This window comes from Caretta caretta, chromosome 9, assembly GCF_965140235.1.
Source record: "Caretta caretta isolate rCarCar2 chromosome 9, rCarCar1.hap1, whole genome shotgun sequence".
Classification (NCBI taxonomy): Eukaryota; Metazoa; Chordata; order Testudines; family Cheloniidae; genus Caretta; species Caretta caretta.
Window position 1 is genome coordinate 65,249,504 of NC_134214.1, and position 110,188 is coordinate 65,359,691.

At 50.1% G+C, this 110,188-nt stretch overlaps 6 protein-coding genes across 14 annotated transcripts; 4 read left to right on the forward strand and 2 right to left on the reverse strand.

Annotated features, from left to right (window-relative positions):
* The first annotated feature begins 5,431 nt into the window (after window positions 1–5,431).
* NOX1 (NADPH oxidase 1) lies at window positions 5,432–21,645 on the forward strand. The gene is made up of 13 exons (XM_048864266.2): window positions 5,432–6,336; window positions 13,888–13,983; window positions 14,482–14,592; window positions 15,530–15,614; window positions 16,323–16,471; window positions 16,596–16,777; window positions 17,157–17,295; window positions 18,311–18,403; window positions 18,649–18,884; window positions 19,011–19,173; window positions 19,419–19,565; window positions 19,819–19,943; window positions 20,962–21,645. Exons 1-13 carry the CDS (start codon window positions 6,292–6,294, stop codon window positions 21,086–21,088), a joined length of 1,698 nt encoding a protein of 565 aa, XP_048720223.2. The 5' UTR covers window positions 5,432–6,291; the 3' UTR covers window positions 21,089–21,645.
* Window positions 21,646–23,193: 1,548 nt separating this feature from the next.
* On the reverse strand, window positions 23,194–40,324 carry CSTF2 (cleavage stimulation factor subunit 2). Of its 2 annotated transcripts, XM_048864262.2 has the most exons (15): window positions 40,194–40,324; window positions 36,806–36,884; window positions 36,356–36,525; window positions 34,510–34,646; window positions 33,647–33,766; window positions 33,353–33,508; window positions 32,930–33,053; window positions 32,549–32,611; window positions 31,063–31,122; window positions 30,199–30,340; window positions 29,664–29,818; window positions 29,006–29,298; window positions 25,501–25,656; window positions 24,944–25,069; window positions 23,194–23,410 (listed from the first exon to the last, which is right to left on the reverse strand). In XM_048864262.2, exons 1-14 carry the CDS (start codon window positions 40,249–40,251, stop codon window positions 24,947–24,949), a joined length of 1,836 nt encoding a protein of 611 aa, XP_048720219.1. In that variant the 5' UTR covers window positions 40,252–40,324; the 3' UTR covers window positions 23,194–23,410; window positions 24,944–24,946. The 2 variants fall into 2 exon arrangements, with proteins under 2 accessions (XP_048720219.1, XP_048720221.1); XM_048864264.2 differs by lacking the exon at window positions 31,063–31,122.
* A 44-nt stretch (window positions 40,325–40,368) lies between these two features.
* TYW2 (tRNA wybutosine-synthesizing protein 2) lies at window positions 40,369–64,022 on the forward strand. Of its 5 annotated transcripts, none has more exons than XR_007358456.2 (9): window positions 40,369–40,498; window positions 41,674–41,758; window positions 42,520–42,688; window positions 43,858–44,056; window positions 44,138–44,288; window positions 44,417–44,526; window positions 45,005–45,162; window positions 46,899–47,691; window positions 63,974–64,022. XR_007358456.2 is itself a non-coding variant. In XM_048864267.2 (8 exons), the coding sequence occupies exons 1-8, from the start codon at window positions 40,456–40,458 to the stop codon at window positions 47,379–47,381; spliced, it is 1,398 nt and encodes a 465-aa protein (XP_048720224.2). In that variant the 5' UTR covers window positions 40,369–40,455; the 3' UTR covers window positions 47,382–49,564. The 5 variants fall into 5 exon arrangements, 3 of the variants coding, with proteins under 3 accessions (XP_048720224.2, XP_048720226.2, XP_048720227.2); XR_007358455.2 differs by lacking the exon at window positions 63,974–64,022 and adding an exon at window positions 48,922–49,564; XM_048864267.2 differs by lacking the exon at window positions 63,974–64,022 and having other exon boundaries at window positions 46,899–49,564.
* SYTL4 (synaptotagmin like 4) lies at window positions 45,033–88,362 on the forward strand. Of its 4 annotated transcripts, none has more exons than XM_048864260.2 (17): window positions 45,033–45,162; window positions 70,747–70,895; window positions 71,181–71,396; window positions 72,163–72,272; window positions 72,560–72,674; window positions 74,551–74,664; window positions 75,487–75,616; window positions 75,732–75,822; window positions 76,120–76,223; window positions 76,953–77,039; window positions 77,750–77,928; window positions 78,212–78,314; window positions 79,867–80,028; window positions 81,190–81,295; window positions 82,459–82,558; window positions 86,563–86,771; window positions 87,120–88,362. In XM_048864260.2, exons 2-17 carry the CDS (start codon window positions 70,786–70,788, stop codon window positions 87,260–87,262), a joined length of 2,079 nt encoding a protein of 692 aa, XP_048720217.2. In that variant the 5' UTR covers window positions 45,033–45,162; window positions 70,747–70,785; the 3' UTR covers window positions 87,263–88,362. The 4 variants fall into 4 exon arrangements, with proteins under 4 accessions (XP_048720217.2, XP_048720216.2, XP_048720215.2 ...); XM_048864259.2 differs by lacking the exon at window positions 45,033–45,162 and adding an exon at window positions 64,094–64,229 and having other exon boundaries at window positions 70,739–70,895; XM_048864258.2 differs by lacking the exon at window positions 45,033–45,162 and adding an exon at window positions 64,096–64,229.
* On the forward strand, window positions 50,521–53,813 carry LOC142073312 (uncharacterized). Its single transcript, XM_075132668.1, has 2 exons — window positions 50,521–52,904; window positions 53,293–53,813. Exons 1-2 carry the CDS (start codon window positions 52,325–52,327, stop codon window positions 53,811–53,813), a joined length of 1,101 nt encoding a protein of 366 aa, XP_074988769.1. The 5' UTR covers window positions 50,521–52,324.
* SRPX2 (sushi repeat containing protein X-linked 2) lies at window positions 88,113–107,418 on the reverse strand. Its single transcript, XM_048864271.2, has 11 exons — window positions 107,186–107,418; window positions 105,137–105,325; window positions 101,826–101,909; window positions 101,395–101,586; window positions 95,112–95,288; window positions 94,446–94,572; window positions 94,180–94,301; window positions 93,522–93,701; window positions 91,327–91,460; window positions 91,129–91,250; window positions 88,113–90,299 (listed from the first exon to the last, which is right to left on the reverse strand). Exons 2-11 carry the CDS (start codon window positions 105,204–105,206, stop codon window positions 90,119–90,121), a joined length of 1,389 nt encoding a protein of 462 aa, XP_048720228.1. The 5' UTR covers window positions 105,207–105,325; window positions 107,186–107,418; the 3' UTR covers window positions 88,113–90,118.
* Between the last annotated feature and the right edge of the window lie 2,770 nt (window positions 107,419–110,188).

Below are 110,188 nucleotides of genomic sequence, written 5' to 3' on the forward strand. Positions count from 1 at the left end.
AAATGGGGTTGTGATCCACTTTGGGGTCCTGACCCAGTTTGAAAACCACTGCACTAGAGCTCTGAAAAGGAAGGATAGGAGTACACCCCACTCCTGCCTGGTCTCGATGCTCTCACCTAGCATTATGAATATCGGCCCTCAAGTTGGCCCTCACAGCTGGTGGGCAGGAAATGTCGAAAGCAGGCTGTTCCTCTAAAACCAGCCTTGCAACCCAAACCTGCTTAGCCTCTCCACAGAGGCACAGCCAGGAGAGAACAAGGGATAGCAGGCTCCAGCTCTTATCTGTGAACATTTTCTGCACCAGCTGTGGCAGGGGTAGAAGCTTTCCTGATGGGGCTCATGTGCAGGCAGGACATTACTCCCAACAGATGGAAATACAGGTAGTACCTGGAGATCTAAGCCAGAGAAGGAGGTTTCTCCCTAAAAGTGCCCTAACTCAGGGAACCCTGAAGGGAAGTGTTGCTACAGAAGCGGGTGGAGGAATTGCTAACCTGCATAACCAGTTTTTGAGCATGGGGAGACCAAACAAACAAAGGCTGGCAGCCTATACAGGCAGCCAAGTGCTGCACAGATTATCTGCCTTAGTCATTTGTATTTCACAGAAGTTGAGTCTCAGCTTTGGGGGCAACATAGTTTGGTCCAGAAAAATCAGTTGAGCATGGAGAAGACTGATTAGCAAGCATGGTGGGAGTTCTCCCAGAGGCTAGAGCAGTTAATTAAATACAGGGGATTTTCCACAGCCAACCCTGAGCTGCTGTGCTTGGAACATCAGACCCCGGAAATGCAGATGGGTGTGACAGTGGGGAAGGAAGGCCCTTGGGGAAACAGAACCCTGCAGGCTAGTCCCTTCCCTGCTGAATCAGTCCTCATGGCATCACAAACATTCACCAAGCACAGATCTTAGGCCACCCTTTCATTCCCAGATGACAGCAGGTGGGTTGGAGAGTTTGGGTTCTTGTAGAAGGCAGGTTATTCATCCATCCGTTTCTGATACACCCATCACCATGGTCCCTACCTACCCTAAGGTGCGGTATAAATCCTAAACATCTGGGCACCAAATACAAAATGACAAGTTTGTCCCCAGAGACAGAGGGCAGCGCATGTACATAAGCCTCCTGCGCTGCAGCATCCTAAGGGTTAACTTCCACTACTCAGGTGCATTCTAAGGTCCTCTCCCACATGGGAGGTGCATGCTACCCCACTTACTGCCGAAGGCCCAGTTCACAGTAGAGATTTGCCCCACGTATTGGTGTCTAGCCACTAGCATGGCTGAACTAGTGAATAGCCCTAGTGCTGACTGGCTATGAAAATGCATCAGTGCAGCCTTCCCTGTGCTTACAGGGGTGCTGCCTGTCTACACTGGGGGGGGGGGGTGTTAGTGCAGCTATATCATCAGGTGGTCCCTGATGGTTTAATCCCCAGTGTAGAGGAGACCTGTGCTTCCTAGAGCCACTAAACACAAGTGTGGGGATCAGATTTCAGAGTAGCAGCCATGTTAGTCTGTATTCACAAAAAGAACAGGAGTACTTGTGGCATCTTAGAGACTAACCAATTTATCTGAGCATAAGCTTTCGTGAGCTACAGCTCACTTCATTGGATGCATTCAGTGGAAAATACAGTGTGGAGATTTATATACATAGAGAACATGAAACAATGGGTGTTACCATACACACTGTAACCAGAGTGATCACTTCAGGTGAGCTATTACCAGCGGGGGAGGGGGGGGGATTTTTTTGTAGTGATAATCAAGGTGGGCCATTTCCAGTGGTTGACAAGAACGTCTGAGGAACAGTGGAGGGGGGGAATAAACATGGGGAAATAGAAAAAGAGTACTTGTGGCACCTTAGAGACTAACAAATTTATTTGAGCATAAGCTTTCGTGAGCTATAGCTCACTTCATCGGATGCATTTAGTGGAAAATAGGAGAAATAGTTTACTTTGTGTAATGACCCATCCACTCCCAGTCTCTATTCAAGCCTAAATTAATTGTATCCAGTTTGCAAATTAATTCCAATTCAGCAGTCTCTCGCTGGAGTCTGTTTTTGAAGTTTTTTTCTTGAAGAATTGCAACTTTTAGGTCTGTAATCGAGTGACCAAAGAGATTGAAGTGTTCTCCGACTGGTTTTTGAATGTTATAATTCTTGACGTCTGATTTGTGTCCATTTATTTTTTTACGTAGAGACTGTCCAGTTTGACCAATGTACATGGCAGAGGGGCATTGCTGTCACATGATGGCATAGATCACATTGGTAGATGTGCAGGTGAACGAGCCTCTGATAGTGTGGCTGATGTGATTAGGCCCTATGATGGTGTCCCCTGAATAGATATTTGGACACAGTTGGCAATGGGCTTTGTTGCAAGGATAGGTTCCTGGGTTATTGTTTCTTTTGTGTGGTTGCTGGTGAGTCCACCTCAGCCCCATGATTATCAGCTGCCTCCCACACAGGCAGGCCAGACTGGCACAGGGGATAGTTCCATTGGGGATGTAAGGCAGGGGTGGGAATAGGAGGGCACTGCCCTTTAGAGGGGGAGAGAAAAGAAACAGGGCCCATCATACTCTCCTCTCCTCCCCTCTCTGTCACATTCTCCCCTTACAGAATAGGAGCAAGGGCATGCTACAGTAAAGGGAGCGTTGGGGAAAAACAATATTCACCCCTGGCCGTGGCCCCTTTACAGTATTTTCTAGCTGCCAGCTCCAGCCCCAGCTATGCACTTGCTGGCACCTGTGTCACAGGCAAGGCAGTGCTCTGAGCTGATTTGGGATTGCTGAGTGAGTGTGTGTGTGTGCGCACACATGCTGGAGTGAAAGGGACGCTGGCCAAGTACCATGCAGCATTGCAGGGAGCTCCGTTTTTACAGGGAAGCTTTTGTTGTCCCACTCAACATCCAGTAACATCCACCTGGATTTTGTTATTAGTTTTTTTATGTTAGCACCAAGGGGCCCCAACATGGATCAGGGCTCCATTTGTGCTAGGAACTGTACATATACAAATAAATTGGTTAGTCTCTAAGGTGCCACAAGTACTCCTTTTCTTTTTGCGAATACAGACTAACACGGCTATTACTCTGAAACCTGTACATATACAGTAGAACCTCAGAGTTACGAACACCAGAGTTACGAACTGACCAGTCAACCACACCTCATTTGGAACCGGAAGTACGCAGTCAGACAGCAGCAGAGACCAAAAAAAGAAAAGAAAAGAAAAGAAAGAAAAGCAAATACAGGACAGAACTGTGTTAAATTTAAACTACTAAAAATAAAGGGAAAGTTTAAAAAAATTGACAAGGTAAGGAAACTTTCTGTGCTAGTTTCATTTAAATTAAGATGCATTAAAAATTAAGCATTTTTTCTTCTGGATAGTAAAGTTTCAAAACTGTATTAAGTCAATGTTCAATTGTGAACTTTTGAAAGAACAACCATAACATTTTGTTCAGAGTTATGAACAACCTCCATTCCTGAGGTATTCATAACTCTGAGGATCTACTGTACATAGTAAAAGACAGTCCCTGTATCAAAGAATTTACAATCTAAATAGACAGTGGGGACCCAGAGAGGAAAAATTACTTGTACAAAGTCACCCAGCTAATCAATGACAGAGGCAGGCATAGAACCCAGGTGTCCTGATTCCAAATTTGGTACCCTACACATACTAATACCCTTTCTTGATCTTCCACTGTCCTGATCACTGTCAGCCTGATTTCTGAGAAATGCTGAGCACCCTTAGCTCCAGCAGAAGTCAATGAGAACTGCAGGTGCTCAGCAGGTGTGCAAATCAGACCTAGATGACACTGCTTCCTGATTCTTATCCTAGGTAGTAGGATTGCAGGTTGACTCCAAGCCCCGCTCCCTCAGTAGCAAAGCTGAAACGGTTTAAATTAAACTGTTACAACTTACCTTGTTGAACTGTACAGTCATACCCTCCCTTTTGTATTTTTCTCATAAAACACCTGTGGCAGGGATTGTGCGGGGAGGCAGATGGGGAACAGGATTTGCCTAGCAAACCAGACTACTGAATCTGCTGCCTGCCTCCAGCGCTATCCGTTGCTTTGGAGGATGGTGAAAAGCCCCATGCAGCACCTGGCCCGTTCTGGGAAATCCTTTCTGCACGGAGCAGGGAGCGCATTCTCCCACTTCCCTCAGAAATGGACTCATGTGAGAACATGCTCCACTCCCAAAGATCAGTTAGCCTTGGAGAGTACTCCCCCTTTTCCCGCCACACAGAGATGAATTCACTCAGCAGGGGAACATTTTTTTGTGATGTAAACGCTTGTCAGTTAAGAACTAATCAAAGGCCAAACACATTCTGGATGGATCACCAAACAGCCACCGGATTGTAATACACTTCTCAGAGTAACAGCCGTGTTAGTCTGTATTCGCAAAAAGAAAAGGAGTACTTGTGGCACCTTAGAGACTAACCAATTTATTTGAGCATGAGCTTTCGTGAGCTACAGCTCACTTCATCCGATGAAGTGAGCTGTAGCTCACGAAAGCTCATGCTCAGATAAATGGGTTAGTCTCTAAGGTGCCACAAGTACTCCTTTTCTTTTTGCTAATACACTTCTGTCGCTCCTGAGCTGTCCCAGAGAGAAAGGCAGCATATCCCATTTAACAGTCACTTGAGCCATCTACTCCCCCTGATACTTCTCCTTTCTTTCTAACAGCTGACTGGGACAACACCATTTATCCCTGCAGAGTTCTGAAACCACTCTGGAGATGGATCTCAAGCACTTCATCTTTGGAGAAGTTCAAGTTGGCTGCAAACTCCCCTGTTCAGGACCATCTCTATGACTGGCCAAACCAGAACTCTGACTCCATACACCTCTGAGCTGGATCCAAATCTGGATTTGAGTTTCCTAGTTCACACCCATTTCTGATACATGCACACAGACACCGGCCCTACACATCCCATCTCCAGTATTGCCAGCCCCAGGAATTCAAATATCATGAGTGAGGCCCTCGCACATCATGAGATTTTTCAAAATAATAATATGGGGGAGGGCTGGGTGGCAGGTTCGTAGAAATTTTGGTGGTGCCCAGAACTTGCCCCCCCAGACTCCGCCCCCCCACCTGCCTAAGGCTCTGGGAGGGAGTTTGGGTGGGCGGAGGAGGTCTGGGGTGCACACCCTGGGCTGGGGATTAGGGTGCAGGAGGGGTGCAGGCTCTAGGAGAGAGTTTGGGTGGGGGAGGGGGTCTGGGGTGCAGGCTCTGGGAGGGAGTTTGGATGCAGGCTCTGGGCTGGGGTGAGGGGTGCAGGCTCTGGGAGGGAGTTTGGGGGCAGGAGGGGTGTGTGGGAAGTGGGAGGGGGTGCAGGCTCTGGGAGGGAGTTTGAGGATAGAAGGGGTGAGGGCAGTGGGGCTGGGGATGAGGGGTTTAGGAGGGGCTCAGGGCTGGGACAGAGGATTAGGGTGAGGGGGGATGAGGGGCCTGGGGCGTTGGAGAGGCTCAGGGCTAGAGTGGAAGGGCAGGGTAAGGGCAGCCTGCCCTGCCATTAGGGAATAGGGGGCACTAGGAGCCTGTGGCAGCAGCTGATGCGGGGAGCCGGCAGAGCAGAGTCAGCGTGAGCTGCAGGCTCCGGGGCCAGGGGAGGTGAGCGGGGCCAGTAAGTGGGGGCCGGGGGACACTCGGGGGAGGCGCGGGCAGGGCGGCAGGCGGAGCCGGGGGAGAGACCCAGCCCCAAACATTGGTGGAGCCGCCCCCCGGCCCTGAATATTGCTGGAGCCCGGCACCACGAGTGCATATAACTGCCCGACCCTCAGTCTTTTTATTTGGTTTTTGGTTTCTGAGCCATCACGCAGGTCACATGTTCCAGCTGCTCTCTGCAACCATGTGGGCTATAATCTCTCAAGACCACTTGACTCCAGGAGCTGGGGCTTGCAGAAAAACACCAAGTATTGTGAAACTCGCCCTGGTTTGGGTGTGCCCTAGCCTGGGTGCATTGAATAAATGAATAAAGGCTCATGAATATTATTCCGGATAGACAAGGCTGGTGTTTTGCCGTAGGTGTTTCTCAGTAGAGCAGTCAGGCCCTTTTTAAGAGAATCTGTTAGAGTTTAAAAAAAATAACACTTAGCATTTCCTTAATGGAAGTCCAGCAGGGAAAACCCCTGCAGTTCCAGTGTCATGGGCCAGATCTCCTGCCAAGCATATAAAACAGGTGAAACAAGTTAAAAGAGAGACACACCGAATCACAAACAGATCCTGAGGGATACAGAGACAGAAAAGGCAAATCTATCTGGACACACAGGCAGCCAGAGAAGAGTGGCAACAGCACAGAGCCTTGTAGAACACCAATGGGAAACTGGGTCGTGAACCATTGGTTTCCGGCTGTGGTGATCGTAAGTGACTCTTTATTCATATCCAGTTAGAGATTCTTTTTAGATCATGAGGGACACATTTAAAAAAAAGATATCTAGCACTAGTTGGTCATGGAGAAATGGCAAATACTGTTCATTTTGTACAACTACCAGTAGCTTTACTGAATAAACCTGAATGAAATAGACTTATGAACTTAAAAAGATTTAGGCCCCAACTCAGCACATTCTTACCTGTAAGCACAGGGATTTTAGCACACATTAAGAACATGCTAAAATGCTGCCCTGAATCGGGTCCTTACAAAACTCCACAACTGGGGCTTGCTTGGAAGGAGGATAAATAGGCTGGCTACTTAGACAAGGTATTAAAACAGGAAAGAGAAAGGAAAAAATAATCTATAGCATGATTCAGTTGGCTTGGAATGAGTCACACCAGGAATACATTTGGCCTGAGGTCTTTTGAAAATCTGTATTTTTTTTTTTAAATAATCACTCAAATCTTTGTTTTATGTTCAAACTAACTGATTAAAATCTAAAGTATTTATTACTAAGCAAATAATTTATTCCTTGAATTTCCCCTCTTTTTCCATTAAAGAAAACTTAATGATCAGATTGTGAAATTGCCAGATATTTTTATCCAAATTGATTAGTGACTTTCTTCATGAAATGTTACCCCCAATGTGAATAGCTCCCAAACAGCTTAGCAAAAGTTGGAATTTCCATTGCATGGTAAATTCCAATGTTTTGACACTTGCTATTATCGCTCATTGGGACAAAGAGTCAAAATACTGAATTTTTTCACAGAATGAAAATGCTGGCAAATTTCGATTTGAAACATTTCATTTTGATATTTTCAGTAGAAACAATGGAAATGTTTCATTTTGGTGTGTTGAAACAAATCAAATTTTTTTGTGTTGAGCCAGTTTGATATTAAACTTCATTGGCCTATGGTGCTGCAGTGCCTCAATGGGAATTGTAGTTCAGGTGCATCATGCCATCATTGCTCCTTAGGGCCCAGACTCTCTAGCTGCAGTGCACCTCCCACCATGCACCATGTACTGTTCGTCATGAGAAGAGATGTACTTCAGGCCAAGAAGACAGGCCATAGAATAGAATGTGGGAGGAGGGGGCATGAAACACCCAAAACTACCACTCCACTGATGCACTGTGACACTTTGATGTTGAAACAACAACTAGGAGGACTTGTGGCACCTTAGAGACTAACAAATTTATTTGAGCATACGCTTTTGTGGGCTAAAACCCACTTCATTGGTTGCATGCAGTGGAAAATACAGTAAGAAGATACACACAGAGAACATGAAAAAATGGGTGCTGCCATACACACTATAAGGAGAGTGATCAATTAAGGTGATCAGCAGGAGAAAAAAACCTTTTGTGGTGATAATCAGGATGGCTCATTTCCAACAGTTGACAAGAAGGTGTGAGTAACAGTGGGGGGTGGTGGCGTGGGGGAGGGAAATAAGCATGGGGAAATAGTTTTACTTTTCAGAGTAGCAGCCGTGTTAGTCTGTATTCGCAAAAGAAAAGGAGTACTTGTGGCACCTTAGAGACTAACAAATGCTCAAATAAATTTGTTAGTCTCTAAGGTGCCACAAGTACTCCTTTTCTTTTTAGTTTTACTTTGTGTAACAAAATGTTTCAACTCTGTTCAACAAACCTAAATGTTTCAATCTGGGTCAAACTGTCTCAAAACTCAATATTTCATTTTGATTTTCCTGACAGAAAACTGAAACACTTCAACAAAAATTAAACATGTCCCATGGAAATTTTTGATTTTGTGGAAAGTACTTTTTCCATTGAAAAATCATTTTGTAAGAAAACCCCCAATCAGCTTTACTCACAACCAGGGTGCTGCAAATGGTTTGATATTTGAAATGTAAAATTCCGTCTCTGTTCATCAGTCACTTAAGTCACCTTAAGTGTTGTTTCTGTCTCCTGACTGGACAACTGATGCAACTAGCCAACACATCACACATTTAGAATGCTGAATATTGTAATTGAATACACAATCTGAAATGTTGCTTTTGGGAAATATTCAGGCTTCAAATTTGTTTTTTGGTAATATTCGCACTGGTAAAACCTGGCTGCTCAAATGTTCATGGAAAGCAAAAGCAACAAAAGATGGGGCCAAACACAGTTACATCAAAATCTGGTTTTCAATTTGAATGAATATTCACAGATTTCCCCCACCACCACCATTCTGTCAGTTCAACTTTTATTATATTTAAGGATTTCTTCAGAGAAAACTACAAAACCCTGCTGCCATGTCAAACATTTTCTCTATTTCCCTTTCCTCATTCTTTATAGATAAAGGAATGACAACAGCATAATTTTGTTAAGAATTTATCTGCTCCCCTGCTTAGTCCCACCCTAAGGTCATGATCTCTTATATATTACATCATAGTTGCTTGCTGTGGAATCCAGTTCATCACCTTTGTGAGAAAGAAACAGTGGAAGTGATAGAAAGACAGCATTGTACCTAAGGCACTGATTTATAGAGCCCTGCAAATCCACGGATATCTGCTTTATATCCACAGATATCCGCATCTGGATCATTTTTGCGGATAGGATGCCGATACAAATTTTGTATCGCTCAGGGCTCTACTGATTTACTAGGGTCACACACCCCGTGGACCCTTTCTTCCTTCACAGGGCCCATATTATACCGGTGCAAAGCTTGTTATAGTATCAAGGCCTAAATAGTTAATCCATTTTAGACAGTAAGATCTTCAGGACAAGGACTATCTGCTTGTGTTATACAGATTGGCAACACTTAAATAATAAAGGCTCCGATTCAGGCAGGTGTTGAAACACATGCCTAACTTTAAGCATGTGAGTAGTCCCCTTGATGTTAATTAGATGACTCATATGTTTAAACATAAAAGCGTAAGAAGGACCATACTTGGTCAGAGCAATTGGCCATATAGTCCAGTATTCTGTATTCTGACAGTGGCCAGATGCTTCAGAGGGAGTGAATGGAACAGAGCAATGTACTGAGTAATCCATCCCCTGTCATCCAGTACCAGCTTCTAGCAATTGGAGGTTTAGGGACACCCAGAGCATGGGGTTGTGTCCCTGACCTTACTGGCTAATAGCCATTGATGGACCTATTCTCCATTAACTTGTCTAATTCTTTTCTGAACCCAGTTTTGCTTTTGTCTTTCACAACATCCCCAGGCAAGGAGTTCTATAGGTTGTGTGATGAAGAACTTCCTTATCATGAAAAGAAAAGGAGGACTTGTGGCACCTCAGAGACTAACCAATTTATTTGAGCATAAGCTTTCGTGAGCTACAGCTCACTTCATCGGCTGATGCATTCAGAATTGTATTTTCCACTGAATGCATCCGATGAAGTGGGCTGTAGATCATAAAAGCTCATGCTCAAATAAATTGGTTAGTCTCTGAGGTGCCACAAGTCCTCCTTTTCTTTTTGCGAATACAGACTAACACGGCTGCTACTCTGAAACCTTCCTTATCATGGGTGGTGAGTATCCTAGGAAAGGGGAGGCTTTGCCTCCCCAGACAGCCTACCGTGGCCCCACCCCCAGGCCAGTGTGCCTCCTGCAGGGCCTCGGGGACACTGGTGCTGGGCCATGCTGCCTGCTCAGCGCTCCGGGGCTGGTCGCCCGAGCACTGGAACTGGGGGCTGCCTGGAGCCCCGGGGCTGGGGGTGCAGCGACCGTGCTGCCTGAGCACTGGGGCTGGAGGTGTGGCGACCGCGCTGCCCAGCCACCAGACCCCTGGGGCTGGAGGCGCGGCGGCCACGCCACCCAGCCGCCTGAGCAACTGGACTGGGGGCTGCAGTGACCATGCTGCCCAGATACCCAGGGCTGGGGACACGGCGTCTGTGCTGCCCGGCCTCCTGAAGCACCAGGGCTGGAGGCACTAAGCTCCCACAGCCCCTGGGCGGTGTGGCCAGAGGCTGCGGCGCACCAAGGCTGGGGCTGTGGTGAGGGTGTTTTGGGCTCCTGCAGGGGAGGAGGAGGTTAAAGGGGGAGAAGGGGGAGGCAGAAGGGGGAGGTGTGGGGTTAGCCTCCCCTGGCGGCCATGTGCCCTTATTTGTGTTTTAAACCTGCTGCCTATTAATTTCACGGGGTGACGCCTGGTTCCTGTGTTATGTGAAGCAATAAACAACTTCCTTATTCACTTTTTCCACATCGTTCATGATTTCATAGACCTCAATCATATTCCCCTCCGTTGTCTCTTTTCCAAGCTGAACAGTACCAGCCTTTTTAATTTATCCTCCTATGAAAACTGTTCCATACCCTTAATCATTAAAAGGGAACCTTTTCCAATTCTAACGTATCTTTTTTGAGAAAGGGTGACCAGAACTACACTACAATATTCAAGGTATGGGAGGACCATGGATTTATATAGCAGCACTATGCTATCTTCTGTCTTATTATCTATCCCTTTGCTAATGATTCCGAACATTGTGTTAGCTTTTTTGACAGCTGATGCACATTGAGCAGATGTTTTCAGAGAACTATCCATGATGACTCCAAGTTCTCTTTCTTGAGAAGTAACAGCTAATTTCAACCCCATCATTTTGTGTGTATAACTGGGATTATGTTTTCAAATGTGCATTACTTTGTATTTATCCGCACTGAATTTCTCCTGCCATTTTTTTGCCCAGTCACCCAGTTTTGTGAGATCCCCCTTTCTAACTCTTTTTAGTCTGCTTTTGACTTAGCTATCTTGAGTTATTTTGTGTCATCTGCAAACTTTGCCACCTCATTGTTCATCCCCTTTTCCAGATCATTTATGGATATGTTGAACAGCATTAGTTCTCATACAGATCTTTGGGGGATCCCACTATTTATCTCTTTCTGCTGTGAAAACTGACCATTTCTTGCTACCCTTTGTTTCCTATCTTTCAACCAAGACTCCTTTCTTTGCTTAAGAGCCTTTGGTGAGGGACCTTGTCAAAAGTTTTCTGAAAGTCCAAATAAACTATATTCACTGGATTTCCCCTGTCCAAATATTTGTTGACCCTCTCAAAGAATTCTAATAAATTGGTGAGGCATGATTTCCCTTTGCAAAAGGGAGTTGACTCTTCCCCAATACACCATGTTCATCTATACGTCTGATAATTCTGTTCTTTATTATAGTTTCAACCAATTTGGCCAGTACTCAAATTAAGCTTACCAGCCTGTAATTGCCAGGATCACCCGAGGAGCCTTTTTAAAAAAAAAATCAGCACCACATTAGCTATCCACCAGTCATCTGGTACAGTGGCTGATTTAAGCCATTGGTTACATGCCACAGTTAAGTTAGGCACGAGTTTAAGTACCTTTTTGAGCTCTGTCTGAAGTGCCCAAGTTACCTCCTAATAAAGTCCATGGGACTTTTGCTCGAAAAGGACTGCTGAATTTGGTTCAAATAACATAATTAAATAAAAACACTAATGATAAAAAAATCATTCTAAAACAATAAATGCATGTTCTTTCCGTATTTCCCATTAGGATTCTGGCTGGCTAGTGTCATGGTAGCATCTATTCAATAGTAAATACTTTGCGTGCTTTGCTAAGAATTTCCTAGATTATTTAAATGCCTCCTTCTGCTTCCCTTTGAGTTACAGCTTCGCACACACTGACTTAGTGGGAACACTTTAAATTCCATGGACAGTTTTGTTTGCAGTGGTGTTGCAGCCATGTTGGTCCCAGGATTACTGTGTGACTACGCCTACTAAATTACTAAGTAAGCTAACCTATGATGTAAGATGAAAGAAATCATCTACAGTGTCTAGTGAAATGGGGTCAGATCCTGCTCTCAGTTACAGGGGTGTAAAGCCAGTCACTGAACAGAAGTTAGTAGTTACTCTGCATTTACACCTTGTCACTGAAAGTGGAATTTGGCCCAAATGCTCAAAGGGAGTTGGACATCTAAATATCTTGGAAGATCTGCAATGCCTGCTGCTTTGGCATCAGTGGACTCTGCATGGGCTGGGCACAGGGGTTTGCCTGCATGGAGCCAGCGGCAGGATCAGGATCTAACTCAGTGGCCAACAGCTACCATAGAAGCACAGAGATCTGATGAGGGATTCGTGCTTGAGGAATTTTGGCTCTCTTGACGTTTGATAAGTGCTGCTACTGCTGGGGAAAGATGCTGGCCTGACTGCCCTGGAGATGGAAGCCCTCTACTTATCCACAGACCACGGACAGTTTAGGTACTGGCAGAGCTGGCTTCCTCCCAACAGCTGCTACCCTGGCCTGGAGAGGTGAGGGATGAGAGGGGAATTCTGTCTGCATGGCCCATTCAGCCAGTGCTTAGTGTGTTTGTGTGCGTGCTGAGGGAGGGCAAAGGCTGCGTTTGCAAGGAGTCACAGACCCAACATATTAAATAAATATAAAAAACACTGACCTGGGTTGCTGAGGGGTGCATTTTAAACATGGTCTTACCAAAGCTGCTGCTCCCACAATATGGTAGTCCTGCCACTTTTTTCAGATCACTTTATGCATTGCCCTTGGCCTCTCTGCTGAGACAGAGTGCCAACTATGCCCGCGGATTGTAATATGGGCACTTCTCCATTGGGAGCTAGACTGAGAACCAGCAACTCCTCTAACCTAGGCCAGGACACAGCCCTCAGATACCCATTGTCCTGTCACTGACCATGTTGCTGACTTGATCCAACGGGCTGAATGGAAACTGTCCATGAACAGCATCACGCTCCTGGGGGGGGAAGAGGAGATGCTAACCCCTCTCACTGAGTGACTGAGCAGCACTACGGTAGTCCTAGCTCGGGCTCTGAACAGCCCCCCAAAGCCAGATGACAGGTGAGACCCTTGGGAACAGTGATACAAACAGAACCAGCTGATGGACTTTCTGTTAGTCTGGTCCTTCCCTCATCACCTACAGGTCAAATAACCTCAGATAATGGGGAGTAGCAGGGACATTCTCCTTTCATTTCCACCACAGTTCCCCTGGACTCTTGCTGAGAACTCATCTGCCCTGCTAAGGTTTGCCAATACAAGGAGCGTTTGGGAACGGAAGTTCCTTCAGTGTGGCAAGCTCTGCGTCCTCCTGGGCATCCAGCTCCCCATGACTTCAATAGGAGCCGTCTGTGGGTGCTCTCACCTCAGAAAATGAGGCCTTAACCCTCTAGGGCAGCAGGGCCAACTCCTTCTCCCAGGAACACCAGCACAGTACTGAGCTCTCACAGCTTCTACTGGTCTCAAGGGGTGTCCTGGCACCTCAGAACATCAGGCACAAAGTGTCTCAAAATGGGCACCAAAATCAGTGGGCCTCTCTGAAAGTGCTGTTGCAAGTAATCACTCTGCTTTCTAATTAGATGCAGTGATTACAGCCTGTGGGCCACATTCCGAGCTGGTATAAATTGGACTCACTCCCCTGAAGTCAGTAGAGCTACAGCAACTGAGGATCTGGCCCTCCTGAATTTTATGGTACACTAGCATTTCCCTTTAAGGTTCACTGAAATAAAGGAGACACAATTCTTTTGTTGTTGCCGCCTCCTCCCCTCAGACACACTAACACCCTGTTTGATTGTGGGGTCTTTCAATTGCCATTTAACTGTCTTTTCTCCCCCCTCTCTAGGCAGCCTGGTTGGGCCTGAATGTTTTCCTGTTTGTATATTATTTCCTGCTGTTTGACAGGGATAAGAAGTTCTACTACACCAGAGTCCTACTTGGGGTAAGGACAGTCTCCCCCGCTCTCTCTCCCCTGCCCCTCTTTTTGCCAAATACTGACCTTGGCATCTCTTCATCATCTCTTCATCATCAGCTGGGAGCGTTTCCCATCTCAGAAACAGGAAGCCTTTCCCATCGCAGCCCGCTTCAGGCTGGAGATGGATCAGCTGTGTAAACTCCCCCTGCCCCCATTTCCTGCTGGTGCTGCTCCACACCAGGGAGGCTGTTTGTGGCTGTGACCCCTTTGGGCTTTCATCACAGTAGTAGCCTAGTGCTGGCTGGGGCAGAACACTAGCCAGTAGTGACTGACATACAGTAGCACCCACTGCTGTTCAGTGAGGGGAGGATGGAAAAATCCCCCGCTCTCTGGGGTGTGTGAAGGGCCTCAGGCTCCTGCATTAAAGCCAAATGCAGTGTGGTGTATACAGTGATAGCTGGTAACTGGTGGGCACCCACAAAGTGAGACTGACCCAGTCTTTGCACATCCCCATCTCCTCCCTAGTCTGCGCTGGCATGGGCCCGGGCCTCTGCAAAATGCCTGAACTTTAACAGCATGCTGATCCTGTTACCAGTGTGTCGCAACCTGCTCTCCTTCCTGAGGGGCACTTGCTCGGTGAGTGACCAGCCCTGCCCCACCATCACTCCTCATCCCACCGCACAAACGCTCACTCAGGGCTGGGACTGATTCTGGCTTCACCGGGCACTCCTGGCCAGTCACACCCAGCAGGGTCACGCACTAGTGACAGAATGAGCCAGACATCAAAACATCAGGAGATGAGTCCCAAAATCATTTACAAATACTACTGTGTTTGTGATGTGGCCTTTGCATGCCCCCTGGCTCAGGCTATGTGTGTGTGTGTAATCCGTGCTTCCAACACTTCCACATGTACGGTGTGAGGAGGTTTGACTGCTGCTGCTTGATGGGGTAGGGTTGGGTGAGGTCTCCCGCCAATCTCCCCAATGCGCATAGTTCCCATTAATTACTTCTGTGTCCCCCCACAGCCCCTACCTCAGCCCAGCAATTAATTATCCACCCACCCACCCCCTGCAGCTGCTCCTCCTGCAGCTTCTGGGGTTCTGCAGCCTCCTCTCCTGGACCTGCGGGGCAGCAGCACGATCCCCTCCTCCCCTTTCCTAGGCCAGAGGGGCAGCTTCAGGGGCTCTTCACCCCTTCTGCATCTTGCAGGGATGGAGGAAGAGGGGCAGGGAACAGACTGACCCAGGGCTTGGCGGAGAGAAGGGACACCTCCCCCCTTGCCTACTCTGAGAATGGTGTCATCTCCTCCCTCACCCAAAAGGTGTTCTGGATCCTGAGGACACGGGGAGGGCTCCATGTGCCTAGATGCACTGCGCAACATGGCCCTTGGCCCTGTGTGTCCATGTACCTGCCTGCCCACCCCTAGAGCCTCCCCCTACCCAACATGGGGAAGGGCTTGCTCTGCCCCCAGTCCCCCCCACCCCCACACAGAGAGGGGCTGGCCCTGCCCCTCTTGCCCCCACAGTCTGGAAGCAGCTCTCCATTTGCTGACCATTTCCTCTCCTCCCTGCAGTGCTGCAGGCGCACAATGAGAAAGCAGCTGGATCACAACCTCACCTTCCACAAGCTTGTGGCCTACACAATTGCCCTGTTCACAGGTAACTCAGGCACCCACCTCATTGCACATGAACTGTCACCCAGTACAGGAAAATGCTGCACCAGCCAGCAGTCACTGGTTCAGGTTCCCCCTGGCCTGTGGATTAGGGTTGCTAAACCTCCAGGATTATCCAGGAATTAAACATTATGTCATGTGATGAAACCTCCAGGAATACATCCTACCAAAATTGGCACCCTACTGGAGGCAGAGTGAGCAGATGCCCAGGCCTTCCCCAGTGGGATGTTGATCAGGGTCTGAGCATGGTCTCCATGTGGCAAGCATGTATTCTATATCCAAGAGGGCAATGGGCGGGGTGCTGCCCCTTTCAGCGCAGGCTGTGCTGCCTTGGCTTGCAGCAGATCTCCGAGGGTACGTCTACACAGCAATTAAATACCTGCGCCTGGCCCAGGTCAGCTGATTTGAGCTCCCAGGGCTAGAGCTGCAGGGTTGTAAAATTGCTGTGTAGGCATTTGGGCTCGGGCTGGATCCCAGGCTATGAGACTCCACAATGCGGGAGGGTCCCAGAGCCTGGGCTCTAGCCCAAGCCCGAATGTCTACCCAGCAATTTTAGCCCCGCAGCCCAAGTCAGCTAAGCTAGGCCAGCCATGGCTGTGCTGCAGGTCTTTTATTCCAGTGTAGACATGCCCTGGGTGATGGACTCCCAGGGTGTAGGTTCCAATCTCTCTCTCTCTGTGTCTGTGGTGTTCAGCTGTTCATATCATCGCCCACCTGTGTAACTTTGAGTGGTACAATGACAGCCAGCAAGCTACGGATGGGAGTCTCTCTTCCATTCTCTCCAACCTGCACCAAGATGAGGAGAGTAACAAGTGGCTAAACCCCATCCACTCCAACAGCACGGTGAGTGCCCAGGGCCTGCCTTGTGGGGATGTGAGCCCCAGGGTGGCTGCCACAGGGCGCCATGGCTTCATTCTGTGCTGACTTTATGTGACCATCCCCATCTCCTCACTGTGTTCTCTTGCAGACTCCAGCGTACGTGACATTCACTACCATCCCGGGCCTGACAGGCGTGATCATCACTGTGGCGCTGATCCTCATGGTTACCTCCTCTATGGAGTTCATCCGCAGGAGCTATTTTGAGGTCTTCTGGTACACACACCATCTCTTCATCATCTACTTCGCTGGCCTTGTCATCCATGGCATCGCGTAAGGCACCACACAGCAGCCACACGTCACTCCCAAATGGCATCTCACTGGCAAGCCCTGTCCACCTCCCCATCTGTCCTGCACTCCCCACTTCCTACCCTGGCATGAGACTCTCACACCGCATCCCTAGCACCGCGGAGCATCTGTCACCCTCCCCGCTTCCCAGCCAAGCGCCTGTCTCACCCTCCCTTTACCCAACCCCCTCCTCTGACTGTTCCACCCTCCCCCGTTTGCCAGCAGAACCTCCTGCTATCACATGCTCCCCATATCTAAGCCTGCGTCTCCCCTTCCTCCTTTGCTGAGCAGTTATGAAGGTGAAGCAGGGAGGTAGGCAGGCTTGGATCAGGAGAGCTGTGGTGACATTTCTCTCCTCTCCCAGTGGTCTTGTTCGTGGGCAGACAGCAGAGAGCTTGAATAAGCACAACCCCGAGCACTGTGCGCAGGACCCTACACACTGGGGAAGAAAGAACAAACACTCCCACTGTGAAGAGCCCGAGTTTGGGAGCATCCCAGCTGAGGTGAGTCCTTCCAGTGCAGACATTAGCTGGCAGGAGACTACACGGAGCTGACTGACAGATCTCATCCTTGTCCATTCAGGAGGGTGCAGCACAGCCCCTGACACAATCTCATTTTCCATGGTGTGATGGGAGAGGAGTTCTCTGACGCTCCTCATTCCTTCCCCTTCCTGTCACTCATGCCTCCCAATAGAACAAGCTCCCTCCCACCTCCCTAAAGCCTCTCCATGCCAAGTATCCCACAGGGGGCCCTTCACAGCCTGCCTCAGCCCTGTTCAACTTTCCAGGTGCTTCTTGCCAAGAGAGCCCCGTCCCCCGCAATGTACACTCCTGGCCAACCCACCTCTTCCCTGCTGGTTCCCAGCCTGACAGGGTGGGTGAGAAATGGCAGCAGGCAACAGTACAGGGCAAGGATCTTATCAGGCAAGAGCAGCTCCAACCTGCTGCTCTGGGGGTAGCCCTCAGTGTCATCCAGCTGGGAAGTAGTCAGTTCTCAAAAGGGTTAAGAAGAGGAGATGACAGGAACAATATACACAGCCCTCTGCAGAGGGGCTTGGAAACCCAGCTTTTCTCCTGCTCTCTGAATTATTAGACTGAAATACCCTCCCCTCACTCACTGTAACCCACACTGCACTAGTGAGCATCACCCAGGAGAGCTCTGTGCCAAGCTGGCATGAATTGCAGGGACAAATCCTGAGCAATGGCTCTCACCCTCTACCCAGACCCCCTGGTGATGGGAGCAATGTGACCACCTGAATTAGAGTGGGTGGGACAGTACTCTATAGGTATAAGGTACTAATGCCAATCCTGGTGCGCCCATGTCACCCTGCACCAGCATGGAGCCATGTCTCCTGTGTCATAAAGACATTTCCCAAAACATTAGGCGAGAACGTTTGAGCTGGGAATTACCCTGTAGGGACATCAGTGTCCTATACTGCCAGACCTCCCCTCAGTGCCCATCAGCTCCTCCAGAGATGGAAAGGCTCTCACAATGTATTACTCACTTCTGTCTCCACAGTCCTGGCAGTGGGTGCTGGCCCCAATTGTTCTCTATGTCTTTGAGCGGGTATTACGCTTTTGGCGTTCTCAGCAGAGGGTCGTTGTTACAAAGGTAAGGGGTGTCTCAGCACAGCCAGTGCAGCCTCTCCCAGCAGGAGTCACTGTAGGCAATGGGATAGAAGCACTGCCCGTGGGAGCTCCTGGCCACTCCAATCCCATTCTTTCCCAGCAGGAGTCACTGTAGGCTCCCTGTGTGGGGTGCTCCGAGCTACTCCAGGCTCAGCCCAAGTAGTGGTGACGCTGTAGTGGCAGCTGGGTGGGACATACTCATGCTTTGTGGATGCGCCTTTCCCACAGGCTGTCGTGCACCCATCAAAAGTATTGGAACTACAGATGCACAAGAAGGGCTTCAGCATGGAAGTGGGCCAGTATATTTTCATCAATTGTCCCTCTGTCTCATGCCTGGAGTGGCATCCTTTCACCCTGACCTCTGCACCCGAAGAAGACTTTTTCTCCGTCCACATCCGGGCAGCAGGGGACTGGACAGAGAATCTAATTGATACCTTTCAGCAGCAGAAACCAAAGACACCCAGGTAGGCCAGGGCGGCATTAGAGTCAGGAAGCCAACAGAACTCAACCCCTGGGAAGAGTTTTGTGATACAAAGTGATGCAGGGAGGTGGCTTCGACCTCTTACCTGGGTCCTGCCTTATTTTACCAGGATAGAGGTGGATGGCCCCTTTGGCACAGCCAGTGAAGACGTGTTCCAGTATGAGGTTGCCATGCTGGTGGGAGCAGGGATCGGGGTCACGCCCTTTGCTTCTGTACTGAAATCAATCTGGTACAAGTTCCAGCATGCAGACCAGTGTCTCAAAACCAAAAAGGTAACCAGTGAAATGGGGGAAAGGCTGGCCCTACAGCTGCCTGTCTGACCTTCATTCCCAGGAACCTCGTGTGTCCTTAAAGTGCAACTTCCCACCATCCCCAGCACTGTCCTAGAGTGCGAAGCTACAGCCTTCCTGCTGAATGTGTCCTTATTGTAATGGGGACTCTCCTCTGCTGCACTGCAATGCACAGCTCTCCCATTGTCAGTAACATCTCTCTTTCTGTTTGTGCGGTTGGATCCCAGATCTACTTCTACTGGCTCTGCCGGGATACAGGTGCGTTTGCCTGGTTCAATGACCTGCTCGCCTCCCTGGAGCGAGAGATGGAAGAATCTGGCAAAGCAGGTTTCCTGAACTGCAGACTCTTCCTCACAGGCTGGGACAACAGCATTGTGAGTCACACACACTATACGGTCCTGATGGCAGGAGATGTGTCATAGTCTAGGAGGGGAGAACACCATGTTAAAAGCTAGACAAGATGAACACAGGCACCAGAGTGGGGATTCTGCCATTTAACCCCTCAGGGAGCATGGCAACAGTTGAAGCCAAGGCCTCATGAATGAGGGCTCCTGCAGCCCGTCTGTTGGGTTCCAGGCATTGGCAGGATGTCTGCCTGTTCTCACTCCTCATCTCCTGTAACTCTAGGCTGGCCAAGCAGCTTTCAACTTTGATAAAGACACGGATGTGGTGACAGGTCTCAAACAGAAAACCTCCTTTGGGAGACCCATGTGGAGCAATGAGTTCTCTGCAGTGGCAACTGCCCACCCCAGGTGAGTGTCTAGTGTCCTGGAGACCAGGTTGCCAGAGCTGGAAATGCCTCTTCAAACTGCCTGGCCTCTTCCTCCTCTGACTGCATGCCTAGCAAGTCTAGTGCTGCTTCTGTAAGCACAGATGCCAAGTAAGGACACTGAGAATGAGCTGTATATGATACAGCACCAGAACGATTGGATTCATAGGTTAGGGACTATTGTAATCATCTGATCCCCTGTATAACACAAGCCAGAGAACTTGCCAAACTAATTCCTAGAGCAGATATTTTAGAAAAACAGCCAATTTTGATTTAAAAATTGCCAGTGATGGAGAATTCACCGTAACTCTTGGTCAATTGTTCCAGGGGTTAATTACTGAAGAGCTCTCAGATTATTGGATTCTAATGGCCTGGGTTTTTCAGAGGTGCAGAGCACCTACAGCTCCTACTAACTTCAGGTGGAGTCATGGCTGCTCAGCATCTCTGAAAACTGGGCCCAAGGCCAGAAATTCAAGGACCTTCTATGGCAGTGGTTTTCAAACCTTTTCTCATTTGTGGACCTCTAACAAATTTCAAATGGAGGTGCAGACCCCTTTGGAATGATGTTAGACCACAGGGTGAAAACCACTGTGCTATAGGATGATGGCAACGCGTCTCCTTCAGGGAAGCACTGGGAAGAACTGAAGGTTTCCTGCACTGATCATAAATACCCTGCACAGCAAAATCCTTCTCCATGGCTCTTCCACACACAGCTGTTCAGAAGGAACGCTGTAAAGAGGACTGGAGTCTCCTCTGAGGTAGGGGTGATGGGCGTAAGGGATGTTAGGAGTTAAGTGGTCTCTGGAGCTACGGGCTAATACATGCCATGTAATTCATCTGATACACTGCCCCATGAGCAGGGACCAATGAATGACTAGGATGGGGGTGTGTTCTGAAGATGGAGGCAAGTGAAGGCCCACAGATGGTGAACGGCCCTGGACAGAGCCTGGGGAGGGCAGATTATTTCTCCCCAGCACTAACATCTCCTTTGTTCTGTGCAGGTCTGTGGTGGGAGTGTTCCTCTGTGGGCCTCAAGCTTTGGCAAAAAGCCTGCAGAAGTGCTGCCATCAGTACTCCAGCCTGGACCCTAGGAAGGTCAAATTCTACTTCAACAAGGAGAACTTCTAAGCAGCAGGAACATGGTGACTACAAGGTGTGACACCACAACCTCCCAGAGAGCAATTACCTGATCCTCTACAGCTCCTTTTAAAACTGAATCAACCTGGCCCTGCTGAGGATGCGCTGACTGACACGACTGGGAACTACAGACATTCAAATCACGTCTCCTACCTACTAAACACGAGGAAGTAGTGAGCTTCCAAAACAACACTGCATTCCTCCGAAGGAAGTGTTCTTTTGAGTTTTCCACCTTGTATCTCCTTTGAAGGGGAGGGGACTGGGCCTCCATCACTAGAGGTCAACAGTGATCTCACATGCAGAGGGGAGTTGAAATGGACTTTCTGGTGCAATCAGCATGAACTTAAAGTTTAATTGTGGCACCTCCACAAGGGACTGACAAAGGCTGAGACTGATGATTAAACTTGATTTTGGACATGGATAGAGGAATTCCAGGATGATGGGCTTGGGGGAAATCTGCTGGGGAGAAGGACAGAGGTCGTTTGTAGCTGATTCATCACAAACGGGAAATATTCTCCAATAAATGTTTCTGTAAATGAATATTAAAATAAACAAAACTTGCTTCTCTTGTAAGCAGCTTGTGATAAAACCCAACCCAGGTGAACCATTCTGTTCAATTTTAGATGCAACTGCACAGCATTTACCTAGTGCCTGACTGTGTCTGTTGAACCTGTGCTCTGTCTGCACTTACTGTAAAAAACAAAGGGTAGTAAAGTCAAATTGCCACCTTCTCTCCCATCACAGCAGTTCTGTTGGGTGACACTGTGAGCAGAACCCTTTAATATTCTGTCATCCAGTAGCCACAGCAGAAAGGTTTAACAACCCTATTCAGAGTGACTCACAGAGAGAAAACCTGCTTGAATATATCCAGAAAAGAAGAAAAACATATTACCAGGACTGGAAGATATCTTAAATGATACAGCAGCCACTGCTGATCTGCCAGCTGAGAGCAAGGGAGCTTAGCAATCCGCTATTACATTTTTCATGTCAGGACTGCTAGTGACTGAAAGATGAGCTACCCATTTCAGCCCTATAAGAGATCTTCCACAGAAGGATGTACACAAGTGTAAGGGCTGTTGTGGGAACAGCTGCACTACAGCTTCCTATGCTGCACGCAGTTGTGGGCAGAGCACTCCAGTGCTGTAATTCAGTTGTCTTACACCAGCACACAAGTCCCTGAAAGAAAGGCTCAAGACAAACTTCAGTCAGACAAGTGCAGCCGACACATTTTTATCACAGGTGCTTTGGCAAGGGTGCCTCATAAATCTTGCCAAAGTGCCTGTGGCTCAAGTGTTCCCACCTGCCTGCTATCACAAAAGATCTTACCGCTTAAATGGGGGGTTGCTATGAACTGTCTGAAATGCTTTTTCTCTCACTGATGGAGCGAGCTCACGCAGTTGTTAATGAAAGAAAAATGACACAGATGTGGGCATTCTCAATGGGGCCAGTTGGTGCCTGGCAAGGTCTCCAGATCAACTGAGACATTCTTGGTAACAGGACATCTTCACCTCTTGCCCCTTTCACTCCTCAAAGGCCACATGTATGAAACTCAGTAGAGCAAACATAATACAGACCCAGCTCTTTGTCCCACCACAGGGGTCAGGCTGGCCTAACTGACCATGGTCACACTCCCCAAATTACCATTTCAGTGCACCAGCCTTCTCCAGACACGCCAGTTTACTGAGTATCTCCTGCCAGAAACTGCAAGTAATAACAGCAGCATCTCATCTGTTCAGCAAATAGCAACAAGCTGCCTAGAGGGGCCATCTCTTTCTCCCTTCATCCCCTTTAGGAAGAGACATGTTGAGCACAGATCAGCCTGTAAGAAACCTCCTGTGTGGTTAAGGGAACAAGGCTGGGAAACATGGAGCTCAGTGTCTGCAGGAACCAAGTGACTAATGATCAATCCTGGAGCCGGGACACGCTGCAGCAGATGAAGGAATTCCCTGACTATACTGGAGAGAGGCCATCATGCCTGGTCAGGTGAAGGGCTCACACAAGTGACCCAGAGGCCTTTGCCATCTCTAGTGTTTCTGAGTCAGGCACAGAGAGAGGTGCCTGTTGGAGGCAGTTTCAGGTAGAACTGTGGCCTGTACTCAAATCCTCCTCCAAGTTTATTTCAAATACTGTAAAACACACACAAAACACAGAATGAAAAGTATGGGGGTTATGCTGAGTGGGAAGAAGGGGGCACCCTTCCCCTGATGGCTGCACCAGGTCAGATGGTGATGAGGTGAAGCTGCTGCCTTGGGTGCCTCCTGCATCCCACAGGTCTGGATCTTCAGGGTTGCTGCCAGGGTCACCAAGTGTCTTCTAAACCATGCAAAAATAAAGAGGGATGCTTGAGGGGAGTGCACAAGAGGGCACCAGGCTATTCTGGATTCCCAGGAGAAATAACGGAGTGTGTCCTTAAAGGCCTTGGCCCAGCCCATGGGAATTTCCCACACCACAAAGGGCAGCTCCTCAAGGACCAACCCTCCTGCATTTCCACAGCCTTGTGAAAGAAGATGCCCCTCCTTTAAAGAAATTTAGCGCAGTGGCTGCAGACGCAGGGTTTTGCTGGGCACCACTGGCCACTGTTGCTGCTCTCTCCGGGACAGCTGAATACAGGTTAACAATGCACACACGTATCCCACTGCCTGGTCTAGCCCTCAGCCTCCCATATGATATGCAACACAGAAGCGTGCCTCCCACCCAACAGCTGCAGGAGCACTCTGAGCCTCCCCTCCCACCACAAGCAAGGAGTGAAGCCCATATACTTCCCTGGGCAGGATTAACTGCGGCCCGTCCCCTAGAGCTGTAATGGCCAAACTGAGCCTGGCCTGTCTGGGGAGGCCCAAAGAACTGCGGGGAGAGCGAAAGAGCACAGGGCTACCTGAGAGTCAGCATATCCAGTATGTTGACAGTAGCTTCCAGCTTCACCTGCTACCAGCCTTCACTGGGTGATACTAGGGGGGGGTGTAACTAGCACCCTGCTTTACAGAGGGGAAACTAAGGCACAGAGCGTGATGTGACTGGCCCCAGGTCATACAGTGAGTCAGAGGCAAAGCGAGGCCATGCCCCATCTCTCGCTTACAGGAGTATGCGTGTTTATTGTGGAAGCTGTAAGGTCAGGGCTGGATTAGCTACAGTGCCACAAGGCTGGCCACACAGGAACAGACCAGCCCTAGCCCGGTACCTGCCTGACACAGAAATCACTGGAGATGCATCAGAGAGAGGAGTGACCCTCCCTACAACACACCTAACTAGGCAACCCTATAATGCAGTGGCTCTTAACCTTTCCAGACTACTGTACCCCTGGCAGGAGTCTGATTTGTCGTGCATACCCCAAGTTTCACCTCACTTTAAAACTACTTGCTTACAAAATTAGACATTAAAATACAAGCGTCACAGCACACTAGTACTGAAAAATTGCATACTTTCTCATTTTTACCATATAATTATAGATCAATTGGAGTATAAATACTGTACTTACATTTCCGTGTATAGAACAGTATAAACAAGTCACTGAATGAAATTTTAGTTTGTACTGACTTTGCTAGTGCTTTTTATGTAACCTATTGCAAAACTAGGCAAATACCTAGATGAGTTGATGTACTCCCGGAAGACCTCTGGGTACCCCTGGTTGAGAACCACTGCTACAACGCATGGGCGAACATGTGGCACCTAACCAGGGCAGGCCATAGGGCATCAAATTCAGTGGCATGGTTAGGGGGTCTTCTCCATTTCACACTGCTCTCCAGACTTCCCCCCACCCCCTTAGTTCATATAAGCTGTCCCATTGCCTTTCTGGCTTCAGCCTCGCCCCTCCCTGGCTGTAGTAATGCGGCCTCCACCCCATCTCACCTGTTATGGAGCCCCAGTGGATTTCTGGATCTGCTCCTTTAGGATAAGGATGCTTTGCCTTTGCTCTGGAGGCAGCATGGCGATCTGGTCTGCAGTTAGCTGGAGAACCTGCATGATCAGGGCAGCCTGTGGAGAGAGGGGAGGATCTGCAACACCATGTGCAAGAGCAATTTCCCAGGAGGAAGGGCGCAGCAAAGGGTTACAGAAAAGAGGAAGTTATCCAGAGACCAGGCTGCTGGAGGGAGGGAAGGAGAAGACAGGACGAAGGCAAAGAGCAGGAGCAGTATAAACTCATCAATTGAAAGGACCTGGCTCACTGGCCACACCCACAGGAAAAGTTTCAAACCACCCGCCTTGCTGCTGCTTATGAACATTCTCCTGGAAAGCTGCAGGAGCATTAACTCCCCAGGCTGACTTGGCCCCAGCACAGAAACTACAAGACGCTGGAGACTCTTGCTGTGCCAGAGAGAAGGAGCGCTGAGTTCATTCCCACAGCAATAGGGTATCCAGCCTCCATCCCCTCCCTCCAAACCCTGAGTTGCCCTTTGTTCACTCACCTTCTCGTGATCTTGGGGGGTGACCTGGTTCTGCCCAGGGCTAAAGCCACCTGGCTGGCCAGCTCCTTGTACCACCGCCCCTGGCATGCCTCCTGCTTGTATGCCTGCCCCTGGCATGCCACCTCCTTGTATGCCTGCCCCTGGCATGTTGGGAACCTATGGACAAAAAGAGATGGGATGAGCTCGGCCCCTCTGCTCTTGTAGAACTGTGAATAGTCTGAACAGTCATGGAAAGCACAATGCACCCACTAGAATGTAAAGCAGGTAACAAGTCCCTGGCACCACGAAAGACTGATACGTATGCCCAGATGGGGGCTGAAAGTGGGGTGCCATGAGGAACAAGGAAATAGGCCCCCCAAATTCCAGAGACCTTAGTCCATGTAACCCCGGCAACAACAGCAGAAGGCCGGAGGAAGACCGGCCTTGTGGCTAACACCCTGGATTGAACTAAGGGTGGTTCAGTTCAGTTCCGAGCTCGGTCACCACACCCTTGTGATCTTAGGCAAGTCATTTAGGGCCAGACTTGAACATAAGAATGACCATACTGGGTCAGACCAAAGGTCCATCTAGCCCAGTAGCCTGTCTTCCGACAATGGCCAATGCCAGGTCCCCCAGACAGAATGAACAGAACAGGTAATCATCAAGTGATCCATCCCCTGTCGCCCATTCCTAGCTTCTGACAAACAGAGGCTTGGGACACTATCCCTGCCCATCCTGGCTAATAGCCATTGATGGACCTATCCTCCATGAACTTATCTAGTTCTTTTTTGAACCGTTATAGTCCTGGCCTTCACAACATCCTCTGGCCAGGAGTTCCACTAGTTGATTGTGCCTTGTGTGAAAAAATACTTCCTTTAGTTTGTTTTAAACATGCTGCCTATTAATTTCATTTGGTGACCCCTAGTTCTTGTGTTATGTGGAGTAAATAACACTTTGCTAGACCTCTATCATATCTACCCTTAGTCATTTCTTTTCCTAGCTGAAAATTCCCAGTCTTATTAATCTCTCCTCATACGGCAGCCATTCCACGCCCCTAATAATTTTTGTTACCCTTTTCTGAACATTTTCCAATTCCAATATAACTTTTCTGAGATGGGGCGACCACATCTGCACGCAGTAGTCAAGATGTGGGCGTATCATGCATTTATATAGAGGCAATATGATATTTTCTATCTTATTATCTATCCCTTTCTTAATGATGCCCAGCATTCTGTTTGCTTTTTTGACTGCTGCTGCACATTGAGTGAATGTTTTCAGAGATCTATCCACAATGACTCCAAGATCTCTTTCTTGAGTGGTAACAGCTAATTTAGACCCCAGCATTTATCAACATTGAATTTCATTTGCCATTTTGTTGCCCAGTCATCCAGTTTTGAGAGATCCTTTTGTAGCTCTTCACAGTCTGCCTGGTACTTAACTATCTTTAGTAATTTTGTATCATCTGCAAATTTTGCCACCTCATTGTTTACCCCCTTTTCCAGATCATTTGTGAATAAGTTGAATAGGACTGGTCTTAGTACAGACCTCTGGGGGACACCACTATTTACCTCTCTCCATTCTGAAAACTGATAATTTATTCCTACCCTCCGTTAGCATCTCAATCGTCCAGTGGCCCCACTGGTTGTTTAGCAGGCTTCCTGCTTCTAATGTACTTAAACAATGTTTTGCTATTACTTTTTGAGTCTTTGGCTAGCTGTTCTTCAAATTCTTTTTTGGCCTTCCTAATAATATTTTTACACTTCATTTGCCAGCATTTGTGCTCCTTTCTATTTTCCTCACCAGGATTTAACTTCCACTTTTTAAAGGATGCCTTTTTGCCTCTCACTGCCTCTTTTACTTTGTTGTTTAGCCACAGTGTCTTTTTTTGGTCCTCTATGTTACTTTGAGGTACACGTTTAAGTTGAGCCTCTATTATGGTGTCTTTAAAAAGTTTCCAAGCAGCTTGCAGAGATTTCACTTTTGGCACTGTACCTTTTAATTTCTGTTTAACTAACTTCCTCATTTTTGAATATTCCCGCTTTCTGAAATTAAATGCTACAGTGTTGGGCTGCTGTGGTGTTTTCCCCACCACAGGGATTTTTTATTTTTCTTTTTAAATTTAATTATATTATGGTCACTATTACCAAATGGTCCAGCTATATTCACCTCTTACACCAAATCCTATGCTCCACTTAGGACTAAATCGAGAATTGCATCTCTTCTTGTGGGTTCCAGGACTAGCTGCTCCAAGAAGCAGTGACTTAAACTGTCAAGAAACTTATCTCTGCATCCCGTCCTGAGGTGACATGTACCCAGTCAATATGGGGATAGCTGAAATCTCCCATTGTTATTACTGAGTTTTTTATTTTTATAGCCTCTCTAATCTCTCTGAGAATTTCACAGTCATACCATCATCCTGGTCAGGTGGTTGGTAGTATATCCCTACTGCTATATTCTCATTATTAGAGCACGGAATTACTATCCACTGAGATTCTATGGTAAAGTTTGGTTCATTTAAGATTTTTACTTCATTTGATTCTACGCTTTCTTTCACATATAGTGCCACTCCCCCACCAGCACGACCTATTCTGTCCTTCTGACATATTTTGTACCCTGGTATTACTATGTCCCATTGATTATCGTCATTCCAAGTTTCTGTGATGCCTATTGTATCAATATCCTCATTTAATATGAGGCACTCTAGTTCCTCCATATTATTATTATGACTTCTAGCATCTGAAAAAAGCACTTTAAAAACTTGTCACTTTTTAACTTGTACAGGTCTTTAGGCACCTAACTCCCACTGAAATCAATAGGACCTAAACACCTCTAAAATCTGGCCCTTAGTCTCCCTGTGCCTCAATTCTCTTTGTGGAATGGGACTGCATTCCCCTACCTCACAGCAGGGATTTGAGGAGAAACCTGTCAACAACTGTGAGGCACTTGCTATTGCCTGAGGAGTGCAGGCGAGCTGGCCTGCTCCCCAGAGGTGTTGCTCCCTGCAGAAATGTCTTGGCTCTCTCAAGCTAGCAGAGCTGGAAACATGGAAGGGGCAGAGCAAGAAGAGGAAAATGGAAAACATGCCTCCCTACCCAGTGCACCGTGGTTAGGCCTGGCAGAGGGGAGGGTAAGTCATAGGAAGAGGCCGGCGGAGCAGAGGTAGCCTGGAGGTCCCTACGCTTTTTCCAAACCTCACTTATATGTATTAGGAGTCCCACACAAGAGAGGTCAAGAGACTGATGCAGGTTGGCACATGTCATCGCTAGGACAAGAGCCAGCAGCCCCAGGTCCCTGCAGCCCACATGGTAATACCATGGTGCTAGCTAGCAGGGGATGCCCTGACCTAGGATCCCTTGGGAGGGGGAATGCTATCAATTCCCTGAGGTTTGCTGGTAGGCCTGGTCAGTTGGTTAGCATTACAAGCGGGATGCAGGCTGTTAAAGAATTGACATCACCTAGAACCCTGCCACTAAGTGCTTGTTGTTATCTATCAGATTAAGACTAGAGAAGAAGACGCTGTGTGTACCTGTCTAGGTCCCTGAGGGCCACTTGCTCCCAAGTTAAGTGGCCCAGGTCCTTGAATTCCACCAGGCATTGGGCCCCTTGGGTTGGGGCCAGGGCCCCTGGGCTCCATGCCTCTCGGCTCCATGCCCCTGGGCTCCATGCCTCTCGGCTCCATGCCCCTGGGCTCCATGCCTCTCGGCTCCATGCCCCTGGGCTCCATGCCCCTCGGCTCCATGCCCCTGGGCTCCATGCCCCTCGGCTCCATGCCCCTCGGCTCCATCCCTCTCGGCTCCATGCCCCTGGGATCTCTTCCACCTGCAGAGAAAAAACATGCCATAAGCAAACCACTGGAAGGGAATTCTGTGTGGGAGAACATTGGGGACACACACCCACTTTTGAAAGTTAAGCCTCCTTTGGTTTAATGACTGGCAGAAAACCAAGACAGGTCAGGGATGGTGTGTGAATGGCACCTGCTTTTGGTAAATGACAAATCTGAACTTCTCCTCTCCTTGCCCTGTGTAACTACACCTCTCCCTCCTGCCAGTGTCTCCCTCCAATCCTGTGTAACTTTCCCTGCATCTCACTTCACTGCTGAACTGTCCCACCTTCACGTTTTCCTCACATCCCTGGGTAACCGGTTCCTCTCTTGGTCATTTCACGTTTCATTTATGGCCTCTCACCTCGAGCATCCATCAAAGGCCCTCTAGGTTCTCCCATCAGTGGCCTGGGTTCTCCCATTGGTCCTCCCCTCATTTCATGTGGGGGTGGACCACGATTGTCATGGCCGGGCATATGGTGCATGGGTGGACCTTGGTGGGGTGGCCCAAGGTAACCTCTGTAGAGAGAGGGGAAAAACAGAGCAGAAGGAGAAAGGTGAGAGTGTGAATCAGACACAAGCTTGGCACCGAGCAGGTGCAGTATTTTGACCACAGCACAAAGCCGGGTGCACAGAAAGTCGTGGAGTTTGGTACATAGGAATGGATGCTAATGTTTCTACCTCGCCCAGTCTGAGTGGCCACAGATACCATCTTCCCTTCCCGTTGCACAGCTGTGTGTACCTGGATCACCAGCACACATCACTCTGAGAAGCCAGCATGGGACTCAGCAGTTCACCCGGCAGGTAGTACCACTTAACCATCACTCTGACCACAAGAGGCAAGGAGTCAGAGCCTCAAAGGCTCAGACTGGACCAGAGGATGAATTACTACCACTCACCTGGGCTCCACTTCTCCAGTGACTGAGAGCAGGGTCCCTCCACGTGGGTCATTTGGAGCATCTCCCAGAAGGCCCCGGGGAGGTGGGCCGCTAGCAGGTAATGGTCCACGCTGCATAGGGGCCCTCGGGTCTGGCATGGGCACTGCCAGGGAGGCAAGCAAGGGAAATTACTGAGGTCAAGCACTAGCAAGAACAATCACACCAAAGTCCTCCTGTGAGACAGCACCACTCCTGTTGCCCCTGGCAGTGAGATGCAACTGAACCCCATCCTCAGTGCTCCCTGTAGCTCACAGACACACTGGCTTTGGACAGAGTCCACACTGCTGTCCATGATATGGCTGGAAGTGATGCACCACAAACAGGAAGGAAGTCTTCCCACAGACAACACCGCAGCTCACAGAAGCGGGTGCCCTCAGTGCTAAGTTCAGCCCTTCCTGTCCCCCACAGCGACTGCTGTGGCTTGTTGACAAAAGTCGAGAACCAAGATCACAATAACTACCAACAAGTCTGGTCACATCCAGCGTGAGTCACAAGGTCAGCTGTGAGCCTAAACAGCCCAGATCAAACCCAGTCATCCCACTTCCATAAGGTCCAAAAGCCGAGCATGAGCCTCCTCTCTCCTGTCTGTTTCCTCATGTACTGGGTTTATCTCCTACCCCTCTATGCAGAACTCTAGGCTAGTCTCTCCTCCTACACCAGGGGGCAGCTCTGCCTTTGACAAGTGCTCACTTCCACACTGGGCAGACTACACAGAGCAGTCCCACGGCCCCAAGTGAAGGGAACCCTAGTGCTGAAGTCCAGGCTTTTTCCATGCATTCCACACTGAGCCCCGTGACAAAGGGAGCTGGCAGCTGTCATGGATACCTTGAACTCGCTCGATAGATGCAGGCCTGGCAGGTCCCACGGGCGAGAGCTGCAGGTTTCCTGGGTGAGCAGCAGGAAAAGAGGGAAAAGAGCAGACACATAAATAGCACGCGCCCGCGCACACACAGACTCACAGACAGGCCTGCCTATACCACAGACCCACCGGTGCTGCACAAACTCCTTTCCCTCGATGGAGTGAGCTCATTCCTCATAAGGCAGGCTCCCACAGAATCAGACTGCATATTTTAAAGAGATGCTACCAATCTTTCAGGCCTGGCTTTATCAGATCTTCCCAATAATGACACTGGACGGAGACCATCCAATGCCAGTCCTGTGATGAGGATGGCCTCTTCTGCATGGCTTGAAAAATCCACTCCCCTAGGCACTATTTTGCCTGGTCACTGTGTGTGGGTGGGGGTGGGGGGCGGCACACAGGGGACGGGGACCTACACCATCAAGTTCTGTTGCATTTACACTTTAATTTAAAATATATTAAATTTGTGGGCCTTACAGTTTCAGAATAACCTTCTGTAAGTGGGTGGCAGCATGAGGGGGTCAGATTGTGCCTGAGTGCACAGAGACAGCTCTACTGTTTCTGCTCAGAGCTTCCCCAAGCAGACACAGAAATTAACAAAAATCTGGTTCAGTTTCATCACTGCTATTCAAAGCCCTGCAGACAGCAAGGAAGCTGCTAAAAATTGTATCTATTTCATGTGGCTGCTTCTTGGCAAAGCTCTGAGCAGCAGGGAGGCACTGGGGCTGTTCATGGGGGAGGAGGATCCAAAGGTGAAATCACAAGCCTCTCAGATTCAGCTGCTTTTAAGGTATGTAAAAATATGAGATCCCAAAAGGAATTTACCATGTTCTGCTAGAAGATTGAGGGAGGATATTTACTTCCCTCACATCCCACAATATGAAAGAACAGGGATCCCTTTGTTGTGATAAACTGGGGCCACTGGACGATAAGATGCCCCAACTTTAACTGTCTAACTGCATTAAATATCATTCCAAGACACTGGTGTACAGCCTTCCACATATGGAGGGAGGACTACGCAAAACATCTCCATAGAAACACTCTCTGCTTTGATCACCACTCTACACACATCACTATTCTGTGCAAAAGAAAAGCTATTGCTCCCTCTCCTGGACAAACAAAAGAAAGCACAGGAGACTCAACAGTAACCAATAGCAGGCAACAGGCTGGCTCGCCCACACCTGGACATGCTAAGTACCAGAAAGAGAGTTACTGGAGAAGGCCTCACTCTCCCTGCTCACTATACACACACTCAGACAGAAGTACAGGTGCACACAGACTCTCAGACAGGCTGAGAAAACTTTTACACATTCAGTTAGCTTGGGGGGGGATTCCCTGATCTGTCAACAACTCCCCTGGCACGTGGCCTTGAACGTCTCAACGTCCTGGCCTGGAAGTAGGGATCCCTATGACACGTTGCATCAAACATAGATTAACTGACATCTGGTTTACCTTGTCCACGTTCCAAGGGCACTGGTCCACCTCCCGGCATCCCGACCTGAGGCTGCATTCCACCTGGGAGGGAAGAGCAGAGAACTCACAACCCCTCTTTCAGATTATCTGTTCCCACAGCCCTCACTATTCTGCTCCTATAAAGATGCCCCACCTTGCCACTGACAGACAGATTTCCACCTGGCCTAACAGGCTGTAGAGACAGAGTGACCCCGTCCAGTTGGCTAACCCAAGAGTTACTCCCTAGGCTTCAAATCTTCCATATGTGCAACTGCCCCTCTTAAAAACCTGCAAGACCCCCGCACTCATGGGGTATGTTGTCCCTGCAGAAGCTCTGGGCAGTTTTACAGTTTGCAGTTCACACATGCTCAAAGAGCTCACCTCCAGGAGCCAAGGGGCCGGGGCCTGGGCCGGCTACGGAGGCTGGCATCTGTCCTGGGGCTGGCACTCCACCCTGCATAGGAGGCTGCATCAGAGGAGGAGCTCCATTTACATGCATGCCACCCTGTAGAGGGAAGAAATCGCAGTGAGAAACCTCCTCACCAACAGACACAAGCATTGTCCCCCGCACCAGGGTTGCAGGCGGAGAATCCCTTCTCATCAACAGACACAAGCATTGTCCCCTGCACCAGGGTTGCAGGCGGAGAACCCCTCCTCACCAACATGTACACACAACACTCCCCCACACACCAGGATTTCACACTGAGAGCCCTTCTCAACAACACACACCTACATCCTCCACACGGAGACGTCACACCCTTAATGTCCATCTCAATAATGTGGGTTGAACAAACAAATTCTTACTATGGGCTGTGGCTGGGACGATGGGGGATTCTGCTGGTTCATCTGTGCATTAGGACCTGGACCAGGCCCGGGCCCGGGCCCGGGCCCAGGCCCAGGAACTGGCTGTGGGTTGCCTGGAATCAGAGGTGGAACACTGGTCTGACGATGCAGAATTTTCTAAGGGCAGAAGCAGGAGGAGAGAGAAGTTGTGCATGCACCAACTAGAAACGGCCATTCCTGGAATCCACCCACAGCCCCAACTCTCCAGACAAGTGCCCCCGTCGATCCCAGACTGAGGAGCGGGATCATACATACCAGAGCAATCTCTGGATCGACGATCCTCATCACCACTTGGGCCTGCAGCAGGGCATATGCCAGTTGAGGGTTCTGGAGAAGCATGTTCCGTGCCTCCTGAGGGCTGTTCTGCACACACAACTAAAGAGCAACACACTGATCAGAGCTCTCAATGGGCCTCGCTGCTGCTGCGCAGTATTAAGACCTTCACTGATAACTGTTGCTGCAATCCCATGGGGGCAGCGATGTTCCTGGAAATGCAGGTATGGCAACATCTCAAAGGGCAGGAGCGTTTTGCTTCGTTTGCCTGGTACGTTACACAGTGCTGGCATGGTTAATAAAACAACCAATAATGCACCTGAGAAACCCATAATGTGGACTGTCTGAAACACAGGGCAGCTAATAATGAAATCACAGAGCTCAGGCTGCTCATAAAAATCTGTCTGATCCGCATCCTATTGTCCATGATCATCTCCTCTTCTCCAGGGTCCACAATATTAGCCAAACCACAGGAGTGCTAACAGGGCAGTAGGACACAAATAACCCACCTCCCCGCCCCAGAGCAGCTGTGGTTCCCCCAAAGTCCCTGCCTGCTTTTCACTGTCCACAACAGCGAGTCCTGCTGTTAGACCGGCTCACGTCCTCATCCAACTTGCTTATATTCCTCATGGCAGCACCCGAGATACTGATTAACCCTCCGGACCATTCTACCCTGCAGCAGCAGTGGCACATACGAGGCATTAACAGGAGAGACAATGTCACAGAGTTGTGAGTGAGGAACTGCTGCTGCCCGGTTGCTCGTGTGATGGGGGTGTGGTTATTCTGCACTGTACAACCACGGTTGCAAGCTTGTGACTTGGTCCAGCCACTTCGCTCCCACTCACCTTCATCTGCTTCATCAGCTCAAACATCTGCTCAGGTGGCAGGCTGGCAACTGCCCTGCTGATAGACTCAGGGGCGTCTTCAGGATTTATAGGGTCTCCATATGGTGACTCTATGATAGGGGCACCTGTGCCCAGGCCTGGCAGGGATAGAGACGGGAAGACAAAGAGGAAAGGTTAAACACACAAGTGTCCTGGGAACCCTCAGCTGCTGGTCTCGGTCTTGTTTCACATCACAGGAATCGCCAGCACAATTGCTGGTGCTTTCTCACACTGACCCCTTCAGCTGAAAGGCCAGTAAGTCAAGGATGATGTAGTCACAGCTGCATCTTTACAAGCAGGAGGGAGGAAAATGTACTTTTGAAACACAGATTCAGGAGCACCATTCTGCAGTTGGAGAGTATATGGGTCAGACTAAAAGTCTGGGCTCCAAACATGCCCAGAATTCCTACTAAGTCAATTAGGAGTTGAGGGCTGTGCCATTAGAAAGATTGTTTCACACAGATCTGTAATACAGTCTCCTACATGAGCTACATGAGCTAGGACCATACATGTCACAATAATGTGGCCATTCTTCATACACCTCTTTGTCAAATGTGGAGCTTCACTAGTCACAAAAAACAGGTAAGGGTAGGGGTTTGTCTGGTCAAGGAAATTACAATCCCCCTGAAAACTTCTACTTGCTATCTTACCTGCAGCACATCACCTATCTGTGAGCTTTTCACTGTCAACCTCACCCCGATTCGGGTGGGGGTACAGTAACTCCTCACTTAAAGTCATCCCGGTTAACGTTGTTTCGTTGCTGATCAATTAGGGAACATGGTCATTTAAAGTAACGCAATGCTCCCTTATAACATTGTTTGGCAGCTGCCTGCTTTGTCCACTGCTTGCAGAAAGAGGAGCCCTTTGCAGCTAGCTGGTGGGGGCTTGGAACCAAGGTGGACTGGCAGCCCCCCCATCAGCTCCCTGCTCCCCTTAGTTCCCTGTGCGGCAGCGGCCCAGCAGGCTATCAACTGCCCGCAATTCAGCTGTCCCTCCCCCCACTGCCATGTGCTGCTCCCGCCCTCTGCCTTGGAGCTGCTCCCAGGAGCCTCCTGCTTGCGTGTGTGGGGGGGATGGGGGACGCTAATATCAGGGTGTCCCCCTCCCCCCTGTTCCTGCCACCCGCTTACCCTATCTCCATAGAGCAGGGGGTGGGACATGACAGGGCTCAGGATGGAGGGAACTTGCAGGCAGAAGCTGAGTCCTGATCTGGGTCAGTGTACTTAAAGGGGCAGTGCATTTGTCTCTCTCTCTCTCTCACACACACACACACACAGTGTGGGCCTCTGTCTGCCATGCTGTCTTCCCTCCCTCTATTCATGCTGCCTTGAAGAGTATAAGGCTACATTAACAACAATGGGTTAACCCTTGAGGGCTCAGCTGAGTGCTAGTTCATCATTTAGCAGGAAGGCATTCCCTGGGAAATATCCCACCCTCTGACACCACCACCTCAACCAAGCTTCACAATCATCATTGCTGTGTACAGTATTAAATTGTTTGTTTAAAACTTATATTGTGTATACATATATATAATATAGTCTTTTGTCTGGCGAAAAAAATTTCCCTGGAACCTAACCCCCTCCCTCACCCACCCCATTTACATTAATTCTTATGGGGAAATTGGATTCGCTTAACATTGTTTTGCTCAAAGTCGCGTTTTTCAGGAACATAACTACAACGTTAAGCAAGGAGTTACTGTACTAGATTTTGTGCCTTGGCTAGTAGATTTTTGTTACAGATTTGTAAGGCTTGTGTAGGCCAAACATTATAGTAGCATTAATCCCCTCAACCCAAAGTTCAGACTCACTCTTCAGCTCCTCCTTATTCTTCTCACTGGCTGCGTTGTCCACACGCAACGCCCTCCCGCTGAACTCACGCCCATTCAGGTTCCGCATGGCGCTGAGCGCTGTCTCCTGGTCTTGGTATTCACAAAAGCCATATCCCTTTGGTTTGCCTGTCTCCCTGTCATACACCAACCTGGATAGCAGAGCAGAAAGAATCACAGGCATTAGACGCAGTACGGAACACAGGGAGAGTATTACACAATACCACAGCATTTCCAGATTGGTAACACCACCTCCACACCCTCCGTTCCGTCCCTAACAGGAAGAAGGACCACCTCATTCAAAGCTTGTGTCTGCCAAGTATGCCTGAGACCCATCTGCTCGTGGCTAGAGTGCTGATGAGTGCAGAATCGACTACAGCTGAGATCACCTGTCTTTTTATGGGAGATGTCAAAAAGAGAAACAGTTCTCACCTGAAACTGACGACAGGTCCGACCTCTGAGAAAATGTCCTTTAGCTGCTCCTCTGTGGCTTCGTATGGAATATTCCCCACTATGGGTGAGGGGAGCAACGTATTAGTGCAGACATCGAGTATCAGGAAAAAACACAGGCATGAACATTTTTCCATGGAAAGACAGGAAAGAACAAAAATGAACCCAGGGATGGCAAAACCCAGAGATGGCTGTGTGAACACACACACACACACAGACAAGTTTCTGGGAATCCGCTGCAGGGCTGCAGACTTTTGTGTATATACCATTCCTCCTGATACTCATGTTGGTGCAGTGTCCCATTGCTGGTACGGAATCCACGCTGGGGCACATTTTAGGACTCTGGTAATGTGCCTCAACCCAGGTACAGGTCAGGAATTGCAGGAAAGTGGGCAGTTATAATAAAGTCAATGTTTGTTAAAATAATGGTTCCCTATTACGGGCTGGATACCACCACTTATGTTTCAGGATTTTGTGGACTGTTCTACCAGGCTCTTCCCCACCCCAAGCTTAATAATAAGCCTCTAGTCTCCAGAATGCCAAAGCTGCCTGCCTCCCTTTCAGTTGCGCTGCCCTAACCCACCATGGAGCATAAAGTGCTCATGAGAGTTGGATTAGGAGCAGTCCAAGAGCTCCATGAGTGTTTAGACTGTGCATAATCCAATGGGAGATAGCAGGCATTGGCTAGTACAGCTGAAGTCCAAACAGGAAGAGCTGCCTGAAAAGGTTAGAAATCACCATGTGAAAAGATCTGACCTTATTTGTCAGATGAGTGGGTCACATACTGAGTCAGTGAACCACAGAATAGTGGAGCAATACTGGCTCAAGTTCCTGCTTTCTCCCCACTTTTACTACCATGCTTGTATCAATCAGTGCAGGACATAGGTATGTACAATACAGGAACTACAGCGAGCCTGGGACACCTTCCTCACCCCTTTATTAGAGGGATGGCAGGTCTCATTTCATGTTTTTTCTGCCACTCTTTTCCTATCTGTTTTAGTGAAAATATTGGTGGAATATTTGGTTTAATCAGGTTTGGTGGCTCCTTAACTCCATTTCCATTGCCTGAGGAGTATGAAGGGCCCATGCTGAGGAAGGTGAAAGGGACAGTGCCATGATTTCCCACAGCACACCAAGGTGCCTCTGCATCCAGGGCCCAATCCAAAATCTACTGATGTCTGTTGATTTTGGCCCGGGCCCTTAAACAGTGCAGAATAGTCATAAATGGTGTGTATACTTTTTAACTCCACTCATCACATCAATGTCCAAAGAATGTAAACGCAGAAAGGCTCTGAGGAGTATGACATGGCAGAGGCTCAGAGACAGCCTGCACCCCCCGTGAGTAGAAAAATTGGATTTCTCATAGAGGAGCAGATCACTGGTCCATCAGTTCCACTATCACTGGCCAGTACTTGATGCTTCGGAGGAATGCAACTCCTGAAACCTGTTATACACCAGACTGATTGCACACTTCTACACATCACTTGGAGGGAGGGAAGGGGGAATCCTACACTTAGTTATTCTGTGACCTGAAGTATGTGATGTGATTACTTCATCTCAGCCTGTATAACAACCAATATCTCTTACAATTATCCAGCCCCTTTTAAAACCCCTCTACAATGTGACTCTATGACACTCTGGAGCAGCAAATCTTAGAGGCTGACTCTGTGCACCAGAAAGACATTTTCTTTAGTTTGTTCCAAGAGTACCTGCTACGACTTTGAGTGACCCATTCTTTTACATTGGGAAAGACAAAGGAGGTACTGTAATTTTCACTAACCCCTTCTAGTCATGTCTAATTCTTCCTTGTCCCGATTAAATAATCATAGCTTTTAAAAGCTTTCCATATGCATAAGCCGCTTATACAATACCAATTTATCAACATCCTTGCCTCTCTTTGGTCCATACAAACTGGATACACTACACCAAATAAAAACACACCACTGTTTGATATAATACCCACAGACAGTCTGTACCAACCCCACAATAGAGGGATGCTTATGACACATCACCATGCAGGTGACATGCATAAGTACAGAGCTGTCTGGAATATGGAAATTCCATCCCACAAAAAACTTAAGAGTTTCCAAGTTTTTTTCATTCCAATTCAAAACAAAAAGTCAAAATCTTGAAGTTTTTCACAAGAACTGAAATTCCCCAAAAATGGTTTTGGAAACAATGAAACATTCCCACTGCCAAGCTTCCTGCCTTGCAGATGGGCTGGCTTCCCAGCTCCCTAGGATCGCTGGCTGTCTGGTGTGCCTAACTGGCAGGCTGCTAGGTTGCCTGGCTTTTAGGAGATCCCAAATTCCCTGCCAGGCAGACAACTTGGAAACTGAATAAGAAGGTTATCATTTTTCATCGTAAAATTTTTACCAGCTGTACACAAGAGGTAGTACAGCAGAAAAAACCATCATAGACACTTTAGCGTCTTTATGCACTTGCAACACTTTAGTCACCACTTGCTCAGGGTAAGTAAAGCATCTCTAGCTTTCTAAGTCAGCTTTACAGAAAGGAACAGGTGAGTTTTAGTGTCTGAGCTGGTAGACTTTCAGGTCTGTTTTGCAAGGCTGCACTCTGTGCTTAATTTCCCTTTTACTGCCTGCCCTAGGTTTTCATGTGATGCCCAAGGCAATGTTCTCTTATGTGCTACTCCCACCTACTGCAACAGTCCCCAGGGAAGGCTTTGGGGCAGGAGATCACATTGCTATGGGCATTATCTCTCTCCAGGCTGTATTTGGTGAGTCACGGATAGCACAAACATAGGTTTGAGAAGTGTTTTATTGAGAACTCATTCTGCTCAGAAATAGGTATTGTTTATTTCTGGGGGTCCATTTCTGACACCAGCATTGTGACATCACCATGATCACTGCAGCAAGCTGCTGTGATGTCACAGAGAAAGAGAGTGTGGGCCTCTGTGGAAGCATCCCTGCTTGTGGGGAAGGGGCAGAGAAGGGGATCTCTGCACCCAGCAGGGTAGGAGGGCTACTCTATAGGCGTCTGTCGAGGGAAAGCCCGGTGTGGGTGTGTGTGTGGGGGGGGGGCGGGTCTCTGTTCCAGAGCAGTGGGTCTTAGCTGGGGTGGGAGGGCACCAGGGAAGGGGGGAACCTGGCAGAGGGAGGCTCCGGGGGGATCCCGTGCTCTGGGGAGTGGAGGCGGGAGAATTGGGATGGGGGCGGATCTCGGGCGGGAAGTCCGGGAAGCCGATATAAGAGCGCGGGTGAGGCGAGGGGTCCCAGGAGCCGGGCAGGGGAGGGAGGGAGCCGGTGTGGCGGTCCCGGGCGCTGCCCCCCCCCCGTGACATATCTGGGTGAGGGAGTATTGGGGTCTCTGTCCCGGGAGCGGGTTTCTCTCCCAGGCTCCTCCTCACCGAACACGGAGCGCAGCGAGCGATCCACCGCGGGGTCCCGCACCGCCAGCCCCGCCATCCTTCACCCACCGCCGCTGCAGCGCTTCCAGTCCCCCCCCCGCTTCCGGCACCCTCGTGCTCCGGCTGGAAACAAGCACAGCCACTTCCGTTCCGCTCGAGCCCCGCCAAGGCTCCAGGGTGTTTCCGGACAGCGGACAGAGTCTAGCGGCGTTGGCAGGAGCGAGCTCTGCCGCCGTAACCAGGCGACCGGTCCACAGAAAAGATGGCGGCGGCAAGCACCGACCAGCAACAACGACTCCGTTCCGGTGGGAAACACTAACCCCGCGCCTGTAGTTCCGCGCACGTCTGTGCCTCGGAGTCTCCCACGCGGGGCAGGGAGCCGCGTCCAGCCCAGAGCCAAGGGCCGGGGCAGCCAAGCAGTGAGGGGGCGGGGGGCGCGTGGCAGTGGGGTAAGGGGGCTCGTGGCCGTGGGGTACGAGGGTGGGCGGCAGGGGGCACCTGGCGGTGGGGCGCAGGGGCGGGAGCCAGGGGCTCGTGGCGGTGGGGAGGGTAGGAGATTGTGCTGGGGCGGATGCGAAGGATGTTGTGCGGTGGTTGGCGCAGAGGGTGATGAATTCACTGTGATTTGTAAATAAATGGTGTGGCTGCTCCTGCTTAATCCTGCTGGCACTGCTACTCTCCGTGCCCTCGAGGGAGGCAGGAAATGCGCCTCTAGGGTTGCCACTTCTCCTGGGATTCTGCAGATTGTCCCGCTTGTAACAGGGTGGCCAGTCGCTGGCCCGCGAAGCACTTCCAGGGCCATGAAGCATCCTCACGTTGCCCTTCAAGCACACTCACAGAGGTGGCAGCCTCACCGGCCACACATCCATCAAAGCCCAGTCCGGTTACCACATGGGCTGTGAAATCCAGCTCAAGAGGTGCTGTAGTGCTAACAGGCAGCATTTCTCTCTGCCACCTCCCATTTTCCAAAGGGAGACTTCTGGGCATTTCTGGCGTAGGTCATGTTAATAAAGCTGCGCCCACAGCCCTGATTGGGTTGCTGGTGTGTGGTGCTCTCCTGCGACGCAGCTTTGAGGTGCACACCTAGAGCATACAGTGCTATGCAGGGCTTTGATAATGGGGATATGGAGACTTCTGCCTCCATAAAGGCAAAAATCCAGCCCATGTCAATAGTAATCAAAAGTCACCAGGATCTAATGGCTATTTGGTAGCCTGTGTGAAATGAGTTCGTTGCTCTTGATCTATCTCCTAGTATATAAGTGTCCACATCACACTCGGGTCCTGTTGTTGGCATCCTTAGCAGAGAGATCAGGGCTATAGGTTGCAGCAGTTTGCATCTTCAGTGACTCTTTTGGGGAGAAGTTTTTGGATGCTGAGAGACATTCAGGCTGCAGCTCCCTGGAATTGCCAACCATGGGTTGAGTAGCTTTGCCTACTGCCAAGCCAGACAACTGGGTGGTGATGTTTTCTTCTCTTTTAGGTTCTGGCAGGATGGATGCAAAGAATTTGAATTCTGGTCCCATCTCTGTACTTATTACTAAGTCACAGTTTGCCCAGCAGTTCAGGTGCAGTATGGACATGCAGATGGAGGGAGAAAGCTGAAAGACATTGTTGTACCTGTATTGAGCTGAACACATGGTCATTAACATGGCAAAATAGAGTAAAAAAAAACTATCCTGTGGATCTGGGCTCACTTGAGTGGGAGCAGAACTCATAGTTCCAGACTAGTGCCTCACTACTAGTAATAATCTGCTTATATCAACACACAGCCCCAGCTTCAGAGCATTAGGGGCTGCAGTGGAATTCTCACTTTCACAAATGATGGACCATTTGGTTGATCTCAGCCCAATCCTTAATGGGCATTGATCTACTTCCCAAAACTAGCACATACTATAAATTGGAATGATTGCCGGTACCCATTCATAGTCAGGCCAGGGTGATGAGAGGTCAGAAATGAGATACAGAGCTTGCACAGCTGGCACTTGCCTGTACTATGGTTGCTCAAGTCAGCAATGACATCTCAAAGCCTTTACAAAGGTGGGTAGATATCATCCCCATTTTACAGAGGGGACACTGAGGCACCGAGGGATGCAGTGACTTGCCAGAGGTCACTCAGTGAGTCGTTTACAGAGCTGGGAATAAATTCAGCTCTCCTGACACTAGACCATGCAGTTTGTTACTCCAGGAGATGGTGATTTAATCAGACCAGGACTGAACAATGTGTATAGAGTATTGCTCTGCTCAGGCTTACATGAGAGGGTTGCAGAAAACCTAGAGGGCATAATGTCAGATGAATAAATACCTGAATACATCCTTGGACTTGCAGGGGGTATTTGGAGAAAGAGAGGATTCTGGATGTCTGCCATTGTATGCAAAAGCTCCTGGATGGCACAGTGGCATTGCCTGTGCTGGGAGAGAAACTCACTGAGCAGCACCTGCAGGAGCTGCGGGAGAGCCTGCCCCCTGAGACGACATGCACACTGACGTGCATCCAGGTCAGTAAAGCACTGGCTTCCACAGTAGAATCAGGGGTAGGATTTACCGTGCCGGGCTCTTGTGCCCCATATCCCGTCTCTGCGAATGGCTGCGTCCTCAGGGGTCATTGGCATGCCAACCCCTCCCATAATGCACAGTAGCCATTTGTACAATACATCACTTGAAGACAGTGAAATTCTTTCCTGACCCCTTCTGCCATCAGCTTAAGGGGAATTTGACTGAAATTCCCTGGGACTATCTTAGCCTTGCCTGGCGCTGGCAGGGAGCTCTGGAGGGCGTGGAGGCTAGGTAGAAGAGAAAGCAAGTTTCACTTTATAGTTTGATTCAGTTCCTATGTGTTTTATTTAGAGCCCAGTCCTGCCAGCTGCAGAGCGTGCTCCATTCCTGTGGAAATCAGTGAGAGATGAGGCTGTTCAGCAGCTTGCAGGAAGCACCTGGAACCTCAGGATCATGTCCCTTTTTCCTGTGAGGTTGGGAGCATGTGCTGGGATTGTCTGAGTTCAGCAATCCTGAGTTCTACTCCTCCCTAGCAGGGTTTGATTGAATTCCTAAGTCTCAATTGCGGGTCTCCTTGGCAGGGACCTCATGTGTCACTGATGGAGCAAAGACTTTCACTCTAGTGCTGTGGGAGATGGGATTGCAGGGAGCAGTAATATTCCATTTTAGCTGCTTTCCCGTGTCTGTTTGCACAGGGCTTACTAGGTGCTTCCCCCACAGCCGGCTCGGAAAAGACCCAGCACCAAAAGGAATAAATTCCTGCGGCATTAAACAAGCAGACAAATTTCTCTGCTTTAAAAGGAGGAGATTGTGCCCTCCTTGCAGGGTTCCCAGGCCCATCACAGTCTCCAGGAGCTGCCAGTGCAATGGGTAACTCATTGCCTTTATTTAGAGAACAGTAGCTGCTCCAGCCTGAGGGACTTTATCTGGAGATGGTGGATGTGGCCATGGGTCCTGAAGCCCCTTCAGTCTGTTGTGGGTTAGTGCAGCCAGTACGGTGGAAGAATCACACCCGGCAAGCTGGACTTTCCAGTCCCTGGGGGAGGTAAAGGGAAATGATCCAGCACAGCAGCTGTGGTAGGGAGATTCCTCCCACACATATCCTGTCACAGGCTCTCTCCCTCCCTGCGCTTTCTCAGCATCAGTTTTTTCCTTTGTGTTTCTTTCCGAGAACCCCCTTCCCTCGAAGGCAGCACGAGTCCAGTCGCCCGCCCGGAAGCTGTGCAGGGAGCTGCAGCGTTTAGTGTCAGACTCTGGGGGCAGGTGGTCAGATGAGCTGGAGGACGATCTCCCTCGTTCCTGGCAGCAGCATGGAGACCTCGTCCTGCTGAGCAAGGACAGCTTCAGGGCTGCATTGTGGAAGGAACTGGGTAAGAGGAACCTGTGGCTCTGTCTTCCAAGATGCACTGAACCAGCCTCCTCTAATCCACCTGCTTGGGGCTCTCTTCCAGGACTGGAGCTCTGGGAAACAGTTGCTTCTGCTCTGGGTGCCCGACGCATAGCCAAACAAGGGCGAATATCACCGGATGGGGTACGATCCCCCACAGTGACCCTGTTGCTGGGGCAGGATGGCTGGGTGGAGCATGTGGACAATGGAATCAGGTAGAAGGGGGGGATGGGGTAGGGGCGGAAGAAGCAGGAAGGGGCTGTCGAGCCAAGAGGCCCCTAGGAAGGGGTCACTGGCCAGCCCCATGTTGGTGGCTCTCACTGGCCCTATGGTGTTTTCCCAGATACACGTTCGATGTGACCAGGTGCATGTTCTCTCCTGGAAACATCACAGAGAAGTTGCGGGTGGCGTCGCTGCCATGTGCCGGGGAAGTGCTAGTGGATCTCTATGCAGGTAACTGTCTCTGGGGCCATGGGAAAGGGCCGGCTTCCTCCTCTGAGTCTTGGGAATCATGCTCCTCTCTGTCATTCTGAGGAGTTTGCTGGGGCTCTGACCGCAGAGCCTGTGGGCCGTGGATTACTGCTCCCCATCCTCCTGTCTGGATCCACCCCCGGCCCCAGATAACATAGACTGCCCTGTTGATCACAAGAATTCAGTTCATCCCAATGTTCATTATTTGCTCAGCACTATCCATCCAGTGGCATCCTCCACCCCATGCTTGCTGTAGTATCTGTCCAGTAGCCAGAGCTGTGTGCTTAACAGCAGCTTCAGCCCCTGGAACCTTCTCCCTCTCCCCCTACGCTCTGCCAACAGCCTCAATCCAGTCGTTCTCTGCTGCTGAGAATGAGGCCTTAACCCTGAGCATTTTGTTCCCGCACTGTGGATGCCTCGGGACTGTGCTGCCAGCGATGTCTGTCTCCTGTGCCCTCAGGGATTGGCTATTTCACAGTGCCATATCTGGTTCACGCCGGTGCTGCCTTTGTCCATGCCTGTGAGTGGAATCCCCATGCTGTGGAGGCCCTGAGAAAGAATCTTGAGCTGAATGGCGTGCAGGATCGATGTCAGATCCACCAAGGGGATAACAGGCAGGTGAGCAGAGAGCAACCCTTCTGCAGCTGAGGGGGCACAATGGAGTCTTAGGGAGGGGAATTCCAAGGGTACAGCCCATGCTGCTGAGACCCCCCTAAAGGGGGTGATGTGCCTCTGAACTCTAAGCCGGCTCTAGATGTCAGAGGAATTCCTTTCCCAGGAAACTGCTCTTCTCCCCCCATCCTCTCCTCTTTCTGATGTGGCAGAGTTTCTTCCCCATGGTACAAGAGATGGGAGCAAAGGTCCAAAGGGTCTGTGTGGGAGAGGTGGGCTCTGTTATGTTTGCACACTGTAGGAGACAGGGACCTGGTGCACTGAGGTCTGGTCAGACTGACTCGGTAGTTCTAGAGCTCAGAGACAAGAAGGACCTAATAGGTCTCATCTCCTGGAGGGCTTGGAGTGTGTGTTCCAGGGCGGTGTTCAGTGCCCCAAGCAATGGGACTGCACACCCTTCCCTTAGGAAACTGTAGATCTGTCTTCCTGTCAGGACTCCTGTCTGGTTAGCCAGCAGGCCCAGCTCATCCTGTTGCTCTCAGAGACATCCCCATGTGCGTCCTAAATAACTCTCACATGTCAGACACTTGCTTCTGGTTATCAGACCCCGCTACATCCTTACTAGTTGTTCTGGCCACATCAGGCCTGACACTCAACTTCGTTATTATTATTTATGTTACCTTAGTACCTAGCAGCCCTAGCCAGGGACTGGGGTCCCCACGTGCTACTGCTGCACAAACACAGATGGTCCCTGAAACAAGGAGCCTTCAATCCATCTTGATGCCTTTCTCTGTCTGTCCGTAACACAATAACTTTTGAATGCTGCAGCCAAGCAGTTCAAATTTCAGGGAATATTCTCAGCCTCAATGTAATTGTCTGTGGATCAAAGAGCCATTTGATGGCAGCCAGTATCCTCAGCTCACCTCTGTGCAGCCTTTCAATACAGTTTAAAATGTGTCAGAATGACACAACAAAATGAGAATGGTGGGGAGAAGGAGGGCATGTGGGGGCACTTAGCCCCACGCATGGGAGACCTGGGAATGGGGGAGAAGGATGGCATGGGGGGTACCAAGTCCCTGGCATGGGGAGAATGGGAGACCCGGGAATAGGGGAGAAGGAGGGCCTGGGGGGCACACCGAGCTCCTGGCATGGGGAGAAGGAGGGCCTGGGGCGCACACCGAGCCCCTGGCATGGGGAGAATGGGAGACCCAGGAATGGGGGAAAAGAAGGACCTGGGAGGCACACCGAGCCCCCGGACTTGGGGGAGGAGATGGCGGTGGGTTGCAGGGAGTCCCTGAAATAGAGGGGAATGGGAAGGTGGCACACAGGGAGCTTGTAGAGGAAAATGGAGGGATGCAAGGAGCATGTGCAATGAGCTCAGCCTACAGAAGCAATGATGCTAGTTAATTCTCAGGTAGGACAGGGGCTGGAGGTGGCTCTGAGGAGGTACAAGGGCAGTGGTGGAGCTTCATGGTTCTGGTGAAAACTTTATATATTACTCTCAACTCACAGTAAGAGCATGAGAGCAGTGCCCACTTTCACCCACCCCCTTCCTATGGTAGATGGCAAGAGACAGAGCTGTGGCAACCTTTATATACTGTTATATTCCCCTGAGGGAAAGAGAAACTTTCCATGGTCTGCAGTGCCTTGCTTGGTGTATTTTCCCCTCCCTGACATGGGGCCCTCTGTGGTGTATGTCCTTTCACCATGCCATCCTCCTCACCTCCCCGTGTCATTTCCAGCTAGAGCTGCAGGACGTGGCCAACAGGGTGAATCTGGGGCTGCTCCCCAGCTCAGAGGAGGGCTGGCCTATCGCCTGCCAGCTTTTGCGGAAGGGCACAGGGGGCATTCTCCACATCCACCAGAACGTGGAGTCCTTCCCAGCGAAGGCTCATTTGCACAGTGGCCACTTGGAGGAGCAGCAGCTGCAGCAATGTCCAGAGCAAGCTGTATCCAACAGGCAGGAGGACAGAATGGGCCAAAGGAACCGCAGGAGCCCAAAGAATGCTGACATCATGGATTCTGGGAGGGAGACCCAGGCAGCTGTGACCAGAGCTGAGTGGCAGAGCTGGGCAGAGACCACAGGAGCGCAAATCAGGGTTCTGCTTCAGCAGCTGCATGGGAAGCCTTGGAGGACAAACATTCTGCACATTGAGCCAGTGAAATCCTACGCACCCCATGTGTATCACATAGTCCTGGATCTGGAGTGCCGCCCCCTCTCTTAGTTCACAGGGGGAGAGTGGAGTGCACCCTTGAGATCCCCAGGAATGTCGCCCTCTCTGATAGCAAACACTCAGGGAGAACTCTGGGCCCAAGCCTGAGAAGTGCACAAAGCCTACACAGAGTTGAGTGCTCCCAGCTGGCACCCTGTGAACTGGTTCAGTCTGACATTGGTTTTTGCCTTTGCTCTCCTGGAACCCCTCATCTCTCCAGACTGGCGTGTAAGAGCTTGACCTGACCATCATGGTGCTCCCTGCAGCTGGTGCATTCCCTACTCTTTGTGATCTTCACTCTATTTCCATTTCCTGCAACCAGGTAAAACATTTGTTGTAAGTTTTATCTGCATGGGTCATGTCTTGCTGTTTTTCCCAGCGGGATGGCAGAGTTCTCCAGCACTCAGCTCCAAACTCTGTTCTCGCCACTGATTCCAGCAAGAGACCTGGGCATATAAACTTAGCAGAATGTCTGAGTTCAGATTCACCAGCTGAGCCAGAGAGCATCTAGTCCTGCACAGAGACTGCCACTGGTGCCAGACTGTGGGCAAATTGTGGCTCTGTGACCACTAGGGCCTAGGCTGAGCCCTTGTGATCTAATCAGAAAACGCTGAGAGCTTTTCTCGTGGTATTCATTTGTTGTGGACATGTGAAGAGCTCCAGGACGTAGTGCAGTCCCTGTGAGCTGACCTTGCTCCCTCCACTGCTGTCCTGGTCTATTCCTAATTACCACACTACAGTCCTGATCTTGCAGTGAGCCCCCGTACAGGCAGATCCCCACTGATGTAAGTGGGGCTCAGTGTGGAGCCAGTTGTGGGATCGGGCCCTATATACTTCATCACAACAGATATGAACTTTCCCGTTTCTTAGCATCTAGCGGGCTTGTTCATGCTTTTGTTCCAAGCCTGGATCTGAAGTTGCTATGATGTTTGCCCACAAGTTTCAGGAAGCCCAGGCAAGCAGTTCCTCTGCTACTTCCTGGGATTTTTGGCCTGTCTCTGTTTAAAATAGTGAGAAATGAATGCATGTAGTGCTACTGAAAGGTGCCAAACTGAGATCCCTGGAGACCAGAGCCTCTCCCCACAGAACAGGTGCAGAGTCGGTGCAAGATTTCCCCACCCAGCAATTTTGCCTCACTCCTGCCCTGGATGGAACATAGGAACTGCCAAACTGGGTCACGCCAGTGGTGTATTGTAGTCTCCCATCTCTAACAGTGGCCAGTGCAAGCTGCTTCGGAGGAGGGTGCAAGAAACCCTGCAGAAACCAGTTATGAAATATCCTGCCCACAATAATAATTGCTTCCTAATCCCTGTATGTTAGAGGCTGGTTTGTGCCCTGAAGCAGGAGGTCTTAAATCACTTCCAAACCTCTGCATTATTTGTAACCTTCACCATTCTAACTTGTGATGCCAATCCTTGCTGAGGTCAGTGAGATCTTGTGGCGGTGAGTTCCACAGGTGAATTGTGTAAGGTGTGGAAAAAGTATTTCCTTTTTATCAGTTTTTAATTCACCACCTTTTGCTTTCATTTTGTGTCCCCTTGTTCTTCTACAGTGAGAGAGGGTGAAGAAAAGCTCCTGACCTGCCTTCTCAATACCATTCATTGCCACCTCCTCTCCAGTGATTAATGCTAAGAGGGTAGCTGCCCATTTAATCCTTGGCCTTGATATAGAAACTGCCAAATAGGAAGCTATTTGGGATGTTGGGCTTTTCAAAGGGGCCACCTGTTCACTAGGAACTGAACTGGAACCACCACATTGATTTCACATAACCTACTGCTCAGCAGCCATGCAGTCGCAATGACTTCCAGTTACTGCTGACCGAGGCTGCAGTCAGGCTTGTGACTAAGAGGAGAAAGGCTCCGGATTTCTCTTCCAGTTGCTACTGACCTAGGCTGCAGTCAGGCCTGTGACTGAGAGGTGAAAGGCTCTGGATTAGGGCTGTTGATTAATCGCAGTTAACTCACACGATTAACGAAAAAAATTAATCGCGATTAAAAAAATTAATCACGATTAATCGCAGGTTTAGTTGCACTTAAACAATAGAATACCAATTGAAATTTATTAAATATTTTGAATGTTTTTCTACATTTTCATATATATTGTATTCTGTGTTGTAATTGGAATCAAAGTGTTTATTTTTGATTACAAATATTTGCACTGTAAAAATGATAAACAAAAGAAATAGTATTTTTCAATTCATCTTATACAAGTTCTGTAGTACAATCTCTTTGTCGTGAAAGTGCAATTTACAAATGTAGATTTTTTTTTTGTTACATAACTACACTCAAAAACAAAACAATGTAAAACTTCAGAGCCTACAAATCTACTCAGTCCTACTTCTTGTTCAGCCAGTCTCTCAGACAAACAAGTTTGTTTACATTTACAGGAGATAATGCTGCCCTCTTCTTATTTACAGTGTCACCAGAAAGTGAGAACAGGCGTTCGCATGGCACTTTTGTAGCCGGTATTGCAAGGTATTTATGTGCCAGATATGCTAAACATTGTCTGCCCCTTCGTGCTTCAGCCACCATTCCAGAAGACGTGTCCATGCTGATGATGCTTGTTAAAAAAAATAATGCGTTAATTAAATTTGTGACTGAACTCCTTGGGGAAGAATTGTATGTCCCCGGCCATATATTTCATGTTATAGCAGTCTCGGATGATGACCCAGCACAGTTCATTTTAAGAACACTTTCACTGCAGATTTTACAAAAGCAAAGAAGGTACCAATGTGAGATTTCTAAACATAGCTACAGCACTCAACCCAAGGTTTAAGAATCTGAAGTGCCTCCCAAAATCTGAGAGGAATGGGAGTATGGAGCATGCTTTCAGAAGTCTTAAAACAGCAACACTCCAGTGCAGAAACTACAGAACCCAAACCACCAAGAAAGAAAACCAACCTTCTGCTGGTGGCATCTGATTCAGATAATGAAAATGAACATGTATTGGGTCTGCTCTGCTTTGGATAGTTATTGAGCAGAACCCATCATCAGCATGGAAGCATGTCTCCGGGAATGGTGGTTGAAGCATGAAGGGACATATGAATCTTATTTACATGCCAGATGTGCTAATCTTCTGACACCGGCTACAACAGTGCCATGGGAACTCCTGTTCTCACTTTCAGGTGACATTGTAAACAAGAAGGGGGCAGCATTATCTCCTGTAAATGTAACCAAACTTGTGTGTCTGAGCGAGTGGTTGAATAAGAAGTATGACTGAGTGGCTTTTTCCTTTCCCGATTCATCTGAGTTACCTGCCCAAATCAAAGATGGTCGCTGTGTGCGCTGAGCCCTGGCACTGGGGGAGAGTGGCAGCAAGAATCAGCTACCTTAGCTGCTCCAGGTCAGCTCTGTGTTTTCCTCCAAATGTCATTTGCTGTTCCTTTGTGGAGTTCTTATGCATAAAGGGGCTGCTCCCTCTACACCTCGGGATCTTGTTGGCCAGGCACATAGTTTTGGGAAGGCAAGCTGATGGGGGAGCCCAATGGTGTCACACAAGCCGCTGTGTCACCATAGGAGGTAGACAGTCAGGAGTGGGAAAAAAATTACGGCCACGCCCTTGAGATGAGCGAAACAGCTGTTGCCCTTCTTTGTTAGGTAGTTTCTAGTTGGTACCCACAGAAAATGCATGGAATTGAGAGATCACATGTTACTCCTCATTCTCATCTGCTCCTCTTCCCTTGCCTACTACTTATTTGTGACTGGCAGTATACCAAGATCACAGGTACTCTGTGTAGAGGTTGGCCCTTGCGCAGGAAACAGAGCAGTTGGTTGGTGTATTTGGCTTTGAATTCTGATTGCAGACCCGAAGCTGTATTGCACACCTTCATGTCCCTGGTCACGAGAACCATGCCATCCAAATGGCAGAGCCTTTCATTTCAAGGAGATGCAGGCAAACAAAGGAAATGATGAAACAGGTCCCTGATATGCAACTTATTCAATAACAAAAGTTTCTCCCACAGTGAACAATCAATGAACAACCCCAGCTGGACGGGGAAGTGGTTGAAACGTGTACAACTGCAGGAACTATTTGGAGCTTAGAGCATTACATTCACATGGGCCAAATAATCCAGCCCAACAGGTCACACCCGGCAGCTAGATGCCTTCTTGCCTGTCTGTGAGTTGCTGCCTGGGAGATAGTATAATAGCTGCTGCAGTCTCCTCCTCTGTGTGTACCCATGCTGCGCCGTGATCGGGGTTGCCCAGTTGTTACATACACACCCACCCACCAACCACTGCCAGCCTCCAAAGCTTTTCACTGTCCTCTTTGAAATGTGGCAATCTCTCTCTCTAAAAATAACTGGAGTAGTTATTCATGCTTTGTGAGTGAGGGGCTGATAGCACTGACTACAACCAATTCTGTTATGTAGGACAGATGGGTGTGACGCCTGCTGCAGAGTGCACCTGAATTCTGGCCTCAGAGCATCCCTATAACCACAGTCTTGGGCCCCAAATAGTTCTGCTAACAAAGCTTGATCCTGAGATGCAGCAGTGCATGTATCAGTAAACTGCTGCCAGTGCAAATTCAATTCTGGCCTACAGCACTTTGGGCTATTTCTGTCTTGGGAATGCACCTTGTACTTCTGTTATTCCTGTCTCAGCCCTGGTCTACACTAGGACTTTAGATCGAATTTAGCAGCGTTAAATCGATTTAAACCTGCACCCGTCCACACAATGAAGCCCTTTATTTCGACTTAAAGGGCTCTTAAAATCGATTTCCTTACTCCACCCCTGACAAGTGGATTAGCGCTTAAATCGACGTTGCCGGCTCGAATTTGGGGTACTGTGGACACAATTCGATGGTATTGGCCTCCGGGAGCTATCCCAGAGTGCTCCATTCTGACCGCTCTGGACAGCGCTCTCAACTCAGATGCACTGGCCAGGTAGACAGGAAAAGAACCGCGAACTTTTGAATCTCATTTCCTGTTTGGCCAGCGTGGCAAGCTGCAGGTGACCATGCAGAGCTCATCAGCAGAGGTGACCATGATGGAGTCCCAGAATCGCAAAAGAGCTCCAGCATGGACTGAACGGGAGGTACGGGATCTGATCGCTGTTTGGGGAGAGGAATCCGTGCTATCAGAACTCCGTTCCAGTTTTCGAAATGCCAAAACCTTTCTGAAAATCTCCCAGGGCATGAAGGACAGAGGCCATAACAGGGACCCAAAGCAGTGCCGCGTGAAACTGAAGGAGCTGAGGCAAGCCTACCAGAAAACCAGAGAGGCGAACGGCCGCTCTGGGTCAGAGCCCCAAACATGCCGCTTCTATGATGAGCTGCATGCCATTTTAGGGGGTTCAGCCACCACTACCCCAGCCGTGTTGTTTGACTCCTTCAATGGAGATGGAGGCAATACAGAAGTAGGTTTTGGGGACGAAGAAGATGATGAGGAGGAGGTTGTAGATAGCTCACAGCAAGCAAGCGGAGAAACCGGTTTTCCCGACAGCCAGGAACTGTTTCTCACCCTAGACCTGGAGCCAGTACCCCCCGAACCCACCCAAGGCTGCCTCCTGGACTCAGCAGGCGGAGAAGGGACCTCTGGTGAGTGTACCTTTTAAAATGCTATACATGGTTTAAAAGCAAGCATGTGAAAGGATTACTTTGCCCTGGCATTTGCGGTTCTGCCTTTGCAAAAGGTTTCTGGGGAGGGCAGCCTTATTTCGTCCTTCATGGTAGGACACTTTACCACTCCAGGCCAGCAACACGTACTGGGGAATCACTGTAGAACAAAGCATTGCAGTGTATGTTTGCTGGCATTCAACCAAAATCCGTTCACGCGGTGGGAGGAGGCAAAATGCGACCTTGTAACGAAAGCACATGTGCTATGTATGTAATGTTAACTTTCAAGGTTTACCCTGAAAGAGTGTAGCCACTGTTTTATAAAATGTGTCTTTTTAAATACCGCTGTCCCTTTTTTTTTCTCCACCAGCTGCATGTGTTTCAATGATCACAGGATCTTCTCCTTCCCAGAGGCTAGTGAAGCTTAGAAAGAAAAAAAAACGCACTCGCGATGAAATGTTCTCCGAGCTCATGCTGTCCTCCCACACTGACAGAGCACAGACGAATGCGTGGAGGCAAATAATGTCAGAGTGCAGGAAAGCACAAAATGACCGGGAGGAGAGGTGGCGGGCTGAAGAGAGTAAGTGGCGGGCTGAAGACAGGGCTGAAGCTCAAAGGTGGCGGCAGCGTGATGAGAGGAGGCAGGATTCAATGCTGAGGCTGCTGCAGGACCAAACCAGTATGCTCCAGTGTATGGTTGAGCTGCAGCAAAGGCAGCTGGAGCACAGACTGCCACTGCAGCCCCTCTGTAACCAACCGCCCTCCTCCCCAAGTTCCATAGCCTCCACACCCAGACGCCCAAGAACACGGTGGGGAGGCCTCCGGCCAACCAGCCACTCCCCCACAGAGGATTGCCCAAAAAAAAGAAGGCTGTCATTCAATAAATTTTAAAGTTGTAAACTTTTAAAGTGCTGTGCTTAAAGTGCTGTGTGGCATTTTCCTTCCCTCCTCCACCACCCCTCCTGGGATACCTTGGTAGTCATCCCCCTATTTGTGTGATGAATGAATAACGAATGCATGACTGTGAAGCAGCAATGACTTTATTGGCTCTGCAAGCAATGATTAAAGGGAGGAGGGGAGGGTGGTTAGCTTACAGGGAAGTAGAGTGAACCAAGGGGCGGGGGGGTTCATCAAGGAGAAACAAACAGAACTTTTACACCGTAGCCTGGCCAGTCATGAAACTGTTTTTCAAAGCTTCTCTGATGCGTACCGCGCCCTCCTGTGCTCTTCTAACCGCCCTGGTGTCTGGCTGCGCGTAACCAGCAGCCAGGCGATTTGCCTCAACCTCCCACCCCGCCATAAACGTCTCCCCCTTACTCTCACAGATATTGTGGAGCACACAGCAAGCAGTAATAACAGTGGGAATATTGGTTTCGCTGAGGTCTAAGCGAGTCAATAAACTGCGCCAGCGCGCCTTTAAACGTCCAAATGCACATTCTACCACCATTCTGCACTTGCTCAGCCTGTAGTTGAACAGCTCCTGACCACTGTCCAGGCTGCCTGTGTACGGCTTCATGAGCCATGGCATTAAGGGGTAGGCTGGGTCCCCAAGGATACATATAGGCATTTCAACATCCCCAACAGTTATTTTCTGGTCTGGGAATAAAGTCCCTTCCTGCAGCTTTTGAAACAGACCAGAGTTCCTGAAGATGCGAGCATCATGCACCTTTCCCGGCCATCCCACGTTGATGTTGGTGAAACGTCCCTTGTGATCCACCAGAGCTTGCAGCACTATTGAAAAGTACCCCTTGCGGTTTATGTACTCGGCGGCTTGGTGCTCCGGTGCCAAGATAGGGATATGGGTTCCATCTATAGCCCCACCACAGTTAGGGAATCCCATTGCAGCAAAGCCATCCACTATGACCTGCACATTTCCCAGGGTCACTACCCTTGATATCAGCAGATCTTTGATTGCGTGGGCTACTTGCATCACAGCAGCCCCCACAGTAGATTTGCCCACTCCAAATTGATTCCCAACTGACCGGTAGCTGTCTGGCGTTGCAAGCTTCCACAGGGCTATCGCCACTCGCTTCTCAACTGTGAGGGCTGCTCTCATCTTGGTATTCATGCGCTTCAGGACAGGGGAAAGCAAGTCACAAAGTTCCATGAAAGTGCCCTTACGCATGCGAAAGTTTCGTAGCCACTGGGAATCGTCCCAGACCCGCAACACTATGCGGTCCCACCAGTCTGTGCTTGTTTCCCGAGCCCAGAATCGGCGTTCCACAGCATGAACCTGCCCCATTAGCACCATGATGCATGCATTGTCAGGGCCCATGCTTTCAGAGAAATCTGTGTCCATGTCCTGATCACTCACGGGACCGCGCTGACGTCGCCTCCTCGCCCGGTATCGCGTTGCCATGTTCTGGTGCTGCATATACTGCTGAATAATGCGTGTGGTGGTTAATGTGCTCCTAATTGCCAAAGTGAGCTGAGCGGGCTCCATGCTTGCCGTGGTATGGCGTCCGCACAGAAAAAAGGCGCGGAACGATTGTCTGCCGTTGCTCTGACGGAGGGAGGGGCGACTGACGACACGGCTTACAGGGTTGGCTTCAGGGAGCTAAAATCAACAAAGGGGGTGCCTGTACATCAAGGAGTATTTCAGGCAGGACTGCACGGAGGGTTCCAATAAGAAATGGTGCACCTAAGTTATCGTTGTTATTGGAACAAGGAGGTTAGCCTGGCCTCTGATTGATACATGGCTAGATTTACCTCGCTGCACCTTCTCTGTGAGTGACTGCAGTGTGACCTAGAGGAATGAGTCCCCTAGACAGGGGAGGAGGCAAATGAGTACAAAACAAATCTGGTCTATTTCTTGTTTTGACCCACTCCATCTATCTTTTACATCTTTGGCTGGCAGCAGACGGTGCAGAAGGACTGCATGCCATCCACATCTCATGGCTGCTTGGCAGAAGATGGTACAGTACGCCTGCTAGCCATCCCCATCTCTTGCCTGCCTGGCAGAAGATGGTGCAATACGACTGCTAGCAATCCTCATCTCTTGCCTGCCTGGCAGAAGATGGTACAGTACGACTGCTAGCAGTCCGTATCGCCTGCCTGCTCACCATAAGACGGTTCAATAGGACTGACTGCAGGACTAAAGAGAATGACCTGGTCAAGTCACTCCAAATTTAGTCCCTGCGCCCATGTCTGCCCAGGCGCTCCCAGCCGACGCGGCCAGGAGCACCTCGGACACGATGAGGACGACTACCAATCGTATTGCACCGTCTGCTGCCAGAAGGCAAGGGGTTGCTGCTACTGTGCAGCAAAGCCGTACCGCGTCTGCCAGCACCCAGGAGACATAGGGTGACGGTTACCTGAGCGGGCTCCATGCTTGCTGTGGTATGGCGTCTGCACAGGTAACTCAGGAAAAAAGGCGCGAAATGATTGTCTGCCCTTGCTTTCACGGAGGGAGGGAGGGAACGGGGGCCTGACGACACGTACCCAGAACCACCCGCGACAATGTTTTAGCCCCATCAGAGCGCTCCATTGTGACTGCTCTGGACAGCACTCTCAGATGCCCGATTGTTTGCCATTGCTCTGACGCTGGGAGGGGCGCTTACAGGGTTGGCTTCAGGGAGCTAAAATCAACAAAGGGGGTGGCTTTACATCAAGGAGTATTTCAGGCAGGACTTCACAGAGGGTTCCAATAAGAAATGGTGCACCTAAGTTATTGTCCTTATTGGAGCAAGAAGGTTAGCCTGGCCTCTGATTGATACATGGCTAGATTTACCTCGCTGCATCTTGACTGCAGTGTGATCTAGAAGAATGAGTCCCCTAGACAGGGGAGGGGGGGGAAGCAAATGAGTACAAAACAAATCTGGTCTATTTCTTGTTTTGACCCACTCCATCTATCTTTTACATCTTTGGCTGGCAGCAGACGGACTGCATGCCATCCACATCTCATGACTGCTCGGCAGAAGATGGTACAGCACGACTGCTAGCAGTCCGTATCGCCTGCCCGCTCACCATAAGACGGTTCAATAGGACTGACTGCAGGACTAAAGAGAATGACCTGGTCAAGTCACTCCAAATTTAGTCCCTGTGCCCATGTCTGCCCAGGCGCTCCTGATCGACCTCACAGAGGCGACCAGGAGCACCTCAGACATGACGATGACGGCTACCAGTCGTACTGTACCGTCTGCTGCCACAAGGCAAGGGGTTGCTGCTACTGTGTAGCAATGCCGTACCGCGTCTGCCAGCACCCAGGAGACATAGGGTGACGGTTACCTGAGCGGGCTCCATGCTTGCCATGGTATGGCGTCTGCACAGGTAACTCAGGAAAAAAGGCGCGAAATGATTGTCTGCCCTTGCTTTCACGGGGGGAGGGAGGGAACGGGAGGCTGACGATATGTACCCAGAACCACCCGCGACAATGTTTTAGCCCCATCAGGCATTGGGATCTCAACCCAGAATTCCAATGGGCAGCGGAGACTGCGGGAACTGTGGGATAGCTACCCACAGTGCAACGCTCCGGAAGTCGACGCTTGCCTCGGTACTGTGGAAGCGCTCCGCCGAGTTAATGCACTTAATGCACTTAGAGCATTTACTGTGGGGACACACACACTCGAATTTATAAAACCGATTTCTAAAAAACCGACTTCTATAAATTCGACCTTATTCCGTAGTGTAGACATACCCTCAGGTCCTCACAGATCTCCCCAGTCCTGCTGTACTGTCCTGTAACTCCAGCTCATGTCCCATTCACACTACCCTTACTTGATGTTCTTGTCAACTGCTGGAAATGGCCCACCTTGATTATCACTACAAAAGGTTTCCCCCCTCCCTCCCCCCGCTTTCCTGCTGGTAATAGCTCACGTTACCTGATCCCTCTCCTTACAGTGTGTATGGTAACACCCATTGTTTCATGTTCTCTATGTATATAAATCTCCCCACTGTATTTTCCATTGAATGCATCTGATGAAGTGAGCTGTAGCTCACAAAAGCTTATGCTCAGATAAATTTGTTAGTCTCTAAGGTGCCACAAGTACTCCTGTTCTTTTTGCGAATACAGACTAACACGGCTGCTACTCTGAAAACTACCCTTACTGTGCATCTGTGCTGTGGTGACCCTACAGCCCTGAGATCTGGTTGAGGGAGAAAGAGAGTGTGTGGAAAGAAGTCTCTCGTTGTGCTTTTAATTCTGGCTCATTCCAGATACAGCATTGCCTTTATGTGCTTCCCTCTGCCTCTGATCTCTATTCCCTGAAGGACAATAGCAGAGAGGCTGAGAACTCCCAGAGGGTGGTTTTATGTGCACACCTAGGGCTGTCCTTTATAACACAGAGATAGAGCGGAGTGTAAATGATGGTGACTCATGTGTATTCTATGAGCCACCTCCCCACAGCACAGGATGTCACTGAATCTAGAGCAGTGCCTTTAGAGTAGCAATTGGATTCATTTTAGGGAGCTCTGGGGAGCAGCAGAGGGGGCCAGTCAGGGTGAGGGAAGGAATTTACCCAGGTGATGCTGGCATGGTTTTTGAGGGTTCAGTCAAGAAGTTCTGCATGTTCCTGTTGTTTCCCTCTGCAGAGGGAGAGCTTTGCAAACTAGTCAGACCCCACCCAGATTAATTTCTACTGTAGCAGTTTCTGTGTGTGCTCTCTGGGCGGAGCTGGCTTCCCCAGCTCTCATGCTGCAGGAGCCTTCATGCAAATAAACCACAAGCTCTACTACAGCAAAACACACTTGGGTGACCATGGCAAAGCACAGAGTGACCTAAGCCAAACCTTTGGGTCTAACTGCCCCCACACTTTGCGGGGAAGGAGACTGGACCTGAACAGGATCTGTAACTGAGTTTCACACCAGGTCCCTGTTTCTGTAATGGGCTGAACCAACATCCTGGACTCAAACAACCCCAACTATTGAGGATTCCAAAAGCCAGAAATGTATTGTGCTGCTCAGGTCCTTTTCCAGTGCAAAACAACCTCCAAATCTAGCATGCAGGGCCCTTCTAGAAACCAATCCTGGGAATCCAAGATAAAGAACTTATGGGGCAGATTTGAGTAGTTCAGAGAAAGGGGAAGGGGCCCAGTCAGCTCTGCATGTTCAGGAAATGCTGGTGACTGATGCAGATGTGTTCAGACAGGAGGGGATGGAGTCTCCTTGCCCTTTTCATTCCCACGCTTTAAGGGCAGCCTCTGAAGAGCCTTCCCATGAGCTTCTGAGCACTGGGAAGCAACACAAACAAATGGGATTTTATTCTCCTCCTAAATAAAAAAAAGGAGTGGTTGGTTCTTCTAAGACTGTCTGCTGTGGTGCTATAGCCTGAATTACTTTAGCCAGTAGCGTGGCCTGTAATCACAGCAAGCAAGATTAGTAACCACCACCTGTCAAAACTATATCAAGGGGTTGTATTATATCCTTAACATATGTCACCTGTTATAATCAAAGCCTCAGCTTGTTTTATATCCTGTGCTCAAAATGATTCTGTGTGGCTAAGGCATTGTGACACGCCTGCAAAAGGACATGCCACTCAGAAGAGTTTGAAAGAGAAAAACAGATGCCGTGTGTCCTTGGGTTGAAAAGCAACCTGCAAATGCAGATGATCAAAGAGGTGTTTAACTTGGCTACAGTATAAGAGGCAAAAGACATTCTTAAATGCTTTGATAAGGCGTTCAGTGGGCTGAGGTACATTAAGGACATAATACAACTCCTGGATATAGATCTTGGCATGCTGCCAAAAATACACGTACCCCAGAATGACCAATGGGCATGGATAAAGTAAAATCTGAAATTGACTGGAGAGTAAAATTGGATCTTATTGAGCAAATAGAGATGCCAGCTGACTGGGTTAACAGTGTGGTCACTGGAATCATAACAAACAAGGAGTTGTATAGTTCCCTGCCCTTTGTACTGGGCGGAAGTATAACGAAGTCTTAATGTGAGCAGTAGCTTAATATCATGTTTTGTGTTTCTTCCCTACATCCTAGGGACTGATTCTATTAAGGTTTGTCTTCTGTTTCTTTTCCCCTTGTGTTGCTTGGTGTTTTGATCTTTATTTACTGGCTGTGATCATTTTGTTGTTAAATTTTACTAGTAAAAGAAGCAGCAGCAGAATTCATTAGCAATGTGGGGCAGTGGCTGAGAGCCAGTTTCATCTCTGCACATCTCACTTGCACGCACCATGTAAAAATCACATAATCTGCCAGCCAAGACCTAACCTGCAAACTGATTGCTAATTCATTTGCACATGCAACTACTATCTGGCTCACACAGGGTTGCTCCTCTGAGCTGAACCAAATCCAGGAGTTCTGTCCCTTCCCTCCCATAGATTTTAGGGTCAGAAGGGATCAGTATGATCATCTAGTCTGACCTCCTGTACAGAGAATTTCACCCAGTAATTCTTCCATCTGGCTAAATAACTTGTGGTGCAAGTAGAACAGAGAATCTACCACATCCTTTGGGTAAACTGTTCCAGTGGCTAATTATCCTCTGTGTTAAAAATATCTGCCTTGTTTCTAGACTGAATATTTCTAACGTCAGTATTCAGCGATTAGATCTTGTTATGCCTTTGTCTGCTACATTAAAGAGCCATCTAATATTGTCTGTCTTCTTCCTTTGTGAGTAATTCTAAGACCATGAGCAAGTATCTCAACCTTCTCTTTGATAAACCAAATAAAATGAGCTTCTTAAGTGTCTCATTGAAAGGATGGTTTTCCAGACCATGAATTGTTCTTGTAGCTCTTTCTAGACCTTTTCAAATGTTTCAACATCCTTTCCAAAGGGTGGTGATCAGACTTGAATACAGTATCATCTCCCTACTCCTACTTGATAATCCCCCAGTCAAGGATTGCATTAGTCCTCTTACCCATAACATCACTTGGGGAGCTTTGGTTCTCTGCCATGATCCCTAAGTCCTTTAGTGTTCCCCTTTCACACCGACTGCACATTTACAAGCACTAGCCAAGGGGCTGCAGAGCAGAATTCAGGTGTGTGAGATTGCAGGGGGCACTGGTTTGTGCATGCAGACGCTTGTGTATGTAGGTGTCAACACGGGACTCTCTGGGCTGCTGCATGTCAGAAGTAAGATGTGCCAGCAGAGCTGTGTGTAGGCCCAGGCCTGCAACTGCAGTGATGCTGTGAGAGCAGGATTCAAGTGCATTGTCAGAGGCATGCAGCTTGCATGGTCACCCACCTATACTGTGTACTGTAACTGGCTGTAGTGACTGCTAGCAGCCACTGCCTTCATGAGCACTGAAAAGTTGCCTATGATTTTTCAAAGAGAGAGAGAGTGAAACGTTTCAGAGAAGATAGTGCAAAGCTTGAGGGCTGGGCGGTGATGTTGCGACTTGCGTGTTATGTGGAGGTGGCACAGAGAGAAACGAGGCCAGTGTGGGATTGATTAGTGCAGCCATTGTGCTGACTCTCAGGCAGCAGTCCCCAGATAAAGGAGCAGGCAGCTACCTACAGGGTGTGACCTGTTAGGCTGCAGTGGTTGGGCCCATGTAGATATAATGCTCTGAATACTAGAAATGTCTCCTCGGTTAAACTTCTGCTTGTTTCAGCCACTTACTGTGTCTTGTTTAGGTTGCACACTGGCTGTGCACTAACCTGAACTTCCTTTACGGAATAAACTGCGTGTCCTTTCCTAAAAGGAAAAGTCCTAAATTTTCAAGATAGGACATTAGTAAATGTATTGGGTCAGCATACTACCTTTTCACCTCCCAGGGTTAGAATTCACTATGAGGATCACCCATGCATTGAGTTTGATGTTCTCAGACTAGGATGGTGGAAGCATTTGCTCACTTCACAACATGGAAAAATGTATCACTGCTAGCAGTATTGGCTTGTGTTTGTTACATTGGATTACCCAACTGTGGCTCGAGGTGGGAGCATGCCGCAGGTCAGGATTAAGATGGTTTGAGAGAGCTGTGGGCGGGCCCCAGTACTGGATTAACAGTGTGATTGGAGATCAGCAGCGAGGTGCATTGGCAATGCTGTGTGTGTGTGTGTGTCAGAACTGACACCTGGCTGGCCTGATTTATGTCTGACTACAGACAAGTCCTGCCTGTCAAGCTCCTTCAACATCACAAAGCCCTATAGCTCATCAGAGCCAACCTCATGCAAGGCTGTTTGGGCAGCTGCATCACAGCAGGGTGGGTGTTCAGGGGAACAGATGTGAGAGGGAAGTTCTGCTGTGTCACCTTAGCAAACATTTACTGAGCAGCCATGTTAGGGCCTGCTCCCGAGAAGTGCTGGGTACCTCCAAACCCCAGCTGATGCAGGTGCTCAGCACCTCTCAAGATTGGGTCCTCAGCACAGTCCTTTTCATTACTGCTAGGATGGGGGAACATCCCGACAGGGACTCAACATTCAAGTCTTTCTCAGTGTGACTGAGTTAGTTTCAGGTTGTGTAGTGTGTTAATTTGGCAGCTCTTCACCTCTGGAGACGGGGGTCCAGCTCTGGCTCAGGTCAGACCATGAAGAAAAATTAGTTGCATGGTTCCTTGCATGTGCTTAGAAACATTTGTGCTTAGAAACATTGCAGAAATCACCACACACAACCGTGGACAGTGCCAGACTGGGGTCTGGATCGTCCAGTGCCTATCACCAACACTGGCCTTACCAGCTTCTTCAGGGCAAGGTGCAAGAAGCCCCAGAGTGGACAATTCTGGAATAGCCTTCCCAGAGGGGAAGTTTTTCACCAACAAACTGGGTTAATTGTTGGTTTATGTCTTCAGTTATATCCCTTAACTTATTTAATCCTTTCATCTAATTGGATACTCTCCTTTTCCACATCCATATCTAGTCCTTTTTTAGCCCTGCTAAGCTCTTTACTATCTTATAGCAGTGAGTTCCACAGATTATTATGCATCATGTAAAAATATATTTCCTTTCATCAGTTTTAAATTTGCTGCTTTTCAATTTCATTGACTGCCCCCTTGTTCTTGCATTGGGGGGGTATAGGGCACCTGAATGGTCACCTCTTCATGTAAAGCCATGCCAAGTTGATGTCTGATGCCAAGCGATGTCACCCCTGAAACTCTCAGGGGATGCTGCATCGTCATGGCCGGATGCACTGGCCGAGTTGGAGGTGGGACTGGAACAGCAGGGGTTGGCTCAGGAGGATGGGGGGGCTGGAACAGGGCAGGCATTGGCTCAGGAGGGGGGTTACCAGGGCGGAGGGGGGGCTGGAACAGGGCAGGCATTGGCTCAGGAGGGGGGTTACCAGGGCGGAGGGGGGGCTGGAACAGGGCAGGCATTGGCTCAGGAGGGGGGTTACCAGGGCGGGGGCTGGAACAGGGCAGGCATTGGCTCAGGAGGGGGGTTACCAGGGCGGGGGGGGGGCTGGAACAGGGCAGGCATTGGCTCAGGAGGGGGGTTACCAGGGCGGGGGGGGCTGGAACAGGGCAGGCATTGGCTCAGGAGGGGGGTTACCAGCGCGGGGGGGCTGGAACAGGGCAGGCGGTGGCTCAAGATGGGGAGGCCCCTGGGGGGGGCGGTGTCCTGTCCCCCTCCCCGATGCTAGGGGCCCCGTGCGCTCCCCGGCTCCTCCCCGGCTGGGCACGGTCCCTTTCAGGGCGGGAGCAGGTGCGAGGGGGCGCGGCCCCTTTAAGGAGCCGGCCCCGCCCACTCGCGGCGAAAGTTTCAGCCTGGTGCAGCCGGGGGCTCGGGAGACGCTGCAGGTATCGCTCCGGGCTCCGCCCAGCCCCCTTCCCTGCGGCTGCTGGGAGTGGGCGGTGCCGGCCGGCGGGTGCCGCTTGCGGAGCCGGGAGCAGCGGCGGATCGGGGCGGGGTCTGCAGGCAGGTCCTTGCGGGCGGGCCTGGGGCCGGGGCTACGGGACGGTGAAGCCCGAGGAGCTGCGCTGCCGGGCAGGGGGCGGCCTGGACACTCCTGTCTCCGGCCCCAGCACCCGGTCCTGGCGCTGCCCGGCCGTGGGGGGCAGCGGGGACACGTGGGTGCCGGCAGATCCCTGTGCCGGAGCGGGGGCATCCCCCAGCCCGGGGGGCGGACGGCGTGACCGGGGAATTGCTGGGGCGCTGGTGTTCAGGAGTTGCGGGAAAGGGGCTGCTGCTTTGGCCGTGGCCTGACTCTCTCCTTGCCTTGCCAGGGGCTTTCCAGGGCTGAGCGATCGCTGACCTTGTGGCGGAGCCCGGACATCGTCGAGTTGTGTGTTGTTTGGGGGTGCTGGCCCCAGGCCAGCTCGCTGGGACGGGCTGCTGGTTGTGATCCTGACTTCCTGGCATTCCTGGAGAGGTTTGTCTTTCGGATAGCAGAGCCTGGCGTATTACAGACGTGTTTCCTATCTAGCGGCACAGCTGGGACAGCCCAGGCAGAGTGTAGATGCCAGTTCTGGAGCGTGTGGGGTAAGCAAGCTCTGGGGTTGCTGTGCGGTGGTGGGTAGATTGCGGGGTGTGCCGCATAGTAGTGCATGGTTGGGGTTTGTCATGTGGCGGGCATGAGGGGTTCGGTGTCTGGGTCAAGGTGACTCTGTGGCAGTTCACTGCTTAAGCTGGGCAGGAATCTGCTCCCACTCCTGAGCCTTCAGTCTACAGCTCTCAGGTCAGTGAGGACAGGAGAGGAAGGATTGCGGCTTGTGTTGGGTGGGGAGGGAGAGTTTGTTTCCAGATCTGCTCAAGAGCCTTCTAGTACCTTGCACAGCAGTCCCAGGCTTCCTGCTACAGGAAAGGACCATGACTCTGATAACTCAGTTCCCTGCTTCATCTGGGTGGTGGGAGGATGCAGTCCTTTGCTTCTGTGAGGCGCACATGCTGTCCCTGTCATGAAGGAAGGGGACTTATAAGTACCTAGGTAGAGGCTACAGGACAGGCCTAACAAAGAAAATAACAGAACGCCACTAGCGGTCACCTTCAGCCCCCAACTAAAACCCCTCCAACGCATTATTAAGGATCTACAACCTATCCTAAAGGATGACCCAACACTCTCACAAGTCTTGGGAGACAGGCCAGTCCTTGCCTACAGACAGCCCCGCAACCTGAAGCAAATACTCACCAACAACCACATACCACACAACAGAACCACTAACCCAGGAACTTATCCTTGCAACAAAGCCCGTTGCCAATTGTGCCCACATATCTATTCAGGGGACACCATCACAGGGCCTAATAACAGCAGCCACACTATCAGAGGCTCGTTCACCTGCACATCCACCAATGTGATATATGCCATCATGTGCCAGCAATGCCCCTCTGCCATGTACATTGGTCAAACTGGACAGTCTCTACGTAAAAGAATAAATGGACACAAATCAGATGTCAAGAATTATAACATTCATAAACCAGTCGGAGAACACTTCAATCTCTCTGGTCACGCAATCACAGACATGAAGGTCGCTATCTTAAAACAAAAAAACTTCAAATCCAGACTCCAGCGAGAAACTGCTGAATTGGAATTCATTTGCAAATTGGATACTATTAATTTAGGCTTAAATAGAGACTGGGAGTGGCTAAGTCATTATGCAAGGTAGCCTGTTTCCTCTTGTTTTTTCCTCCCCTCCCCCCCCCCCCCAGATGTTCTGGTTTAACTTGGATTTAAACTTGGAGAGTGGTCAGTTTAGATGAGCTATTACCAGCAGGAGAGTGAGTTTGTGTGTGTATGGGGGTGGGGGGGATGTGAGAAAACCTGGATCTATGCAGGAAATAGCCCGACTTGACTATGTAAAGAGTTGTCACTTTGGATGGGCTAGCACCAGCAGGAGAGTGAATTTGTGTGGGGGGGTGGAGGGTGAGAAAACCTGGATTTGTGCTGGAAATGGCCCACCTGTTGATCACTTTAGATAAGCTATTACCAGCAGGACAGTGGGGTGGGAGGAGGTATTGTTTCATATTCTCTGTGTGTATATAAAGTCTGCTGCAGTTTCCATGGTAAACATCTGATGAAGTGGGCTGTAGCTCACGAAAGCTCATGCTCAAATAAATTGGTTAGTCTCTAAGGTGCCACAAGTCCTCCTTTTCTTTTTGCGAATACAGACTAACACGGCTGTTCCTCTGAAACTAGGTAGAGGCTGTATTTCTCTTATACACTTGGACGTTGCTTGGTGTTCATGTGGAATAATAGCTATGGGACTGTTGTGTTGACACCTTCTCCGCTTGTTAGATCCTGCTAACCTTCCTCTGTGAGTCACATTCCTAATTAAAGCCTTTACCCACTTGCAAATACTTTCTCTCCCATTTACAGAGGTGCTCTTGTGTGCATGGAACGCTGGAGACAGGCCAATTGCAGACTGTGTAAGAAAATGCAATGTGGATTTGTTAACATGTGCAGATGTGAGAGAGAGCGTGGTTGGTGTAACTGTGTGGCGAGAAGGTCTAAATTAGAGCAGGCGGTGGTAGCTTCGGTTCACACCCTGCAGTTGCTTTCTGTGCTAACTCCTGTCTTCTGACCTTTGGCATGGCTGCTTTAATTTGGGGGCCCACTCCAGAGATAGTGGGGGTGGGGGGGTGAAGGTGGAGGATGGAACCGCTTCCATGTGAGGAGAGAGTAAGAAGACTGGGACAACTAAGCAGGGATGTGAGAGAGATCTATAAAATTATGACTGGGGTGGGGAAAGTAAATAAGGAAGTGTTATTTATCCCTTCACATCACCCATGGACCAGGTGTCACCCAATGATATTAATAGGCAGCAGGTTTAAAACAAAAGGAAGTACTGTGGAAGTCAACCTGTGGAACTCCTTGCCAGGGGATGTTGTGAAGGCCAAAAGTATAACTGGGTTCAAAAATGAAAGGTCCATCAATGGCTATTAGCCAAGACGGTCAGGGGCACAACCCACTGCTCTGGGTGGCCCTAAACCTCTGATTGCTAGAAGCTGGGACTGGATGATGGGATGGATCACTTGATTGCCTTATTTTTTTCATTCCCTCTGAGGCATCTGGCATTGGCTGCTGTTGGAAGACAGGATTGTGGGCTACATGGCCATACTGGGTCAGAGCAATGGTCTATTCTTATGTTCTTAGGGATATGGGTTACATGTTGGGAAATGAGACTGTGTTTCACTAGCTGGACTCTAAGAGCGGGTTAGCAGAAGATGTGATCTAAAGAGGTATGCACTCCCTCTGTTTTAACTAGAGTTGGTCCAGAGCTTATGCACTTCTTAGATACAGGTAGGTGATAGCTAGGTGAGGAAGGGTTCTTGCAGGGTGCCTGTTGGCAGCCTTTCCTATGCAGTTACACATACAGGAAAGCCTGACAGTCCCAGACCTTGAGGAAGTCAGGCACTGCCACATACTTGGTTAGCTTCCTCCTGGGTTGGAGGGAAGCCAGCATGTAGCCCTAGGGCTGTTTCTCTACAAGAGAATAAAAAGCAGTGGCCTTCCCAGTCTGGCCTGGGATTGCAGGGCTCTTGGCTCTTTGGAGGTGGAAGTGAGTGGGTACTTATGGGTCTGAGTCTTGCTCTGGCACTGTCCTGGAGGGTGCAGTGTTCCTGGGGAAGGATTGGCTCCCTTGTGCTCAGCCCCTCCCCACTTCACTAAAGGAGCAAAGCCTGGGCGGCGGGGCGGGGGGGGAGTTGGAAGTGTAGTGATCAGAGAAAACATGGCGAGGTGAGGCTCCCTTGGGAGGCCAGTTCACTCTGTCAGAAACAAGAGCTTACTCAACCTGTTCAGCTTCATTCTTTCTCTTCATGGTCACTTGGGTGCAAGAGGACATTGCACAGGGAGAAGCAAAGTGGAGCTGATCTCTTTGCATGTAGTTCCTGGGCTAATATTTCTTGCATCTGCAAACAGCCTCCACTGTCCTGGGTCCTTCCCCTAGACTGAGTGTGGACTCCATCTTCAAGTGGTGACCCTTCCCTGCTCTAACCCCTGGGTTGTAGAGGCTCGCAAAATGAGTGTACTGGAGTGGCTGCTTTCAGGTGGCACCTACAGGAACAAAAGCCCCTTCCGGAGTGGCTGCACTAAAGAGAGAGCTTGTCGAACTTCTCAGAAGAAATGTCTCAACATTAATCTGTCTGGATGCATGACTGAGAACTTAAAAGTTAGTCTGAGAAAAGACCTGTCCAGTCCCTCTAAGTATTGAGTCCAAAATGGATACTCCTGAATGCAGAACTAAAAGGGAAGATGCTTGTTCCTCTGCAGACCTGCCTTACGATGCCTAAGCATTCATTTGGCTGGCAATTTAGAAAAGCCAATTCTAAACAAACAGAATCTTAGCAACTTCCATTCTTCTCTCAGCCCGATTGGTGCTCCAACTACCTTAGAAGCTGCTCACTGCTGATTTTCTTCTTCAGGCCTAGAACTCCAGATACCCATCTAAACAGATCCCATTTGTGAGGAAAAGTGCTACAGTGGAGTTAAAAGGGGAGAGAATAAATGAGGGCATCACCAAAGCCTACTGACGGTGGAATAGTTGAGGATATTGTCTCTTCCAGATGTTCACCCAGTCCTAGTGAGCCCTTCTTCCACAAAACATTATGCTACAGAAAATGTGGAAGTGGCCAATACAGATGTGATTCTAGAGAGGTCTCAAATCTGCATCCTGCTTCTTAGCTAAAATCCCTGCAGCTGATAAAGATTCCATGGAATGTGTCAGGAGCATGGAGCTCCAGGAATGGGGAGAGCTAGGAATAGAAAGCTATTTCTATGGCTAAGAGTCTGAGGAAGATATTCTGGGTAGGGCTTGATAATGGTGACAGAGTAGGAAGTGAATTGGCATAGATAAGCATGTTAACTGGGTGCTTGCAGAGAGACTCTGTCATTACTTTGCTTGCTCCTGGATGGTCTTTCTAAGTGCCAATTACTGTGGTATCCAGACAAGACTTGTAACCAGCTTACAGCAAGTCATGAAGTAAGAAATGCATCTCACTCCTTGACATGGGGCTGAGGAACTGTTTCAGACAGGATCTGAATAAAGTACTGGAAGTGATTTCAATCAGCCTACTAATATTCCCCATTGCTTTTGTTCTTATTGCTACTCTTTTTTCCATTTCTTTGGAATCCAGATTCTACCTTCTTGCATGTTTGTAGAACAAGGCCATTTAAAGGAACATGGGCAGTTTAAAATTCATATGTTACCTTTCTTAACAACCTAAATAAAGGACGTCTTGGGTTACTAAAAATCTAATGTTAACGGTTTTACATGTCATTCTGATTGAACAATGATCTGCTGATTAGTTTCATTTTCCAGTTCTTACATGGATTAGCACAGTACTGTAAACCAGAGGGTGATGCTTTTTCAACATTCCAGGTGGTATTTCTAGTCATCTCAGAATCTTGTGAAAATACTTTTTTTTTATGAAGAAACAAAGCATTGGGGCCAAATCCCTTGGCCTTTTTGTCTTTAACACTTCACCCATCACAATGGGAATGGTGTGCCTTTTTTAAAAACACAAAATCTTGTTTAAATAGACTGATAATGGGACTAAGGAACCAGCAAAGATGAGTTGCTTAGTAGAAGTGGCTCTTTAACTAAAGGTCGAACAAAACCTGGAACCTAAGTATCCTAAAGAGGCGGTTTACAAGATGAGATTATTTATGCGGAGTTGATCTTTGGTGCAGGTTTTTTCTCTATATAAACAAGTTTACACTGGGTACAGTAAATTCCAATAGTGCAACTTATTTTTGCTTAGTGTCTTCAGTTTGAAAATAGCACGGGGTTAATATATTGCTCTGTCTTGATTTGTGCTCTCGAGTTCATTCATAGGCAAATCCTAAGGCCCGGGTTGGCTTTCTTTTGTATTTTTTAAAAAAAAAACCCGAACACATTTGAGCTAGAACTCAATGAGACTCTCGACCTCCTTCTGGGAGTCCTGGCCTCCTGCTCCTAGGGAATCCCTGATTCCCACTGTTCTGGGAAGTAACAGCACATCTGTAGCCATAACAATGGAGTGTGATGTCATCTAGGAGATAGGATGGTCATTCAGGGGCAGCATCGCGGGAGTGTGAACTTCCTGCTGGCGGTAGGGGAAAATGCATCCCTGGAGAAAGCCACGGTCCAGACTAGGAAATGAACCTGCAAGGCTCTGGGTGAACAAGGCTGGGGCAGTGCTGCTCTTGATAGCAGTATATGTTTGCTGTTCTGTGCTTCAGAGCCCCGAGGAGCCTGTTCCTGAGATGGGGAGGGACACTTGGCACTCTTTTTGTGGTGTGCCTGACCCCAATAGGCTGAGCTGGGACAAGAAGTGACTTAGATATGGGCCAAGCTCTATAGAAATACTACAAGCAGCTGCTCATGGCAGCTTACTGATGAGCCTAATCTTTTTGCTCTCCTCTCTCTTCTGGGCTCTGAGGGGAGCCTCGTAGGCCAGATCCTATACCCTGTGCTTCCAAGGTTCTTGCAGTAGCCCTGCTTCCTTGTGGTTGGGGAGGTCTGCAGCTCAGAAGGCCATTGCTATGCTTGGACACTTGGGCCTGTGTCAGCAGGGGAGGCACAGTGCTGTAACTCGGAACTCCAATCCATCCTTTTGTTCTCTTCACCACCACCTCTTTCCAGGCTGGGTCTGTCTGCAAGTGCTGGATGCAGGCAGAAAACTCCGAGCGTGTTGGTGGAATGACTCAGCCACTGGATGTTCCCATGGAGGCTCATTAAGGCCACGTGCAGGCCAGGGAGCCAAGAGCTTCCAAACATTGAACTCTCTCTAAACAGGGTGTGTAATGAGTGCAGCAGAGGCAGCATGCTCTTAAGCTGGGCGCAGGGATGAAGCTGATCATGCTTTAGTGACTAATGCAGGGACTCCCCACAGCCTTTCTGTGAGGTGGGACCAACAAAGTACAGTGAGGCACAGAGTAGATACAGGGGCAATTGATGGCCACCTGGAGGATCAATGAGTTATTGCTTCATGCAAATGCACAGGGGGCTTAGAAAAACCCAGGAGCGTTGCACTTGACTGTACTAACTTGCTAACTTGCCTCCGGCTCTGAGGAATCCAGCTGCTTTCAGGAAAAAGCAGGCAATTCCTGGGATAAACTATGTCGGAGGCTGTGGACCTGTCTTTCCTGTCAGAGGCGGAGAGGGATATGATCCTGCAAGTCCTGCAGCGAGATGAAGAGCTCCGCAAGGCTGAGGAGAGAAGGGTCAGGTGAGAGCCTTGGTGGGGGAGAGATTTTTTTCCTTCAAAGTCTTCCACTGCAATCTGCTTCCTTGATGGCCGGTAGGGTTTTGCCTGTAAATGGCAGGGTGGGGATGGACATGGGTCTTGTAGTTAGCTGCCTTGCTGGAATTGTGCTCTGTTCCTCCCTGATGTGGAGGTAAATGGTGGTGGCTGCCCAGGCATCACTGCCCTGTCCTGACTTGCTCTAAGAGGCAGCATCAACTCAGGGCTTGGTGTGGGTTTTCACTGCTCATTGGTTTTGCATCTGAACAGGCGACTGAAGAATGAGCTGCTGGAGATCCGGCGCAAAGGGGCCAAGCGCGGCAGCCAGCGCTACAGCGAGAGGACGTGTGCCCGGTGCCAGCAGAGCTTGGGCCGGGTGAGCCCCAAGGCCAACACCTGCCGTGGCTGCAACCACCTGGTGTGTCGGGACTGCCGCTCCTACAGCATCAACAGCACCTGGCGCTGCAAAGTCTGCACCAAGGAAGCGTGAGTGTTTCCCTGAGGAGAGTTCAGGCTGAGTGTCTCTCTCTGCACAGACCATGGCTGCCTTCCTCATCCTCCCTGTCACCAGGCTTGCAATCTGGATGCCATCCTGCTCTGCTCTTCTCTTCTCTGCTCCCACACACAGTAAGGCTCTTGCAAAGACCTCACAGCTTCCTCTGGCATCTCTAAAACCCATCCGTCCTTCTCCATTGCTGCTGGTGGTTGTCCTGGTTATCTCCTGCTGCAGCTGTTCCACTCTCCACTTACCTTGGAGTCCAGCCTTTCTTCTTTCCTCCCAGTCTGTTCCAAGCACTTCTGCTAAGAGTCTTCACCTCCAACGCCCCTCGTCCCATTCTCTCTGTGCACCAAGCTGGCAGTATGCAAGCTTTCGGTGGTGAAAAAACAGACCCCTCTCTCCTCTCCTGCCTTACATGTGTCCCTTGTCCCTCTCCCACTTGTAGCTTCGCAGCGTCTCTCCTACTGCTGCTCACACCGGGAGAGCTTCCTGCTGCCTGTGCACCAGGCATCCTATGTCTGTTCCTTGCTGACAGTGTATGCAGGCCTTCTTGAGACTGCATGCCCAGGGCTATCCTGTCAGCTCTTTAGGGCTGGGATCTTGTCTTTCTATGCATCTGCGTCCTAAAATTGCCATGCTCATCTACATTGCTCCAACAGTGTTTCCTCCTGCAGGGTGGTAGAGTAAAGGAAGCAGAGAGCACTGACCTTACACAGGGTGAGAATGGCCTCTCACTGCCTCTTTCCCCTGCAGAGAGTTGAAGAAGACAACCGGTGACTGGTTCTATGACCAAAGAGTCAATCGCTTTGCAAACAAGCTGGGAATCGACATAGTGAGAATGTCCCTTCGGCGCAAACCTCAAGGTAGGACCAGCCAAGCTCTGGGTGGGAGGGGCCCTATCGCAGAAAACCACCTCTGGGACGCAGCCTAGTTGGCAGCCTCCATGCGGAGAGGCCATGGACACAGGGCCCAATTCACCCCTAGGGGGGCCTCCAGGTCAGATGGAGGCACTTGTTTTCTTGCTCATGGAGATGCCAGAGTTAGCACTTGGATGGGGAAATAAGATGCCTGAGGTCTCTGCAGGCTGCCCCTGCTGGGCTGCTCTCCTGCCATCTTGGTTGCCTTAGCATTATTTTTTATTTTCTTCCAGCCAACAAAAGGGAAACAGTGGGGCAAACCCTTCTCCAGCACGCACAGCCGAACGATCCAAAAGACTCACCCGTGGCAAAGCAGAAGAGTCTCCAGGAGCGACAGAAGGAGCCTAGGTGAGCCTTAAGTCCATTCTGCAGGTGTCCTCTGTTGGAGCCTCCGCAGAGAGAGGGAACTAGATCCCACCTTCCCTGCATTCTCCTCAGATCTCTCAGGGAAGCAATGACCTGAAATCCATGTGCATTGGGCAGAGCAATGGGCTTTGAGAAGATATGGTCTCTTATGGGAGGAGGGCTGGTAGTTGCGGAGAGCATAGACCAGTGTTTCTCAAATGCGGCCATGACAGCCTCCAAACCATGGGTGGAGATTGGGGTGGGGGCAAAGCAGTGACCCCTCCCTGCAGTGCCCAGCTGTTGCTCCTGAATAGGTGGCACCAGGGGCAATTAGATGCGCTGCCTTGGTGTATGCGCTGGTGCCACCAGCAGGGATCAGCGCCCTGCACCGCGTAACTTCCTTGGGGGCTCTGGGCAGCACATCTGGAGACGCATGAGGTCAGTGCGCATGGTGCTGGAGGTGGCTGCGGCGTTTGGTCCCTGGGGCACTCCCTTAGGCAGCTCCTCCGCTCCTGCCAGGCTGGGGCATGGGGAGCCTGGAACTCTGCAGGCAGCTGGTGAGTTCCCGACCCACCTTCCCCGGGGTGGGCTCTCACTGAAGGGCTGTGGAAGGCAGGGACAGAGAAACAGGTTTGTCGGAGTGGCCACCAGCAAGAATTGGTGGCTGCACTCTGAGGACCTCAAAAAAATTGTTGAGAACCCCTGGCACAGACTGAGTCTTGCTGTCGGATGCTACAGCAGATGACTGTGGCTCCCTAGGCCTTGGCAAATAAATTCGGGAAGATCCCTTCCTCACTTAAAACTTGATGACTTGAGTTGCCCTCCTTGCCCTGGGGCAGAGGACCAGGACTGTCTGTAGCTTCCAATTTTTCTCACACAGACTTGGTCAGATACTATGCCTGATGGGCATATTAGAAAATCACTTCAAGATGTGATGTAAGAATGGCCAAGAGCCATGAACTGCAGAAGGGCTAAACCGGTGCTGTCGCTGCTGCCCCGTTCCTTCAGCCAGAAGGCCCCCAGCATGATCTCCTCCCCTTGTTGGTGGGATGCTTTGGTGCTTGTCACTGGCACTTGATCAGCTGGCTGTGCTTGTGTCCCATGGGCTTTGTGTGATATTCTGCCTCTTGTATCATTTCATACGGTCAACAATGTCCTCCTGCGGTGGGAATGATACCATCCCTTGGCCACGGGGTGCTGAGCTGGAATCTCTTGTCCCAAAAGAGGAACCATGGGAGATGGGTGTTAACCCAGCCCATTATGCTTTCTGGCACCAAAACGACTGATATCTGGCACCAGAGTGGCTCATCTGGGTGATGGCATGAAAATGTAAATTACAGTGGCTGTCTGGTAATGCCACTCTGGCTTATGGAGACCAAGTACAGCTAAAATAGATCAGGCCATTTTAAAGCTCCCTCAGCTTGTTGATGCTCCTTTCCAGGCCCCTTCCTGATGCTGTTAGATAAGGAGGATTTGCCGTTGTGTAACCCAACCCTCCAGTGGAGTTTTCCAGAGAGCTTCAATAGGTTTCCCAGCCAATCCAGCTCTCCCATGATCAATGTGGAGGTGTTCTGATGCAGGTCTAATCTGATCAAACTCTTCTTTTATTGACCTACAAATCCACCATGTGGCTCTGCTTATCTTAAACCCATCTCCTGCCCTTGTAAATAAAACAGCTGCGTTCAGGGGCTGGTATCTTCCTCTAGGCCCTGTGCGGCAAAAATCAAAGTGCTGCCCGTTGCCCCAAAGGCCCATATTGCCATACAGCAGAGTGGCTGACACCCTGGTTCTCCCGGTCTGTCAGGAGGGGTCGGGCCTCCTGCACTGCAGTCTGGAACTGCCCTTCCTACCATAGGGACAGATCTATTTCTTTTCCCAGAATGCCTCCTGAAGCCTTGGACCCCCGAGATGGGAAGAGTGATACCGAGTCCATGGAGAACATGAGTCTGGATGGGTACAGACCCAACGCCACTGGCACAGGTGTCAGCTCCAGGTTAGGGACTGATTCCTGTGCCCCAAAACAGTCAACAGGAGCGGTCAGATACTTGGCTCTTCCCGCTTCCTGTGTTGCTGTCTTCTCCCTGCCTCTCCCTCTCCCCCTGCCTTAAGTAAACGGTTCAAAAGGCAGGTGGGAGGGTCCTTTAAAGATTTGGAGTAGGAGGAAGAGGGCACGCTTTAGGGATGCTTCCGAAGGTGAGCTGGGACCCCGTCTCCACTTCCCAGGAATGCTTAACTGAGACACCGATGGGGAGATGGCGCCCTAACCTGCTCCAGATGCTGCTCCCCTCTCCTTCCAACAGCTACAGCTGTCTCCCAAGCCCTGGCCCCTTTTGAGCCCATGGCTGCTCCGATCCATGTGCTGAACAGGCTGGTGCCCAGCTGCCTGTACAGTCCTGATACACACAGGAGGCCTGGAGCCATGAGAAGAACTGGGAGCAGTGCTGATGCAGCCTAAACAGTAGGTAACTCCAAGCTGGCTGTGATGCAGAGGACAGGCAGAGTAGCAACTGCATAAGAATGCAGTATTTGGAGGAAAAGGTTTTTTTACTGTCTTTAAATCTTACACTGGGTAGGCAGGATTCCCCCCTGTTTTCCCCTGCTCATTCCTTTAGCACATGGTGCTGGTAGACTGTGACGCTCTAATCTCACTCAGAAGGCTGTTTCGGTGCTTGTTGAGAGAGTCAAGATATTGGCTGTCAGATAAGCTAACTCAGGGAGACTGCCTAGCAACCACCTGCCCGGCCCCCCCCAATCAAAGAGCTCTCATACTGGAGGGATACAGAGCAAGTCTGACTTTTTCCTCTACTGTCTGCAGGAGAAATTCCCTGGATAAAACTGTCACTTTTCAAGAGGGGAAGCGAAGGCATGGTCCCGTGGGCTCCAATGTATCAACCCTCCCCATCCCCACCCACTCCGGAGACACTACTCCCTCCAGCTCAGAAAGTGTATGTGTCCGCTACCACCGCTGCAGTGATCGGGTTCTCCTGCCGTGTGGGCTCTGGGGTTGGGGGTTACACAGTCTAGTTCCCCCTCTCTGAACGGTCTGCTTTCCCTTCAAAGGAGGCTCGTGTGGGGAGCCACGGTGCAGTGTCCGCAGATGAGAATGAAACCATATTCAAGAAGAATCCCCGGAGGACCCTGAGGCCTGCAGGTGAGTCGCCCTCTGGGGACCCTGGCAGCTGTGCTCTGGGAAACAAAGCGCAGGGCTGAGTCTGGATACCTTGGTTCTGTTCCTGCCTCTGCTGCTGACCTGTTGGGCAACCTTGGGCAAGTCACTTCACCCCACCTCAGTTCCTCCACCCTCAAAAGGGGAATAGCGATGCTTACCCACTTCCGTAACACACCTTGACCAGTGGATGAGTGAGAGCTAGATACACCCGTAACAGCTTGCTAGCACTGCAGTAACGGCTGGGATTGGAGGCATCTCACCTTCCTGTCTCTGACACAGACTACACAAAGTCAGTGATTGATCTGCGCCCGGAGGAGCTAGGAAGTGAAAGCGGCTCCATGGGAGACAGAAGCAAGTCGGTTCCAGGTCTCAACACTGAAGTGGTGAGAGCCTATCGAGCTGCATTGAATCAACTTGTTTGCTTAACATAGGGACGCTTCTCCTTCACCCCGCCTTTCTCTGAGGCCCATGGGATCGAAGGGGAGTTGCTCCCCACCCAGCCTCCTTCCATTTCAGTTCAGCTGCAGGCTACCATGCTGTTAGCTAAACTCCCAAGGAAGCGCAGACCCCATTGCACGTTTTGCGGGTCTCCAGCGATAGCCTCTCATCTTGTCTGAATGAGCTCTCCGTGGCTCTGGGGGAGGAACTTAGTCAGGTCACTGCTCTCCTCTGTGCTGGCCTGCCTGCTCAGGGCATCTTCCCCCAGTCCAAGGCGAGTACACCTGAAGGGAGCGGGCGTTGGGCAAGGAGCCTTCGGGTATGTCTTCACAGAAAATCACCCCCCGCAGCAGCAAATCTCAGAGCCTTGGTTAACTGACTTGGGCTTGCACTGTGGGGCTACAGATGGCCATGTAGATGTTGGGGGTTGGTCCAGAGCCTGGGTGCTCAGACCCTCCTCACTTGCTGGGTTTCACCAGACCGAGCCCAAATGTCTACATGGCTATCTTTAGCCCTGCAATGGGAGCCTGAGTCAATTGACCCAGGCTCTGGGACTCACTGCTGTGTAGATGTACCCGTAGTGGCTGGGGCTGCTTCCCTGGCAGGGTTGCTGCCAGAGCGTCTAGCTGCCTTGGTTTTCTGGCCTGTATGGATGGCCATATCCCTCGTTGCAGGATGAGGAGGAGGAAGACATTGACAACCTGGTGGAGATCCATCGCCGGAGGACAGCCAGAAGTAGCATGTACAGCGGGACCTCTTCGGTGAGTCATAGAATATCAGGGTTGGAAGAGACCTCAGGAGGTCATCTCGTCCAACCCCCTGCTCAAAGCAGGACCAACACCAACTAATTCATCCCAGCCAGGGCTTTGTCAAGCCGGGCCTTAAAAACCTCTAAGGATGGAGATTCCACCACCTCCCTAGGTAACCCATCCCAGTGCTTCACTACCCTCCTAGTGAAATAGTGTTTCCTAATATCCAACCTAGACCTCCCCCTCTGCAACTTGAGACTATTGCTCCTTGTTCTGTCATCTGCCACCACTGAGAACAGCCGAGCTCCACCCTCTTTGGAACCCCCCTTCAGGTAGTTGAAGGCTGCTATCAGATCCCCCCTCTGGCTCTGCTGCTACTCACACCACCACCACCCCCGCCCTTGGGCCTGCAGGAAGAAATGCTTGAGTGAGGATTGGGGTTAGGAAGCAGGAAGGCAGCACAGGGTTAGCAGAGCTAGGTACTGTGCCGAGCTCTGTCTTGGACTTGCAGCTTGAGCTTCTCTCTGATAGATCTCGTAAGGGGGTGTGAGGCTTTTGGGTCCTTGGGTGAAAGGTGCTGAGTACTTACCATGGCAAACTGGTTCGGGAAAGGGGACTCCAGTCCAGTGGTCAGGAGGGAAGATATGGGGGGAGGAAGTGGAGATATGCTAGTTCTCTGTGCACAATTGGGGCGTAAATCTTACCAGGACCGTGTGTTTCAGAGCACACTGGGGAGCATGGTCAGCATTTACAGCGAGGCTGGTGACTTCGGCAGCGTCTTTGTCACGGGAGAGATCGCCTTCTCTCTGAGCTACGAGCACAAGACTCAGACCCTGTTCATCCACGTGAAGGAGTGTCGCCAGCTGGCCTATGCCGACGAGGCCAAGAAGCGCTCCAACCCGTGAGTGCTGAGCAAGTTGTCTCTGGCATGGGATATTGGCATGGGGCTGGGCGAATGGGGTGCTGCCTGCCACGGGTGCTGACCTTACTGAGGGGGGGCTGGACTTGTCCTGTGCTAGGTGCTGGCATACTGATTAGGAAAGCTCCTGTGCTAGGAGTCTGAGATGGGCAGCTACCATCCAGGAACGGAGGTGTGGTGGGGGACGGGGCAGAGAGCAGGAGTCTGTGCTAGGTCTGGGGAGACGCTTGTGAAATGAGTGACACTGCCTGCTTGCCTCCTCCAGATATGTGAAGACCTACCTCCTGCCTGATAAATCTCGGCAAGGCAAACGCAAGACAACCATCAAACGCAACAGTGTCAACCCGCTGTACAATGAGCTGCTCAAGGTGACCCGTGAGGCAGGGGTTATTGGCCATCTCCAACCCACCCCAGAGAGAGCTCCATCAAAGCTCAGTTGGGGAGGCAGATGCTTGACCCAAATCATAAGACCTAGGGCAGGGAGGCTTCACCACCAGATGCCCCTTTCCTTCATCCTTATGCTTCACTGGTGGAGTGAAAACAGCCCCTTCCTCCTTGCACCTTGGCTGGGGCTGCCGGGAGGGAGAGGGACGCTGATCTCCCCTGTAGACCAGAGTCAGAGCTCTGAAAATCCTGCAGGCGGGTGCAGTGCCTCCCGGAGGCTCCAAGCACTGGGACAGGGGCCAGGATAACTGACAGCGTCTCTGTGCAGGGCTGTCTTGCTGATGTCACTGCATTTTTTTTTTTTGCAGCCCTGTTGCCATGGTGACTGGGCCAGGCATAGCTAAAGCCCTGAACTGTGTCTCGGGATGCCATGACCTCCCTGCAGACACATCGCTCTCCTGCTCTGCTTGCTTCGCCTAGCATCCTGCTGCCATCGCTGGAGGGTGGGCGTTGCCCTGTTCAGAGCGCAGTGTTGCTTTCTGTGGCCCCTCCTGGCCACAGCGATGTCAACAGAAGGCAGTACAGTCACTCGAGCAGGGAGCCAGCTAAATCCAAGCCGTATGGATCCAGCAGGGGGAATGCTGCCGGATGCATGCTTCACTTACTGGCTTCCGCTGCAGAGTTCATGCTGCGGCCATATGAGTAAATGCCGGGGGCAGCCCCCCTCCCCTGTTGTAAAAGCAGGGAGCACAAAGGACGGAGGGTGGCAATTAAAGCTTTGGAATCCAGAATGCTCCAGTGGTTTCTGAACCCTCCTGTTTCAGTAACCTTCATTCCCAAATCTGTGAACAATTCCACTGTGCCTGCCTGAGGCCAGGCCTGTGCTCAGAGACAGACTGAGCAGAGCTCTTTGCTCTCCAGCTTCCAGAGCTCTACCCTGAAGGTGCTTCCCACTTCCCCAGGAGGCCAGGGCTGCCCAGTGCAGAGAGTCCCTAGAATGGGTGTGTGCAGGCCCAGCTCCTCCGTGGGTCTTAGATTGGTCACACAGCAATTGTACATACCTGAAGCTGCCTGGGCAAAGCAGGTAGTGAGATGTCCAGCCCACTTGCATGTGTGCACGTACCTTAGTCCTACATATTGGAGACTTACTGAAAACTTGAGCCTCGGTATAAAAATCCTCTAAGCTCCTATGGCTGCTTCCCAGAATCTGCCCTCCCTTTTCTATGGGCAGCTTTTGGAGTCCCTGCTGTGGACCCAGAGTACATGCCTCCTCTGTGTGGCTAGACTCCTGGAGTGCAGCTGGGCAGCCATTGCCTGGTACCTTCCTCACAGTGGGTGAAACCCTGAAGAGAAAAGGAGTATGTGACAATAGTCAAACACACCAGTTGGGCTCTCAGGAGAAGGTGGGAAGACTTCAGTCTTCCTAGGAGTGCCGAAGGGCATCACCTTCTCACAGTGAAAGCTTCAGATATGATCCTAGCTGCTCTGGGAAGCCACCACTGACTTATCTGGCTCTGTGGTCCTGTCTCTTCACAGTACGAGATCAGCAAGTCCCTCCTGCTCACAAGAACCTTGCAGTTCTCAGTCTGGCACCACGATCGCTTTGGCCGAAACACCTTCTTGGGGGAGGTGGAGATCCCGATGGATTCCTGGAATTTTGAGAGCCAGCTGGAAGAGCGTGTCCCCCTGCATGGCAAGGTATGGTCCCTGTAGCTCTTGCATCTGACTTACCCTAGGAATCTACCACAGCTCCTCCCAGTAAGGAAAGTGGCTCTGGAGCAGATGTGAAGTTCCCCCGACCAGTGCCTTTTATTGTGGGAGATGCTCTCTTTCCTCTAACATAATGACACAGATCCTTCACTGGGGGTGGTGTCCAGCTTGCATAGATGTACATGTGCTAGTTCCACTCGAGAGAGCGCTCGAGAAAAAGCAGTGTAGCTGGAGTGACACAGACAGCCGTATGAGCTAGCCGTCCGACTACGTACTCAGGGGATCTTAGCACCCTGGGCCATCAGTCTGTATACAGACGTGAACGTTAGCAGGCAGTCTGCTTCCTATGAGGGTGATGGACACCCTGGTTCTTTTATAAAGTGAGACACGTGCCACATAAACCTTCAGAGATCTGGACTTATTGAACAAGTCAGTCAGTATGTCCATAGTCATATAAAATCCTTCTGACTGAGTCTGGCTTTTTGGGTCTGCGTAGTACACCTGTCTTATGTGACAACAGGGGAGTCCACGAACGTTCATAAGGTGGTGTGGATTCCTGCCACTGCAGGGTGCCAACACTCTGGCGTCCTCTCTCCTGCTGGGAAGCTCTGAGACTGATGTTTTCTCCCATGGACCTCTGAGACCCGATCCAAATCCTGTTGCAGGCCAGTGAGTGCCATTAGTAAGGCACTGTGCAACAGCTGTCGTCATGGCAAACTCATGATTGCACAAGCAGCAGAGGTGGCTGAGCTTCCAGCTGTCTGGGATTCTGCACAAGTCCGATTCTCCTTGATCTCTGGGATCTTTGGGAGAGCCCCACCCTGAGAATGTTTGTCTGAGTGGCAACACCTTCAGTAAGGCCTTGTCTACACACCAGCTTGCACTGGTTATCATTATAAGGAACCTATCTATAGTTAAACAAAAGAAGTGTCTCTGTGGGGTTTGCACCGGCTAGATGTCTGTCTTTATGATCAATCTGGTAAAAATCATATTGAGTCCACACACATCTGCGCTGGTTTAACTAAACTGGTTTTTAAAAGAACAGACTCTTTGAACTGTGGCATGTTCATGTATAGACAAGACTGCAGTGGTAATAATTTAAGATTTACTAGGTAAGTGTGGCCTTAAAAATCTGATACCCAATTTCAGGCTGATGCTGACTCTGCAGGCTCCCAGCAGTACAGAGGAGAGTTGGTGGTTTCCATGAAGTACATCCCATCTTCCAAACACCCAGGGGCGGGTAATGGGAAAAAGGGTGAGTGTCTGAGCTGCTGCAGAACCTCAGCTCATAAGGTAATATGTGAAAACCGACCCAGATGCTAACCCACACTGGCGCCCAGTATGTAATCCCAGTCTCCAAACATCCAGAGCTCATCCGGGAACAGGAACTGCTTGTCATGTTTTCGGGAGGAAGCTAATCCATTAATGGACCAAGCAGCTGTAATATTTTAACCTTCGGCTCTGAAATGTGGCTCTGATCCATGGTTATTTCAACAGTGCTACTAGCTGCTCTTTTCTTCTATGCAGATTCAGCTTGAATGGGAATGGGCTTCTATTGCAGTAAAGCTTTGAGGCAAGCTAGAGCAGTGTTCCTGGAACTCTTCCAAGCAGAGAGCTGCATTGGCAATCTGCATCCAGTTTGCTTCTGGAGCAGATCAGCTGCCCTTGTCTTATGTTGTGGGACAGTTCTCTCAAGATCTAGAACCCAGCATGGATCGGGCCAGGCAATTCAGAACACAGCGTGATAGGGCAAATAGAACACAGCATGCTGGGACCTGTAGCTCTAAAGATGAGGATGTCTGTGGGCCAGCCTCTCTGAGATTCAGTGAGCCAACAGTTCTTTTTATTTGTATTACCTTGGTGCCTAGAAGCCCCAGTTGTGGACCAGGCCTGCATTGTGCAAGGTGCTGTACAAATGCACAACACAAACCCTCCCTGCCCCGAGGAGTTGACAATGTAAGTATAAGACAAAGGACAATAGATGGATACAGATAGCTGGAGTACAAGGAGTCCACATAATAGCCAGTGGTCCTTGCACACTAGTAGCCTAAATGGTGTCAGGTTTTCTGTAGGCATCACAGCAAAGGAAATTTTTAAGATAGGTTTTGAAGGAGGACAATGAAGTAGCTTTACAGATGTTTAGAGAGCACCTCCCAAGCAGGAGGGGCAGCATGGGAGAATGCACTTAAGGGCTTGTCTGCAGATTTAACAAGTGGGCGATGGAAGCTGGCAGCATGGGCCAGCTGCAGGTGAGGACTGATGGCTCGATAGCGAATGAAAGCTTGATGGTGAAGCCTTGCAAGCGAAGACAAGTGGCTTATGTTTGATGCCAGTGGAGGGATGCAAAGAGGGGTCGCATCCCATGATTGGAGAAAAGCTGTGGCTGAAAACGTGTATGATTCAGACTTTCTCTTCCAGGCAAACGGGAGGAAGGAGGCGAACTCCAGGTCTGGATCAAAGAGGCCAAGAACCTCATAGCTGCCAAATCTGGAGGGACCTCTGACAGCTTTGTCAAGGGGTGAGTGTGTCGGAACATGCCAGTTTCAGGGGAGATGGATGGCACCTACAGAACAGCCCTCCCCACTACAATGGACCTGGATAATGCTTTGCAGTGGAGTGACCCAGGGGCCTGGGAATGAATGGGCCTCTCTGTCCCCAACCCTCTCCCAGCTGCCTGTTGTTGAGATGGGCGTTGGGGGTGGTGTGTTTATGCTGATGAGCTTGTGCTCCTGTTGTGGTGAAAGATCTTAAATGCTGATGGGAGGGGTCTGGAGCAGCTCAGCCCTACGTATTTCAGAAGTGCTGAGCATCCACAACTCAGCTGAAATCTGGTTTGTCGCCAAGAGAAGCACAGCATGGTCCACAAGCTTCCTCCCAGTGCCTGGACACAGAGGGGTCCTCTAGAAGAGGCAGCGGCGAGTTCCAGCTCGTGGGCTTGGATGGAAGTCACAAGCCAATATAACCACACAGACTTCTCAAGGGGGAGGGAGGAGCTATTAATGGGGATTCTCCATATGTAGTAAAGAGGAGAGGATGGAAGTTGATGAAATGCAGGCAGGAACTGAAGAGAGACAGTCCCATTCAATTACATCACGTGCAGGCAGACAACTAAAAACTGACAAATTCTATAAGTGCTAGAAGTCTCAGTGCTAAGATGGGTGAACTGGCGCGCGCCTGGTATTTAAATGAAGCTATTGATATAATATCACAATCTTGGTGGAATGATGACAATCACTGGGACTCTAATACCAGCGTACAAAATATATAGAAATGACAGAATGTTGTGCTGGTTGGGGAGTGGCACAATGTGCAAAAGAAAGTGTAGAGTCAAATACAGCAGAATCCTGTTGATCTGATCTAATTGGGACTGAGGCCAGATCGGATGATCGAAAATTTGGATAATGCAGAGAGAATAGGAAAGTGCAAGGCTGCTGCACCATCTAGCAGCCACAGAAGAGATCGCCTGCTTTTGGATCTGTGTGTTGGTGGTTCATTTAAGACAGAGGCAGATAATGGAGCGTTGAATAAATGGGGTTCTGCTGCATAGTAAAATTCTTAAGTGAGTCAAACTATGTATCATAGAATGTCTAGCGATAGAAATTCCATGCTTGAATAAGAATATAATAGTAGGAATATACTACCGACCCCTTGACCAGAATGTGAAATGCTTAGGGAGATTAGAGACTAAAAATAAATAGCTTAATAATAATGGGGGATTTCAGCTATCCCCCTATTGATTGGGAACATGTCACCTGAGGAGGGGATGCAGTGATAGTGTCTAGCCACCATTAATGACTGCTTCTTGGAGCAGCTAGTTCTGGAAGTCACAAGGGGAGAGGCAATTCTTGATTTAGTCCTCAGTGGAGCACAGGATCTGGTCCAAGAGGTGAATATAGTGGAACAATATAAATTTAACATCCGTGTATGTGGTGGGGGGAAATACCATAAAGCCCATCACATTAGCATTTAATTTAAGAAAGGGGAACTACACAGAAATGAGGAAGCTCGTTAAACAGCAATTAAAAGCAACAGTCAAAAGAGTGAAATACCTGCATGGAAACTTTTAAAAACACCAAAATAGAGGCTCTAATTAAATGTATACCGCAAACTAAAAAGAATAGTAAAAGTACCAAAAAAAGAAGCTGACAGAGGCAAAGGCATCCTTTAAAAATTGGAAGTCCAATCCTACTGAGGAAAATAAGTGTAAAAGTATAATTAGTCAGGCCACTAAAAAATTTGAAGAGTCTCAAAAAATAAGTTCATGAGAAGCAGGAAGCCTGCCACACAATCAGTGGGGCCACTGGACACTCAAGGAAGACAAGGTCATTGCGGGGAAGCAAAATGAATTCTTTCCATTGATCTTCACTTAAGAGGACATGAGGGATATTCCCACACCTGACCATTCTTTTTAGGTGACAAATCTGAGGAACTGTCCCACATCAAGGGGTTAATAGAAGAGGTTTTGGAACAAATGATATGTTAAACAGCAATAAGTCACTATGACCAGATGGTATTCACCCCAGAGTTCTGAAGGAACTCAAATATGAAATTGCAGATCTACTAAAAGTGTGGTATGTAACCAATCACTTAAATCAGTTCTGCACTAGGTGACTGGAGTATAGCTTATGTGACACCAGTTTTTAAAAAAGGCTCCAGAGTTGATTAGGGGTGCTGGAACAATTTTTATAGTGGGGGGGGGAGGGGGCTGATGGAAACCAGATAGAGGGTGCAGCAGTACCCCTAGCTCCAGCACCACTGGAAGTCATCCTAGCAATTACAGACCGGTAAGCCGCACTTCAGTATTGGGCAAATCGGTTGAAAACATAGTAAAGAACAGACTTACTAGATACATAAATGAACACAATTTGTTGGGAAAGAGTCAACACGGTAAAATCTATTAGCAATAGATTTGTACCACTCTATTAGCATTCTTTGAGGGGGGTCAACAAGCATCTGTACAAGGGTGATCGAGTGGACCCAGTGTACTTGGACTTTCAGAAAGCCTTTGACAAGATCCCTCACCAAAGGCTCTTAAGCAAAGTAAGCTATTATGGGGTAAGAGGGAAGGTCCTCTCATGGACTAGTAACTGGTTAAAATACAGGAAACAAAGAGTAGGAATAAATGGTCAGTTTTCAGAATGGAAAGAGGTAAATAGCTGGGTCCTCCAGGGATCTGTCCTTGGGCCAGTGCTGGAAAAAGGGGTAAACAGTGAGATGGCAAAGTTTGCAAACCATACAAAATTATTCAAGTTAGTTTAGTCCAAAGCAGACTGTGAAGAGTTACAAATAGATCTCGCAAAACTGGGTGAATAGGTAAGAGAATGGTAGGTGAAATTCACTGTTGATAAAGACAAAGTAATGTATGTCAGAAAACATCCCAACTATATATACAAAATGATGGTACCAGCTAATTTCAAGACCACTCAAGAAAGTGAGGTTGGAGTCATTCTGGATAGTTCTCTGAAAACATCGGCTCAATGTGCAGTGGCAGTCAAAAAAAAAAAAAAAAAGCTAACAATATTAGGAACAATAGGAAAGCGATAGGTAAGACCAAATATAATGCTCCTACCTGAAATACTGCATGCAGTTCTGGTCAGCCCATCTCTAAAAAGATACATTAGAAATGGAAAAGGTAGAGAGATGGGCAACAAAAATGATTGGGGTATGGAACAGCTTCCATGTGAGGGAAGAGTAAAAAGACGGACTGTTCAGTTTGGAAAAGAGGTGACTAAGGGGCGGGATATGATTGAGGTCTATGAAATCATGAATGATGTGGAGAAAGTGAATAAGGAAGTGTTGTTTACGCTTTTTCATAACACGAGAACCCAGGGTCACCCAATGAAATTAATAGATAGCAGGTTTAAAACATGAGGAAGCACTTCTTCACCCAACGAAGTTAACCTGTGGAACTTGTTGCCAGGAGATGTGAAGGCCAAAAGTATAACTGGATTCAAACAGAGAATTGGATAAATTCATAGAAGAGAGGTCCATCAATGGCTCTTAGCCAAGATGGTTAGGTCTCTGACTGCTAGATGCTGGGACTGGACCCCAGTGGCTGGATCACTTGATGATTGCCCTGTTCTGTTCATTCCCTTGGGGGACCTGACATTGGCTGCTGTTGGAAGACAGGATACGGTACTACATGGACCATTGGTCTGATCCATTATGGCTGTTCTTATGTTCACACTCCAGAACTGACTCCCGTGTGTTGGAGCTGCACTGAAATCACACAGCCTCTTCCCTAGGGTCACTGAACGACTGGATGCAAATTACTTAGACAAATCCAAAGCTGACCCTTTGGCACTGGGTGTATTTACTGTAGTCTGGGACCCCAACCCCAATTGGGACCAGTTGTTTGGGTCCTCTACAGCTCTAGAGAAGAGCTGATCCCTGCCTTGGTGGGCCCACTGTCTGAGATCCCCTAGCCTATTCCCAGTCTCTTGAGCCATCACAGTCTCTCCTCTGCTCAGGTCAGAGGGGGGCACTGTGAGGGGGAGTTGCTAACAAGGGCCTCTCCCACAGCTACCTGCTGCCGCTCCGAAACAAGGCCACCAAGAGGAAGACTCCTGTGATGAAGAAGACCCTGAATCCTCACTACAATCACACCTTTGTCTACAATGGCATCAGCCCAGAGGACCTGCAGCACATCTGTCTGGAGCTGACTGTCTGGGACCGTGAGCCATTGTCCAGCAATGACTTCCTGGGAGGAGTCAGGCTGGGAGTTGGGAATGGTGAGGTGCTCCCTGGTCTCAGTTGTTGGGTGGGGCTGCCCCTGCTCTCCTGGGGGGTGTAGCAGAGTGTAACGGGTGGGCTGGGTCACCCAAGTTCTCTCCCCGCCTCATCCCAGCTTTGCCTGGAGTACCCTATTCCCCATCCCGTGAAGCTGGATGCCTAATAGGAAGGATGAAATCCCTTGGGCACAATGCTCCCCTTCACATCCAGCAGTCCCCATCATTACCTACCGCTGCTCCATTTCCCAGCACCCTTCTGTGTGGCTGGAAGCTGCTTTTGTGTGCCCAGGGCTTGGGAACAGGGCTGTGCACTGCAGAAACTCACTTCTGTTGCCCCACTTCCCTCAGGTATGAGTAAGGACCAGGTGGTTGACTGGATGGACTCCACAGGAGAGGAGGTGAGCCTGTGGCAGAAGATGCGCCAGTTCCCGGGCTCCTGGGCAGAAGGAACACTACAGCTCCGCTCCACCATGGCCAAGCCAAGAGCATAGCCATAGCCTGGGCGCTGGGCCTGAAACCAGCTTTAGCAAGACAGCACCAGGCGGAGGCAACCGAACTGAAACCACGGCACCAGCAAGGGCCGCATGTAGGATCTACTGGAGTGGGAGCAGGCTCTGGCTTTTGCCTGTGTAGTAATAAAGCTAATTGTGTCTTCAGCAGGCTCAGCCTAACAGCCTGTTCTTGGCAGCAGCTTATTTTATGTAAAGGGTTTTTGTCTCTTAACTTGGCTGGAATTGAATTCCATAGGGTCTCCCCCCTTGTAGGGGCTAAGTGCTTTTAAAACTTGTTTTTCTTAGTGTTTTCACCTCTCCCTCTCCCATGTAGTTTGTTTGATTGCCCTACCTACAGCTTCCACTCTTGTCTCCCCTTCCCTCTGTCCTCCTGGGATGGTGCAGATAGACTCAGACACTACAAACTAGAGGCTGCATGGGCATAAGCAATCAATATTTGGTATGTAGAATGTGAGAATACCCAGTGCTGTTGAGACATGGGCTGGTGGGGGAAGGAAGAAACAAGCCCATGCCTGTTAGAGTACTGTGCCCTGATTAGGGTAGGGTGTTTGTCACTGGCAGAGGAAAAGCAGCTAGGAGAGCTCTGTGCCGATCTCAGCTGGGGGAAGTGGCTTTGAAACAAACATCCACATGCTGTCTCCTCTTACGAGCAGGCTAGCTGGGTATCAGTCATTCCAGAGCTGCAGGACTTCTCTGGTGGGGTGGTGGTCTGTTTTCCCCTTATGCTGGGGGTTGTTCAGAATTTGTGGTGGAGATAGCAGTCCTTACTGTTGCCGCTTCCCCTCCCACCCGCCAAGCCCTCCCAACTTCCCAGCACTCCTGCCCCAGCTCTCTTACACAGATTTATTCATTTAAAATACAAAATGTTATGGGGGTCAAAATAGTGGCCAACAAGAGGGCAACAGCCCCTCTTGGAGGAAAGGAAAAGCAAATTCTACGGCATGAGTTAAAATCCACATCAAACAACTGTCTGGGAGGGCAGTCTTTGTACTGGCAGATGCACTGTGATTCCTGCTTGGTTACTGTGTCAAGGCTCACCACAAGGGACTATCTGTTTTAATAAAGGTTTTCTTGCTGTTGCTGGTGGTATCAGGACTGTAGTCATTCACAGGGGCTGTTGGGACTGGGGGGGGACAGACTTATCCCTGTCTCTGGGAGGGAGTTCCTGGAGTTTGGTGTGAAGGGCAGGGAGCTGCATACAGAGACAAGGGAAAAGCTGCTGCCCCTAACTGTGATGAGAATAGAATCTCGTCTACCCTGGCCGGCTGCCTTCCACTGCAGGTGGTTGTCTGCTCCGCTTGTGGTCGGGCTATGTCTTAGCATTGCTTTGTGGCAGCATGGCCTGGAGCTGTGTGTCCCCGAGGGGCTGCTCCAGGGAAGAGGTAGACTTTGAAACTTGCAGTTAGATGTTTGCTGAGCTAAGGGGCCCATCTCCACCACTGGCTGAGCAGCACAGTAGGGGCAGGCTCCGTCAACCCTTCACTGCTACCTGCACTCTGCCCTGTGTGCTGTCCTTGTTTTACCTCACTACCCATCCCCATGTTCCTTGGAGAAGGGGAATGATGGATAGGGGCAAGAGACACTATGGTTACAAACCTGTCCTCTATACTAGTGGCCTTTCTCCAGTAGGTAAGGGTTAGTGGAGTCCTGTACTGGGGCAGGAGAATAAGCTGTGGCCCTAAGACTGTTGGCCAGGCCCTAGTGTGCAGGGAAGCTGGGGCCTCTGGGCTGCTGGGGCAGTTTTGCTCTTAATGAACCAAGCGCTTCCCCACCTGTTTTTAAAATAGGAAAGAAACTTCCTGGGTGGCCAGATCCTGTTGTCTCAGGAAAGTTACAAGGAGTGACCTTCACCAGCTTCAGGCCCTATCTGAGACAGGTTGCCTAAAACTCTGTAGTTGCACTGGGCCTGCTCCCTGGGTGGCTTGCTTTGTACTCCGAGACTCTTACCTCATGCCTGCTTGGGTCTAAACAAAGCCCAGCCTTTGTAGTTGAGTATGTCGTTCAAACATCTTATGTTCCTGCTCTGGCATTCAGAGAAGCCATCTTCTCTGGAAAATTGTGTCAGGCGCTTGGTGATGGTGGGCTGCAGCCAGCCTAACCCTCTTCCAGCTCTTGGGAACAAGCCTAATGCAGCAGGGATTCATAGACTGCTCTGGGCAGCTCCTGTCATCCTTTGCCAGAGCATCACAGCTCCACCTCCGGTGGCTACGCAAACGTGCTTGATGTGTTTGGCATGATCTGTATGGTGTGCGGGGGAAGAGTGCTATTGCTAGAGGCATGAGTCCTTGGCCAGTGGGCTAGTGCAGACCGGGCAGGGCATGCTGGGCTAGCACTGCATGGGAAACCTGGCCTGGGGGAGTGAGGGGCATACTGCATGGTTGAGAACCCTACTGATGTTAGAAGATACTTGTTTCTTACAAGAGAGGAGAATGAAATAACAAGGCGGGTGACCTAAGTTCGGACGCTGCTGGGCTTGTGCTCCATCCTTCCTGACCTGCAGCCACCCCTTGCTGGTCTGTTAGTGACTTTTTGGGCCTGGGCAGAGGCTGAGGGTGGGGGGAAGGTGGGGAAAAAGATAATGCCCCCAAACTCCTCTTTTCTCCTAACCTCGCTGCTGGCCTGGTGCAGTGAAAGGCTGGTGTGACATCGGCTTGGCCCAGCTGGCTCCACCGGAAAGTCTGTGACCTTTGACAGTGTTTCCTCCCTCGCAGCTGGCCCAAGACGATGCGGAAAGGGAATTCTCTGTCCTCTGAGGCTGTGGAGTTCTGAATTTAAAGGGGTGGGAGCATTGGCTCCTGGGCTGCAGGGATCTGCCTCCACCCGTGCAGCAGTCGCTCATTCGCACATGTCCCTGCTTTGTGCTCGCTGGGTGACCTCCTGGCTGCTCAGCAAGTAGGTGTCAATGAAGATGAAGAGTTCCTCAGGGGTGATGGGTTCGATGTAGCGCTCACGGTCCACGCCCTGCTTGTCAATCAGCACCATGTTAAAAGTGGAGCGGGTGATGTGCAGGAATTGCCTGTGGAAGCAATGAGTGGGTAGTTGAGAGCCTGCTATGCCTGCAGAGACTGGCAGCAGCTGGGCCCACCTTGCTGAATTCCCCTTTACAGACCCTGTCACACCTACTCCTGCACTGGCTGCCTCCTTAGGCTTGTGCACACCATTCCCAAGTTGAGTGAGCAGCTCTGGGAGGGGGGACTCTCTCATGCTACTGGCATTGCGCCTCTGTTCTCTAATATGGAAGCTGCCTCGTCATTTACATGCGTACAGCCCAGCTCCCAGCTGGTGCAGAAGTCACGGCCCCAGCCTGCCCCTTCCCCACTGCACCTAACCCCTGAGAGCTGGGTTACTGACTGCTGGATTTTGTGGGACCCTCTGGCTTATCCACAGGCCTGTACAAGATAATTTAGGCGTCCCAGTAGATTTTGGCTTGCTTTGTGCATGGCAGCAACATGGACACCACCCTGCTGCTCTGTGGGGATGGCTCCGTGTCCGCTGCAGGCAGGTGGCAGGGCTGGCGTTCACTTTGCACAGGCAGTAGGGTTTGTCATTTGCCCCTGTGACAGGATTCAAGCCGCCAGCACTCAGGAGAATGGGTGCCTTTCCTGTGAGCAGGTGTCTCCAATGACTCCGTAGCTGACCTGCAGTTGGGACACTTAGCCCCAAAAGCACAGGCTAGAGCAGCAGCTACAGGATCTCTAAGGAGCAGGCTCTTACACTTGCTAGGCGCCGCCCCAAGAGGGAGACAGCAGTGTCCTGTCCCTAGCAGTGTATTGCACCCACAGGTTGATCTGGGGGTCATGATCTCGCTTGCTGTGAACTATTGTGGCTGTCCACTGCCCCGATACCTGAGCTCCTCGATGATGTCAGCCGAGAGCTGGTGTTCACGGATGCGGCCCACCTCATGGGGGGGCTGCCCCAGCAGCTCGAGGATGGTGACGTGCCGCAGGTCCAGCCCGCAGGTGGCTTGCTGCAGACAGGAGAAGAGCCAGTCAGGTGCTGTTGGCTGGGATTGGGGCTGGAGGAGGCACAGGGGAGGGGCTCACCTGCAGCATGGTGATCTGCATCTTGTAGTAGCGAGTGGAGGGGTCGGGAGCAGAGACGATCAAGAGCCGACGTTTCTCATAGAACTGATCCAGGAGGCCAGCGGCCGAGTTCACGTCCACGTTGATCTGCATGGCTGAGGTGGGAAGGTGAGCTTGTGAGCACAAACAGGGAGGTGGCTGGTGGGGGCTTCTGACCCCTAGTCTGTCTGCAGGATCCTAGTGTGGCCTACCCCAGAAGTCAGCTGCCTCTCCCCTTCTCCCAGCAAGCTGATATGTCTCGCCTGGATTGGGGCTCTCTGTTGTCCATCAGCAGGAACCATTTCACCAGCTTCTCCAGCAGAGGGCAGCAAATATGCCAGGGGAGCCACACCCCAGTGTCACATAAACCAGGGAGTCTGCGCCTCACCCAGCTGAAAGTGGCCAGGAGCCCATTGCTTGTATCTCATCAGCCTGAGAGAGACAATGCCCCAGGCCACACAGATCAAGGAGGGACCCAGTGCCTCAGCAGACCAGACCTCCATCTCAGCATTGAACATGGTTGGGAACTTCACGATGGCAGCCTAGCCAGCTATGTTGCATTACTGCTCTAGGAGTGGTCAGCAGGAGATGGGGACTAACCAGGGGATATAACCTAAGGATGGTGTTTGTGACTGTTTTAATGAATGGCTGAAAACAGGACAGCTTTGAGTCTCTTCCCCATTCCCCGGCTTATGCTGGGGAACTCCAATGGCTTCTGTGACGCTACCCCTGATTTGCCCTGGGATGAGAGGAGCGGTAAATCTTGGGCTTTATAAACAATGGTATGCGCAAGATGAAGGGGGTGCTGCAGGGGAGCCTTTGCCTAGCCCAGTCTAAGGAGGGCAGCAGATTCAGGGTTCAGTTCCTGTACCATGCCCATGGCCATGGGTCTCCTGGCTTTTAAATGGTACTTATGAAGAGGAGAGGGGGATTTTCTCTAGGCAGTGCAGGTGCTGGGATTCCAGTGCAACCTGACATGGGCCTACACCACAAGGCTCAGATCTGGATCCAATCCGCCCTGGAAGTGGGTGCTGTTCAGAGCCAGGGGTTGGTTTGGCACATGGCGCTGAGAGGGGTCAGCTGCAAAGTCTTGATCTGGATTCCAACTTCCCCAAAGGGCAAGGGGGTTGGGGTGGGGGTTAGGTTCAGGCCCATGTGTGTATCTGAGACAAGGGCAGTAAGAATAGCATCATCCTCAGCTCTGCCACCAGGCAGGCTCCCTGACAACCAGTACCAAAGTGATCTCAGGGACAGGGCTGGGTGATATCAACAAAGAGAGAAAGAAAATGAGAGTGAACGCAAGGTGAGGGGCTGCTGGGAAAATCCAGCTCTGATGGAGGAGGTGTGAGGGATGCTAGAGACAGTTACACTGTACTCCTTCCTTTCTCTTATCTAATTCATCTGAACATCCAACCAGCCCCTAAAGGCAGCATATGCTACACTGAGGGGAGGTGATGCACAGAGAGTGTAATGGCCTAGGGGGCGTCCCCTCCATGTTCCTGACTAGCGCGGTAGAACCACCAGAGAAGAGGGCCTTTCGGAAGATCCCATCCCAGGTTTGTCAGCAAGCGTGGGGTGGGCTGGGACAGGGCTCGGGGAGTTTGCTCGGACTGAGGCAAGCTGCTCAACCTGCCACTGCCCATATGGGGAAGACACGTGTGACAGCTGCCATCTTGGCCGAACACCTCCAGAGCTAAAAGCACAAGCAGCTACAGCTTGAGCTCAAGCTCTGAGGTAATCACAGACTCATCCCCTCTGTGAATCAGGCCCAGAGTGGGACTCAGAGTCACATGCTCAGCAGTAGGTGAGACCGGCTGGGCCAGAGACCCAAGAGGACCGTTGTGGGATGCCATCCCTGTCTGCCAATGGCTCCCAAGTCTCGGCACTGCCATTTCTTGTTTCCACCATAAGTGATTTTCCATCATAGAAGGGAGGAGGCTCCACATCTGGATGGAGGGGGATGCCTCTCGCTGGGAGGCTGGCTGGGGGATGCTCAGGCAGTGCAGATGCTGCCAGGAAAGCCCTATGCTCACCGAAGAATATCAGGGCCTTGACTTGATGAGCGCCTGGGAACTGGAGACACAACAGGCCCAGTTCAGCACAAGGAGTTGTTTCCAGGCTATAGCCTCAGCCTGCATGCATGCAACCTCGCCAGTGACTCTCCCCGTAACACTTACGCACACAAATGGGCTGGGATCCCGACCAGTGGCGGCTGGACTGGCAGACGCGCGAGGGGATCCCTTGGCGTTCATAGCCCCCGTCACATAAGTACTCGCATGTGGCACCGTAGTTATTGCCCTCAGAGGTGCAGCTGAGGTAGCCGTGCTGCGGCGGCTTCAGAACAGGGCAGCGTCGCACTGCAAAAGGGAGAGCAGATGTCAAGGACAAGGGACGCCTAGATCTAGCACTGGCTGTAGTGCTGGAGGAGTGTGGAGTGGGCTAGCCAAGGTGCCTGGAGGCCCTAGGGGGAGTCGGGCCAGGAATGGCCCGAGTGCCCATAGCTCCAAGGTCCAAGAGAGCCAGGGATGCAGGATTGGGGAGGTGGCACCCTGTGTCCTGGTATGGCCAGAGGTCATGAGATGGTTAGGGAGAGTGGGAGAAAGTGCCAAGTGTCCTGGAGTGGCTTGGGTTTAGCAGGGTTCTGGTGGTGGCAGAAGCACAGGACCTATAGGTGACACTGATCACATGGGAGACAATGTGCAGGAACCAAAACTTGTTCCCACACATCCTTGGTGTGAGCGCAGCTCCTGAGCCCACACAGGGGAAGAATCGGCTCCTCCAGCCAAGGTGTGAGGGAGCTGGGGTCCCAGGTGCAGCAGGCAACCTGTCCCTTACCTTGGACTCGGACGATGAATTTGCAGCTGGCTCGGTTGTAGGACTGGTCGTAGGCGATATAACGGATAACGTGCTCCCCCTCTGAAAACTCAGACCCAGGTTCTGGGCCCCGCAGTGTCACTCTGGACCCAAAAGACAGAGTTGCTTCAGTGTGAAGTGCATTTCTCCCAGCTGGGCCTTTGGTTTGATCCCTACGAAGTGACTTCAGGGCGACGAAGCCATCGGACCCTGTTTGGGATGGGGGTCCTGCAGCTCTCAGCACTCACCGTTTGATGATGCCATCAGCAGAGTCCTTCACATGGGGTGGGTCCCAGTACACAGTGGCCGTCAGCTTCTCTGGCTCCGCCATCCTCTCTCGTGTCTCCGGGCAACGGATCTTGGGGGGCTCAATATCTGCCCAAGCAAAGCAGAGAGAAACTCCAGGGGAACCACGTGGGGTAGGGCCACAGTACAGGGAGGGTGAGGTTCAGCAATAAACCCTGGGAGGAGCCAGTAAAACCCACGGGGGCAAGGAAGCTAGCCAGGGTGAACCATACAGACAGCAATGCCCCCTGGGGCAGGGACCCAGAATAACCCACTGAGATGCCATGCCCAGTGTGAGGGAACTAGGACAAAGCATAGGGATATGAGTCGTTCCTTCCATGAGCCAAGCAATCACCTTAAACCAAGGGGAATACAGTGCCCCTCTGTGGGGGGATGTAAGCAGGGTAAACCATGGGAAGTAATCTTGGTACAGCAGTCCCCAGTGGAAGGTATTCAGGATTAGCTGGGGTTTGCAATCCCCAGGGGTGAGGGGAGCAGGGATAAACCATGAGGGCAGTAATATCCTCACAGAGCAGGCACTGAGGAGAAACTCTGGGCAATCCTAGTCTCTAGGGCATGTGTGCAGGATGAGCCAGGCTGGCAGTAAGGACAGCAGGGTGAGAATTTACCTACACAGATTGGCTCACTGCCGCTCCACCGCCCATCCTCCATGCACATCCGGCTGCGGTCACCCTCCAGGTGGTACCCAGGGAGGCAGGAGTAATCACAGTGAGAGTCCAGCAGCACCCCAGCTGAACACTGGTAGGAGCCGCTCATCACTGCCGGCAGCACATGACACCGGACCTCTGTAACAGAACGAGCAGATCCGCTCAGCAGACACAGGAGTGTGGAAATCCCTCTGGCAGGGTAGCACACGCTTCAGGACTGCAGCACCAGGACTGGGGAGGGTTTGGAATGACACAGAACCAGCCAGGGTGGCGTTGAGCTCAGCTGCTCTGGTGTTGGATCATATTAAGGAAGTTCTGTATTAAAATCACAAATGAGTTTGATTCCCCATAGTTTAAATTCCAGGGTATTACTAATTAAGAGGTCTCTTGGTTTTTGGTACTGTTTCTCTCCCTCTATGTGTGAAACTTGCAAGCTGCTAATTGTGTTAGTACATTCTAAGACAGTCTGTTCTCAAAGCAATTCACAGAGAGAGAGACTCAAAGCAATATTCTAACAACAGAAACAGCACCCAGAGACTCCCCGCCCTTTTGTTGTATTAAGAATGGTGATTAAAATAGAGATAGAGGATGTATGTGGATGGATGCTTGGTGTGGATAATAACTGAATGATCAGGGAGGTGCCAGCCTAAGAATCCAGTGTCCATCAGCTGAAGAAGGCGTCAAGTGGAAATAACCAGAGGACCCCCGGAGGGCAGACTGGAATCCACCCAACAGCCTCAAGTATGGGAGAACCAAAGAACAAGATAACATCTAGCAGCACGGAGCCATCAAGAATGTGCTATCTGCTGATTGATTCAGCAACAGCATGATGAATCAATTCCCATAGACTGGCCTAGGAAGAAATTCCTATAAAAATAGACTCTAAAAAGTGAGAACTTTGGGGTCTGATTCTGCAAACCAACTTCCAGGAGCATCAGATGAGCATCTGACAAGGCCCTGCTCCCTCCTCATGTCCAGGCCACCTGGCCAGTGGCTTGGCATGAGCAACTCTAAGGCTGGTAACTATGATAACAACCTTGCAGAACCTGTGTGTGTGTGTTTGTATGAATGAATGTGTGAATAAATATAAATATGAGATTGAATGGAATGTTATAGCTATAACTAACTGCTTACTATGATTCTTTCTGTATTCACAATAAATGTGGTATTTTGCCTTTTTCCCTTTAATAAGATCCTGCTGGTTTTTATTTTATTGGTATAACACTGGGCCCTGGGGTGGCTTGGCTTATAGGGCTCCTGAGTTTTTCTTTCATTCCAGTCCTCATGCAACTTTGTTAACGTGGGGCAATAAACCTCAGGAGAAAGCTGCAGGAGGGGGAGCAGGTCATGGAAATGAAGGGCCTTCCATCCAGGCACTCAGACATTAGTGATGGTTGTAGGACTTAGGTAGGGTGATCTTGAAAGAGCCTGTAATGGCATGTCTATCCCCACACTGGCAAAGAAAGAGTTAACTGGAGCCAGAGAGTAATTAGTGCTCCAGTTGTATCTGGCCCAGCTGAGAGGAGCTGGGTAATAAAGAAAGAAAGGAGCCTAAGGCAGGAGACCATGCAGAGGGGAGCCTAGCCGAGGGTTAGGAGAGACAGTGGGAAGCCACAGGAGAGGAGCAAGCTCCTGGAGTGATCCTGGACAAAAGGGGGAAGGGATAGCTCAGTGGTTTGAGCATTGTGCTAAACCCAGGGTTGTGAGTTCAATCCTTAAGGGGGCCATTTAGGGATCTGGGACAAAAATTGGGGATTGGTCCTGCTTTGAGCAGGGGGTTGGACTAGATGACCTCCTGAGGTCCCTTCCCACCCTGATATTCCATGATTCTGTGACCCAGGAACCCCTCCATCCCAGGTAGCAAGGGGGGGGGGAGTACAGGAATCTCCTGATTCTGGTATGTACCTTCTGCCAGGTCAGGTCTTAAATGATAGCCAGAGCCATGATGGTCATTAAGTTTGTTGTGAAATATCTTATATAGGCTGAAAATACATTCTCAAAGTCTGTATCAAGGCAGAGTTGGCAAACAGCCTTTCTGTTAGACATGTGAATTAAACTCTGTCAGCCACCACAGTGGAAGCGCTATTTACATACAAAGTCAAGGGGCGGGGGCAGGAGGGGGATGTGAAATCAACAGGGAGGTAGTACATGGGAGAACAAGCCACTGGGATTATCCTGGTTCTAGCACAGACAATGAACTTTGGGGATATAAGGAGAAGGCAAGGAAGACACTCCTTGATCCTGTACCTAGGAAGTAATGGGCAGCATGATGACATTTGTGAAAACTGGATCCAAACCCAAGTTCGCTGAAAGGCTGCAAAGAACATTCAGGGTGAGATAACACACTAATCTTCTGTCTAAAGAAGTTTAAGTTAAATTTAGTCTCTAGAAATCGAGTTAAGATTTTGTTTTATATGTAATCCTTTTGTTTCCACTATTCTCACTCACTATCTCTTGGCTCTTGAATCTGTGATGGTAAACTTATCATTGTTTGCACTGTCAATATATCTTAGTGCTGGGGTATTGCTCAAGTAGCTGATCCTGAGCCGAATCATTCAAGCTCGTGTGTGCACTGTTCCCTTGGGGCAGCAGATCTGGTATTTCTGTGAGCGTTCGGTGGAGGAAGAGCTGGACACCACAAGGGAATGCTTCAAAGGGGCTCAAGGACTGGGGTACACCTATTGTTAGCCTGCCAGGCAAAGTAAGGGCTGGTATAGCCTGGAGGAGAGTGCTTGGATGGCTGACAGGCTGGTGGTAACAGGAAGCTGGCACCTAGTTAAGCCCAAGCACATCTCCCTCCCAATGCAGGCAGGGGGAGTAAAAAGGTGATTCCCAGTCCTGGGCACCCTGAGAACCATCACAGACCCAAGGAGGTAGGACCTGGGGTCAGGTTTCTGGTGGAAAGAGACCTGGACACAGAGAGCCTAGAGAGAGGCAGGTGGGAGCTGGGGGTCCAGGGAGAAAGAACTCTCCAGAGCCCAGGAAGGTGTGGGGACAGGGCCCAGACCCAAACCAAGGTAGGAAGTTCCAGGGAGGCAACAAGGATGCTGAGGAAGCAAAGCTTAGCTGCCAGCTTCAGGATCCCTGTGCTGGAACCCAGAGTAGAGGAAGGGTCTAGGTTCCCCTACCAGCCACCAAGGAAGGTGGGTTGAAAGCCCCTGAGGTAAGGGGTGGAAAGACTGAGCCCAGAGTCAGGGCGGAAGGCCTGCTGTAAGGTCACTGGACTATTGTCACTGACTCTGTTACCCAGAACAGGACCTGGGGCTGTATTTCAAGGAATCCCTGTTGAGGTTACAGGGACAAACCATCCCGATGAGTCGAAAGAATAGTAAATATGGCAGGCGACCAGCTTGGCTTAATGGTGAAATCTTAGCGGATCTTAAACATAAAAAAGAAGCTTACAAGAAGTGGAAGTTTGGACATATGACCAGGGAAGTGTATAAAAATATTGCTCGGGCATGTAGGAATGTTATCAGGAGGGCCAAATCGCACCTGGAGCTGCAGCTAGCCAGAGATGTCAAGAGTAACAAGAAGGGTTTCTTCAGGTATGTTGGCAACAAGAAGAAAGCCAAGGAATGTGTGGGCCCCTTACTGAATGAGGGAGGCAAACTAGTGACAGAGGATGTGGAAAAAGCTAATGTACTCAATGCTTTCTTTGCCTCTGTTTTCACTAACAAGGTCACCTCCCAGACTGCTACGCTGGGCATCACAAAATGGGGAAGAGATGGCCAGCCCTCTGTGGAGATAGAGGTGGTTAGGGACTATTTAGAAAAGCTGGACGTGCACAAGTCCATGGGGCCGGACGAGTTGCATCCGAGAGTGCTGAAGGAACTGGCGGTTGTGATTGCAGAGCCATTGGCCATTATCTTTGAAAACTCGTGGCGAACCGGGGAAGTCCCGGATGACTGGAAAAAGGCTAATGTAGTGCCAATCTTTAAAAAAGGGAAGAAGGAGGATCCTGGGAACTACAGGCCAGTCAGCCTCACTTCAGTCCCTGGAAAAATCATGGAGCAGGTCCTCAAAGAATCAATCCTGAAGCACTTGCATGAGAGGAAAGTGATCAGGAACAGCCAGCATGGATTCACCAAGGGAAGGTCATGCCTGACTAATCTAATCGCCTTTTATGATGAGATTACTGGTTCTGTGGATGAAGGGAAAGCAGTGGATGTATTGTTTCTTGACTTTAGCAAAGCTTTTGACACGGTCTCCCGCAGTATTCTTGTCAGCAAGTTAAGGAAGTATGGGCTGGATGAATGCACTACAAGGTGGGTAGAAAGCTGGCTAGATTGTCGGGCTCAACGGGTAGTGATCAATGGCTCCATATCTAGTTGGCAGCCGGTATCAAGTGGAGTACCCCAAGGGTCAGTCCTGGGGCCGGTTTTGTTCAATATCTTCATAAATGATCTGGAGGATGGTGTGGATTGCACTCTCAGCAAATTTGCGGATGATACTAAACTGGGAGGAGTGGTAGATACGCTGGAGGGGAGGGATAGGATACAGAAAGACCTAGACAAATTGGAGGATTGGGCCAAAAGAAATCTGATGAGGTTCAATAAGGATAAGTGCAGGGTCCTGCACTTAGGACAGAAGAACCCAATGCACAGCTACAGACTAGGGACCGAATGGCTAGGCAGCAGTTCTGCGGAAAAGGACCTAGGGGTGACAGTGGACGAGAAGCTGGATATGAGTCAGCAGTGTGCCCTTGTTGCCAAGAAGGCCAATGGCATTTTGGGATGTATAAGTAGGGGCATAGCGAGCAGATCGAGGGACGTGATCGTTCCCCTCTATTCGACATTGGTGAGGCCTCATCTGGAGTACTGTGTCCAGTTTTGGGCCCCACACTTCAAGAAGGATGTGGATAAATTGGAGAGAGTCCAGCGAAGGGCAACAAAAATGATTAGGGGACTGGAACACATGAGTTATGAGGAGAGGCTGAGGGAGCTGGGATTGTTTAGCCTGCAGAAGAGAAGAATGAGGGGGGATTTGATAGCTGCTTTCAACTACCTAAAAGGGGGTTCCAAAGAGGATGGCTCTAGACTGTTCTCAATTGTAGCAGATGACAGAACGAGGAGTAATGGTCTCAAGTTGCAGTGGGGGAGGTTTAGATTGGATATTAGGAAAAACTTTTTCACTAAGAGGGTGGTGAAACACTGGAATGCGTTACCTAGGGAGGTGGTAGAATCTCCTTCCTTAGAGGTTTTTAAGGTCAGGCTTGACAAAGCCCTGGCTGGGATGATTTAACTGGGAATTGGTCCTGCTTTGAGCAGAGGGTTGGACTAGATGACCTTCTGGGGTCCCTTCCAACCCTGATATTCTATGATTCTATGGGGGAGGCTAAGCCACAAGAAGAAGCCGAGCACCACAGGAGTGCTAAAGGAGAGACTGCTAGGCCGTACCCAGCCAGGAGTGGGTGCACTGGCCAGTAAGTCACTGTTCTACAGAGCCCAAAGCGCTTTACAAGCTGCACACTGCAGTGGTTCTCAGCGTATGGTCCAGGGTGTTGCTTGGAGCCTTTCTGGGTGCCTGGTAGAGGGGCTGCTGCCCCAGCAGGTGCCATCTGTCAGTCTCCAATGCGGTATCGCCACCCCAAGCATTCAGAAACGAGTCTGGCTTAGAAATCATGAGAGCTTTTAAAAGAATAATAGCTACTGGTTCCTGAGCCCTAAGGGTGTGCCTGGGTCACGTTCTGCCGCTTTTCTCCCCAACCAGGAGGGCTGGGACCCTATGTTTTTAATGAAAGCTGAGAGTGTCTCCTAATCACATGAGTCCCGGAGCTGCGGCTTTAAGACAAACATCAAATATCAGGAGACTTGTGATAAAATCATGAGAGTCAGCGACATTGTCACTGTAGTTTCCTGTTGAGGACAGCTCAGGTCAGGACTCCTTTAGGGCTTCCAGGCTTTGGTTTTGACCAATGCAATTTTAAAAAGCCCTACTTCACCCTGCCCCCTGCGCAGATGCTTCATGTCTCGCTTCAGCAGGCTCTTCCTTTGATGTAAAATGAAATGCGATTGCAACTGATGCAACACCAGAGCCCCGGGCTGGGCAGCAAATAAGCAAGAGACTAGAGCAGGCAGCGAGCAGAGATCAGGTCCTAATGGACATGAAGTGCTGCACCCAGCACAGACACCAAACAGTCCCTCCCGGTTGCCTCTGTCGTGTAGCCCAGCACTAGTCACCATCAGGACAGCATGCTCACACACACTGGAACATTCATGCACGCCCCTTCCCATGCAGGACTTACGTCTGCAGTAGGCGGTGCCAGACCAGCGCCGGCTCGGCAAGCACTGCACTGACCTCCGTCCTATTAGCCGGAAGCCTCGATCGCATGAGAGCTCACAGCGCGTCCCCAGGCTGCTGCGGTAATTCCCTCCCCTGGGGGAGTAGCAGGTCGCCTCTCCGTGGTGGACGTTTAATGGATAGCACCACTGGGGAACTAAGGAGAGACCGAGAAAGGAGGGGAGATGTTGGTGCTAAATATTCAGATGGGCTAGTCTAGCTGGGCAAACTGTGCCTCACTTTCAGGGTCTTGAGGCAGCATGAGGCCCAGATGAGGGGCAGCCCAGCATCAGTCCCGGTGGCCAGGGGCACCCTTCTATGGGCATCTGGGGAGCCATGGGGAAAGCTTGGGATGACTTCCCCTGGCCTGGTGGAAAGTCAGTGTGCAACTGTTACCTCGATAGTCCAGGGCAGGAGCTTGGGGAGCCTCTTCCACATACACTTCATTGTTGTACCTCTCAGTAGCATGGTAGCCAGAACCTAGTGGGAGGAGAAAATGGTGAGGTGGGGTCTCAACCTGAGTGTCGTGCTTCTGCATCCCACCCCTGACTCTCCCTCAGAGTAGCATATGAGGTGCCGGGGGTCTGCAGAGAAATGGTGATAGGAGCTGCATTGATGTTGGGCTCTAGGGAATTATCCCTCTCTGGAACTCCTGGAAAGAGACTTGCTCCCTGGGCAACATCTGCTTCCTACAGCAATGCCTGCCAGTGTGGGGCCTCCCTCAGGGGAAACATCTATGGACCCTGGCTTCCCGCTCAGCATTCACAGCCCTTGTTAAGTTACTGTCTCCATCCCCCTGGCAACTTGAAATGCCCATCTCCTCTCAGGTTCCTTGGTACCCGAGAATGGTGTGCTGAGGCAGACACTAGACTGAGAGGAGGAGCAGGAAGGCCTGTATTGCCACAGCCTGGGGAGGTAAAATACAGCCATTCAGAGCTGGTAGCACTTCACACCCACTCTGCACTGGTGTGAACAACTGCCTGAGGTGCAGGGCCAGGGACAATCAGGTCTGAGGGGTGCGCAGCCATGGGTGCTATCAGATGACAGTGGTCATGTATTACATCCACCGTGCATGGGTAAACGGCTGCATCAGCAGCAGGCCTAGAGTCCTGCATGGATTGGCTGCTGGAGCAGTTTGGGAGTTGTGCTCCTTTCTTGCTGACACTTGATTCTCTCGCTCTGTCCCAGTCCCTATCCCAGCTCCTCCACAGACAGGGCCCCAGCTAAATGCTGAGGAGGGAGCACATCTATGCAGAAAGCTCTGCCCTCAGCTGGCAGTGACGTGGTTTGTGCGGCTGGCACTGTTCAGCAGACTAAACAGCCTGGTGTGCCAGGCTCATTAATGACAGGAAGTGGGTGTCGGAGCAGAGCACAGCTGAACAGGGGACAACTCAGTCCTTTCATGAACAAAATTCCAGGAAGTCCCTCCCATCGCTTCCCTCTCACGTCCCCTGCCACGGAGTTATAAGGCAAGTGGTGGGAAGAACAGGATTGGGCCCCCACTCCTGTGCGACTCAGCAAAGGGCGCCCCCACCATGCCAGGGCTGGGGCGCATGCAGACATCCAGAGCTGAATGAACACAGAGACCGAACTTCCCTCTTAGCCATGGCCAGTAGTGGATGCATTTGAGCCCCAGTGAATGAAATGGGCTGACTAGTGGCATTCTTGAGCTGTGAGCTCACCTTTCAGCTGGATTTCCTCTCATTCCTGACTCTCTCTTTCCCTCTCCACTCCAGTGACTGCATGTGAGCGTGCTCGATTTTGCTCCTATTTTTAGTGCCTGTGCCCCATGCATCGTTTCTGTATTAGTCTCAAAACCAAATGTCTGTGCTAAGCAGGATCCCACATGTTTCTCTACAAGTTTGGCATGCAGGCTCCCTTGAGGAAGGAGCGGGGAAAGGAAACTCCAGCTCAGAGTGACCAGGGAGAGTGCATTGTCTTGGCCTCCAGGAGAGGAGCTCTACAGGCTCTAGGGGAGCAGGGTAAGTCTTACTGAGATCCGCTCATACCCTCCACTGACCCACACTCAATCCAGAGACTTGCCTTCTCTTTTGCTCTCCCTCCCCTGCTGCAGTGCTGATGGGTGGGGGATGAAAGGAGAGGGGTTGTCACCTCAGCGCACTCCATCCACCAGCCCCTCTGAAGAGCCTCCATGTTGGGGGAAACTTTATGAACCATAATAATACAACTCCCCCTACCCCTTTCTGATCCCCAATTAAACTGCCCTGTTTCTCTGACCCACTCATTTCTACAGAGCCCTTCACCCACTTCATACATGCAGTGCCACTGAAACGCACCCACCTCTGGGCACCCACCCAGCATGCAGGGAGCCTCCGTAGGGGAAGACAGTGGCTAGAACATTGAGACAAACCACCTACTATGCTGCAAAGTGCTGTGAGATCTTTGACATCCACCCTATGCAGCCAGTACCTCAGTTTTTAAGGCTCACACACAGCAAAGCGCGTGGAACTCAATATATCTACCTCATAGGAAGGATGGGCTGACTTAGCCCTGCTGGGATCTGAATGTGTGGTTTCAGGGAGTCTTGTTATTATAAACCTGATGCTGAGGCCACAGACCCATCCCCTCAAGGAGAGACTGACGCATCCTCAGTCTGTATTTATTCAGTGATATCATGGCTCAGTATGAATCAGGCAGAGAGCAGAGGCTGAGACAACAAAACAGGGAGGATCTATCGCTGCAAGGATGAGCCGGGGTGGGAACTGAGACCAGTCTAATGCATTTGGGGGGGTCAAAGTTCTCCAGGGGGCTGCAGAGGCCTTTACGGTGTTGGGGGGGGAGGTCTGGGCTCTTGAGAGCCCCTCCCATGCTAACCTGGCAATGGTTTGTAGCTGGGATGCTGGGAGAGAGAGTTTGGTTTCTATAGCAAACAAGTTGAGGGGTTGTAAGTGGGCAGGTTAGCCAAGGATGGGAAGAAGCTTGGGTTTTGGTCTGTGCAGCTGTTCCAGACAAACAATCACCTGCCAAAGGCTCCTGAAGGAGCTGAAGGCATGTGGAAAAGTTCAGTTCCTGCCACCGTGGCTGGAATGGGGGAAGTTTGTTATTTACTCCTCTCTGGATGTATTCCTAACCCCAGCGCTGGGTCTGTCTCTTCCCTTCCCCACCTCCTGCAGAGAGACGCCAGGGCCCTCTCTGAGCAATCATGTCAACCTCCCAGGGTAGGTTTGTCTTTTGTTATCCAGCTCCTCCCTCGTCTCCTAACCCAAACCTGCTCCCTGGCACTCAGCAAACCGCTGCCCTCAGGGCAGGTCCACGTTAAGTAATGCTTTAGTTGACTCTCCCTGCCACCCTCACAAGGAGAGAGAGCACACCTTGCTGAGGTTCCTCTGGCCTGCATCAGTAGGCCTTTAACCTGTTCTAAACTGGGTCACCTTTCCCAGGGTGCCTAGAGGAAAAGGGGTCCTGGGATTTGGCTGCCAGGCTGAACTCAATCCTTTATTCCAGCAAACTCAGAGCTTTCCACCATGCTCCCTTCCCCCTTCCTCCTTCACCAAACTCCCCTAGTGTTCCCAGCTATGAACTGCACCTGCTTCCCTCTGCTCTACTCATTTACTCATAGCCCCCACAAAGAAGAAAAGCAGCTTCTCCTGTGCCCTGAGAGAGGCCTGCTCGCCCCTGTTGATTCCTCACTTCCTTGTAGCACCAGCTGCTGTTGACTAACTCCCCTGTGCTGGGTGGACACTGACCTTCATACCATGTTGATGACACCAGTCTGGTGAGGAAGAGCAGCAGGAGTGGTGCTTCTCCTTGTGCCATTCTAGCGTGTGGAGTGGGCCTGGGCCACGGGAGCTAGCACCTTGCCTGGTAGTGCACTCTGATGTTAGCAGGCAGGCTGCAGCCCGGAGAGCCCAGCAGGCAGCACTGTAGACTGGTACCTAGAATAAAGGGAAGTGGGTTTAAAACAGAACAACCCCTGGCCATTGGTGTGTTATTGACCCACACATTCTTGTATTCTCCCCTAGCTTTGTTCTCCAGTCCATGCTGGTCAGATCCAGATTTTTCCCTAGTATTGTCCATCCTAAGCATGCAAAAATCCTGAGTCAGATCCCTTGCAAGCATGAGTCGCTTAAAAATCATGAGATTTTGAAAAATAAATTCTGGGCCCTTTTTATGTGCCTTCTGGGCTTTGTGAGCCTCCAGGGAGTCATGTTTTCAAGCTTTTCTCTGCAACCAGGAGGGCTAGAAACTTCCTTTTAAAAAAATGAAAGGGAAAGTCCCCCAAGCTTTCAGAAATGCCCCCAGAACCATGAGACTCGTGATAAAATCATGAGCGTTGGCAACAATGTTTTCCACTGAGTCAAGGGCTATTTAATGTGGAGGAAATTCATGCTGAAATTAGAAAGGAGTAAAACTTGTTGCTAACTCCCAAGTGAGTAGTTTGAGACCAGGCCCCAGGGTTCTGATAAGTGACTCTAATCTGGGCCCATTTCTAGCTGAAATTCACCAAAATCTAGAGCACATGCAGATGTTATTTATTGGAATCAAAGGACCCAATTCACCATTGCCCTACAGCTTGTGCGATCATTTGCACCATGGCAGTGAGTGGAAAGGCAACTGGATCAGAGTGTGAGTGTTTAACATCCATCCGCTTGGTGCTAGTGTGAAGGACTGCACCAGGCAAAGGGGGATCAGGCCCATATGAACAGACAGAAAAATGTGGGGTATGGGAGGGGGGAGGATAAACCTTCAAGAGAAGAGGCCAGCTAAATATACTGATTAGTAACACATCTGTCCAGAGCACGAAAGAAGGGATTTTCTGGAGAAGGGCCTTGCTCTAGACAGCATGGGGAGAGTTTCTTTGTGACTGACTCTCCAGGTTTGTTTGCTGTCTGAGTTAGAGGTACCACAAGTCCTCCTTTTCTTTTTAGTAGGATTCAGTCAGTGCAAAGCCTGAAGGCAGATCCAGTGAGTGAGGGCAGGTGTTAGGGCCAAGACAGAGGAGCAAACGTTATTTACAGACGGCTTGACTGGAACAGGCGTGGGGGAAAAAAAATGTGTTCACTATTTACTGTGGCTTCAGGTCAGTGCTATTGCAACAGAATAAGTGCAAGGGAAATGCATGAGGGAGGGAAAACTGGGGTATAGGACAGAGGGAGGGGAAGGAGGGCAGACAATGAAAGAGAATGAGATGGGGGAGAGACACATAGACAGACTGATTGGTTACCAAGAGATCTTTACTCAGAAACTGGGGGTTGGCTGGGTGAGGAACCTCTAACAAACACAGAGAAGTAGCCAGGCAGACTGAGCAGCAGATTGACAAGCAGCTTTTGAGTAGAAAAACAAAACAAGATAGAAATTCCCGCTCCCTGTTGGTGATGCTGATCTGTATACTCCCCACCCCCACATTTCTATTGTTCCAAGTCCTCCCTCTAGCTCATATCGCTCTAGGGTTTTCCACCATGCTCATCACCATAATACCTGAGCCCCTCTGGAGCCTTCTCTATATAGAGGAGCCTGTCCTGTCACTGGCAACAGTTCAGTGTCCCCTAAGTCTTTACCTGCTATATTAGTGAGAGTCTTACAGCCAACTGCTGGGATCCTTTCCCTGCCTCTGCTGGAGGAAGGTGCCTGGAGGGAGGCTTGTCACACAGCATGCAGGAACATCTGTCTATCCTCAGCTCCAGGGGAAGACTGATAGGCGGTGTAGCTTAGTTGAAAAGCTTTCTGTGTCCACGCTCCCTGGGTCCCTTTCCCTTGTGGATAGAAGTCAAATGGCTGGTTAAAGCAGATCTTACCTGCCTCACTGCTGCTCCCTCTCCTTGCCTTCTCTCTCCTCTCAGCCTGTTCAGGAAACTTGTGCTTTAACTTTCCCAAAGTGTGTGGTTCGTTCCTGCATCCTCTGAGACTCAGCTAACACTGCCCAGATGTTCTGCTGTCTGCATCTGCCAGACGTTTCCTTAAAGCTGTACTGTCCCCCAGAGAGGAGGGGGAGAAAAGAGAGAAGGCTAGGGAGGAGGCCCCGAACCATGGCTGAAGGGCTGTCACCCTATGCAGAGATCTAAGCAGCTAATCTACCCACTGAAGACCAAATGTGGGCAGAATGGTGCCTCTCTCCTTGGCCTGCAGCCCATAGAGCAATTGCTACTGTAGCTAAACCTGAGTCTAGGATGTGGAATACTAAAGGTTGCAGATTTCATGACTCAGCATGAGCAGGCTCTGCAATCCAGGGTACAGCAGAGCAACACTTCATAGGCTCCACAGAGGGAAAGCCACATGGGAGCCACTTTACTTCTGGCTGCACCCTTCTCAAATCCATGCCTAAAGCCAAGGATCAGGGTGGAAGGAGCACAGGCTTCCAAAGCATGCAGTGTCTGATATTGGATTGGGCGATCTAACCCATTTCATGTAATCATTTGGGCTGCGGCTTACCTTTTGTACACTAGGGGCCAAATTCTTTGCAGGTGTAAATTGATGCCAGTTTACACAAGCAGAAAAGCTGGCCCCAAGACTTTTTTTCATTGGAGCCATTTAAAGATTTAGCAGCTTCGAAACACTTCCCACATGCCCTTCCAAGGTAGGTTACTTTGATCATCTTTATCCCCATTTATACAGATGGACAAACCTCAGAGAGTTGCCCAAAGCCATGGAGGATATGAGCATCAGTGGAATTCAGAAGCTCCCAGCTGTCCTGTGCTCAGATCACTAGACTGTGCTGAATACATCTGATCAATCTGGTTCTTATAAATCCAGGGCATAGAGCAGACGCTCTGACAGGACGCTACAAATGTCTACTAGTCACCATTAATATGATGGCCCCTGAACTACTCTCAGAGGGGCATGACACTGCTGCAAATTAAGAGAGAGAAGAGGAGACTAGAGGGCTGCTGGCAGATACCTAGAAATGAATCTAGTCAGCTACAGCATAAGTAGTTTCTATACTATTATTTCATAGCCATGATCAGTAAGATGTTCTTCTCCTGTACAAATCCGAACCAATGGAACTCCTCCACGTAGAAGTCTGCTGACTAGCTCAGAGTGCCTCCAGCTGGCTCTGGAGGTAACAGTTTCTAGCTGTGAGTAAAAAGAAAAGGAGTACTTGTGGCACCTTAGAGACTAACCAATTTATTTGAGCATAAGCTTTCGTGAGCTACAGCTCACTTCATCGGATGCATACTGTGGAAACTGCAGAAGACATTATATACACAGAGACCATGAAACAATACCTCCTCCCACCCCACTCTCCTGCTGGTAATAGCTTATCTAAAGTGATCACTCTCCTTACAATGTGTAGGATAATCAAGTTGGGCCATTTCCAGCACAAATCCAGGTTTTCTCTCCCCCTACCCCCATACACACACAAACTCACTCTCCTGCTGGTAATAGTTCATAAATTGGTTAGTCTCTAAGGTGCCACAAGTACTCCTTTTCTTAGTTCATCCAAAGTGACCACTCTTCTTACAATGTGCATGATAATCAAGGTGGGCCATTTCCAGCACAAATCCAGGTTATCATGCACATTGTAGGGAGAGTGGTCACTTTGGATGAACTATTACCAGCAGGAGAGTGAGTTTGTGTGTGTATGGGGGTGGGGGGTGAGAAAACCTGGATTTGTGCTGGAAATGGCCCACCTTGATTTTCATGCACATTGTAAGGAGAGTGGTCACTTTGGATAAGCTATTACCAGCAGGAGAGTGAGTTTGTGTGTGTGGTTTTTGGAAAAAGGGGGGGGGGGTGAGAAAACCTGGATTTGTGCTGGAAATGGCCCACTTTGATTATCATACACATTGTAAAGAGAGTGGTCACTTTGGATGGGCTATTACCAGCAGGAGAGTGGGGTGGGAGGAGGTATTGCTTCATGGTCTCTGTGTATATAATGTCTTCTGCAGTTTCCACAGTATGCATCCGATGAAGTGAGCTGTAGCTCACGAAAGCTTATGCTCAAATAAATTGGTTAGTCTCTAAGGTGCCACAAGTACTCCTTTTCTTTTTGCGAATACAGACTAACACAGCTGTTACTCTGATAGCTGTGAGTAGTTTGCTGTCTTCACAGAGTAGGCTGATTGAATTTGGAGGGTGACAGAGTCAAAGTGGAAGTGCCACAGACTGTGGCTGCCTTTCAAACAATGTCCCAGTCAGATGTTTGTGGTGCTGCAAGTGGTATGTAATCAGGCCCTGTGCTCATCCTATGTGGTGAAAGGCTGCAGGAAATGTATGGGTACTTTACTGAAAGTACTCATTAATGTCCCTCTCCGAGAAAGCAAGCTGCCAGCAACATTCAAACAAGCTACAGTTTAGATGTGCTCTAGAAAACAACTGTGAGCACACTAGTATACTAAACGGCTGTCATCCAGTCTCTGACCTCCCTTGCTGGGAAAATTCACTGAGAAGGTTGCCCTAGGCCAACTGAAACAATATTTGAAATCCCCAGGATCCTTAGAGCCTATCCAATTCAGTTTAGGAGTGGGCCACAGCCCAGAAATGGTGCTCAGATTCCACCATGATGAGGGGGGTATAAACAAACACATAGACAAAATAGGGGAAATTGCTGTGGTTGATGATCTCCTCAGGGCAGTGGTCAAAAGCCAGGTCTTTTATGACATGGCGTGATTTTTTTCAGTGCTCTTGGATCATCGGGTATTGCTAACATGGCTGAATGATCTGGCAGGGTGGAAAGGAGTCCCTGCAGAGTGCTGGGAAATCAATGCTTTCCAAAGGATCCCAGAGGGGAAGTGATGGGTGACTGCTTCTCCTCTCTGAAGGCTCCCAACTCTGGGGACCCACAGGTTACAAACCTGTCA

Bases quoted from the DNA above. Each gene is read 5' to 3' on its own strand.
- NOX1 (XM_048864266.2), top strand. From the start codon at position 6,292: ATGGGAAACTGGGTCGTGAACCATTGGTTTCCGGCTGTGGTGATC. The intron at 19,566-19,818 runs GTGAGTCACACA...CTGTAACTCTAG, and splicing joins CAGGCTGGGACAACAGCATT to GCTGGCCAAGCAGCTTTCAA. The intron at 19,944-20,961 runs GTGAGTGTCTAG...TGTTCTGTGCAG, and splicing joins GTGGCAACTGCCCACCCCAG to GTCTGTGGTGGGAGTGTTCC.
- CSTF2 (XM_048864262.2), bottom strand. From the start codon at position 40,251: ATGGCGGGGCTGGCGGTGCGGGACCCCGCGGTGGATCGCTCGCTGCGC. The intron at 32,612-32,929 runs GTGAGCTCTTTG...CTTCCCTCCCAG, and splicing joins CGGCCCCTTGGCTCCTGGAG to GTGGAATGCAGCCTCAGGTC. The intron at 29,299-29,663 runs GTGAGAGGCCAT...TTTTCTCTGCAG, and splicing joins GCCTTTGATGGATGCTCGAG to GTGGAAGAGATCCCAGGGGC.
- TYW2 (XM_048864267.2), top strand. From the start codon at position 40,456: ATGGCGGCGGCAAGCACCGACCAGCAACAACGACTCCGTTCCG. The intron at 42,689-43,857 runs GTCAGTAAAGCA...TTTCTTTCCGAG, and splicing joins GCACACTGACGTGCATCCAG to AACCCCCTTCCCTCGAAGGC. The intron at 44,527-45,004 runs GTAACTGTCTCT...CTGTGCCCTCAG, and splicing joins GCTAGTGGATCTCTATGCAG to GGATTGGCTATTTCACAGTG.
- LOC142073312 (XM_075132668.1), top strand. From the start codon at position 52,325: ATGCAGAGCTCATCAGCAGAGGTGACCATGATGGAGTCCCAGAATCGC. The intron at 52,905-53,292 runs GTGAGTGTACCT...TTTCTCCACCAG, and splicing joins AGGCGGAGAAGGGACCTCTG to CTGCATGTGTTTCAATGATC.
- SYTL4 (XM_048864260.2), top strand. From the start codon at position 70,786: ATGTCGGAGGCTGTGGACCTGTCTTTCCTGTCAGAGGCGGAGAGGGAT. The intron at 71,397-72,162 runs GTGAGTGTTTCC...TTTCCCCTGCAG, and splicing joins AAAGTCTGCACCAAGGAAGC to AGAGTTGAAGAAGACAACCG. The intron at 77,040-77,749 runs GTGAGTCATAGA...CGTGTGTTTCAG, and splicing joins TGTACAGCGGGACCTCTTCG to AGCACACTGGGGAGCATGGT.
- SRPX2 (XM_048864271.2), bottom strand. From the start codon at position 105,206: ATGGCACAAGGAGAAGCACCACTCCTGCTGCTCTTCCTCACCAGACTG. The intron at 101,587-101,825 runs GTAACAGTTGCA...GTCTCTCCTTAG, and splicing joins TCCTGCCCTGGACTATCGAG to TTCCCCAGTGGTGCTATCCA. The intron at 91,461-93,521 runs GTAAGTGTTACG...TTCCCACCTCAG, and splicing joins ATCCCAGCCCATTTGTGTGC to CCATGCAGATCAACGTGGAC.